Source organism: Bombina bombina, chromosome 5, assembly GCF_027579735.1.
Source record: "Bombina bombina isolate aBomBom1 chromosome 5, aBomBom1.pri, whole genome shotgun sequence".
Taxonomy (NCBI): domain Eukaryota; kingdom Metazoa; phylum Chordata; class Amphibia; order Anura; family Bombinatoridae; genus Bombina; species Bombina bombina.
This window is the reverse complement of record NC_069503.1, coordinates 823,613,277-823,757,455: the sequence shown is the minus strand read 5'-3', so window position 1 is coordinate 823,757,455 and position 144,179 is coordinate 823,613,277. Positions and strand designations below refer to the sequence as shown.

Genomic DNA, 144,179 nt, shown 5'->3' with positions numbered 1-144,179 from the left:
CAGTCCATAAAACCTTAGAAAAATCAGTCTTGAGATATTTCTTGGCCCAGTCTTGACGTTTCAGCTTGTGTGTCTTGTTCAGTGGTGGTCGTCTTTCAGCCTTTCTTACCTTGGCCATGTCTCTGAGTATTGCACACCTTGTGCTTTTGGGCACTCCAGTGATGTTGCAGCTCTGAAATATGGCCAAACTGGTGGCAAGTGGCATCTTGGCAGCTGCACGCTTGACTTTTCTCAGTTCATGGGCAGTTATTTTGCGCCTTGGTTTTTCCACACGCTTCTTGCGACCCTGTTGACTATTTTGAATGAAACGCTTGATTGTTCAATGATCATGCTTCAGAAGCTTTGCAATTTTAAGAGTGCTGCATCCCTCTGCTAGATATCTCACTATTTTTGACTTTTCTGAGCCTGTCAAGTCCTTCTTTTGACCCATTTTGCCAAAGGAAAGGAAGTTGCCTAATAATTATGCACACCTGATATAGGGTGTTGATGTCATTAGACCACACCCCTTCTCATTACAGAGATGCACATCACCTAATATGCTTAATTGGTAGTAGGCTTTCGAGCCTATACAGCTTGGAGTAAGACAACATGCATAAAGAGGATGAAGTGGTCAAAATACTCATTTGCCTAATAATTCTGCACTCCCTGTATATGTTTTTGCAAATATTGATGAATGAAACTTATATTTATTTGCCTTCATAATTATAATTGTTTCTAATAGAACGTTTGACTTTACCTTCACTTTAAAACTAAATAAGTTTAGTTTGACATGTTCTCTTTTTTATAAAATAATGCTGATTTCACTCAATGGGCTCCATTTATGAAGCAGCGGATGCTGCTTCGGAATCCCATTGTTTCAGGTTTGCATGAAACGAAATTTGAGAAGTAGCGGTCATAAGACCGCTGCTTCATAACCTACCACCTTTTAGGTGGCGGATTTAAATCTTACCGATCAGATTGGGATGATTGACACCCCCAGGTAGCGACCAATTGGCCGCCAGTGATCAGGGGATGGCATTGCACAAGCATTTTACTAGAAATGCTTGTGCAATGATAAATGCAGACAGCGTATGCTGTCGGCATTTAGTAATGTCGAGCGGACATAATTTGCTATAGTGAATCATGTCCGCTCGGCATTCAATACATTTACCCCAATATCTTCTTTCCATGAATATGTTCTATAGTAACCAATTGCTCATGAGCAGGTCAAGAGTAGGGGATGGGGCAGAACAACCAATTGCACATGAGCAGGGCTTGTCAGTCATCATGGAAAAATGAGCGTTGGTGGTTTGACATCCTCAACTTTTGGGATTGTGGACAGGTTTAGAAGCAATGGTCACATGAATGAGCCAGCACTTAAATGGACCACCTAAATCTGAGAAAATACTTTGTGTACCTACTACCATATTCTGCTGAATTGAAGCAACATTCAACTGAAATAGACAGCTTTTCCCCAAAATTTCCATGGTGTAAGAATATGAAAAAGAGTAATTACATGTCTCTTTAAACATAGAGACATTTCAACGCCATAAAAAAATCCATCTGGCTAAAGATTTTTCTGGAACCAGAATGAAATGAAAAGATCACAAAACCTCCTCATTTCCTCAATATTTAAAAGTTTTGGGGTGTTGGAACAGGGGCCCCAAAATGGAATGGGATTTATGAAAACAGGACAATTTCTTCCCAGAGACTGATAGATTTTGACCGTTTTCATTAGATTTTGACTTTAACTCAGATATTGGACTAGCTAAACAAAAACAGAATAAACTGGAAAAATCCTTTAATATTTGGACCAAGCACAACATATATTTTCTACCTTTCTCATACATTTTACTTAACAACATAAAAAATGTAAGAAAACTTTTTTCTTGATCTGTCTGACATACAAATAATAAAAATGCCTGACTCTACATACAGATGCAGAAATTTGAATAAAATCAGGATACCATAAGGTAAAGGAATGAGTAGTTTCAAATTGGAATTTAGAAGTTCAGAATTATCAGAAGATCAGGGAGCATTTCGGACCCTTATCCCCATTCTAGTAGGCAAGTGGGCACTATAAAATCCTACTGAAATAATAGCTTCAATATAGGCATCACTGTACAGACTACAATACTCATCAACCTTATGGACAGATTTATGATCTTAATTTGTACCACTATTGCGGCAGGCATGACCATCAGCCTTATAGGACATTCCATGACAAAAGAGGGCAACTTGAGATAAAATTTACTTTTCTACCTTTGTAAATGAAGAAAATCTGTGTAGAGGTCCAGTGAAAGTATGAAAGTTGTTGCAGGAATGATTTACATGCAGTTGAGGCTGCTACAGTGCATAAAAAACAATTTAAATTGATATCTGTGAATCAGTGCTGCTATACCCTAGAGAATATGATAATGTACATTAATCACATGCAGTAGCTTTGTTTGTCTCCTGCACTGCTGGTTTCAGATATACTGCAAAGCAGTTCTGCTAATCAAACGGTTTCTTTGCAGTTTCATCCATGAGACAAGCTGTGCATGAAAATATAGTTAAATAGTCCACACAGCACTAAACATAATACAGTATATACATTAAAAGTATATAGATAGCAATAACAAACATGTTCCAATAACAAAAACACCACAACAAAGAGAGAAGCACACCGGCACATAGATTACATACACACGCACCCATAATATCACAAAAGGAAAATATAAAGGAATATACTACTTAATAGTCAATGTGTATCTGGGCTGGATTGGACCATTTCGACGATAATACAGGTTATAGTAACAGTAAGAAGTGCAGGTAAAAAAAATCTAGCAAACTAGAATACTTAGCACTAAGCCTGCATGCTTCATCAAGACTATTCTAATCAAATGAAGGAAACTAATGATGGTTATGCTCTGTGAGCTAGCCACATTCAATAAATTCCATGAGAATCCCGTTAGGGAAACTACTACACTGTGTGGGGTGACTGCACGTGGGTAGGTCCATAATAATAATAAGCAGCTTTCTAGAAACTTGCAGTGGTTACTGTGTTAGTTAGGGGTCTAAGTTTCTTTCTTCATTTGTACAAAGCAATTGACTTTTTAGGCTCAACCAGTTCTCCAATTCCAGATAGATAGAATGTGAACCAACAGTTCCAGGAAAAAGAGGGGTGTATATAAGTTACAAAAGAGATAGAAATAATGTGTTATCAAAGGAGTTTACTCCCATTGAATTTATTTAAATGTTAGTTGGATTAACAAATTGTGATTTTGGCTTTTCTTGTCTCCTGCTACCTCTCAGCAATTGCATTATAACACTAACTTGTACTTAGTCAAATAAAGACCATGGAACTTTAAATGGAACACAAATACTGGTGCAGGCATTTGATTCCAGGCCTGTACTTAATAAACAGATGAATCTCAGCTTTTCTGGGTTTTACCATGTCAAGAGTTTGCAAAGCTATACTATAAATATTAAATAAACCTTATACTTGTACTATAAAATATTGTTTAGGGAGAAATAATACTGTTACATGGCATAATTAAAATGCAGAAAACAATGGGCATGTGTTAACCTTTACAGAGTAATCCAAATGAGCTTTCAATTACAGGAGTAGTTTATGTGTCATGTCATCAATGTTACAGCTATAATCAAAAGGTAATCATCTGTTCTTTCAAATGGTGTGTTACTTGAGGGTTAAAGTTTAAAAGGAGAGGAAACCACAAACATATATTTTATGATTTGAATAGAACACACAATTTTAAACAACTTTCCAATGTACTTCTATTATCAAATTTGCTTCATTCTCTTGTTATCCTTTGCTGAAAGAACTGCATTGAACTACTGCAGTAAGATGAACATATCTACACCTAGATTTAAAGTACTGCGTTAGCCTTAAAAAGCAGCGTTAAGGGGTCCTAACGCTGCTTTTTAACGCCCTCTGGTATTACGAGTCAGGGAGGTAGAGGCTCACCGCTCACTTTTCTTCCGTGACTTTTGGCTACCGCAAATCCCTTTACGTCAATTGCGTATCCTATATTTTTAATGGGATTTGCCTAATGCCGGTATTACGAGTCTTGGAAGAAGTGAGCGGTACAGCCTCTACCGCCAAGACTCCTACCGCCTAAAAAAGTCAGTAGTTAAGAGTTTTATGGGCTAACACCGAAACATAAAGCTCTTAACTACCATGCTACAAAGTACACTAACACCCATAAACTACCTATGAACCCCTAAACCGAGGCTCCCCCACATCGCAAACACTAAAATAATATTATTTAACCCCTAATCTGCCAACCGGACATCGCCGCCACCTACATTCTACCTATGAACCCCTAATCTGCTGCCCTTAACATCGCCGACACCTATGTTATATTTATTAACCCCTAATCTGCCCCCCCAATGTCGCCGCCACCTACCTACACTTATTAACCCCTAATCTGCCGACCGGACATCGCTGCCACTATAATAAATGTATTAACCCCTAAACCGTCGCACTCCCGCCTCGCAAACACTATAATAAATAGTATTAACCCCTAATCTTCCCTAACATCACCACCACCTACCTACAATTATTAACCCCTAATCTCCCGCCCCCAACGTCGCCGCTACTATAATAAAGTTATTAACCCCTAAACCTAAGTCTAACCCTAACCTTAACACCCCCCTAACTTAAATATAATTTAAATAAAACAAAATAAAATTACTATAATTAAATAAATTAATCCTATTTAAAACTAAATACTTACCTATAAAATAAACCCTAATATAGCTACAATATAACTAATAGTTACATTGTATCTATTTTAGGATTTATATTTATTTTACAGGCAACTTTGTATTTATTTTAACTAGGTACAATAGCTATTAAATAGTAAATAACTATTTAATAGCTACCTAGTTAAAATAATTACAAAATTACCTGTAAAATAAATCCTAACCTAAGTTACAAATACACCTAACACTACACTATCAATAAATCAATTAAATAAATTACCTACAATGATCTAAAATCAAATACAATTAAATAAACTAAACTATATTACAAAAACCCCCACTAAATTACAAAAATTAAAAAAATATTAAAAGAATTTTAATCTAATTACACCTAATCTAAGCCCCCTAATAAAATAAAAAAGCCCCCCAAAATAATAGAAATCCCTACCCTAAACTAAATTACAAAAGTAATCAGCTCTTTTAACAGCCCTTAAAAGGGCTTTTTGTGGGGCATTGCCACAAAGTAATCAGCTCTTTTACCTGTAGAAAAAAATACAAGACCCCCCTCCCAACATTACAACCCACCACCCAAACACCCCTGCTCTAAAACCCACCTGATCCCCCCTTAAAAAAACCTAACACTACCCCATTGAAGATCACCCTACCTTGAGCCGTCTTCAGCCAGCCGGGCACCGATAGGACAGAAGAGGACATCCGAATCGGCAAAAGTCTTCATCCGATCGGGGCAGAAGAGGTCCTCCATCCAGCAGAAGTCTTCATCCAGGCGGCATCTTCTATCTTCATCCATCCAGCGCTGAGCGGGTCCATCTTCAAGACATCCGACGCGGAGCATCCTCTTCTTTCCGACGACTAACGACGAATGAAGGTTCCTTTAAATGATGTCATCCAAGATGGCGTCCCTCGAATTCCGATTGGCTGATAGGATTCTATCAGCCAATCGGAATTAAGGTAGGAAAAATCCGATTGGTTGATTTAATAAGCCAATCGGATTGAAGTTCAATCCGATTGGCTGATTGGATCAGCAAATAGAATTGACCTTGCATTCTATTGGCTGATCCAATCAGCCAATCGGATTGAACTTCAATCCTCTTGGCTGATTAAATAAACCAATCAGATTTTCCTACCTTAATTCCGATTGGCTGATAAAATCCTATCAGCCAATCGGAATTCGAGGGACACCATCTTGGATGACGTCATTTAAAGGAACCTTCATTCGTCGTCGGAAAGAAGTGGATGCTCCGCGTCGTATGTCTTGAAGATGGATCCGCTCTGCGCCAGATGGATGAAGATAGCAGATGCCGCCTGGATGAAGACTTCTGCTGGATGGAGGACCTCTTCTGCCCCGATCGGATGAAGACTTGTGCCGGTTTGGATGTCCTCTTCTGTCATATCGGTGCCCGGCTGGCTGAAGACGGCTCAAGGTAAGGTGATCTTCAATGGGGTAGTGTTAGTTTTTTTAAGGGGGGTCAGGTGGGTTTTAGAGTAGGGGTGTGTGGGTGGTGGGTTGTAATGTTTGGGGGGGTATTGTATTGCTTTATTTTTTACAGGTAAAAGAGCTGATTACTTTGGGGCAATGCCCCGCAAAAAGCCCTTTTGAGGGCTGGTAAAAGAGCTGATTACTTTTGTAATTTAGTATAGGGTATGGAATTTTAACTATTTAATAGTTATTGTACCTAGTTAAAATAAATACAAAGTTGCCTGTAAAATAAATATAAATCCTAAGCTAGCTACTATGTAACTATTAGTTATATTGCAGGTATATTAGGGTTTATTTTATAGGTAAGCATTTAGTTTTAAATAGGAATAATTTATTTAATTATAGTAAATTTATTTCGTTTTATTTAAATTATATTTAATTTAGGGATGTGTTAGGGTTAGACTTAGGTTTAGGGGTTAATAACTTTATTATAGTAGCGGCGACGTTGGGGGCGGCAGATTAGGGGTTAATAATTGTAGGTAGGTGGCGGTGATGTTAGGGAGGGCAGATTAGGGGTTAATAAAATGTATTATAGTGTTTGCGAGGCGGGAGTGCGGCAGTTTAGGGGTTAACACATTTAGTATAGTGTCGGCAATGTCCGGTCGGCAGATTAGGGGTTAATAAGTGTAGGTAGGTGGCGGCGACATTGGGGGCGGCAGATTAGGGGTTAATAAATATAATGTAGGTGTCAGCGATGTTGGGGGCAGCAGATTAGGTATTCATAGGTATAATGTAGGTGGCGGCGGTGTCCGGAGCGGCAGATTAGGGGTTAATACTATTATGCACGTGTCGGTGATGTCGGGGGCGGAAGATTAGTTAGGTTAGTGTAAGGTTAGGGGTGTTTAGACTCGGGGTTCATGTTAGGGTGTTAGGTGCAGGCATTTGATTCTAGGCCTGTACTTAATAAACAGATGAATCTCATCTTTACTGGGTTTTACCATGTCAAGAGTTTGCAAAGCTATACTATAAATATTTAATAAACCTTATACTTGTACTATAAAATATTGTTTAGGGAGAAATAATACTGTTCCATGGCATAATTAAAATACAGAAAACAGTGGGCATGTGTTAACCTTTACAGAGTAATCCAAATGAGCTTTCAATTACAGAATTAGTTTATGTGTCATGTCAATGTTACAGCTATAATCAAAAGGTAATCATCTGTTCTTTCAAATGGTGTGTTACTTGAGGGTTAAAGTTTAAAAGGAGAGGAAACCACAAACATATATTTCATGATTTGGATAGAACACACAATTTAAAACAACTTTCCAATGTACTTCTATTATCAAATTTGCTTCATTCTCTTGTTATCCTTTGCTGAAAGAACTGCATTGAACTACAGGCAGGAAGCTGAACATATCTACACCTAGATTTAGAGTTCTGCGTTAGCCTTAAAAAGCAGCGTTAAGGGGTCCTAACGTGGCTTTTTCACGCCCTCTGGTATTACGAGTCAGGGAGGTAGAGGCTCACCGCTCACTTTTCTTCCGTGACTTTTGGCTACTGCAAATCTCCTTACATCTATTGCGTATCCTATCTTTTTAATGGGATTTGCCTAATGTCGGTATTACGAGTCTTGGAAGAAGTGAGCGGTACAGCCTCTACCGCCAAGACTCCTACCGCCTAAAAAAGTCAGTAGTTAAGAGTTTTATGGGCTAACACTGAAACATAAAGCTCTTAACTACCTTGCTACAAAGTACACTAACACCCATAAACTACCTATGAAGCCCTAAACCGAGCCCCCCCCCCCACATCGCAAACACTAAAATAAAATTATTTAACCCCTAATCTGCCGACCGGACATCACCGCCACCTACATTCTACCAATGAACCCCTAATCTACTGCCCTTAACATCACCGACATCTATATTATATTTATTAACCCCTAATCTGCCCCCCCAATGTCGCCGCCACCTACCTACACTTATTAACCCCTAATCTGCCGACCGAACATTGCTGCCACTATAATACTAAACCGCCACACTCCCGCCTCGCAAACCCTATAATAAATAGTATTAACCCCTAATCTGCCCTCCCTAACATCACCGCCACCTACGTACAATTATTAACCCCTAATCTCCCGCACCCAATGTCGCCGCTACTATAATAAAGTTATTAACCCCTAAACCTAAGTCTAACCCTAAACCCTAACACCCCCCTAATTTAAATATAAATTAAAAATAAAACGAAATAAAATTACTATAATTAAATAAATTAATCCTATTTAAAACTAAATACTTACCTATAAAATAAACCCTAATATAGCTACAATATAACTAATAGTTACATTGTATCTATTTTAGGATTTATATTTATTTTACAGGCAACTTTGTATTTATTTTAACAAGGTACAATAGCTATTAAATAGTTAATAACTATTTAATAGCTACCTAGTTAAAATAATTACAAAATTACCTGTAAAATAAATCCTAATCTAAGTTACAAATACACCTAACACTACATTATCAATAAATCAATTAAATAAATTACCTACAATGATCTAAAATCAAATACAATTAAATTAACTAAACTAAACTATATTACAAAAAAACACTAAATTACAAAAAATAAAAAAATATTAAAAGAATTTTAATCTAATTACACCTAATCTAAGCCCCCTAATAAAATAAAAAATCAACCAATCGGATTTTCCTACCTTAATTCCGATTGGCTGATAAAATCCTATCAGCCAATTGGAATTCGAGGGACACCATCTTGGATGACGTCATTTAAAGGAACCTGTCTTGAAGATGGACCCGCTCTGCGCCGGATGGATAAAGATAAATGATGCCGCCTGGATGAAGACTTCTGCTGGATGGAGGACCTCTTCTGCCCCGATCGGATGAAGACTTGTGCCGGTTCGGATGTCCTCTTCTGTCATATCGGTGCCCGGCTGGCTGAAGACGGCTCAAGGTAGGGTGATCTTCAATGGGGTAGTGTAATTATAGTAAATTAATTTCGTTTTATTTAAATTATATTTAATTTAGGGGGGTGTTATGGTTAGATTTAGGTTTAGGGGTTTATAACTTTATTATAGTAGCGGCGACATTGGGGGCGGCAGATTAGGGGTTAATAATTGTAGGTAGGTGGCGGCGATGTTAGGGAGGGCAGATTAGGGGTTAATAAAATTTATTATAGTGTTTGCGAGGCCGGAGTGCGGCAGCTTAGGGGTTAACACATTTATTATAGTGGTGGCGATGTCCGGTCGGCAGATTAGGGGTTAATAATTGTAGGTAGGTGACGGTGACATTGAGGGCGGCAGATTAGGGGTTAATAAATATAATGTAGGTGTCGGCGATGTTGGGGGCAGCAGATTAGGGGTTCATAGGGATAATGTAGGTGGCGGCGGTGTCCGGAGCGTCAGATTAGGGGTTAATACTATTATGCAGGTGTCGGCAATGTCGGGGGCGGAAGATTAGGGGTTAATAAGTGTAAGGTTAGGGGTGTTTAGACTCGGGGTTCATGTTAGGGTGTTAGGTGTAGACTTAGAAAGTGTTTCCCCATAGTAAACAATGGGGCTGAGTTAGGAGCTGAACGCTGCTTTTTTGCAGGTGTTAGGTTTTTTTTCAGCCAGCTCAGTCCCATTGTATCCTATGGGGATATTGTGCACGAGCACGCTTTTCCAGCTTACCGCTACCATAAGCAACGCTGGTATAGAGGGTTGAAGTGGCACTAAATTTGGCTCAATGCTCACTTTTCTAAGGCTAACGCAGCCATTCAGAAAATTCATTTATACCAGTGTTGGCTTAAGGGTGCGCTGGAAAAAAAAGGAGCGTTAGAGCCGCGGGTTTTTACCGACAAAACTCTAAATCTAGGCGCTAGTTAGCTAATCACAAGAGACAAATATGTGCAGGCACCAATCAGCAGCAGCTCCCTCTAGTGTAGGATATGTGCATATTTATTTTCCAACAAGGGACACCAAAAGAACAAAGCACATTTGAAAATACAAGTGAATTTAAAAGTGTTTTAAAAATACATTCTCTATCTAAATCATAAAAGTTTAATTTTGACTTTTCTATTCCTTTAAGCAAATTTTTTAAAAATAAATAAAAATGAACAAATTAGTTTTAAGGCACTTATATACCTTAAGGCAATGAAAAAGCCCTAAAAAACCCAAAACCCCTTGTTTTAAAGCCCCTCTTTAAAGTAAAACCCCTAAATAAGTTTTAATAGCCAGGTGATCAATGTGGTAATAGTAATCACTTGGTGTGAATAAATGTCCATTTATTTGCATAGAGGCTCATTGAATCCCTATATGTAGATTAAAGTTATATCACTATACCGAAAGGCTTTTATTTCTATGAGGATAACCCCTTCTTTTTACTATAGAGTTTAGGGGGAAAACAAAACACGCACACTATTATTTTTTTATTATTATTTTAAATACAATTTTAAAAAAAAATCGTACTTTTTCTTGCAGGTTTCTTGCTTTTCATAATATATAATAAATAATGGTATAGATTGAATCTGCTGGGTCTCCTGAAAAAATAAGATTTATCAAATGTCTGTCGGAACTGATCCGACAGTGTGGATCAGGTCCGACAGACATTGCTGAATGCAGAGAGCAATACGCTCTCCGTATTCAGCATTGCACCAGCAGCTCTTGTGAGCTGCTGGTGCAACGCCATCCCCTGCAGACTTGCGGCCAATCAGCTGCTAGCAGGGGGGTGTCAATCAACCCGATCATACTCGATTGGGTTGAATTGTGGCGATCTCTGTCCGCCTCATCAGAGCAGGCGGACCGGGTTATGGAGCAGTGGTCTTTAGGCCTCTGCTCCATAACTTGTGTTTCTGGTGAGTCTGAAGACTCGCCAGAAACATGGGCCCACAAGTTCCATATGGAGCTTGATAAATGGGCCTCATGGTATGTGTGGGTTTCTCGCTAAAAATGGCCTATAGTAGTGCCTAAATGTAAGTAAGCATCTAAAAATTACAAATCAGCTCAGAATATATGTGAAAATGTCTCAACAAATGTCTGCAGCCTCTTCTAGCCTGCTCTCCTTTCTGCTTGTCTCTCCCATGCTACAGCCACTGCCCTCCCCCGCCTACCAGCACAGCACAGGTAACTCCCTTTGTTAACTTTATTCCTACAGCCACTGCCCTGCCCCACGCCACCCAGCCCTCCCACCTCCCAGCACCTATTTAATGGAAGTTGCTGCTGCCTTACTCTGAGACTGCAGCGTCTTCTAGCCTGCTCTCCTTTCTGCTTGTCTCTCCCATGCCACAGCCACTGCCCTCCCCCCACCTACCAGCACAGCACAGGTAACTCCCTTTGTTAACTTTATTCCTACAGCCACTGTCCTGCCCCCCCGCCTCCCAGCCCTCTCACCTCCCAGCACCTATTTAATGGAAGTTGCTGCTGCCTTACACTGAGACTGCAGCCTCTTCTAGCCTGCTCTTCTTTCTGCTTGTCTCTCACATGGCACAGCCACTGCCCTCCCCCCGCCTACCAGCACAGCACAGGTAACTCCCTTTGTTAACTTTATTCCTAAAGCCACTGCCCTTTTTCCTTCAACAAACCCACCGCACACCTCCGGCAGCACCACCCACCCCGCAGAAACTGGAGCAACATCACCGAAAACCAACTGCACTCCACCCTGAACAAGTGCCCCCAGCTACCTCCACAGATGCCAACTCCTCCGCCCGCAACCTCCACCACTGGCTCACAGACTGTGCCAACACCCTCGCCCCTCATAAGAAACCATCCAACCGCCAACCCACCAACAAGGCTAGTTGGTTCACCCCTGCCCTCCAGGACTCCAAATGCCACTGCAGGAGATTGGAAAGGACCTGGAGATCCAGCAAGACCCCCTCAAATAAATCAGCCTACAAAGAAGCCATCACTACCCACCACCACCTAATCAAAACCACCAAGAAGACAGCCATCCAAGATAGAATCAATGCCAATGTCCACAACAGCAAGGAGCTATTCACAGTCATCAAGGAATTCTCCAATACCAACAGCGACACCAATGACATCCCACCCTCCCAGGACCTCTGCGATAACCTTGCAATGTACTTCCTCCGCAAGATCGTCGACATCTATGACAGCTTCGTGCCCCAGAACAGCCTACCCACCAACTCCCACTGATACCTCACCCAAATACACCACCGCCTACCCCCCACTGACCATCTGGAGCCCCCTCACCACAGAGGACACCATCAGAATCATGAGATCGATCCACTCCGGAGCACCCTTGGACCCATGCCTGCATCACATTTTCAACAAAGTGGGTGACACCATCGCCACCGATCTCTGCAGCACCATCAACTGCTCCATCGAAACTGGCACCTTCCCGGATGACTGGAAGCATGCAGAATTAAAACCCCTACTGAAAAAACCCACGGCTGACCCCAATGATCCGAAAAACTACCGCCCAATCTCTTTGCTCCCCTTTGCGGCCAAAGTCATCGAGAAGTCCATCAACACGCAACTCATTGACTACATCAAAGCCAACCACACCCTGGACCCCTCCCAATCCGGTTTCAGGAGCAACCACAGCACCGAGACCGCCCTCCTCACCGCCACAGATGACATCCTCGCCCTACTCGACCGAGGAGAGACCGCCGCCCTAAATCTCCTAGACCTCTCAGCAGCATTTGACACTGTCTCCCACCTCACCCTCCGCAACCGACTACACGATGCCAGCATACGTGACAAAGCCCTAGAACGGATCACCTCCTTCCTCACCAGCAGAACCCAGAAAGTTAGACTCCCACCCTTCACCTTAGCCCACAGAAATCAGCTGCGGTGTACCCCAAGGCTCTTCGCTGAGCCCCACCCTATTCAACATCTACATGGCCCTCTCTCCGCTATCGTCCGACGACATGACCTCAACATTGTCTCCTATGCCAACGACATCCAGCTAATCATCTCACTCACCAGTGACCCCACCACCGCCAAGAGAAACGTCCATGAAGGGCTGACAGCAGTCGCCACCTGGATGAACTACAACTGCCTAAAGCTGAACGCAGACAAGACCAAAGTCCTCCTCCTCGGTCCAACCACATTTGCTTGGAATAACTCATGGTGGCCCACAGCCCTCGGACACCCTCCAACCCCCACTGACCATGCACGAAATCTAGGCATCATCCTGGACTCATCGCTCTCCATGGACCGGCAAATCAATGCCGTCTCTTCTACATGCTTCCACACACTTCCCCTGCTGCGAAAGATCTTCAAATGGATCCCAACCGAGACAAGGAAGACTGTCACTCATGCCCTCATCAGCAGCCGACTGGACTATGGTAACGCACTCCACGCTGGCACCACCATCAAGCTCCAAAAGAGACTACAGCACATCCAGAACTCCTCGGCGAGACCAATCCTTGACAACCCTCGTCAATGCCACATCACCAAACACCTGCGGGACCTGCACTGGCTCCCCATCAACAAAAGAATAACCTTCAAGCTTCTCACCCACGCATTCAAGGCCCTCCACAACATCGGTCCCGAATACTTGAACCACTGCGTTACCTTCTACACCCCTACCAGACAACTTCGATCGGCCGACCAAGCCCTCGCTGTCATCCCCGGGAGGCAGATCCTTCTCTCACCTGGCAGTCAAGACTTGGAACACCCTCCCGCTGCACCTCAGACAAGCTACCACCCTAACTAAGTTCAGAAAGGACCTGAAGACCTGGCTCTTCAACTGAACTGCAACCCTCAGCGCCTTGAGACCCTTATGGGTGAATAGCCGTGCTTTACAAGAACCCGATAGATAGATAGATGGGTTAAAAGTATGATTTGAGTCTGATTTTTAACTTTTTATTCGATAAGGAAATTATTATGGGCCAGATTACAAGTTGTGCTCTATTTAGCACTTTCGCTAGAACATAAACTTTGCTAGAAATAAGCTTTTTGTGCGTGTTGGGTAGCGCGCATATGACAAGTTGAAAGTAAAAAATGTGCACACAAGCAAAACACGACGCGCTCTATATCACGACCGTGTTAATTTATTCTCCCCATAGACTTCAATGGAGAGCACAGGTGAACAAAACCTAACATTAATCGCTCGCCCACTAACCCGACAGGAGTTATGAATATTTTTTCTACACATACAGGAAAATGTTATTTTTATTGTAAATATATATATATATATATATATATATATATATTTATGTACTTATATATCTATTCCTATAGATATATAGGAATAGATATCTATTTTGCATTAAAATTATATGATATATACAGAAATATATATTTAATAATAAAAATGACATTTTATTCTATGTGAAGAACATAGTAATGTAAAAAAAAGTGTAATGCGATTTGTTTCTAAATAATCCACCAAATATATATATATATATATATATATATATATATATCTATATATATCTTTACATTACCTATAATAATGTTTAATAATTATTATTAATATTTTATAGTTAATATTTCAAGAACCCACATTAATATTAGTAATTCTTCATGTGCGCTAACCTGACACCGCGTTAGACTTAAAGCGCAAAATACAATTTGCTTTACACATATTTTACATTACATACACATATTTTACATTCCTATGTTCTTCACATAGAAAATATATATATATATATGATAACTTTAATGTAAAATAGATATATATCTATATATATATATATATATATATATATATATATATATATAAATATATAGGGGTATAGGTATATACAGATATAATACAATAAAAACATTTTCTTGTATTTGAAGAACATTGGAATGCTAAATATATAAATTAAATATACAGTAAAACACATAAATACATATGTACACACATATATACATATCTATGCATACATACACATATTTAGACATGTATATGTATGTATATATACATTATAGCCCTATGCAGTCTAACACCTTGTCATATACCATATACCTTTTAACCCTTATAACTTTTTTTTAATATTTAAATGATTAATTTTATCAGATGGTGTTTATATGGGTGTAACACATTTTAATGTATTTGTGTTGTGTTTAACGCACTACCCTCTATGCAAGGTTTTCAAATGCGCTAACAAGCGTAAAATGAGATTACACTCTCGAGATTGCATTTACTCTTGTAATATGAACGCTCTTTCTGTTGCATGCAGACAATAATGTTCACGGGCAACAGTAAGCACGCCACTTGTAATTTAGCCCTATGTTTATTAATATGTGAACTGATCATGTGCCAAAACTTTAACATTCAACAGTGCTACAGAATTTTGTGACCCTATACAAATAAATTATAATAATAGCAAAGGTTGTGCAAACATCCAAGCTAATTCTCTCAATGAAAATTATTGGCAGAGTTTCCAATGGACAAAGCCACTAGAAAACCTTGAGAAACTTGGTTTTCTTTTGGATTAGGATGAGTGTGTGAAACCCCTTATGTACCTATTATGAAATATTTGTCTGTAAAAACCTTAGAAATTATTTGTGGTATGAACTGAAAGCATTCTGTCAGTAAAGGGTACTGTCATGCTTGATTTTATTTACATTGCTTTTAGTTAATTTCCCCCACTTTAAGCATTTATTGACGCATTTTGACTCTGTTTATTTTTCTCTCTTTTAGAACTGTAATATAGATTGGAAATTAACATGCTCATGACACAGAAAAGCACCTGGAAAAGAGATTTTAATTTAAAATGAGTAAATATATAATAACTATTAATTATTAAGACATTCTTGTTCATGTCACAGGTTTTTATGTATCATTTAAGCACACGTTAATATATTTAAAAAAAATCCTTACAGAAATTACAAATGTCTGTTTGATAGAGGACTACCTACACACTTCCTTGAAATCTTTGTTGCTATGGCAATATGTTAATTAAGCATTTTGTCAATGGTCGACACAGTTTACTTGTGTAAATCTGGTAGCTTAACTTCTAATTGCATGAAATGTTTATTTCATGTGTATTGGGTGTTAATACCCTTTGTGTTAATAGATGGACTGTACTTCTTTCCTCAGTGGCAGGTATTTATTAATGTCAAAATAAGATTTAGTGAAAAAGAAAACACAGTGGATTATTTTTAAAGTGAGGTCTGTGGCATTTCTATATTTAGTTTTTAGTTTCACACTAAAATACAGAGAAGCATTTGTACAATTGATTCAGAAATATGTTTTATACACTATTCTAAGAACATCATATTCTTTCTCTTCATTTCAGTGCCATGTGAATCAGCAGCCTGATTCATTTGTTTTTGCAGACGGAAGCCAAAATGAATGAATGCCAAATTAAAGGGACAGGAACATCTAAATTAAAAGTTCATGATTAAGATTGATCGTAATTTTAAGCAACTTTCCAATTTTTTCCAAATTTACTTCATTCTTATGTTGAAGAGCATACACAGGATGTGTTTGGAGTGTGCTCATGACCAGAACACTACTAAGGCAACAGCATTTGCAAAGACATTTGTAACAATGGTAAATACGTTTGCAAACTGCTGTCCTCTAGTACTTTTGTATAACATATATGTTAAAAAAAATTGATGCAAACACTTTTGCAATATAGTGCTCAGAATACATGCAGATTCCTGAGCCTATCTAGGTATGCTCTTCAATAAAGAATACAAAAAGAACAAAGTACATTTAGTAATAGAAGTCAATTGTAAAGTAGTTTTTAAAATGATGTACTCAATCTGAATCATAAAAGTTTAATTTCGACTTTTAAACGCCTTTTAATAATTTTGGTTAATATGTCTACAAAATGATATTAATATTGTGGCTTTTATAATGTCTTCTGTGATATGTGTGTGTAAAGTAAATCTAAAATGTTGGTTATTCCTACCAAGTTGCATATTGACATTTTTTGTGGAACCTTGAATCAGTAGAAGTCATATATAGGTCATATATATTGCAGTTATTATGATTATTTTCTCAAGCAGTAAAACTGTGGGTTATGAGTGGTTCACACCCACAACTACCCCACTAACATACTGTAGCCGAAAAAAAATAAGTCCAGTATCTTGACCATAACAGGAATGGAAGATTTAACATTTACTAGCAATAAATAGAGAAGGAGTTGTATGCTAAAAGCAAATGTCTTAATAGTGTACCATAAATAGCATGTCAGCTGCATTAAATTAAAAGGAGTTTATAATGTAGAATAAAAAGGTTCCAATTATAACAGAGATCACAGGCCTTGAATCTGTATCGCAGGAGTCAATCTTGAAATTTACTATTGGTCCAATGCAACCTACAAGTTATCTGTTATCAATTTGTGTCTCTGAAACTTTCATCAAACAATTGTGAATTAAAGTTTTGTTCTACCCAATAAGAACTAGCAGGTAATGAGTGGGAGATCCAAGTATATGCAAGTTTGCCTACAATATTTTGTTTTCAGGCTTCCATGTACATCTTCCGCTAAAAGATAGTCTTGGTTTGGCAGATTTGTCATAGTTTGTGTCATTGTATGCTTTATAAGCGCCTTATTGTACAGGCTGCTGAGAACTCATTAAAAACACACCCAAAGAGCTGAGTAAAGGATTTGATCCACAAGTAAAAAAATGCAACTGACATTATATATATATATATATATATATATATATATATATATATATATATATATATATATATATATATATACTGTATATATATATATATATATATATATACTCTGTGTGTGTGTGTGTATATATATATATATATATACTCTGTGTGTGTGTGTGTGTATATATATATATATATACTCTGTGTGTGTGTGTGTGTGTGTGTGTGTGTGTGTGTATATATATATATATATATACTCTGTGTGTGTGTGTGTATATATATATATATACTCTGTGTGTGTGTGTGTGTATATATATATATATCTATATATATATATATATATATATATATATATATATATATATACATATGAGACATAGAAAATGACATTTAGTTAGTAATAAAATAATAGTTATGGATGAGAATGTGATCTAGATACAAAACCATCCATGGGTTTATATTTAAGGTTGATTAAAGTAATTGTTCAATTCGTACAATTTGAGTCAGACATCTCCTTTTTGCAGAAGTTAAACACAACATATTAAACCTAGAGTTGAATGTAACTTGACCAAAGCAAAAAAATCTGAAAAAATGATAGACCGACAACTAAAATCAAATGGACATAACAGTGATATGTGAGTTGCACCACAGAAACCAAATGCAAACAGTGATGTCAGGAAACTCACCCATGGGTTACACCTTGAAAACAGCTTGGATGTTATTTTATAGAAAGTTGATGTAATTTATAATGGAAATTGTAATCTGGATTTCTAACATAGGAAAAGTTGTCCTAAAAAGTGTATTTGTTATTAATAAAGAGAGAATTGTGTTCTAAGAATATACTGAATATAAGATTTGGCTTCTAAGCAATGACAAATATATTTATGTATGTTCATGATTATAAAACACAATAAGAAAATAAAGATTCATCAGTATATCTATGATTAGGAAATGACTTTATTCAATAAAACCTGTTTGTGAAACTTAATAATATTTCACTGAAAAAAACTTTCTGCCAAATTGTAACTTGAAATTTGCGAAAATCAAAAAGATCTGTACCTGCCCTTCGTCACAAAATATTACATAACAAACAAATTAAAATAGAAAAATCCCTCTCTAAAAACTGTCAACACTAATATGTGTGCAAAAGAAAAGTTGAAAACTGTTAATGAGAAATAAAATAAAACCAGACAACCTTGTCAGCTTTGTAATAGCGTGAGACAATATATGTCAAGGGGTCAACAATGTGTTTATTAATTCTGTTTGCTTGGTGTTAGCGTAGGTGAAACATTCTGACCATGCCCCTTTAATGAACTAGAATTCCAACACTCGGTCACTTCAGTGTCTGTGAGGTCTTAGAGACACCTATTGTTCCATCTAGTGAGACTACGTTTCTATAACAAAACAGTTATTAAAAAAAAGAAAGTTTTTAACAGACTGATTTGTGTTTGAGCTGACCTGAAAAGGAGCAAACTGGGCCTTAAAACAGGCATAATAAAACCATCTACTGGACTTAAATCCAAACTTTGGGGCTGATTTATCATGTTTCTGGTAGACATGATCCACTGTAACATATGCTGTCTGCATTTATCATTGCACAAGCAGTTCTGGTGAACTGCTTGTGCAATGCCGCCCCCTGCAGATTCGGCCGCTAGCATGGGGTGTCAATCAACCCGATCGTATGAGATTGGGCGGATTGCTGTCTCAGAGGCAGCAGACAAGTTAAGGAGCAGTGGTCTTAAGACCACTGCTCCTTTACTCCTGTTTCTGGCGAGCCTGAAAGCTCGCATGGAAACAGATGTATTTGGCCCCATTCAAGCCATGATAAATCGGCCCCTTTTAATCAATTCATTTCTAATTCCACATATAATGAGGAACAAAAGAGACAATGAGTCCCAAAGTGTGTATCCATTAATTTATTGGATCCGGGCCTTAAGGGGCATTAAGGTGCTCCCTTTGACTGACGCGTTTCGTGCATGCGTACATGCACTTCATCAGAGACAATGCCCTGCACTGGAGCTTTAAATAGAATGTGTGAGCCAATTGATATCAGGGATCAATTCTTTTGTTCATGATTACTTATCTGATTGGCTGGTATTTTAAATTCATGAATATGATTAGTGTATATCAACTAAAAATAAATTAATGTATTATAACTTTAATTATCAATGAGTATGTTTATATAACTGAATTGATAGGTTAGCTCCAGTGGAGGAGGGGGGCTACTAATAAGGATGATGGTTTAAGAGATAGACAATTAGGTAAAATAAAACAAATTCATTGATATGTATTGAAAAAGAAACTACTTTGATCTACTTTGAAAACAATATAGATCTAATGATAAAGTACTAGAATATGAACTAGGATTAATGAGATAAACATAAATTCTGAAATAAAACCAAAATTACAAAGTAAAGATTAAATTAGCAATTAATATATAAGTAAAGCCAAAACTCACATAAACTATAAAGCATATTTTGTTTATCTATAAAATAAACCAATCATTACCCAGTTTTGTCTCAATAAGTGCATTGATTTTGAATATATTCACAAATCAATCTTTGGATTAATATTTCTGTTTCTAAAAATGAAAAGTTAAAATGTATGTTTAAAGCCCAAACAAAATGATAAATTCTGCCTTCTTATATTTAAATGTACAAAAGACACAAATGGTCATCACATCACCCTATTCCAATGTATAAAATAGAGTCCAATAGTAGGTGCATCACGTTCCAGGCTTCTCTCCAAAAGCCCATGGAGATATCATATTGAAATGCAGAATGAAGGTGGCCCTCAAATAAGAAGCAAACCTTTATTGAGAGATCAATGTTTCAGGGCTCCTGCCCCTTTCTCAAGCTCAAGCTTGAGAAAGGGGCAGGATCCCCGAAATGTTGCTCTCTCAATAAAGGTTTGCTTCTTATTTGAGGGCCACCTTCATTCTGTGTTTCATTTTCTTATATTTAAATGTCATCTGCACATGTTTTTGTTCTTTTTGCAGTTATCCATGTCTAAGTGAAGATAATAACTAGGTTTACAAAAACACATATATTAATAGGTAAAGTTGAATAGTAATGTTTTTATTAGAAAGCACAGATGTTTGCATAAGTAATTCAAATGTTACATTACAACAGATAGAAAGAGAGGCGCTAACTAAAGCTGAGGAATAGTACAGGGTCCTAGTAATCAGTATACGATTCTAAGAAAACAAAGTTACATGAAAATAGAAATAAATATTTAATATGCATAAAAAGGTAGAATCATAGAATGACAGTTATATGTAATACGACAACATTTATAAAAATGAATATATAAAAATGTTGTGGCCACAACGTGAGCAAGCATACAATCTATATACTGTATATGTATGTTAACACTTAAAAACTTCTATAGGGCTACAGAACAATAACGACTGTCTTACTCACAGATTAAGCAATCAGTAGTGTAATTTACACCCTATATTCAATATCGTAGATACACTCCTTATTCTAAAATGGTAAATAGTATCTAGATGTTAAATAACAATATATAACATAGTATCGTCTGGATGTTTAGATAACAAATAACTTGCAATATGCAACAAGTAGATATAACTGTGCAGATAGTATCCACTGAATTTCCGTATCAAATAAATCCTTTTGAAAATTCACAAAGGCGTCATAAACAAAAGTTCCAATGATGATATGGAAAATTTGAGTAAAAGGTGTGGAACTCCGTAAGTATCGAGTAATATTTTATAATATGCAGCTTGCTGGTTGCATTGGATTGAGTGTGGTATATCACTATGGGATTTAAAATATCCAAAACACAGTTAAGTGAATTATATAGCTACTGTCAGTTTCAGCATTACGTATCCTCGTAGTGTGATTAGTTAGTAATGACGACAGGTAGTACACTGGTATATATTATATCCCTCCAGTAGTGCAGACTTAGTTATTAGGGGGGAAATTACTGACCGGTCAGTGTGAAAGTTTTACTGGACATCTGACTAGGCATTGGTTATTTGTGTAGTAGTTGCAGCGTTATGGCAGACTCACCTGGCTGTTTGTCTCCTCCTCGCTCAGAGCTGATGTAGTGGCAGGATAGTTACAGCGTCTTCACTGCCTGAGATGTTAGCTGGGTCATCTGACCTTCGTTTGAGCCAATCAGGAAACCGGATAAGGCTTCTTTTTCAAATTCAGATTCAGCAAAATATGAATACGAATCTTTTAATTTCAAAGATCCATAGGCTACAAATAGTAGACAAACAAGTCACTTATTTCAACGTGTTTCGGCAAAGGACTGCCTTTATAGATACAAATGTTACATTACCCTACATATTTGTTTTACAATAAGATGTAAAGCACTGTAAAAAACGAATCTGCATTAAAACAATTGAAAGAAAAAACTGTGAACAAGGAACCCAGAAAAAATATATGGAAAGTTTAATTTGTTGGTGCATGTTTGTAAATATGTGATTTTTTTTGTTTGTATATGTAAATATACAATAGTGTAGCCATAGATGAAGTTTGATAAAAAGTTCCCTTATAAGTCATTTCTAAAAAAAACATCTTCTAACCCCTGATTAGTTATCATAAAATGTGATGATTATTTTGAGATTTGCAGTCATTAAAGGAAAAACACAAGACTGCCTTCCGTTTAATTCTTCCTTTTCTAAATACAAGATACAAATAATGACGTTAAACTTTTCCCAGTTAAGGTAGCCCTATTGAAGAACTTTTTCAATATACAGTAAGCCATGAACCCGGACAATTATGCTACAAAACGTTTTGCAAGTTCTGGCCATTTTTTTTTAGGTTTATGAACAACCATTCAAAAAATAAAAGATATACTTTCTGGGGTAACTTTTCAATGTTTTGAGCAGCCTGGATATTTATGGCTCCATTTCTTAGCTTAGGAGGCCTTAACTAACTAACTAACTAATCAATTGTTATTTTGGAAGGAGGAGCACAACTTCCTAACCTCTTTGCCACCTGTCAGAAGGGTCAGAGCTAAACCAACCTGAACTCTTTCCTACAGGGTGATTTACAGACTGGTCATGTAAGAGCAGGAGGCAGCACACAAGCATTTGCTCACAGCAGACATGGGAGGATTGGTTCCCTAGCAGGAATCCTTATCCTCACACCCATGATGACCTTATCCTCACACCCATGATGAATTGGGCCCTTAGTAAACCCTTTGACAGTCTAATATTTCATAATGAAATCATAACAGTCACAGGTTAAAAGTGTTTACAAGTAAACTCTCTTGTAAAGCTTTTCACAGCACATGCGTTTGTTCTTTAACCATGCTCAAAGTGGGTGAATATCTTAATTAGTTAAGGAATTTTAGTTTGAGGTCTGTTTTATTCTAATTCTGTTTTGAAAACTCAAACAATATATAGACATTTTACATTCTTTTTCTGTCTTGAAGAATCAAACAATATAAAAAGAAAAGGAAAAAATATAAAATACCCGTGTAGTGAACATGTATTGAATAAAGAAAAAAATGGCAAAAGATACAGAATATCTATATAGTTTTTGTTTATATTTCTGGGTCTTATTCTATAATCTGCTGCTGTACTTATAACATGCTCAGCTGTTTAACAGTATCTTTACTTACTCACTTAACCCACAACATAACCCTATAAACACTTCTAAACAATTCTACATCTTTTACATTTGTTTTCCTGTCACAGGAATTTCACACAATAATTCTGATACATTAGAATCGGAGCCTATACTGAGAAACAGTTTTTTTTTTTTGTTTTTGTTTGTGGGCCAGAAGTGCTGAAATAGTGATAAAATCATTGGGGACTGGTTAACCTTCTGGCACTGGAAGTATAAATCCATGAAATACAGTTTACTCTAAGTAAAATTAAGGCTTAATCTTAGTTTTGTAACCTAATTACAAACATTTTAATACTGATAATGGAAATCAATAGTATAAAAAAATTATTTTATGTATTATATGTATACTAGATTAAACATTTCAGAGACAGAGATAAAATTGTAAAAATAAATGTGCTTTTTGATTATGATTATAAAAATGAGAACGTTTTATGGAATAGATCTTTAAATTTATAAAACGTATAACTCATGAACAAAATATATATAACGGTATATTAGTATGCATGCAGACAACTTGACACACAACCTTCATATATCATACAACTAACAATCTGTTGTTTGAAAGCATTGTTCCATAATCAAATAAATGGGAAATTCAGTTGTCACTATGTCTACACAGTTCATTCATAAATCACCAACTAATTCATTAAATCATAGGGTGCTTTGTAGCAACCTAGAAAGTTACATGATAATTGTATTGCTACTATGATATATATTATAAATAAGTAAATTGTTCCATCACAAATCAGGAAGAGTTATGCCCTTCAGTTTAACCTGATCAAAAATATAACCACCTACAGACCAATACATCTGATTTATACACAGTAAGACTAAAGGAGTTGGAGAATGTAACTAAAGTATTAAATCAATGCATCAGAATAGCTGTAACTGATTTATAAAGTAGTGTACATATTCATAGACATAGTTTCTTCTTAAATTTTGCTAACCTTAAAGGGACAGTCTACTCCGGAATTTGTATTGTTTAAAAAGATAGATAATCCCTTTATAACACATTCCCCACTTTTCCGTAACCAACACAGTTATATTAATATACTTTTTACCTCTGTTATTACCTTGTATCTAATCCTCTGCAGACTGCCCCTTTATTTCAGTTCTTTTGGCACATTTGAATTTTAGCCGAATCAATGCTCACTCCTAGGTAACTCCACTGGAGTGAGTACAATATTATCTATATGGCACACATGAACTAGCACTGTCTGGCTTTAAAAACTGTAAAAATGCACTGAGATAAGAGGCGGCCTTCTAGGGCTTAGAAATTAGCATATGAGCCTACCTAGGTTTAGCTTTCAACAAATAATACCAAGAGAATGAAGCAAATTTAATGATAAAAGTAAATTGGTAAGTTGTTTAAAATGTCATGCCCTATCTGAATGATGAAAGTTTAATTTGTACTAGACTGTCCCTTTAACTCACAGTTATTTCCAAATACTTTTACTGCTGTAATGTGAATAATTATCAGTTATTTGTAGAGCACAAACAGCGATAATGTGAATGATTATTGCTTTTAAATCTTAAGGAAATGATAAAAAATGGTTGAAAATTATTCTTAAGATGTTAAATATACTGTTCAATTGTGCTGTATCTGTAAAACAAAGCTAAAAAACATATTTACAATTCTATAGGTACTTAAAATGTTAATTTAGCACTTGAATTAATTTTTTGTTTACATTGCAGCAACACCTAGCTAGAATTTCTTAGGGGAAAAAAAATCTATGTGGGACAAAAAGGAAATTATTGCATGTATTTTTATTTACTCCCTGCCTAAGTTGATACCCCCACCCAATATTTTCTTTTGCATAACTGAATATTTTGTACTACGGGGTAAGTAGTTACTCACCTACGTAGGCCTAAAGTCTCAGAAAGCAGCTATTACATGTGGTGGGACAGTGAAAGTCCTACTGTATTAATGAGACATTAAAGGGACACTGTACCCAAATATTTTCTTTCGTGATTCAGATTGAGCATGAAATTTTAAGCAACTTTCTAATTTACTCCTATTATCAAATTTTCTTCATTCTCTTGGTATCTTTATTTGAAATGCAAGAATGTAAGTTTTGATGCCGGCCCATTTTTGGTGAACAACCTGGGTTGTCCTTGCTGATTGGTGGATAAATTCATGCACCAATAAAAAAGTGCTGTCCAGAGTACTGAAACCAAAAAAAAGCTTAGATGCCTTCTTTTTCAAATAATGATAGCAAGAGAACGAAGAAAAATTGATAATAGGAGTAAACTAGAAAGTTGCTTAAAATTGCATGCTCTATCTGAATTACAAAAGAAAAAATTTGGGTTCAGTGTCCCTTTAAACTGTACAACTACAGTAACATTGTTATTACTCACCATGCTTTTGCTTTCCCTCTTGTATCACTTATTTTAACTCATTACAGTATCCAGCTGGTAAAGCTCTGAATTTTATACTGGCTACCACCATTTGTAGCTCGCGTTTTGCTGCATCCTGTAACAGAAACAGTGCACTTTCACAGATCTGTTTTTTTTTTTACAGCTGCACATTGCACTTCAGTTTAGTTCACATAATAGAGAGATCAAGCATTACATTTTTCCATTTTTTGCACAATTTAAAAGTAACATAAGAAATAGAAACTCCAAGATGGTGGTGCCCAGTGTGAAGATGCAGAGCTTCACTAACTGATAAATGTAAGGGGTTAAAATAAAAGAACAACTTTAGAGAGATCTGCAAATACAGGAGGAAAAACAATAGCATTGTGAGTAGTAATCATGTTACTATAGTTGTACTCAGCAGTTTAATGTCCCTTTCATAGGGTCAATCATCCTACTCTGGCCAGCTCAAGCACAGTTGCAGTCCTTAACTAAATTTGACACCAAATACTTTTTATTGGAGCTTCTTAAAGATAATGTGTATATTGAGTATGCATTTTGCAATACTCCTACTTACAAAGGATTTTTAAGTTTAACTAGTGATTAAGCAATCATAAAAATGGACAGTCGCACTTTTACCAGTTCATCTTTAGTCTATCTGTCTTCATTTTTGATTGGCCAATATCATTGACCAATGGAAATAATAATTTATTACATATTAAATAAAAGGGAATCCTGGATCAAGCTACCGCAGGGTAAATGATCAAGGAAGGACTTGTTGCTGATGGCCATAAATGGACTGAAAATAAATAATTATTTAGCTGTACTTCGGGTAAGCTATTTTTAAAGATTAGTAAGTTTATTGTATTGCCTTTAATGGGACTTAGGTTTATAGAAGGAATTATATGTTAGGGGTATTTGGAAATTTGGAAATTGTAAGGGAGGAGGGATTATATACATGGTTTAACTATCTAGACAGGTTTACTAATGAGATATCAGATTCAGTTTTAAGGAGGTATTTTTGTTGGTATAAGATCAAAGACAGGGTTACCATTATTGGGTAATGAGCAAGTGAGGTTTAAATGGGGAAAGTCACAATTATGGTAAACATGGAAGTAAACTTAAGACAAGATTAATATTAGTGTAGCTGGGAATGGGCAAGAAGTGTTTGGGTACTAGGTATAGATATAAAGATATATGAAAGAATATCTATTTAAAAATACTTAGAACATTTTCCCCTATGTGAAGAACATTGGAATGTAAAATATTTACAGTATATACACACTAAAACACTTTATTAAATATTGATACTAAATAAAATGATATTTTATGTTTTTATGTATTTGAGTTGAAAGAGCTGCAAAGTGTGTGTTTGTGTATATATATATATATATATATATATATATATATATATTTATTTATGTATATACATATATACACAAATAAATATATAAATACAAATTTATATACATACACACATATATATATATATATATATATATATATATATATATATATATATATATACATACAGTGGGGCAAAAAAGTATTTAGTCAGCCACCAATTGTGCAAGTTCTCCCACTTAAGAAGATGAGAGAGGCCTGTAATTTTCATCATAGGTATACCTCAACTATGAGAGACAAAATGTGGAAACAAATCCAGACAATCACATTGTCTGATTTGGAAAGTATGTATTTACAAATTATGGTGGGAAATAAGTATTTGGTCAATATCAAAAGTTCATCTCAATACTTTGTTATATATCTTTTATTAGCAATGACAGAGGTCAAACATTTTCTGTAAGTCTTCACAAGGTTGTCACACACTGTTGCTGGTATGTTGGCCCATTCCTGCATGCAGATCTCCTCTAGAGCAGTGATGTTTTGCGGCTGTCGCTGGGCAACATGGACTTTCAACTCCCTCCAAAGGTTTTCTATGGGGTTGAGATCTGGAGACTGGCTGGGCCACTCCAGGACCTTGAAAAGCTTCTTATGAAGCCACTCTTTCGTTGCCCAGGCGGTGTGTTTGGGATCATTGTCATGCTGAAAGACCCAGCCACGTTTCATCTTCAATGCCCTTGCTGATGGAAGGAGGTTTGCACTCTTTCATGTACATGGATCAGTTGTCCTGTTCCCTTTGCAGAGAAACAGCCCCAAAGCATGATGTTGCCACCCCCATGCTTCACAGTAGGTATGGTGTTCTTTTGTTGCAACTCAGCATTCTCTCTCCTCCAAACACTATGAGTTGTGTTTCTACCAAACAGTTCTACTTTGGTTTCATCTGACCATATGACATTCACCCAATCCGCTTCTGGATCATCCAAATGCTCTCTAGCATACTTTAGACGGGCCTGGACATGTACTGGCTTAAGCAGGGGGACATGTCTGGCACTGCAGGATCTGAGTCCCTGGCAGCATAGTGTGTTACTGATGGCAGCCTTTGATACGTTGGTCCCAGCTCTCTGCAGGTCATTCACTTGGTCCCCTCATGTGGTTCTGGGATGTTTGCTCACTGTTCTTGTGATCATTTTTGACCACACGGGGTGAGATCTTGCGTGGAGCCCCAGATCGAGGGAGATTATCAGTGGTCTTGTATGTCTTCCATTTTCTAATTATTGCTCCCACAGATGATTTCTGTGTGACTGTTTGAGGTTGTGGACAGGTGTCTTTTATACTGATAACAATTCCAAACAGGTGCCATTAATACAGGCAATGAGTGGAGGAAATAAAGAAGAAGACAGGTCTGTGAGAGCCAGAAATCTTGCTTGTTTGTAGGTGACCAAATACTTATTTTCCACCATAATATGCAAATAAATTCTTTCCAAATCAGACAATGTGATTGTCTGGATTTGTTTCCACATTTTGTCTCTCATAGTTGAGGTATACCTATGATGAAAATTACAGGCCTCTCTCATCTTCTTAAGTGGGAGAACTTGCACAATTGGTGGCTGACTAAATACTTTTTTGCCCCACTGTATATACACACACACAGAAACACATGTTTATATATATATATATATATATATATATATATATATATATATATATTATATTGCCCTTTCCCATCAAACACCTTGTCATATACCATATACATTTGAACCCTTATAAAAAATGTTTATATGTATGTGAATCATTTTTATCAGATGGTGTTTATATGAGTGTAACGGTTTATTTTAATGTATTTATGTTGAATTTGGTGCAAATTTTAACTCTTGATCCTTTACGCAAGGTCTTTAGTTTTGCTAACCTGACGAGCATTAAATGCAATTGGACTCGCCTATTCACGTTTACTTTCAACTCTTAATATAAGTGCAAGTTAGTGCGGGTGCGATATTTCTATAATATAATCCCTAAATGTTTAATAGCATCACATTTTCCTGCATGAACACATTTTTCTGTAAAGTGTCAACCTGTATAACTACTGCTTTTTATAGAACACAGCATACATTCCTCACCTGTTTGAAAGTTGTGTTCATTTGCATTTTACAGCGTTTATAACCTTGTTTATAAATATGGTTTGATAAAATAGCATGAATGTATAAAATACCACCCAGATAGGTTATTATAGAAAATAAGGTTTCCCTCCCACATTTAAACATTTGCTGCCATTTACAAGTAATCAATACAAGTTCCTTATGATTGGGCTCCTTCAACAAGTGTTTGAATGATTCCCCTAGCAAGATACCCGGGTCTACTCTATTAACTTACTTCATTGTAATCTTATTGATTTACTCCACAAACACTCTGTCCACGTCATCCGGTTGTTCTTATGTCCATAGATCAACACAATGCTTATTTCACAGCATCCAGTTTCTCTAGTTTCTATGGTTACACAAAGTGCCTTTTTATTACTTTGTATCATAGTTAGTAGATTTCATTATTGACATAAAGGGCATTTAATTCCATGTATCCATTCCTTTCTACCATATATTTTGCAAATAGTATCTTCACATTTAACTGTGTTTCAGCAAGGATTTTCATTCTACTTGGAATCTATGGCAGCTCTGCCATTTTATTTTGCTTTGTCATTACAACTATTTGTTGAACTTTTTTTTTCAAGAGTGGCAGTTCCCAAATACAATGTCAAATAATAGATGTGCATAAGACTTTTTTTTTAATTTAAGCAATGAAAAATACATGTTTTTAATAAAGTATTAACCATAAACAATGTTGATATATAGGGGCCGAATTATCATTGTGCGAGCGGACATGATCCGATATTGCGGATCATGTCCGCTGCACATCAATAAATGCCAACAGCATACGCTCTCTGCATTTATCATTGCACCAGCAGTTCTTGTGAGCTGCTGGTGCAATGCCGCCCCTGTAGATTTGCGGCCAATCGGCGGCTAGCAGGGGGTGTCAATCAACCCGATCGTATTCGATGTGGTTGATTTCTGACGATGTCTGTCCCCTGCCTCAGAGCAGGCGGACAGGTTATGGAGCAGCGGTCTTTAGACCCCTGCTTCATAACTTGTGTTTCCGGCGAGCCTGAAGGCTCACAAGAAACACAGGGCATCAAGCTCCATACAGAGCTTAATAAATATGCCCCATAGACTCAACTATCAAGACTAAGATCTACTGCCCATATATTCACCACAGGGAGAAGATATCTAGGAAATAATTTTTAAAAGTTTGCACTGTTTCTCTACTATTTCTGGACATAGTTGATGTTAAAATGTAAGTCTGGTGGTCTTGTATGTAGACTTTTCTCAGAGACATGTTCCCTAGTTTGAGTTTACCAAATAGCAAATATAGATTCAGGTACAACCAGATTCAAAGTTCTGGTCAAAGATTGGCAAGTATATATATATATATATATATATATATATATATATATATAGTATTCTGTCTTTATAGGTTAGGTAACAGATAAAAGGGCAAGGGATCCCAAATCCTTAAAGGAATTGATTTAGTACACTTGTGATGCAGGGTTTCTCTTTCATTAGCAGAACGTTCAATATGAAGCCTCGCTTTGAGGTTTATTGTAAATGATTCCTTTAGGCAGTGTGTAATGACAAAAACAATTTACATGTATGAATATAACCACTTTAGATACAAAACTATAGTTAACATTTTAATTAAATAATAAATCTAATTGAGTTGGGGCATTGTGTGTATACTGTGCATGTGTATATGGTGTGATATTTAAATACATTATACTGTAAAGTTGCTTATTATGGCCTGAGTTACAATAAATTTATACAGAAGTAAAATTTTCTATGTGTCAAATTCCCAGTTCACCCAATCCTCTATACTTTACTGAAGGTCCATAAGGACAAGAATAAACCACCAGGGAGACCTATAGTTTCGACTGGAGGATCTTTCCTCCAACCTATTGCACAGTACATCGATCACTTCCTTCAACCATTTGTGACACAGATGAGATCCTTTGAGAAGGATGCGACGGAGGTGATTAAGGATATTCAGAGGGTGACTATCGATATGGACAAGGACCTACTGGTTACACTGGACGTTTCCAGCTTGTACATGATCACCCCACACTCATTATGTATGGTCACTATTGAAAGAACTTTGAGCAGGTACCCATATATTGGACGGAGTACATATTAGAACTATTGGAGTTATGCGTGTCCAGAAACTACTTCTGTTTTGAGGATAAATTCTACCTTCAGTTGGTGGGTACGGCTATGGGGTCAAACATGGCCCCAGCTTATGCAAACTTCTTTATGGACTTTTATGAAAAGATAATATTGAACATCTACTCCAATCCACACATACAATTCTACAAGAGATATATCAATAATTTGCTGATGGTGTGGAGTGGGTCAGCGGAATTTTTGATGGAATAGTTCAACATGATCAACTCAATAGATTCGACAGTGAGATTCAAGATGTTTGATGAGGAACAAAATGAATTTTTGAACCTACACCTGTACAAGAGTGAGGGATTACTGAAGTCCACCCTCTTTCGGAAAGAAACAGACAGGAACTCCATCCTCTATGCAAAGAGCTGTCATCCAAAAAATCTCATCAGAGCCATACCTTAAAGGACAGATGATGTGTGTAATCAGAAACAATACTGATGATTCCATACGGAAAAACACAACTGAACGAAATGAGCGATAGATTTGTATAAAGGGGATACCACCCTGATCTTATTAACCAAACCAGTCAAGGTTTGGGAAAGTTAAAACAAAAGGATCTACTCAATACCATGAGAAGCATTAAGGACCAAAAACTATCATTTTTGACCACTTTCTGTCCGCAAACTGAGGGGATACATAGTAGCATCAAACAACATTGGAGAATAATTAATAGTGACCCTACACTGCTGTTCGAGCAACCACCCAGGGTCACGTATAAAAGGGCCCCAAACCTGAGAGATATGCTCATGAACACAGACCCCAGCCATTGCTATTCAAATAAAACCTGGCTTTCTACATCTAAGAAGGGATGTTACAGATGCCCGTCCTGCACTACTTGTAATTCGAGGATTCCAGGACAGGAATTTAGACACCCCCACAACAACCGCAGATATCAAATAAAATTCTTCCTGACCTGCACAACAACTCATGTGGTGTATTTATTGAATTGTCCATGTGGAATGTTTTATGTGGGCAAAACATGTGACGATGCGAGGACAAGAATGGCAATCCATCGCTCCGCCATTAGGTAAACACTAAAATCAAGAAAGTCAGAAAAAACAGTGTCATGCCACTTTTTGGATAAAGGACACTCTGTCACAGACCTTAGGTTCAGACTGATTGATCACATCCCCCCTGTAAAGAGAGGGGGAGACAAAGCAGGGGCACTATTACAGTGCGAATCAAGATGGATTTATGAACTTAATACAGTCTCTCCAAATATTTTTAACATTAATAATGACTGGCATTGTTTTCTTATGACATTTTGTATGATATTTGTTTTTTATGACATTTGTTTTTTGATGACATTTGTTTATATGTCCCCATTAAGGGGGTTTGAGCTGTTTAAAAAACTGTTCATAGTCCATCAGTCCTACATTCTTGCCCCTCTTATTATGTTTTCGCTCCTTCAAATTAGAGGATATACATATATACACTTGTACAGAATTTTTTATTTAACAACACTCTCAGTATATAAAATGACGGACCTCTATTTGGACAGTACTTCTCCCTAGAATGTTGATTCAGGTGTATAGACAGACCTTGATATTCAGGTGTTTTCTGATAGACTACACTCCACTTATTACATATCTAGTATATATTTTGCATATTAAAACTGTACATATCCTTATTTATCTGTGTCATCATGTACAGCATATATCCATTAATACAGGATTTTGGGGTGCAGATGGTATGATACTAAATTTATAATGTACACATAAGATATATGCATATTGGTTCCTATTAGGTTATCCATGATGATCACAGTTATACTATATATTTCGTTGCTCAGTTTATATTCCCATTTTTTTTAACCCTGTGTATATAGAACAGAGCATCACATGATTAGATTTTTATAGATGCAATTTGATATTTTTATTCTTTCTAATGGCACTGTCGTGGCTATTGCGCTTGCTACATTCAGCATATCTGTACTATGGATAGCTGTTCAGCACAGATCATAACTTAGGGGCGGGTCCTCATAACGTGACCAGGACAAACACAGGGAGCGATGCAGTGCAGGGTTTCCACATGGTCTCTATGAAGGGAAGAGTATGGAAGTGACTTCCAATCATGTCCTTATATCAGAATTAGACATTCTTTCATATTATCACTATGTAAATAATAGTTATTTTACACTCTGAGCGGTAATATAGGTATAATGAATGACAGCCCTCATATTACAGTACCCTACGTAACATGGCTCTCAGTTTTTGTGTTACGCTATGTAAATAAACTGACTACGATACAAATCAAGCAAAGTGGACTGCCAATCCTACACATATGCAGATGTACAAGGGTGTTAAATGCACTTTACAACACTTCACTAAGCAGGTTACAATTTATTGTTGGAATGTGTTTACATTTGGTACCTATACATTGACTTTTTTTTATTCATGCATTTTTACTTATTCATGGATGCTTTGACTATTTCAATATTTGTATGTTTTATGTTTTTCATTTTTCCTTGATAACAGTTGTTGTATGTGATCACCATGACTACCACATTATGGTGCAATTTTGTATGTTGGTGGTGGGGCTTATAATCCTATGTACTGTTTGTTATTTCACTGTTTGTTTTGTCTGAGAAAGGGGTGTTGTACCCCGAAACGTCACTTTTATAAAGTTTTTTAACTTTAAGTCCAGTGCGGATATTTTGTTATATATATATATATATTAACCTGTTAGTGAAGAACTCTATTTGGCCTTCGGGTTAATGCACAATAGGCTTAGTATGCTTGGTGTACCTTTGGCTTACTACTTGAGTGATAGCCTAAATTAGTTTTTCATGGCACCATTGTAGAAGTCTATTATGTGAGGGATTTAGCTATCCAGTATCCAGATGCTAGTACACCATATGCTTTAATTTTACTTGCAATATAAGTGTACAAATTAAAGCGCTATGGAAGGCAATCTAGAGTAGTTAGCGTACTAATGCAATAACATTTTAAGCTCCACTTGTATTCTAAGTCAATATATTTTAACTAACTTTGGGCTAGATTATGATTGGAGAGATATTGTTAGCATGAGAATCGTAATTACTATTGCGAGATTTTGGTGCTTTTTACACTTAAATTCATATTACTAGTGGCACACAGTTTAAATTACCGCTAATTTGTTTACACAAACCCGTGGCAATGTGCGCTTGTATTACAAGTTGAAAGTAAATGCGAGCGCTCTAAACTGTTGCATTAAACTACTCTATTAACCCCTAAACTGCCACAACCCGTACCACAGTATCTCAATACACTATTAACCCTTAAACCACCACAAACCCTGTGACAAAATACCCCACTACGCTATTAACCCATAAACCACTACAACCCCCATTGGAAAATACCCCTCTACACTATAAACCCCTGAACTGCCACAACCCCAACGCAAAATACCCCTCTACACTATTAACCCCTAAACTGACACAATCCCCTTCTCAAAATGCCCACTAATATCTAAACTCCCTAACCAACTAACCCCCCCCCCAAATTAACATCCCCTAAGTTACCACAAAAAGTTATATTACCTGGAAGAAAGAAAAAAAAGCTACTATTACCTGAAGAAAAAAAATAAAAAAATCTACCATTACCTAAAGGGAAAAAAAACTAACATTACATGTAAAAAAAAGCTACCATTACAAAAATATAAAAAGCCTACCATTACAGAAAAAAACTTATTCTAAAACTAAAGCCCCACTTAACAATAAAATAAAAAATAAACCCTATACTAACACTAAGCTAAACTATAGCAATAGCCCTTAAATGGGCTTTTTGTAGGGCATTGCCCTAGAGGGATTTAGCTTTTTTCCACAAAAAAATACTAGCCCATTCTACAAGAAGCCTCCTCCCCCTACTCAAAAAGGCTATCTAAAAAAACCTACTTTAAAAATTGCCATTTGTTTTGGCATCGCCCTTAGAAGGGAATTTAGCTCTTTTGCACCCCCTTAAATAAAAATCCCTATTAAACAAAAGCCTATCACTAAACCCCAAAGATTGGACCCACCAACTTCCATCTTTATCTTGACAGCAGTCCTCTATCTTCAACCATCTTCTTATTTTCTAATCTTCCATCCCCAACGCCACCTTCATGCGGTCACCCACCGCACAATGAATTTTGAATGCAAGGTACCCCCTTTATATAGTGGTGCCCTTGCATTCCTATTGACCGAATAGAATAAAAATGTTTTCTATTCTACTTGATTGCAGATTTTTTTTATATTGTGATTTTATCTATTATGTCATTAGGATTTTAAATATATATTCTATTGTTAATTTCAGTGGATCCACTTTTTTATTTGTATTTTTATTGTTTAGCTATATGTAGCATATTAAATATATTATATACTTTTAAAGAATATCCTTCACTTTTATATATTTGTCACCTATCAGTTGTCTTTGCCTTTTAGGAAGCGCTCTGTGTATTTATATATTTTTTAGCACTATATTTATTTAGGGTAGCTGGTACCCATAATACTAGGAGCTACAGACACAAGGTTGAGCGCTGTCAGATTTATTTAGATAATATATCTACAAGCAATAGTTGTGGTCCTAAGTACTGCACCACTTACTAAAAATGGCACCATTCTTTTTACATGCCCTGAGAAACTAGTAGAGAAAAACTTAAAACTAGGTAATATTGTTTGGTTTTCAACAAAGAATATTCATGTGTTATACAAGTTTGGTTTCTACTACAACAGATACCTTTAAATAATTTATTTAAAATATTATAATCATAATTATTATTATTTATTTGTATAGAGCCACAAAATTCCATAGCTCATGAAAGTTTGAAACTATGTTTATGTATGCCTGTTAAATTGTGTTATATATAACAATACTCTGACCAGTGTTGGCAGACAAATTTTGTTGTAATCATTTTGGATAGGATAGAAGCAGTACCCAGTGTCTTGTTGTCTTGTTTGGATATGGTCCTGAGTAGAGAGTTTGGATTCCAGCCTGTGGTGTACATGTCACTATTTTTAGTTGTGTCTTTCATCCATTTTGTCCACATCAGCCTGGAAAAGGCTAGTGACTGAATTATAAAATCAGATGGAGGAAAATCTTGAGGGAAGGAGGTTTAGAATTGTAGTCAGAAACAGGTGACAGTTTAGGGCAGCTAGCACAGCTTTATGGTTAGTCACAATCTAAGGGTTAGCTCAGGAAGCCTAAGACAAAAAAAAAATCATCAGGATAGAAATGGACTCAGATAGGTAGCAAAATGTAAAAGCAATTTGTGCCTCATGACATGCATTCTCCTCAGCATGCATCTGTCAATAGAGTGGTGGTATGATTACTAAATGCAGAGACTTGTGTTAGAATAAATCAACAGTAGGGTACATAGAGTATCTTTCAAAAGCATTCCATCTTCAGTTTGCGACGGTGACCGCATGAAGAGGAACCTCCACGCCGGGCCTGCTCCGCACCTGCCGGTCCTGCTCCACGATCGCTGGTCCTGCTCCGTGGTCACCTCCGCTCCGTGCTGCCTTTGCTCCAGATGAAGATAGAAGATGTCCCCATGCTGGATGAAGATGGAACCGCCTGGAAGAAGAATTTCACCGCCGGACTTCAGTTTTTTTTTTTGGTGTTTTTTTTATTTTTAAATTAGTTATTTTTTATTTTTTAATGGGCAGCAAAAGAGCTGATTGCCCCTACAAAAGCCTTTTTAATGACTATTGGTATGATTAGGGCTTTTTATTTTAATGGACAGCAAAAGAGTTGATTGCCCTTTTAAAGGCAATACCCATACAAATGCCCCATATAGGGGCAATGAGTAGCTTAGGTTTTTTTAGACTTGTGTTTTTTTTATTTTGGGGGGTTGGTTGGGTGGGGGGTTTAACTGTTAGGGGGTACTTTGTTTTAGGTAAAAGAGCTGTTTAACTTAGGGCAATGCCCTATAAAACGCCCTTTTAAGGGCTATTGGTAGTTTAATGTTAGATTAGGGGGTGTTTTTATTTTGGGGGTTTATAGGGGTATTAGTTTAGGTTCAAATTTTTTGGATAATTACGTTTATTTTTTTTCTGTAATTTTAGATTATTTTATTTTTTGTAAATTTTAGTGTTTTGTTTTTTGTAATGTTAGATTTTTTAAAAATTTTTAAAATATATATTTTTTAAATTTAATCTTAATTCTTGTAAAATAATTGGGGTTAATTTATGAGGTTTTAGGTTAGGGGGCTTAGTGATTAGATTGATTTTTTGCATTGTGTTTTTTTTGGCAGTTTAGGGGTTAATATTGTAATTAGGTAGTTGTCGTTGTGGAGGTTTTTGTGTTTTAGGGGTTAAGAGTGTAATTAGGTAGTTTGTATTGTGAGGGTTTGGCAGTTTAAGGGTTAATATTTTAATTATGTTATTTGCGGATTAGGAGTTAGTTACTTTATTATTTTGCAATGTGGGGGTTGGCGGTTTAGATGTACATTTTGTGCATGCGTTAGGTGTTTTTTAATATTTCTTGCGGGCGGTTATTTTTTTGTTAATACTTCGTGCGGGCGGTTAGGTGGTTTTTTTTTTAAACTTTGTGTGGGCGGTTAGTTTTTTTTTACTAATACTTTGTGTGGGCAGTTAGGTGTTTTTTTTTAAATACTTTGTGAGGGCGTTTATGTTTTTTTTATTAATAAGTGCGGGCGGTTAGGTTTTTTGTTAATACTTAGTGCGGGCATTTATGTTTTTTTTGTTAATACCTTGTGCGGGCGGTTAGGTGTTTTTTTGTTAATACTTCGTGCGGGCATTTTTTTTTGTTAATAGTTCTTGCGGCGGTTAGGTTTTTTGTTAATATTTTGTGCAGGCGGTTTGGTGTTTTTTGGTTAATGCTTAATTTGGCTGCGCGTGCAGCCTATATACTTTTGGCTGCGCGTGCAACTGACGACGGCGACAGAAGCGTTACAAACGCGATTATAGTATAGATTTGAAAACACTTTTATTGAAAATTAAATTACAAAATTAATACATTTTAAAATTGCCTTTTCTTGATGCAACAAAGAAAATAGCAAACATGCTTTAATGTCCCTTTAAGTATGTAATGTAAAAGCTACTACTGCATGATTTTATCATTGCAAGGTTAACTCCGTTCAAATGACCAAGATGGGATTTTGCTGCACACATTGATAAATGTTTAAAAAAAAAGCAGCTGAGTTTTACTGTTTAATACATGTGTTTCAACACCTAAAATGAATCTGAAGTCAAACCTAAAATTAATCTGAAATCAAAAGATTAACATGTACTTAAAGAGTTTGTAAAAGTGGCTTAGGACTATTGTCATCCAATAGTTGCTTGTAGTCCTGCTCTTTTACTGGAAGTGATTATTAGAACTTGATGGCTATTATGGGAACTCATCTAGTTTGTCTCCTGACAGATAAAATAAAAACATTTTTTTTGTGATCCAGTCCATTGACCCTGGCTGTCATCGCTTACTGCCCACTCATCACTCAACAAATCCCAAAACCTACCACCCAAAATAAAAGACAGACACAGCAGAACTTTTTGGATAACAAAATGGCTGCATATACTGTATATGTATCAATCATATAGTTATATATTATACACAGAACAAATCAAACATGGATTATACAGCACTGCTTAATGTTATACCTATTTATCATCTCACCAAAATTCCCAACCAGTCATAAATTATTCACCCGCAAGGCATACCGTCCTACCTCTTAAATGGACATTAAACACTTTGAGATGGTAATATAAAATGATAAATTGTATATAATAAAACAACTCTGCAATATACTTTCATTATTTATTTTGTCCTCTTTGCCTGTAATTGCATTCTGAAATTGTGAGCTTTTCAGTTCCTGTTAGAAATGGAAGTGCAGAACACTGTTATATTCCACACAGCCATTGGCTGCACAGTCTAGTGACCTATTTATAACTGTCCCTAATTGGCCACAGCAGAGAAGGTAACACAAGTTACAACATGGCAGCTCCCAGTGTTTTATAGACACAAAAACTTTACACTTATTTTGTCACTTTTTAAACAACTAATGAAACTTTAAAAAATACATCTACATGTTAGTCTTGGACTAATCTTTTCTTTGAATGCATCATTCTATCTAGCATGTATTTAGTGTTTAATGTCCCTTTAAAGGAAGACCAATTCCCCTTTAACTCCTGACCAAACCTACCCACCATGATGTTAATCCCATGATCATCATGGTTGGTTACTTTACTTACTTGGTTAGGTAAGGTTTGTCAGAGTAGGCAGCGGTCTTCTACACACAGACACCAGCACCACACTGCCGCACAGATCAAGGAATCGGAACGGGTCACGATTCATGGGTGCAGACAGCTTTCTTCTTCCCTCTCTCTCACTCACTTTAACGCTACTGAGCGGTGTCACCTGCATCAAGGAGGAGTCAGGACCAGCATTCAAATGTCCTACTCCTCCCTCCCCACCACAAAATCGGTGGTGGACACTGCAAGGGCCAGTCACGGACACCAGTGTCCGTGTATGGGCACCTTGCCTATCCCTGGGGCAGACCCCCCCCAACCCCTGCTGAGACAAAAACACATTCACCAAACTAACCCATCTGAAACTAAACCCAACAATACCATATCCCCTCACCAACTTTAAACTCAAATGTCAATAACACGCATATAAATTGCTAAGGCAGAGGGAGGGAGTTAGTTTCCCTTTTACCCTAAGGACAATGGTCTTGCTTCTATTTCCTGCCTGCCTCCACCCCTTCCCCTTATTAAACCTGGATGGCTGCTCCTCTGAAACAGCAAACCCCATTATGTACCCCCACTGGGGAGATTGCCTAAATAAAGAGCATATTTGTTAAATGGAAACATTTTTAGAATTTAAAAAAGTTAAATTAATTATAACTTTTGATGGAATTATTCATATCAGCTGTATATTGGCTTCATCTCTTAATAAATGCATGTATTTGTTGAATGAATGTTAAGTACAGATACATAATTTCTCTACCTATGCAGCAGATTTATCATAGGAAACTGAATGAGCTAATTAGGGACGCAACCATTTAAAGGGTCATTTCTTTGGGAGAAAGGAGAAATATGAAGGGGTTAAAGAGGTGTTTTCATGCTAGGCAGCAGGAGTGTGAGGAGGCGGAGATACAGAGGTGACAAAAAGAAATGCAGACAGGAAATAAATCACTAAACTTTTTTTGTCTTGCAGGTTGCAACATGGAGAGATCTAGATGCTCTGCGAAGGCTACCAGGAGGTTTTCTGAGGAAGAAAAGTTACCTGCAAGAAAGAAAAAGACCATGGTCACAACATCTGGTGATAGTCTGTCTGTTGGTGATATCCCCTTTGCCTCTACTGTTTCTTCCCTGTCTGCCCCTATGGCTGCCTCTGCAGTTTTATCAGCTGCTTCTGGCTCTACTGTTTCTGGGGCTTTTCTGCCTACACTGTCAGAAAAATTTTTTTTGTACCTTTAGGGGTGCAACAGCTTGTCACTGGGCAGTACCCTCAAAGGTACACCCGCTGTACCCTTTAACATGGGTACATATTGGTACCCTTGCAGATTGTACATTTCAGAGGCAAATATGTACCTTTGATGAGTAGATTGGACCTTAGTGCTATGGTACCATAATGTACCCTTAAACAATGGTGCAAATTTGGCCTTTTAAGGGTACTGTCCCAGTGACAAGCCCTTTGTACCTCATGATGGCAAATTTGTACTCAACACAGCATACTAAAATACTTCCATAAAATGTATTATATTACATTCAAATATGAATTCATATAATGTGTACTTTTTCAGACAGTTTTACAACAGCCACACTGCAGTTTTATAAGTTTAGTTATAGTCGCCAAACAGCTGGTCCTAAGACTGCTACAGGAATTCCTGAAAAACCCAGCTGTGATCAGCTGTGGGCTCTCTGGGCACTCTGATTCTCCCTGTATTGCTCCCACTGCTGTTTTTGCAGGCCATCAATAGCACTTCAGAAGCTGAGAAGGTGATATCTGGCAGCTTGGAAGTAACAAATCCCACCAAGGGCGGAGCGGCGGCCAGAGGAGAAGTGGTAGCAGGGACATCAGGATCCATGCCATCTGAGACTGTCACAGTGGCTGCGGCAACAGCATCATTTGGTGGTGAGTCAGTATTTACACCACACATTAGAGATGAAGATTCATACACATCAGGGGACTCAGATAGTTCCACAGGGTTGAAAGATGAGGGGCACTGTAAATTATTTGGGATGGTTCATAGGTTAGTTGATAAAAAAACCTAAGAACTTAGAGATAGAAGGTGTTTTAGCGGGTAGCAAAGTGGCAGGGTCCTCTGGGGTAATGACAGTACAAGGGGGATCTAGCGGCGGGAGTAAATCAGTTGTGGTTAGCACAGCGGACACATATCCCTGCATAGTGAATTCTTTGCACTCTCATTTAAAATCTAGGATAGCAAAAAAGATTAGAGAAGGGTGTTATATCAAGATTTTTTAACTATCTAGAGCAGCATACCAGGTTAAGGAAATGGCGGAGGACGGTACAGGGAACAAAAAGGCAAAAAAAAACTGAAACGTACCAGGAGTGGATGCGCTGCTTTAGGGTCTTTGCTTCATGCTACATTGAGGCAAACCCTGGTCAGGCGGTGAATATCCATAAATATATGGAGGTCATTGATGACATCCATGTAAAGGGTAAAGGAATGGCCTGGCGTCAATATGACGCTCAATTTAGGAGGATGTTAGAAGTGAACGCAGTGCTTAATTTTAAAATGAAAGAAATGGACCTATGGTCCAATCTTGATCTCCAGGATGGAACAGTTACAGCGCCAGTAAAACCACCTAGTATAGGTCAGCAGAACTGCCCCTTTTGTAAAAAAAGAAAGGTGGCAGGGAGTGCTGGCGCTTTCAGGAAAAACTATGTGATAGGGGAGCGCAGTGTCTTTTTCGACACGTGTGCATCTACTGTAGTGGGACCCACCAAGGGAACAATTGTAATAGGAAAAGAGATAGTTACACTGGCAAGCAACCATTCAGACAGGGTACTGCAGGAAAGGATGCACACATCAATGAATCCCGCTGCAATGTTTAGAGCCCTTAGGGATTACCCTGATATGGAAGGGGTGGAATTTCTTCACTCAGGGTTATCTTATGGTTTTTACATCCCATTTTGCAGGGTAGTTTCTCCCCCATTCGCTATACAGAATTTAAAGTCAGCGTATCAATTCGCCCAGAGGCGCTGCAGGAAAAATTGATAAGGAGGTCAGATTGGGTAGGATGGTGGGCTCCTTTTCTTCCCCACCATTTGAGAATCTTGTGGCTTCCCCACTAGGTGTTGTTCCCAAGAATGAACCTGGGAAGTTCAGGCTTATCCAGCACATGTCCCACCCAAAAGGAAATTCAGTGAATGATGTGCTGGATGAGTTTGATACTTCAGTAGCCTATCAGTCTTTTGAGTCAGCACTAGCTATAGTACAAGGTTTAGGCCCAGAAGCAGAAATCGCCAGTCGACATTGAGTCTGCTTTCCGTCTCTTACCAATACACCCGGATAATTTCCACTTGATGGACTGCAGGTTTCAGGGCTGGTACTATGTGGGCTGGTGTCTGCTGATGGGGTGTGCAATATCTTTTGCATACTTTGAACAAACTAGTTCTTGGTGCGCGAATCTGGCCTTGGGCAGGTAGCACATTACCTGGATGATTTTTTGTTTCTGGGATTAGCGGGGTCTGGTCAATGTGCATACCTTTTGGGGGTGGTGCAGTCCTTGATGGCAGAGTTTAGGGTACCTTTAGCAAGTGAAAAAACAGAGGGCCTGGTTTTCCTGGGGATTGAAGTGGATACAGTGGAAAAGGAGTGTAACTCCCGCATGGTAAGATTCAGGCGGCCGCTGCATCCATCTCCATCATCTTGGACACAGGTCAGACTATCCTGAGGGAATTTCAGTCATTGCTGGGGACTCTGAATTTTGCAACAAGAGTCATTAAAATAGGTAGGATCATTAACCGGAGGATGGAGGCTGCCACAAGGGGCTTAAACAATCCTAAGTAGCGCATTAGACTATCTCAGGTCATTAAAGCAGATCTACTGGTATGGCTTCTTTTCTTGAGGGAATTTAATGGAGTTAGAATATGGAGGGATTCCCCAATTTCCAAACAAGAATTGCACCTATTCGCAGACGCGGCAGGCAGTGCAGGCTTTGGGGCTTACTTTAATGGTTTGTAGGGTGCATCAACTTGGCCCTTGGAATGGAACAGTGTATGCCTGGTCAGGAATCTGACACTCCTAGATATATTCCCAATCTTAGTCGCTATTGAACTGTGGTGGGACTGGTTGCAGGACAGGATAGTAGTTTTTTGGTGCAGCAATCAAAGTGTAGTTTATGCCATTAACAGACTTTCCACAAGTTCTCCACCAGTAGTGAACGTACTTAGGCAGCTAGTGCTTAGATGCTTGCAGCAAAACATCGCGTTTAGCACTCCAGGGGTTCACAATGTGGTAGCTAATGCTCTATCTAGATTTCAGTGGGCCAGGTTCAGGGAGTTGGCGCCAGGGGCAGACAGCATGGGTAACATGTGTCCAACATATCTCTAGCAAATGGTGAGTTCTCGGGAGCTGTGTTAAGGCTGCTAAAATGTTTGCTGGCATCTAGGACTTGGGAGGCATACAGTGTTGCTTGGAGTGAGTAGGGTAAATTCTTGAATGTTTTCAATACCACATGGAGGACCCCTTCAGTTCAGTTATTCATTAGTTGGTTAGGTTCCCTTGAGGTTGCAGGCTTATCTTCTGGTGCAATAGGGGACAGGGTTGCTGCAGTAGCTTTTTTCTCTAAGTTGTACGGGGTTGAGAATGTGACTAGGAGCTTTTTGGCCAGGATGGTTTTGAAGGGAGTTCGAAGGTTAGGGGGCAGAAGGAAGGATTTGAGAGAGCCGATAACTAAGAACAGGCTAGCACAGTTAGTGGGACAACTTGAAGGTATTTGTGACTCTGGTTTTGAAACATTTTTGTTCTCAGTAGCATTTTCACTGGCATACTTTGCAGCCCTTAGAATCAGTGAACTAGTAGCAAAAGCCAAGACAACCACAGGTGCAGGTTTATTAAGGAATCATGTAAGATTAGAAGGTCAGGCAGTTTTAGTATTCATAGCAAGAATTAAGACAAATCAGGCAGGGAGGGGTAGATGGCTCAATTTGCTTTTGCAGGTGGAGCCATCTATCTGTCCAGTGGTGCTGTGCAAGAAATTTATAAAAATTAGGCCAAATGTGGAGGGGCTATTTTTGGTGCATAAGGATGGGTCATACTTATCACAATTCCAATTTAGAACTATACTGAAAAGGGTGGTGTGCAGCCTAGGATGGGACCCAGCGGTGGTGGCTCCTCATTATTTCCGCATTGAGTCGGCCATGGATGCGGCCATGTCTGGGTGTTCGGAGGGACAGATAAAGGCGTTATCAGGGCAATATAAAAAATATATTAGGCCCCTGAATCAGTGCTAGGATATAGGAGTTTAATAGTAAGCTTTTCATTAAGTTGTTATAGGTCAGTTTCTTGTTGTATTAATGTGTTATTTGTTGGAAGCCAGGACCTTATGGTTTGTTGCTGTCCTTTTCAGGTCAGGCCGCAGGGAGCAGGAGAATATGGATTTTGGTCACTCATACATTCATTGGGTAGCAATTCTGTCTGCATCGCAGCCAGGAGGCCAGCAGCTGGGTCTGCTATTAGAGAAGGTTTCTATTAGGTGGATAGGCAGGAGGGGTATGCTGTGGTCACATTTGCCAGAGCAGATTGCTGAAGCCAGGAGAAGATGGGGTAAACCTCACGTTATTCTTCTTCATCTAGGAGGGAATGACATGGGGACTATGCCAATGAGAGATTTGGCAAGTGTCATGGTGTCTGATGTCAGATGACTTGTGACACAATTCCAGGGAGTGACCATCATTTGGTCTAATATTATATCAAGGAACATCTGGAGACATATTGCCACCAGAAAGGCAGGTTTCCGTGTGAAAAGGAAACTGAGTAGAGACGTGAGTAACAAAAACAGTTAGGAGCACCAAAAAGCAAGTGAAAAAGCAAAATTTATTTACAGTTAATTTAAACATGAGGGTTAATTAACCCCAGGGTAAGAGTGTGAAAACAGAAAACAATAAACAGAGAACAAAAATGGCTGACCGGTTTCGGCGTCTGCCTTAATCCTGCCACAAAATTTGAGAGATTTTGTGGCCATTGTGAGCACACACAGCGAGTTGAAAACACTTTTTAAATCCCCTATTGCGGAGGCTTGGCATTTCCCAGCTTGGACACTCACCAGCAGCAAAGAGGAGTATCACAACATTATCAACAACACCGCAAGGACATATGAGACAGATCAACCTGAAACAGGACTGTGGTGAGTCTGTTTATGATATATACATATGTGATACCATTTGAACTGCATATATTGAAGACATCCTTATTTCTATTTCTATCTTGCTATTGTCAGGGGACATTGGGGTGGACCCATGGACATAGCAAGACCATGAACTCTTGTCTGTATAACCAGGCTGGTTATGTATTGTGATTCATCATTAAATTCACATATGAAAGTTTACACCACGTACACACCCAACCACAGCACCCCTTCTTTTCTCTGACTGTTTAGAGACGTGAGTAGGATGGTGCTGGCTTCAGGAGGGAAGGTGGTCTTGCATGACAATATAAGGATTGATTATGCTGGTTTGTTCAGAAGAGACCAAGTACACCTGTCTGACAGGTGTACAGATTTGTTTTTGGCTAATATTAGGGAGGTCCTGGCTTCCTTTTATGTTTAGTGGGGCAAGAGTACCTTGTCCTCTTTTGGTATCGGAAAGGGGTGTGGCAAAAATTCCACAATTTGACGTAACAGCTAAAGAAGGAAGGTACAGTGGGCGTTTAGGACCCTAGTCGCCTAGGGGCTAGCTCCCTGGTTGATCTTCCTTGAGTGGATAGGTAGGCGGAATGAGGGTATCCTCATTCCCAGGATGGCCACACCCCTTATTTAATTATCTTTGGGTTGATAGGATAAGATCATCTTGTAAGCTGGTAGCAGTTAATTGGTTGAAAAGTTATTTACTTATTTATTATTAAAACAACCCCTCCCTCCATTGGGGTAAGTGTTTTTTTTCCCAATCCTGAGTGTTGTGTCTTTATTGAAGGTTATGGTTGGTTAAATGGGTGATTTGTCATCTAGACTGTAACAAACTAAAGAATTTAACCCCTTAGGAAAGTGAAGGACCTAATTAGGGACGCATCAATTTAAGGGGTAATTTGTTTGGGAGAAAGGAGAGATAGGAAGGGGTTAAAGACGTGTTTCCTGCTAGGCAGCAGGAGTGTGAGGAGGCAGAGATACAGAAGTGATAAAAAGAAATACAGACAGGAAATAAATCACTAACCTGTTTTTGTCTTCCCTCCCAGTTTTCTTACTATTACAGGAATTCCAGATGTGGAAGGAGGAGTATTGGTTCGTGATTTCAGCTGGATTAGTCCTCCCTTGGCAGGGGGCTGCATAATCATGCAGACCTTAGTAAGCCCAAGGGCATTAGTTGGTAGTATGAGGTCTCCCTTCAGGACTAACAGTCTTTTGGCTGAGGGACCGTTGACTATCCAGTATTGAAGACCTCTCAACACAAAAAAGTGTTAGGCGGGTTGCATGGCGTCATGCTTCCCCAGTGAGGTGGAAAGGGGTGTGGCAAAAATTCCCCAATTTGACTTAACAGCAATAGAAGGAAGGTATAGTGAGCGTTTAGGACCCTAGTCGCAGAGGAGCTAGGGATCGGTAATCAAGCTGGTCGATCTTCCTTGAGCAGATACACCCTTTATTTAGTTATCTTTGGGTTGATTGGACAATCTTGGACATCTTGCCAGCTGGTAGCAGTTCATTGGTTGAAAAGTTATTTATTTATTAATAAAACAACCCCTCCCCCCATTGTGGGGAGTGGGTTTTTTCTCCTAACCCTGAGTGTTGTTTCTTTATTGAAGGTTATGGTTGGTTAAATGGGTGGATTGTTATTATCTAGACTGTAACTAACTAAAAAATGTAACCCCTAAATCCTTTAAACTGGCAGACCTTTATAGAATTCTGTATCCGTATTTTACATGAATAGGTATAGAACACAGTGTTTTTTCCTTCTTTGTAAGATTTAAGCTTGCAAATTAGTGTTCATTTGCAGCTGCTACAAACTTTTGTAAAGGTACATCAATCTTTTAAGCATTAATTAAGGACCTCTGTTACAAAATGGAAAATCATTAGATTGTTATTTAGTTAGAGGACTGTAACTTTTTGTTTTGCTAGCATCAGTTTACAAGATCAGCAAGTTCTCTAATACTTCCCTGTCTAGCTCAGCTTTGGAAGCTTGCTGTTTCAGTGACATTACATTAGTCTGTGAATAAAATTAAGATTTATATCTATTTTTGCCACAGTGCTATAAGAAGTTTATCTGACTCTCAGATTTACTTTAGTTTTACCACTCTCTGGTATTACACTTTGCAAACTTTGTAAACAGGAAAAGTTGAGGCCATTTTCATATGCAAGATATTAAAATCCTGTACTGTTAATCTTGGAATAACATATATATATATATATATATATATATATATAACAATAAACCAATGGCCAGATTATGAGTTTTGCATTATGAGCAGCTCAGCCATAACTTGCAAGTTATTTCCACCGCTCACTTCCCTATAGCGCTGCTATTACAGGTTGGCAAAAACCCGGCGTTAGCAGGCAATATGGCAGCGTTGAGCTCCATACCGCACACAAATACCAGCGCTGCTTTGAGCTGGTTTTACATGCTCGTACACGATTTCCCCATAGACATCAATGGGGAGAGCCGGCTGAAAAAAAGCCCTAACACCTGCAATAAAGGAGCATAAAGCTCCGTAACGCAGCCCCATTGATTGCTATGGGGAAAGAAAATGTATGTGTACACCTAACACCCTAACATAAACCCCTGAGTCTAAACACCCCTAATCTGCCACCCCCGACATTGCCAGTACCTACATTACACTTAATAACCCCTAATCTTCCGCCCCCAATGTCGCCGCCACCTACCTACACTTATTAACCCCTAATCTGCCGTCCCCGACATTGCCAACACCTACATTACACTTATTAAACCCTAATCTGCCGCCCCCAACATTGCCACCACCTACCAACACTTATTAACCCCTAATCTGCTGCCCCCAATGTCTCTGACACCTACCTACACTTATTAACCCCTAATCTGCTGCACCCAACATCTCCGCCGCCACTATACTAAAGTTATTAACCCCTAAACATTTGGTCTCCCACATCCCTAACACTAAATAAATATATTAACCCCTAAACCTAACTCTAAGTCTAACCCTAACACCCCTAACTTAAATATAATTGGATATTAAATATAACTTAAATATAAATGGAGGTTGTAATGTTAAAGGGGTTAATGGGTTTGTTCACAAAAAAAGCTGATTTTTTGAAGGGGTATTAGGATAGGATTAATTCTTTTTTTTTTTTTTTTTTTGGTAATTGCTTTTTTAGTTGTTTTTTTTAAAGTGGTAGTATTTTTTTAAGTTATAGTAGATAGTTTTTTGAAGGTAAGATTAGGTTTTATTTATTTTTACAGGATTTTTATTTTTTTAAGGTAGTTAGGATTTATTTTGTAATGGTTGTGTATGTTAATTTTAGTTAAGTTAGGGGATGTTAGGTTAGGGTGTTTAGATGTTTACTTCACAATGTGAGGGGCTGGCGGTTAAGGGGTTGATAGTGTGTTTAGGTAGTTTGCTATGTGGGTTAATGGCATTTTAGGGGTTAATTGTTTATTTCGGTAGTTTGCAATGTGGGGGGATGGCAGTTTAGGGGTTAATATTTTAGGTAGTTTGCGATGTGGGGGGATGGCAGTTTAGAGTGTGTGTTTAGTGTAACTATTTCACCTAGACAAACTCTTTACACAACCTTTAAAGTTGCGTAAAAAGTTTGATTGGTAAATGCGATTGCGCTTGCACAGTCACATTTACTTTTGGCTAGAATACAAGTTTTTGTCGGTAAGACTTGCGGGGCTAACGCTCCTTTTTTCCCACCGCTCCCTTAAGCCAACGCTGGTATTACAGGTTTTTTTAAACCTGGCGTTAGCCGCAAAAAGGTGAGCGTAGAGCAAAATTTAGCTCCACATCTCACCTCAATACCAGTGTTGCTTATGGTAGCGGTGAGCTGGCAAAACATGCTTGTGCACGATTTCCCCATAGGAAACAATGGGGCTGAGCTGGCTGGAAAAAAACACCTGCAAAAAAGCAGCATTCAGCTCCTAACGCAGCCCCATTGATTAAAAAATATGTCTGCACCTAACACCCTAACATGAACCCCAAGTCTAAACACCCCTAATCTTACACTTATTAACCCCTAATCTGCCGCCCCCAACATCGTCACCACCTGCATTATACTATTAACCCCTAATCTACCGCTCCGGACACCGCCGCCACCTACATTATACTTATAAACCCCTAATCTGCTGCCCCCAACATTGCCGACACCTACATTATAGTTATTAACCCTAATCTGCCCCCCCAATGTCGCTGCAACTATATTAAATTAATTAACCCCTAATCTGCTGCCGCCAAAGTCGCCGCCACTATAATAAAGTTATTAACCCCTAAACCTAAGTCTAACCCTAACCCTAACACCCCCCTAATTTAAATATAATTTAAATAAATCTAAATAAAATAACTACAATTAAATAAATTATTCCTATTTAAAACTAAATACTTATCTATAAAATAAACCATAAGATAGCTACAATATAACTAATAGTTACGTTGTAGCTAACTTATGATTTATTTTTATTTTACAGGCAACTTTGTATTTATTTTAACTAGGTACAATAGTTATTAAATAGTTATTAACTATTTAATAACTACCTAGCTAAAATAAGTACAAAATTAGCTGTAAAATAAATCCTAACCTAAGTTACAATTACACCTAACACTACACTATCATTAAACTAATTACCTAAACTACCTACAATTAATTACAATTAAATTCAATAAACTAAATTACGAAAAAAAAAACTAAATTACAGAAAATAAAAAAAGAATTACAAGAATTTTAAACTAATTACACCTAATCTAATCCCCCTAATAAAATAAAAAAGCCCCCCAAAATAATAAAATTTCCCTACCCTATACTAAATTACAAATAGCCCTTAAAAGGGCCATTTGCGGGGCATTGCCCCAAAGTAATCAGCTCTTTTACCTGTAAAAGAATAATACAATACCCCCCAACATTAAAACCCACCACTCACACACCCCTACTCTAAAACCCACCCAATCCCCCCTCAAAAAACCTAACACTAACCCCCTGAAGATCTCCCTACCTTGAGCCTTCTTCACCCACCCGGGCACAAGTGGACCTCCAGAGGGGCAGAAGTCTTAATCCGATCCGGGCAGAAGAGGTCCTCCAAGCGGCAGAAGTCTTCATCCAAGCGGCATCTTCTATCTTCATCCATCCGGAGTGGAGCGGGTCCATCTTCAATCCAGCCGACGCGGAGCCATCCTCTTCAAACGACGTCCTAACGAAGAATGAAGGTTCCTTTAAATGACGTCATCCAAGATGGCGTCCCTTGAATTCCGATTGGCTGATAGGATTCTATCAGCCAATCGGAATTAAGGTAGGAAAAATCATATTGGCTGATTGGATCAGCCAATAGGATTGAGCTCGCATTCTATTGGCTGTTCCAATCAGCCAATAGAATGCAAGCTCAATCCTATTGGCTGATTGCATCAGCCAATAGAATTTTTCATACCTTAATTCCGATTGGCTGATAGAATAATAACTATTGTACCTAGTTAAAATAAATATATAGTTGCCTATGAAATAAATATAAATCCTAAAATAGCTACAATGTAACTATTAGTCTAACTAGGTAGACGTCTTGACAGGAGAGGGTCTACCACTCACTTCTTCCAAGACTCATAATACCAGCGTTAGGCAAATCCTATTAAAAAGATAGGACATGCAACTGATGTAAGGGGATTTGCGGTAGCCTTGAGTCACGGTAGAAAAGTGAGCGGTAGACCCTTTCCTGCCTGACTCATAATACCAGCGGGCGTTAAAAAGCAGCGTTGGGACCTCTCAACTCTAAATCTAAATCTAGGTGTTTGATTGGTAAATGCGATTGTGCTTGCCCAATCACATTTACTTATTTAACTTGTAATACAAGTGCTACTTCACGCTTTACGCTCTCCAAATAAAATATAGGGAGCGTAAATAATGAGTTTGTACAATCAAATTCGGGGTAAATTTGATAGTGCTCCACTTGTAATATGGATTTAAGCGTAAAAAAATACTGCAACCTCACATTCGCGTTTACTCTCCTAGCGCTATCAATAGCGCTCCATTTGTAATCTAGCCTTTAGTATCCTAATAGAAAAACACATGCATACAAAAATAGAGGTGATTGTAAGATGCTATATGCAGAAAGCAGCACAATTTTTTTATTTTTTTATAAAGGATTTCATTTTTTAAGTGTGCCCTCTACTTACTGCTAACTTCGCCCTACACTTCCCTTTCCAGCAAGCTCCATTACTTTCTATAGGAGACATCACACCACTAGCATGAACTGCTAATTTTAAAGATAATTTCACCAGGGCAGCCCCTGTGGGGTTCAGCGTGAAAAACCCCGTCAGAACTGGCAGAGTTCAGATAATCGACCCCTAAATCTGAGCTCTTGGGTATATCTTTATCGATGAGAAGTTTGATTCATTTCAAAGCAGAAAGCCTTTCCCAATTAAGCCAGATTACAGGAAATTCTTATGGGCCCTCTTATCAGCATATTCTACAAACATGTTTGCCTCCAATTACAGTCTGTTGGAAAATAAGTCACACAATCTGTTAGTTTGGAAAAATAAGCTATTTCCTGGTTGGGACGAATAGGGGTCAGTAAGATGAATGTTTTTCTAGACACTTATACCCTTCTCAATTAAGACAGATAACATAAAATACTTAGAGGTCCACTGATCAGCATCTTCTGCCTCCAAATATGGCCTTTTGGAAAAATAAGTCACACAAAATCTGTTAGTTTGGAGAAATAAGACAATGTCCTGGTTGGGATGAATAAGGGTCATTAAGATGAATGATTCCCCGATACCTCTACCTGACACCTATCTTTTACAACTTTAAAAAGGTGGTTGAGAATTTTGTGTGGTTAGGGATTAAACCCAGAGTTAACAAAAATAAAGTTATACACGCCAAGGGACAGGGTAGGGTTGGACCTATCTAACTTCCTCCTTTACAGACAGGCCATACTATTACAGAGGTTAGTGGACTGGAGTCACAACTCAGTCCACAAGGATTGGGTGCGGTTGGACTCTGCAATTGTTCATCAGAGAAATGTAAGATCACTGGCATGGCTGCCGGTAAGACATAGACAAACAATGCTCTCCATTGCTCTCTGATTTTTTTAAAGAATGGGACAAGATGACCTCTACCAGCATATTTTATCTCCAACCTCACCTATGACCCCAGTCTTGGAAAACCCAGAATGACATTTTTGTCATAAAAGTTTAGGTCCTATCGGGGTTCAATCTGAAACAGAGCATAGTACATAGCACATTAGCATCGAGCATTTGTAAGGCTCGTAAATGCCACGCAGCAGTTACAAGGATCCTTCACTTCGGTCTGGGGGGGTTCCGGGTATGATTGTATCCGTAATGTCCAAAATGGTTACAATAGATGTTCCAAAGAGTAACAATGTGTTACAACAATCCCTCGGCACACTGTATTCGTAATACTAAGGGGCCGGTTTATCAAGCTCCATATGAAGCTTGATGCCCCTTGTTTGGCTCGCCGGAAACAGAAGTTATGAAGCAGTGGTCTAAAGACTGCTGCTCCATAACTTGTCTGCCTGCTCTGAGGTCGCAGACAGAAATCACCCCCTACTAGCGTATTCTGTCGGCATTTATTGATGTGCGGTGGACATGATACGCTACATCGTATCATGTCCACTCGCACATTAATAAATATACCCCTAGGAGTATGAATGCCTTATAGGGACCAAATACACCTCAGCGCATCTCTTCAGCAAAGGTCAGACCTTTATCAAGAGTCATGTGCTGATTATATTAATTTTCCTGTGAGTAGCACTCTATGTATGGGGGCTCTGAATAAATTATTATGTTCTTTGTTCTAAAAACAAGATAGCTGCAATTTTTTTAAAAGTGACTAAAATGTGTACATACTTTATTCCTGGTTGTAGTCACAGTTTTTAGAATGTTGTAAAAGGTAATAAAGCAGTTAACAATTAAATTATAAGCGCTAGAGGTGAAAAACCAGCTTAACTATTGAATTCCCCTCCAAGAAAGCAAGAAATTGAGAGCAAAAGGTCAGATGGTAGTTAAGCGCTAAGAGCAAGGTTTGTGGGAGGATGTTATATATCTATAAATAAAGCTATATAGCGGTATATATAGTGGATAAAAAATGTAATATTGGATAGGTGATAAGTGCTGTGTAGGTACCAGTACTCGAAATATATAAATAAATATAGTGAATAAAAGATAAAGGAAGCGAAGAAAGTACAAATATAGATACAATTTATTAAAATAGGTTTAAAACAATATATCAAATATTTGACAATTAAAACATCTGTATCTAAAAGTGCAGGGACGTCTCCCTTATTCGTTACTGTTTAGTAACAGTTGATAAAAGAGATCAAATGGCAGTGTAAAGTACTTGCGTTTTAAATTGCTGTTAGCAACTGTGAGGTGAAAATGTATCTCCTTAGATGTTCAGTAGAGATGCGAAGTAACAGTCGGGTAGAGACCGCGTTGTATGCGGTTTGGCGTTCCCAGATGGTGTTGATTGCGCCTTTTTTGTGACTGGTGTGACGTCACTAAAGCCGGTTGCGTGCGGCGTTTCTGTGGTAGCCCCTATTCCGCAAAGATTGTGGAAGTCTTGGGGGAATAAACTGTGGAACTTGGCGGTCAAAATAAATGACTTGATGGTTAAAAGCAATATAGGGATGAAATGATCCTCAGATTGTGCAGGCTGTGCGGTCGCAATGTAGCGACTAAAAGTGTGGTTTGTTCCCTTTGGTTGCTAGTAGCAACTGGTGGATCCTTTTAATGTTGAAACTTGGCGGTCGTTAAAAAACGACTATTAAGGCAGGTGTGTCTTTGTGGTCGTTGTCAAAAAACGACTAAACGACTAGAAAGTCTTTGAGTAGCTTGGCGGTCACTTTATAGCGACTGGGAGATCTTATGCGGTCGTTAGTAACGACTCTGATGTTCCTATATAAATGTGACCAGGCACAAGAACATAGGGTAAAGGTCCTCCAAATGTGCAGTATAGTGAAATAAACAAAGGCTAAAAAACAAATAGCACAGTGTCTCAGTCAACTCGTTTCGCCCGTGGTCTTTATCAAGACATGTTGTTCTGTGCTAACATGTGGGTATTTGAATACTAACATCCATTTTCATTGGTGAACTAATTAAACAATTAAAGGTGGAATATGCTATTCATAGTAGATCAGACTTAAGGTGGAATTGCTCAGTAACAGTAAAACTTTCAGCATATAGTACATACATTCAAAAAATGGCAAGATATATATCTAAAGTTTGTAGACAGCGTGCTTAGGTGTTATTTTTAAAAAATTGCTTGTCTAATAAATGAAAAATGTCTAATATGGCAATGTATATATATATTTATATATTAAGCATGATGAAGAATTAACACACATATTTCTGAGGATTATCTGCTTATAAGAAAGGGGTAATGTCTAATTCAGAGTTCAGCCCTGTGGGGTGTAATGTGTCCATATTGTATATCTTTTTGGCTTCTAATTTCAGTAGTTGGTTTTCTAAATTGCCCCCTCTCCAGTTAAGTTTTACTTTTGCAAGGCCCCAAAATTTAAAGTGTTTCAGATTATTGTTGTGACTTTCCCTGAAATGTGAGTACAAGTGTGTATCCAGATTCCCTCTGTCTATACAGGAGAGGTGTTCCCTAATTCTTTCACGGAGGGTCCTGGTAGTTTCTCCGAAGTAATATTTTTTGCAAGAACATTCAATGATATAAACCACTCCTTTGTCCTGACATCTTATGGTATCTTCTATTTTGAATTTAAAGTTATTAACCTCAATTTCTTTCTTTTTGCAACTGTATTTGCAAGAGCGGCACCCAAAGCATGGAAAAAAGCCAGATAGCTTTTCCCCTTCTAAATTAATCTCATGGCTCTTTTTTGACAGGGGTTTTAGTTCACTTTGTGCCAGTTTATTCTTTAAGTTTTGTGCTCTTCTGTAAATAATTCTAGGCTGTGTTGGTACTTTCTCTCCTATTATTGGGTCTGTTTGTACTAGGTGCCAATGTTTTGTTAGAATTTTCTTAATTAGGTTGCTATTGCTATTGTAGTTTATAATAAATGATACATCTATTGTGTTTGATTTGTCTTTGTAGTTTTGGCTCGGTTTATCTTTATTCTTGTATGTGAGAAGTGTTTTTCTGTCTATTTTATCTACTTCTTCCTTTGCCGAATTGATAATTTTCTCGTCATACCCTCTTTCTCTAAATTTAGTTTCTAGAATGGTTATTTGTTTCTCATAGTCTGTATGTCTCGAGCAATTTCTTTTTATCCTTAAGTATTGCCCTTTAGGGATGTTATTCTTCCACCTTTCTAAATGACAACTGTTATAATGTACAAAATTATTGGCGTCTACCTTCTTGAAATGTGTAGTGGTTACAATTTGATCATCTATTACTTCTATGTCGAGGTCAAGAAAGATGGCTTTGTTTTTACTGTATGTATATGTAAAGTTGATGTTTCTATCATTTTTATTCATATCATCACAGATCTCTATTAGTTCAGATTCTTCCCCTTTCCATATGAATATAATATCGTCTATGTATCTTTTGTATAGTACAAGATTTGCACCCAGTCTATGCTGAAGGAAAAATGATTCCTCCCAGTTACCCATGAAGAGATTAGCATAGCTGGGTGCAAATCTTGTACCCATGGCAGTTCCAGTTTTTTGTAAGTAAAATTTCTCATTGAATGAGAAATAGTTCTGATTAAGAATAAATTGAATGCCCTCTAGTAAAAAGTCTCTCTGCTCTTTAGCCAATGTGTCATCTTTCTCCAAAAAAAGTTTTCACAGCTTGGATACCGAATTCATGATTAATGATTGTATATAGCGACGTGACATCGCATGTCACTAATATATAATTTGGTTCCCATTTTAAATTGTGTAATATTTGTAAAATTTCTGTTGTATCTCTTAAATAAGATGGTAATTTTTTAAGATAAAACTGGAGAAACTCATCCAAATATTGGGATAGATTAGAAGTTAAAGAGTTTATCCCGGAGATAATAGGTCTTCCGGGAGGGTTTGTCAGGCCTTTATGTACCTTCGGGAGGTAATAGAATTTTAATTTGTTTTGGTAACAGAAAATTATATTCTTTATTATTCAAGATATTATTATTTTTAGCTGTATCTAGCATTTTGGATAGTTTGGATGTGAATTTCTTTGTGGGGTCTAGACTTAATATTTCATAGGTGGTGGTGTCTCCCAGTAGTCTGTGTGCCTCTTCAATGTATTGTGACCTATTCATTATTACGACTCCTCCCCCTTTGTCCGCGGGTTTAATGATTATGTTTGGGTCAGATTGGAGGTTTCTTAATACCTTTTTTTCTTTGAATGTCAAATTATTATTGTATTTATTAGTGATGTTGGCTTTTTTGATGTCTCTCTGTACTAATTTCTCAAACATTTCAAGATTCTTCCCTTTCTCATTAGTTGGGTAGAAGGTTGATTTAGGTTTTAATTTGGAATGTTTGAACCCCCCATTGTCATTCTGAGTAAAATTGGTTTGTATGGGTTTTTGCCAGTTCCTCTCTATCAGGTTTTTGAGGAAGTACCTTTTGAGGGTTAATTTTCTTATGTATTGACTTATATTAATGTGGGTATCGAATTTATTTAGTGTTGTGGTTGGAGCAAAATTTAACCCCAAATTAAGTACTCTCTTTTTTTCTTCGGTTAATGCTTTATCACTTATATTAAAGATGCCACTTGTCGATACTACTTCACTCTTTTTGTGTCCCTTTCCCTTTCTACCTCCTCTGGTGCCTCTCTTGTTCTTTTTCTTAAGGGTGGGTCTGTTTTGTGTTCTGTGTTTTTTGAAGTTCCTGGTGTTGGGTGGCTTATCTCTAAAAAATGATTATCATCATTTTGCTGACAATCTGAGTTTAATGGTTCAAAACGATTGGAAGTTCTCACTCTCCAATCGTTGTTTTGTCTATCGTTGTCGTATATGTGTTGTGAGTGTTGTCTCCTGTAATATTTTGGTTCTTCCCAATATTCAGTAGTGGGCTCATAATAGGACCTATGCTCATCTGGGTAGTCCCTCTCCCTGTGATTTCTATTGTATTGTGTATTATTCCTATATCTATTATAGCCTCTTTGTGTATAGTTCCCTTGATTGTACTGATAAGAATCATTGAATGATATGTGCCTATTGTCCTCCCTCCATCTATCTCTATTGTAGTTTTATGGGGTTCTGTTATAAGTAGGTCTATTGTAATATCCAGAATTGGAATTATAGTGTTGTGGTTGTTTATTGTGAGGCCTATTGTTTGATCTTGATCTTGGTTTATAGTTATTTTTATCTCTTTGTTGGGAACTAATAAGTGTATTTTTATTTTTATTTTTATCGTCTGTGATGATATGAATAAAAATGATAGAAACATCAACTTTACATATACATACAGTAAAAACAAAGCCATCTTTCTTGACCACGACATAGAAGTAATAGATGATCAAATTGTAACCACTACACATTTCAAGAAGGTAGACGCCAATAATTTTGTACATTATAACAGTTGTCATTTAGAAAGGTGGAAGAATAACATCCCTAAAGGGCAATACTTAAGGATAAAAAGAAATTGCTCGAGACATACAGACTATGAGAAACAAATAACCATTCTAGAAACTAAATTTAGAGAAAGAGGGTATGACGAGAAAATTATCAATTCGGCAAAGGAAGAAGTAGATAAAATAGACATAAAAACACTTCTCACATACAAGAATTAAGATAAACCGAGCCAAAACTACGAAGACAAATCAAACACAATAGATGTATCATTTATTACAAACTACAATAGCAATAGCAACCTAATTAAGAAAATTCTAACAAAACATTGGCACCTAGTACAAACAGACCCAATAATAGAAGAGAAAGTACCAACACAGCCTAGAATTATTTACAGAAGAGCACAAAACTTGAAGAATAAACTGGCACAAAGTGAACTAAAACCCCTGTCAAAAAAGAGCCATGAGATTAATTTAGAAGGGAAAAAGCTATCTGGCTTTTTTCCATGCTTTGGGTGCCGCTCTTGCAAATACAGTTGCAAAAAGAAAGAAATTGAGGTTAATAACATTAAATTCAAAATAGAAGATACCATAAGATGTCAGGACAAAGGAGTGGTTTATATCATTGAATGTTCTTGCAAAAAATATTACATCGGAGAAACTACCAGGACCCTCCGTGAAAGAATTAGGGAACATCTCTCCTGTATAGACAGAGGGAATCTGGATACACACTTGTACTCACATTTCAGGGAAAGTCACAACAATAATCTGAAGCACTTTAAATTTTGGGGCCTTGCAAAAGTAAAACTTAACTGGAGAGGGGGCAATTTAGAAAACCAACTACTGAAATTAGAAGCCAAAATGATATACAATATGGACACATTACACCCCACAGGGCTGAACTCTGAATTAGACATTACCCCTTTCTTATAAACAGATAATCCTCAGAAATATGTGTGTTAATTCTTCCTCATGCTTAATATATAAATATATATATACATTGCCATATTAGACATTTTTCATTTATTAGACAAGCATTTTTTTAAAAATAACACCTAAGCACGCTGTCTACAAACTTTAGATATATATCTTGCCATTTTTTGAATGTATGTACTATATGCTGAAAGTTTTACTGTTACTGAGCAATTCCACCTTAAGTCTGATCTACTATGAATAGCATATTCCACCTTTAATTGTTTAATTAGTTCACCAATGAAAATGGATGTTAGTATTCAAATACCCACATGTTAGCACAGAACAACATGTCTTGATAAAGACCACGGGCGAAACGAGTTGACTGAGACACTGTGCTATTTGTTTTTTAGCCTTTGTTTATTTCACTATACTGCACATTTGGAGAACGTTTACCCTATGTTCTTGTGCCTGGTCACATTTATATAGGAACATCAGAGTCGTTACTAACGACCGCATAAGATCTCCCAGTCGCTATAAAGTGACCGCCAAGCTACTCTAAGACTTTCTAGTCATTTAGTCGTTTTTTTGACAACGACCGCAAAGACACACCTGCCTTAATAGTTGTTTTTTAACGACCGCCAAGTTTCAACATTAAAAGGATCCACCAGTTGCTACTAGCAACCAAAGGGAACAAACCGCACTTTTAGTCGCTACATCGCGACCGCACAGCCTGCACAATCTGAGGATCATTTCATCCCTATATTGCTTTTAACCATCAAGTCATTTATTTTGACCGCCAAGTTCCACAGTTTATTCCCCCAAGACTTCCACAATCTTTGCGGAATAGGGGCTACCACAGAAACGACGCACGCAACCGGCTTTAGTGACGTCACACCGGTCACAAAAAAGGCGCAATCAACACCATCTGGGAACGCCAAACCGCATACAACGCGGTCTCTACCCGACTGTTACTTCGCATCTCTACTGAACATCTAAGGAGATACATTTTCACCTCACAGTTGCTAACAGCAATTTAAAACGCAAGTACTTTACACTGCCATTTGATCTCTTTTATCAACTGTTACTAAACAGTAACGAATAAGGGAGACGTCCCTGCACTTCTAGATACAGATGTTTTAATTGTCAAATATTTGATATATTGTTTTAAACCTATTTTAATAAATTGTATCTATATTTGTACTTTCTTCGCTTCCTTTATCTTTTATTCACTATATTTATTTATATATTTCGAGTACTGGTACCTACACAGCACTTATCACCTATCCAATATTAGATTTTTTATCCACTATATATACTGCTATATAGCTTTATTTATAGATATATAACATCCTCCCACAAACCTTGCTCTTAGCGTAAAAGGTAATAACACACACATCACACTGAAACTTATTTTACGTATAACAAAACATTCTATTTTCAGATTTAGGAAATGCACATAATATTGTATGTAAACAGCTTTTTTTCTGAATATGCCCCTCCATGCTGCAGACATTTGCAAACATTAGTGAAGATTTTAGAATGTTCTAAGACAGTGAGACCTATACTTTCCAATAGAAAAAAAAATTGGCAATCTGTACAGCGAGGAAAATACCAATTTTTTAGAACATTTTACCTGGCATGTACATTGCAAGACTGGCGAAACAAACATGAACATTTCTCGTCGATCACAAAGATCCTTTGATCATCGGTCCTTATTTCTTTCAAAAATAAAACAGTTAAAAATTCAAAAACTTGTATATGGAGGTCCAGCATTTCAATTTTAATTTTCAATTAATATATAACTCAAAACTCAAATTTTCCCTGTTTTACACATCTGAGGATTTAAACGATGACATGAATTTAAGTTTTGGCACTGCATTTCCTTTCTAAGGTATATGAAATAACTAAACCATTTTGCTTCAGCAATAGGTATCGCTGGAAAGGAAAAGTGGCTAGAAGTAACACTGTCCAAGCTCCCTGAATAAAACCCAGGACTTGACTCTCTGAGGGTTTTCACAGAAAGTAAAGTATACTGCAGAAAGCCAAGGATACTTGCAGGGACACAGAATGAGTCATCAGACAGGAAGTATGTCAGAAACCAGCCGGGCAGTAAGCACCAAAACAGGAAGCAGAAGAGGAGTCCAGGACAGGCCAAGGTCAGAATCTGGGGAGACAAAATCAGTTCAAAATCAGCAGGCAAGAGAATAGTTAGAAGGCAGTCCAAAAGGTCAAAGGGCAGGTAGCAAACAGCAGAGGTCCAAATTCAGGCAAAAGTCAGCAACAATATCAGTGAAATGTAATAGCACAACCAGGAACAGATCCAGTCCTATACACGGGCATGGGCAGGGAGCAGCCTTTTAGGTAACTGCCTGCAGCTGGTAGGTAGGTGGAGCTAGAAAGCCAGCCAGTTCAGGCAGTAGGATAAAATAATCCTCAGAAAGAACCAGAGCCCTCCAGTGGCTCAAGGGAATAAGCCAATGTCCATAGACTGTAGGTTCCAGGATCAATTCTAGGCACACTCTGTCAGGGAGTAATAGTGATAAAAAAAATAATTGTCACTATGTGCAGAATTACAATGTTTAGAAAAACTATCGGCTGGATTACGAGTTGTGTGTTAGATTGAAAAAGCAGTGTTAACAGGTCCTAACGCTGCTTTTTCACTACCGCTGCTATTACGAGTCTTGCAGGTTTGGGGGCACCGCACACTTCTTTGGCCTTACCGCAAAACGACTTACGTAAACTTCGTAAACCCTTTTTTCTAAGGACTTGCATAACGCTGGTATTACGAGTCTGTCCTGGGAGCCCAAAAAGTAAGCGGTACACCCTCTACCGCCAAGATCCGTAACGCAGTCAGTAGTTATGAGTTTTACACTACAACGCTGTAGCATAAAACTCTTAACTAAAGTGCTAAAAAGTACACTAACACCCATAAACTACCTATTAACCCCTAAACCGAGGCCCTCCCACATCGCAAACACTAAAATAAAATTTTTAACCCTGAATCTGCCGCTCCGGACATCGCCGCCACTATAATAAACATATTAACCCCTAAACCGCCGCACTCCCGCCTCTTAAACATTAGTTAAATATTATTAACCCCTAATCTGCCATCCCTAACTTCGCTACCACCTACCTACCTACATTTATTAACCCCTAATCTGCTGCCCCCAACGTCGCCGCCACTATACTAAATGTATTAACCCCTAAACCCAAGTCTAACCCTAACCCTAACACCCCCTAACTTAAATATAACTGCAATAAATCTAAATAAAAATTAATATTTTTAACTAAATAATTCCTATTTAAAACGAAATACCTGTAAAGTAAACCCTAAGCTAGCTACAATACAACTAATAGTTACATTGTAGCTAGCTTAGGGTTTATTTTATTTTACAGGCAAGTTTGTATTTATTTTAACTAGGTAGAATAGTTACTAAATAGTTATTAACTATATAATAACTACCTAGCTAAAATAAATGCAAAAGTACCTGTAAAATAAAACCTAACCTAAGTTACAAAAACACCTAACACTACACTACAATTAAATAAATGACCTAAATTAAATACAATTAAATAAATTAATTAAATACAATTAGCTAAAGTACAAACCCCCCCACTAAATTACAGAAAATAATAAACAAATTACAAGATATTTAAACTAATTACACCTAATCTAATAGCCCTATCAAAATAAAAAAAAAGTCCCCCCAAAATAAAAAAACCCCTAGCCTAAACTATCAATAGCCCTTAAAAGGGTCCTTTGCGGGGCATTGCCCCAAAGAAATCAGCTCTTTTACCTGTAAAAAAAAAATACAAACAACCCCCCAACAGTAAAACCCCCCACCCACACAACCAACCCCCCAAATAAAAACCTAACTAAAAAAACCTAAGCTCCCCATTGCCCTGAAAAGGGCATTTGGATGGGCATTGCTCTTAAAAGGGCAGTTAGCTCTTTTGCGGCCCAAAGCCCTAACCTAAAAATAAAACCCACCCAATACACCCTTAAAAAACCTAACACTAACCCCCTGAAGATCGACTTACTGTTCTGAAGACCGGACATCCATCCTCAAGGAAGCGGCAGAAGTCTTCATCCAACCGGGCCGATTACCTCAACGAAGCCGGGAGAAGAGCTGATTTCTTTTGGGCAATGCCCTACAAAAGGCCCTTTTAAGGGCTATTGGTAGTTTAGTTTAGGCTAGTGTTTTTTTATTTTGGGGGGCTTATTTTTTACTTTGATAGGGCAATTAGATTAGGTGTAATTAGTTTAAATATCTTGTAATTTGTTTATTATTTTCTGTAATTTAGTGTTTGTTTTTTTTGTACTTTAGCTAATTGTATTTAATTTATTTAATTGTATTTAATTTAGGTCATTTATTTAATTGTAGTGTAGTGTTAGGTGTTAGTGTAACTTAGCTTAGGTTTTATTTTACAGGTACTTTTGTATTTATTTTAGCTAGGTAGTTAGTAAATAGTTAATAACTATTTAGTAACTATTCTACCTAGTTAAAATAAATACAAACTTACATGTAAAATAAAAATAAACCCTAAGCTAGATACAATGTAACTATTAGTTATATTGTAGCTATCCAACGGCTAGATTTAGAGTTTTGTCGGTAACAACCCGAAAAGCTAACGCTGGCTTTTTTCTGGCCGCACCATAAAAATAACTCTGGTATTGAGAGTCCACATAAAGGCTGCGTTAGGCTCCAAAAAAGGAGCGTAGAGCATATTTAACGCAACTTCAACTCTCGATACCATAGTTGCTTACGCAAGCGGCCAGCCTCAAAAACGTGCTCGTGCACGATTCCCCCATAGGAAACAAGGGGGCTGTTTGAGCTGAAAAAAAACCTAACACCTGCAAAAAAGCCGCGTTCAGCTCCTAACGCAGCCCCATTGTTTGCTATGCGGAAACACTTCCTACGTCTGCACCTAACACTCTAACATGTACCCCGAGTCTAAACACCCCTAACCTTACACTTATTAACCCCTAATCTGCCGCCCCCGCTATCGCTGATATTAGGGTTTATTTTACAGGTATTTAGCTTTAAATAGGAATAATTTATTTAATAAGAGTGAATTAATTTCGTTAGATTAAAATTATATTTAACTTAGGGGGGTGTTAGTGTTAGACTTAGCTTTAGGGGTTAATACATTTATTAGAATAGCGGCGAGATTCGGTCGGCATTTTAGGGGTTAATAATTGAAGTTAGGTGTCGGCGATGTTAGGGAGGGCAGGTTAGGGGTTAATAAATATAATATAGGGGTCGGCGGTGTTAGGGGCAGCAGATTAGGGGTACATAGCTATAATGTAGCTGGCGGCTCTTTGCGGTCGGCAGATTAGGGGTTAATTATTGTAGGTAGGTGGCGGCGACGTTGTGGGGGGCAGGTTAGGGGTTAATAAATATAATATAGGGGTCGGCGATGTTAGGGCAGCAGATTAGGGGTACATAGGGATAATGTAGCTGGCGGTGGCGTGCGGACGGCAGATTAGGGGTTAATAAGTGTAGGTAGCTGGCGGCGACGTTGTGGGGGGCAGATTAGGGGTTAATAAATATAATATAGGGGTCGGCGGTGTTAGGGGCAGCAGATTAGGGGTAAATAGCTATAATGTAGCTGGCGGCTCTTTGCGGTCGGCAGATTAGGGGTTAATTATTGTAGGTAGGTGGCGGCGACGTTGTGGGGGGCAGGTTAGGGGTTAATAAATATAATATAGGGGTCGACGATGTTAGGGCAGCAGATTAGGGGTACATAGGGATAATGTAGCTGGCGGCAGCGTGCGGACGGCAGATTAGGGGTTAATAAGTGTAGGTAGCTGGCGGCGACGTTGTGGGGGGCAGATTAGGGGTTAATAAATATAATATAGGGGTCGGTGGTGTTAGGGGCAGCAGATTAGGGGTACATAAGGATAACGTAGGTGGTGGTCGGCAGATTAGGGGTTAAAAAAATGTAATCGAGTTGCGGCGATGTGGGGGGACCTCGATTTAGGGGTACATAGGTAGTTTATGGCTGTTAGGGTACTTTAGAGTACAGTAGTTAAGAGCTTTATGAACCGGCGTTAGCCCAGAAAGCTCTTAACTACTGACTTTTTTCTGCGGCTGGAGTTTTGTTGTTAGATTTCTAACGCTCACTTCAGACACGACTCTAAATACCGGAGTTAGAAAAATCCCATTGAAAAGATAGGATTACGCAATTTACGTAAGGGGATCTGCGGTATGGAAAAGTTGCGGCTGAAAAGTGAGCGTTAGACCCTTTTTTGAGTGACTCCAAATACCGGAGGTAGCCTAAAACCAGCGTTAGGAGCCTCTAACGCTGGTTTTCACGGCTACCGCCAAACTCCAAATCTAGGCCTTAGGGTTTATTTTATAGGTAAGCATTTAGTTTTAAATAGGAATAATTTAGTTAATAATAGTAATTTTATTTAGATTTATTTAAATTATATTTAAGTTAGGGGGTGTTAGGGTTAGGGTTAGACTTAGATTTAGGGGTTAATACATTTAATATAGTGGCAGCGACGTTGGGGATGGCAGATTAGGGGTTAATCAATGTAGGTAGGTGGCGGCGATGTTAGGGATGGCAGATTAGGGGTTAATAATATTTAGCTAATATTTGCGAGGCGGGAGTGCGGCGGTTTAGGGGTTAATATGTTTATTATAGTGGCGGCGATGTCCGGAGCGGCAGATTAGGGGTTAATAAGTATAATGTAGGTGTCGGCGATGTTGGAGGCAGCAGATTAGGGGTTAATAAGTGTAAGATTAGGGGTGTTTAGACTCGGGGTTCATGTTAGGGTGTTAGGTGTAAACATAAATTTTATTTCATCCGCGATAGCAGTCGCTCCGGTCCCACGCTGGCTTGAAACGCCACCGGAAGTTCAGGGGAAGCAATTAGGTGTGAAGCCTTAGGGGGTGCAAACCGAAACTACGGCCGGTTCCGCCGCAGAGAAAGCAGCAAACAGAAAAAGAAATCAGCTGCACTTGCGGTTGGTAAATGTAAAAAAATAGAATTTTATTATTGATAATCCTTAAAAACAAGGTACATACAGGCTTAGCAGGATGAACATCCTAACATGTTTCGTGCCTGGCTAGGCACTTAATCATAGGACTAGAGTTTATTGTATTGCCCCTTTCTTTTAAAGGGACAATACCCAATAGCAAACTGAGTACAATTTAAAAGAACAGTACACCAAATTTGTGCAATACATAAGGGGGAAGGAAACGGACAGATGGAGAACAGGGCATGTGGAACCATAATTGGCAATGCATAGATAAATTCATTGTGAACAAAGGATACACCCAATAAACGGTCTTAGTTACTATATTGAGCTAAATAAGGAGAATTTCATGATGGCTGAAAAGATGAGTCAATAAATATATACTTGAATAAGTCACTAAAATTAAATATAAACAAATAATTGAATATTTATAATGTAGTTATGCAAGTAATATTCAGGGTATATATATTATTATGTTGCTCTGGTATACATCTGCAATTGATTTAATTTGCTAAAAATGAACGACAGCAGTATGGTTGTGACTGCCTTGAAGTTTAAATTCAATAGTCACAAAATATGGTATACATATAATTGTTAATGGGATAAGGTCTTATCATGCTTTTTGAAATATATATGTATATTGTCCAAAACAGGAGAGAAAGAGTATATTTCAACTCCAATCTAGTATGGACAATAGGGATGTTGGGAAGTTTTTCACCTATTTAAATTTGTATGTTACAATCCTTTTATACAAAAAGTATATATACATATATGTGCTTAAAAAGTTCAAGCTCCCCCCCCCCCAAAGAATATATATCATTGAATACCTCACTGCAGATATACGCTAACTGGCAAACCTTTAACTATTTAAACAATTGTCCTCTTTTAAATAGGATGTATTTACAGGTGTCTGGTACTTAAATGGGGCTCTATTCAAAATAATAAGACATGTCCCACTCTCTGTTTAAACCTAGGGGAGTAATGTTTTTTAATTTGTGTATCCAATACAGCTCACGTTTCTGTAGCAGTTTACATTTGTTTCCACCTCGAATGGGGAAATCTACCTTGTCTATAACTTTAACTGTAATGAATGCCTTATGAGTAAAATGTACTAAATTAAAATGTCTTGCTACTGCTGAGTCTTTATTGTAGTTTTTTGTATCGTTAATATGCTCCCTGACCCTGGACCTAAGTTCCCTTGTCGTTTGTCCGACATATTGATGAGAACAAATGCTACACTCTAGTAGATAAACTATAAATTCGGTTCTGCAGTTAGCATAAAAATTAACTATAAAGTTTTCCTGGGTGACAAAACTTGAAAAGCAATTACTCTGGCTAATTACTCCACAGGTAATGCAAGATCTTGCCCCACATCTATAGGTACCCTTTTTCTGTAGCCAATCCCTAGTTTTTACTTTCTTGCTGTTAATCATACTGGGAGCCAGCTTAGTTGCTAAGGTAGGCGGTTTCTTAGAGACAAATCTGCAAGATCGAGGGACATCCCACAAGAGTTCATCTCCTTTCAAAATGTGGAGATTTCTCTTCAAGATTTAGCAGATGTCATAATACTGTTTGGAATATTCTGTGGAGAACACCACAGAGTCTTTATTAAAATTGCTCTTATCCCTTTTATTATGAATGACCTCTAATTGTTTTTTTGCTTTTATACTGTCAAATGATTTCTGAAGTTCCTTATCTGAGTATCCTCTCATTTTAAGTCTATTTGTGAGTTCTAGGGACTGAGTGTGAAAATTGTGATCAGAATTAGTATTCCTCCTCATAGAAATCAATGGGGCTGCGTTACTGAGTTTTACGCTGCTTTTTGGCAGGTGTTAGACTTTTTCTCAGCTGGCTCTCCCCGTTGATTCCTATGGGGAAATTGTGCATGAGCATGTACGACCAGCTCACCGCTGACTTAAGCAGCGCTGGTATTGAAGTGCGGTAAGGAGCACAATTTTGCTCAATGCTCGCTTCTTGCCTTTTAACGCCGGGTTTGTAAAAACCTGTAATACCAGGGCTGTAGGTAAATGAGCGGTAACACAAAACTGCACGTTAGCACCACATAGCTCCTAACGCAAAACTCGTAATCTGGCCGTATGTTTCTGAAAATTCTTCTTAATCTTTCAAAGATGTTCAATCAATCTATCTCCTACTCAGCTACACATGTGTCCAACATATTGTAAACGACAAATGCAGTCAAGAAAATAAACTGAATATGGGGAATTGCACGTGAGGCTAACAGAGTGGTCTTAGATGCAAAATGTGTCCTACCATGAGTAATACATTTGCACATAGTGCATCTCCTTTGTCCACATTTGAAAGCACCCTCTTTAATAACCTTAGGAAAAAATTGACCCATATACTTGCATATGCAAGACCACGTTACTCGGAGCAAATGTATTTTTAAATTACAAATGGTTTCAGCATAAGATAGGATACCTTTACAAAAAAAAAAACAGAAACTTGAACATAGGACATGTGCAAGAAAGGTCAGTCATGCTATCACTTGAGCTATTTTGTCCCTTGAATTTATGTAGCAGTCATTAATTTTCTAATGATAGCACATAAAGAATTATCAATTTGGTATAGCCTCTGTAGGTGAAATGTCTTTAAAATGACCTTCTTATGCAAATGATCTTCCCTGGAGATTCTCTTACTCTTATACCAATGGACTAATTTAGAAAACTCTATTGTATCTGGTAATTGCCAATATCTACATGCCCTATTTAAAGGAGACAGATTTTAATAAAATAATAATAATAATAATAATAATAATAATAATATATTGTAGACATGTGCATTAGCTTTTGGAAGAATCAAAGAAAACAATGAAAATATCATTTTTGTTATATTCTTTGCTTTACAGAAAACCAAACGGACCAAAAAAGAAAACCAAAAAAAAAGAAAAACGCTTTATTTTCTTTTAAAATGTTTGTTTTCGGTGGGTGTATGGTGTTTTTGTGATGCAAGCAGGAATATCCAATGAAAGCAAACTAGAAAGGAGCAGCAGAATAGATTGACAGTTTCTCTCAGCCTGTTAGTGGAAGCCTGTGACATTTTATACCCAACAAGCACTCTCGGGGGGAGGAAGGGAAGTGAAAGGGCAAATTGCAGACTGCTCAGAGACTCAGATCTGTGGACAGACACAATCAGTCGTTTTGTCACAGTAGCAGCATAGTAATGCTTGTGGTACTGCTACGTTTAAGTGGGTCAGTAACAAATAATGTTTGTGTAACACTGGCCAAAGGTCGTGGCACAAACAATCGAAGCAGACTGCCAGCCACTGATGTTATTGTGGCTCCTGTAGTAGCTGGGGAAGGAAATGGTCTGCTGCTGGGTTTGAGGAGGCAGGGCCTTTCTTGGTGGGATTATTTATCTGCATTTTTTTAATGTGTGTTTTAATCATTTGTCACCTACATTGAAAGTAATTTTTAACGAAAACATTTCCATCCCAGCAGAGAAAGCCATGAGAAATGCAAGACAAATGTTAAAAACTTCATTTTATTTCTATTATCAATTTTGCTTCATTAGCAATGCACTACATGGAGGGAGCTAGCTGAACACATTGTTAAGCCAATGAGAAGTGGCAAAAATGTGCAGCCACCAATCATCTGCTAGCTCACGTCCTTGCTTCTAAGCCTCAGCCTACCTGTAGGTATGTTTTTGAACAAACTATAACAAGAAAAAGAAGCAAATTAGATAAAAATAAGTAAATTGCAAAGTTATTTAAAAGTGCGTGATCTATCTGACTCATGAATGAAGAAAACATTTGTGTCACGTCCCTAAGAATAGACACTTTCAGTACATATACTAGCTACTGTATCTTCAAGTAAAATTTTTAGTTTTACCAAAAATACAAGGCACAGAAATTAGATGAATAACTAAAAGAAAAAGTTTAACAAAATTAAAGCTAATATAGCTGATTACAGCTTCAGATAAAGAAAAATGGCAGGAATCTGCACTGTAGCTCAAAAAAAAAAAGTGTTTGAAATGGATGCAATCATGAAAGTAAATTAGCTGAAACAAACATTTTAAATTTAACAAAAAGAAAATTTCGTCCGAAACTAACATTTTCAAGAGCACATCTCTAATATGTTGTGTATAAACAAATTAACATGGGTTTGTACTTTTGTCAGAGGAGTAAAAGGCTGACTGCTGGGACCATTTTCTTAACACTGTATATCAGGACAAATGATCTAACCCTACATAGTCCATACATAGAAAATATATAGAAGCACAACAGTATTTACTGTACTTGTTAGAAAAAGAACAGTTTGCCCTGCTAGATTTCAAAACAAATCTGTTCAATGTTTTCATTTCTAAGTCGGGATAATCATTTCTACAAACAAACAGTATGGAACTTGGAAAAAAAATAATCTTTTCGCTATTTAAAATTCTCAAATCAAATTGGGTGGATTAGTGCGCTCTAAAGGAAGGTATTGCTAAACACTACTCTAAAGATACAATCTCTGTATGTATCAAAAACAAGTTAATAACCAAATAGTGAAGCCAAAGCTTCAAGATAGAGAAAGTGCGCTAACAAGCTGAAAGTATACACACCATATAAGGAATTGAAGTGAAAATTTAATAAACATATAGAATAAGATACACAAATATATACACTAAAAATAGGGACGTCTCCCTGTAATGTAAATACAACTAGGAAAAAATCCTAATGAAAAAACAGGTTAAAACCTATAAATGATGAATAATGCAGATACTAATTGATAATCTATAACATAAAAAAGATATAGCATAAAAATGATAATTAAAAGATATGGCATAACAGTGATATCATAAAAAAAATAAAACTTAAAAGACAAGCACCAAGTTCATATGTATCAACACAGTGCAGGTGGCCGTATGCAAATGAATGCCGATATTGGAACAGTGGAAAGAAAATAACGGCTTGTACCACAAATAGATACAGTTTACTGTACCGTAAGTCAAGAGAGTGTTCAGAGGGTGTTACCGATGAGAAGAAATCCTTCGGTCAAGGCTTGGACCACGGCTGCAGTAACTGCCGTTCCTGGAGATAGAAGTGTGCAAACCTCTGCACATGTGAGTCGGCGTCTGACGTCACAGGCTTCTCATCGGCTCCTCTCAGTGTGTTTACTCGCTGCTCCAGCAGCGTAAAGGAAAAGTAGCTGATTGCTGTGTCCTGGTGGGAACTTTCTGTGAAGGCAGACTTGGCTGCTGTAGGTATGTTTAATGATCCAATACAATAGTGGGGCACAAGTTATCCCTCACCTTGGGATATTCAAAGATGCTGGTAACCCGGGTTTAAAGTTGCAGTACAGGCTGTACTGAAATGTCCCTTGCTGTCACATGCATCTTGATAAAGCCCAAGGGAGGGCGAAACGCGTCGCTTGCATTTGTGACACTGTGACACTGTGACTTTGAAACAGCAAGGGATATTTTTAGTGTATATATTTGTGTATCTTATTATATATGTTTATTAAATTTTCACTTCAATTCCTTATATGGTGTGTATACTTTCAGCTTGTTAGCGCACTTTCTCTATCTTGAAGCTTTGGCTTCACTATTTGGTTATTTAAAATTCTCAGACACATGAAGGGGCCGATTTATGAAAGTGCGAGCGGACATGATACGATGTAGCGTATCATGCCTGCCACACATCGATATGCTGTCGGCATTTATCATTGCACAAGCAGTTCTTGGGAACTGCTTGTGCAATGCCGCCCCCTGCAGATTCACGGCCAATCACTGCTATCAGTGTGTGTCAATCAGCCCGATCATATAGGATCGTGCGGATTGTTGTCCGCAGCCTCAGAGCAGGCGGAAAAGTTATGGAGATGCTTAATTTGATATGTAGCTTAACCCCTTAATGACCAACGACGTATGGGGTACATCCTCTAAAAAAAATCCAGGTAACGACAGAGGACGTACCCCGTACGTCATCGGCCTTTGAAAGCAGTGGAAGTGATCCTTAGTGCTTCTAGACACTTTCCGGTTATTGCAGTGATGCCTCGATATCAAGGCATCCTTTTATAACGTTTCTTAGCCATCCAATGCAGAGAGAGACATCGAGGACATTGGGTTAAACAACTCATATTGCTTTCCACTACACAGTGGGCACAGATTGTATTACTGTAATGTATAGCAGTAGGACAAAGTATGCACTATTTACCAAAGTGTCCCAAATCTATGCTACCCATTGGGTAGTTTACCTATCATACTCCAGTGCTGTTGGGAAAAGGTTATTATCTGACATGGAAAATGGTATGTGGTAGTTAAGTGAAAATTAACTCTATATTGTCCAACATTACAGGATCCAGTCACTTTTCCTTGCTGCATACAGCAGTGTTTGGTGATACTTGCCTATCACCAAGTCATGGGAATTAGCTGCTCCCCATTATTATTATTATTATTATTATTCTTTATTTATAAAGCGCCAACAGATTCCACAGCGCTGTCCATGGGTACAAAGATAAAAGTACAGTACAATACAATATAAAAGACACCGGACAAAATTTAACAAACAAATACAGGGGGAATTGAGGGCCCTATTCCCGTGGGAACTTACGATCTAGATGGGTAGGAGGGTGATAAACAGGAGGTGGGTACTGCAAAGGTGAGAATGTTGTTAGTGTGGAGTTAGATGATGGCAGCTATTAGGCAAGTGGAATTAATGTGTTACTGATTTGGATATAGGCTGCCCTTAAAAAAACATTTTTTAGTGAGTGTTTAAAGGAGTAGAGGTTAGGGGAAAGTCTGACAGCTTGATAAAGTGCGCTCCAGATGGTTTATGCCACACGAGAGAAGTCCTGTAGTCTAGCATGGGAGGAGGTGATGGTAGAAGATGCAAGGAGCAGGTCTTTGTTGGATCTTAGGGGGCGGGCTGAATTATACTGTATTTCTTGATGAGTGAGGACAGGTAGGCGGGGGGGCTGCGTTGGTAAGGGCTTTGTGGGTCAGGGTGAGAATTTTGAATTTAATTCCCATGAAAAGGATTAGTGGAATTATTTAATTTGTTCATTTTGGTACTATCCCACTCTCTTATTAAAATATATATTTGTGTCTCAGTTATTTGACTGAGATAAGCATGAGACATGCAAATCCACTTTCTGGATGATTTCCAACCTTTCCTGACTCTTCTTGCTAAAATATATGACTGACAGGGGTCATCTTCACAACCTTACTCAACTTACAAAGCTATTATATTTATAAACATCTAAAGATGTCTTTGTGCTTCAAAGTATTACTAGACATTCTCCCATAAAATCAATGTACAGTATTATAACACCTACATTTTTAACATTGAGATGTTTTTTCCTTTACTTTTTTTTTTTTGAAAGGCAGAAGTATACTATATTGTTATGCCTCTGAGGATATTTTATTACTGTGAAGTAGTTTATCCATATTTGGACCATATTCTTAGATTCAAGATCTTTCTTTTTGACATAATCGTTTTCATGCTTTGTTTATTTAAAAGGAAACATTCAACAACACAATGTTTATTATTCACAGTACTATGTTGATCTGTCATTTTATACTATTGGAAAGAGGCAACTCTATGTTTTTTTAATAATTGCAGTTTATTTAACGCAATATTGTGCCATGTTTATAGAGTTTTTTTTTAACTTTCCAAGCTTATTTTTTTAATATAAAATATGTTTTTAATGAGTCTCTAAAAACAAAATATTTTTCATCCAGTGAACCTGCAGACAATATTTAGCTAATATATTTATAAAAATTACATGCCATCAACAGAATAAAATTTTACGTTGCTCAACAGATAGGGGAAGGGGAGAGATATTATGGTATTCATGAAGTCAAAAGTGGCTATCCCCTCAATTACCCCTCTATGCCCCTGTATTTAATCAGTAGTATCCCTTTAAGCTAAATAAAGATCTGCTAGTAACTGGTGCACAAGAAAAGAAAATGTCCCCAACACAGTTTTGTTTCACTCAAGCTTCTTCAGTGGGAACTGATGTTCTACCACTCAATCATAATAAAGAATTGTTACACCCTTTTCTTTATTCCTATTGGATGTACAACTTTTATTATTGGTCAGTGAACTGTAAATCAAATTAACTGACATGAGTTGACTGAATTGTCAAACAAATTAGCCAATAATAAACATTGTTTTATCAGCCTATCATATGCCGTGGTGCATTGGCCATATATTATTCCATAAGGTATGTCACATTATATTGCATTACACTAACATATTATTAGTAGACTGAAATATCATTCAAACAAATTGGCCAATATTTTTTGTCAGCCTATCATATGCGGTGGTACATTGGCCATACATTTTTCTACTGGTTAAATTTTGTTTGTCATCAATGATATACATTGTTTTGTCAGCCTATCAAATTTGATGGTACATTGGCAATATGTTATTCTATTAGTTAAAAATCTTTCATGTGATGTTGCATCACTAGCTGACATGAGTTGACTAAACTGTCAAACAAATAAGCCTATAATAAACATTGTTTATCAGCCTATCATATGGGGTGGTGCATTGGCCATACAGTATATTATTCTATAAGTTTTGTTTATGTATGTCACATGATATTGCATTCCACTAACATATGATTGGTCCACTGAACTGTCATTTAAGCAAATTTGCCAATGATGTGCATTGTTTTGTCAGTCTATCATATGCAGTGGTACATTGGCCACATATTATTCTATTGGTTAAGATTTGTTTGTCACATGATATTGCATCACTAACCACTGGCATATTATTAGTTCACTGAACTGTCAATCAAACAAATAATACAATAATATACAGCAGGGGTATCAAACTGGTGGCCCGCAACCTAATTTTTTGCTGCCCACAACACCTCCATGAAAAATAATATGAAAAATGAATAATTATAATATGCTTATTACTTAAAGAGCAAGCACACTTATTGTTAGGGATGCGCATACGTCCAACCTCCATTCAGCTCTCCATTACAATGACTGTACCCCTGTGTTCTAGAATTGCGATTCACTTGTTGTATAGTGAGCTGCGATATTGTAGCGAGATTATTAAAACGCCTGAGATTTGTGGTAAACAGATTCTCAACAGCTATCACAAAAGGTATATGTCTATAACTATATAAACAGCATTGTGATCCACTGTTTATAATGCAGAGGAAATGTTATACTATGTGCATGCATTTGCAAACTGTAAGCATGCTTGGAACAGGGCTGCTAGAGAGAAAAAAGGACTCAGTGGGAGAGCAACCAGATGGAGCGTGTGGCTCACCTTCTTAAAAGCATTAAAGCACGTTTCATCAAGCCAGAGGAAGTTATCTAGGAGTGACAGAACACAATCTTTTAAAATGTATACGGTTATAGCAAACACCACAGTTTGTTTAGTAATAGCAAGATACGTAGGTAGTGTGCGGCCCACGTGATTTGCACTTGTATGGAAAATGGCCCGTGACTCAAATGAGTTTGACACCTCTGATATACAGTATATTTAAAATATATAAACAATATAGAGAAATAACAATAAAAGAATACAACATGTGTGTTATTATAATTGATGAATGTCTATGTAATTCCTCAACGTGATCTCAAAGAGAACAGAAAGAAACGTTCATATCGTAACATTGTTAAAACATTAAAAAGGTGGCCAACTTGGTCTGGTGTGCATATAACATATCAGGTAGTCCTTATTATTCACTCTGGGGTTTATCCATAAGCACTGACCTTTGTACGCTTACACACTCCAAGTAGCAAACATATACAGATCCATCTTCTGTGCAAATGCTTAAAGTAGCGTCTGTGTATGACTCAGCTACCTTCAATGGTGAAAAATATGGTTAACACCTTGAGCAATATCAATCCAGATGTTGAAAGAAAAATATTTAAAAGTGGGTTGCTTGCTGCCTTCTATGTATTTTAAAGGCAAAGAGATACTGACCAGTGACGCAAAGCCAATATTCTTGCAAAGGATCTGTTGTACAGGTGACTGTGTAAACATAGTGCACAAGTTATTACTAATGTGGCAGATATATGCTTGAACGTTTATTGAGACTTTCATATTCATGTTTTCATGGTGGTATAGAGAGGTTCTTTATTTTATATCTTTTTTTATTTGAAGAAATGTTTTTTTTTACTTTTGGCTTTGTAGTGCCCTCCATTTTTTCCATATATGTTTGTTCTATGTATTTTAAGTTTTGTTTTGAATTGTATTTAAATATATAAATCACTGTAATTAATATAATAACAATTAGTGTATTTGTGTCCAGTTTTAAAGGGATATGGAACACAATTTTGTTTGTGATTCAGACAGAGCATACAATTTTAAAATGGTTTCCAATTTACTTCTATTTTCAAATTTACTTTGCTACCATGATATTCTTTGTTAAAGCGATACCTAGGTAGGCATCTGGAGCACTACATGGCAGGAAATAGTGCTGCCCTCTAGTGTTCTTGCAAATGAATAACATTCTTGCCAAACGACTGCCATGGAGTGCTCCTGAATTGGACATGCTCTTAAGCTTATGTAACATGCTTTTCAACAAAAGCTACCAAGAGAAGAAAGGAAAATTAATAATAGAAGTAAATTAGAAAGTTGTTTAAAATCGTCAAGCTGAATCATGAAAGAAAAAATGTAGGTTTCATATCCCTTTAAGATATGGTATGTTACGGAGCACCATAGTCATTTATGGAGGGCACAGTGTATAATTACTTACATTTATAAGACAACAATAAATTTAACTTTGCTCTGTTTTATAAATAGAACAAACAGAATTGTTATCGCGTTAGCATGACCTCAATTACATCTGTTGTTCAACTTTAATTTATAACTCAAGTATTTTTTCTCTGTGTCATGCCCAGGAAATACAAAGTGCTAAATTATCAATTTAAACAGCATGAAAAAGGCATTGGCATATTTTATTGACAACCACAGCATGTTAATCATTTTAATCTAGAAATATTGTCTAAAAAGAAGTGTATTTTACTTAAGCAATTATGCCATTATTAGTAATTAGTTTTGCTGTTACATTCCCTCACATTCTAAACTACACATAGTACAGGTGATAAGAGAACTCCAATGATGCATAAGTGCAAATGATTAGCCACACTTTGGGCTAGATTACAAGTGGAGCTGTATTTAGCACTCCCGCTAGAGTGTAAACTTTGCTTGAAGAAAGCTTTTGCGTGCATCAGGTAGCCCTAATATTACAAGTTGAATGTTAAATGTTTGTGCGCTAACCTTAGGACCTTGGATATCATGAGCACGTTAACTTTTTATCCTCGTACACTTCAATGGAGAGCACAGACAGGAGTTATTAATATTTCACATTCCAACGTTCTTCACATACAGGACAATGTTATTTTTATTGTAAATAAATATTTGTATATACTTATATATCTATTCCTAGAGATATATAGGTATAGATATCTATTTTACATTAACATTATCATATATATATATATATATATATATATATATATATAGAGAGAGAGAGAGAGAGAGAGAGAGAGAGTTCTAGTAAGATATGTACTCCTCATCCATAAGCAATTGCCACGGTGCTAACAATCCTTAAATCCAATTCTCAATGAAGAAAGCACTCGTTGGATTTGTAGAAATATAATCCATAATATTTATTACACAGTCGTCATAACGTTTTGGGTACCGGACCGGACCCTTTGTCAAATGATACAAGAAAAATATGTATAACATTACCCCACCAATCCCCACCTTATATAACTACCTAATGCCAATTAAAGTGACTAAAAATTAAAAGATACTTAGCCCATGAAGACCATGCTGGTCTCGCGTACACTGCCGCAACTCCAAGTGACATGATAACGTCATCACGGCGTAACACGTCTGATGCGCCACATCATCACAGGAGTGGGCGGAGAGTGATCTGACAGCTGTCAGAACATGATAACCATATACAGGTTAACGCAGATGGTAATACCATCAATCGAGCATACCGATGCATATATTTTAAGCATATTGGGCAAGCATCAAACTCAATAAAAACAATAACAATACATACATCAAAAGTATACTAATTCACAGCATATCACATCCTGAATTTATATGCGACATGGGCGCAGGGTACTTATTGTACATTATCACTCAATAGGATATCATGTATTAACATTTAAAGAGATGTGCAGAGAGGACATCTAGATAATGAGTTACACAGATAAAGAGATATAGTCCCGTCTTCAGAGGCTAGTGGTAGAAAGGACTGAAATCCAAGTAGGTATTCAGGCCCCTTGGCATGATGGTATCCAAAGTATAGATCCATTTTGTTTCTCTCCTTAGTAGAGCCTTCACTCTATCACCTCCTCTAGACATCGTTGGTATATGGTCAATCAGCATTGTTTTCAGGCTGGCAGCACTGTGTTTCTTCTGGCAAAAATGCCTGGCAACAGGTTGATCTGAGTCGCCTGTGGTTAGCTATACGGTCTCTGAACGATGTTATGGTCTTCCCTACATAGAAAAGGGAGCACGGGCAAATGAGGATTATATAACGTAATCGCTTTTGGATGTTAAGCGATGATGGATCTTAAAGCGTTGATTGGTGTGAGGGTGTTGAAATGTGGAGCCCCTCAACATGCTGTTGCATGTGATACAATTGCCGCATTGAAAACATCCCTTTCTTACTTGTTTGTAGCCATGTAGTCTTGCGGTAACACTTCTCAGGATCAGATTCTATTAAGATATATCTTAGGTTCCGCGCCCTCCGATAGGCCATCCTAGGGGGTTCTGTGTGTTGAAATGGCAGGGACTTCTCTACCTTCACCAAATCCCAATGTCTCCTTATCGAGGAGTTTAATGTCCCATGGACCATATCGAAAGCCATATATATTTAATAATAAAAAATTAAATGTTTTTCTATTTGAAAAACATAATAATTTTAAATATAGATGAGTATGAGTATCTCGCTTTAGGTCTAACCTGGTGTTGGTTTAGCGCACATGAAAAATTAGCTATTAGCTATTTTGAGGTGCGTTATTTAAATGTTAAATATTACAAGTTGAAAGTAAACTGTTTTCACTTTTTTTTCTTTAAATTTTAAAAAATAGGCACTAAAGCTATGAGAGTCTTAGTGCAAAAGAAAGGTAATTCAGCACTCTTTTTGATTAATCTATAATTTATTATATGTATATAATACAATTGAGGAATATCCTGTCATCATAGCAAACATACACATATCCCTACATGCAAAGTGCAAGAAAGTGCTTAGACATAAACTGTTGTCACTCTCGCACTAACCCGACAAGCTCAAAAAGCTGAATATTGCATGCACGTTCACGTATTCCCCCACAGAAGTCAATGGAGAAAAAAAATGGAGAAAAGACCTAACACAGCGCTAACCCGACATGAAAATATGATTTTTTTCACATTCTAATGTCCTTCACATACAAAAATATGTTCTATTTATTCATAAATAAATATTTCAATATATATCTGATGGTATTTTGGTACAACATATAGCTATATCTATATCTATATATACACATATATATATAGGAATATATATTTAGAAATTCATAGAGCATATTCTGTTATGTGCAGAACATAGGAATGTCACATATTTACAGCAAATACACAGTATAACACATTATTACATTTACATATAAATATTGCATAAATATGCTTTTACATGTTTTCATGCAAAGGGCTACAATGCACTTATATATATGTCTGCATATGTGTACATATGTATTTATGTGTTTAAATGTGTATATATGTCTGTAAAAACATATATACACATATAAATACCTAAATAATGATCTACACACACACACACACACATATGCGTTTACTTTCAACTTGTAATACCAGTGGTAAGCCCGATGTGGGCAAATCCCTGTAATAAATCTCTTATCACTTGGGTGCAAATGTTTGTGCTCCACTCGTAATCTGGGCCAAAATATTAAAACAATATTAAGAATAATTAATAAAAAAAATATTACAGATAAAAAAAATTCTAAAATATATATTTTTTACAGTATCTATAATAAGCTGTAATAATTATTATTGATTTTTAAAAATATTTTATATTTAATATTTTAATAATGAGCCTAAATATAACTAACTTTTCATGTGCCCTAACCCAACACGGCGTTAGACCTACAATCCGATGTTATTCACATAGAATTTTTTTTTATTATTATTAAATATATATTTCTATATATATCTGATAATGATAATGTAAAATATATATAAAAGTAAATATGTATAGGAATAGATATATAGGTGTATATATATAGATATAGAAATATGTATTTAAAATAAAAATAAAAATAACATTGTCCTGTGTGTGAAGACCATTAGAATGTTAAATATGTACAGGAAAAACACAGGAAAACAAATTAAAAGAAATAGTTTAGTCAAAATTAAAATTGTATGATTTAGATAGAGCATGCAATTTTAAGCAGTTTTCTAATTTACTCATAATTTTTTCTTTGTTCTGTTGGTATAACAGAAATATGTAAATATGTTTTATTTTTATATTTATATTTAATTTACTATTCATCTTTAAATTTATAATCCAATAATTAGTGGAATACAAAGAAAAGGGACAAATAGTATCTAATTATTATAACTACCATATAATAATAATAAAAAAAGCTATTTAATTGAAATTATGCAAATGTAATACATTAAATTACCAAAATCAAAGGAATTTTCCATATCTTGCCATGACCATACGAATCACTCCAAGGTGATACCTTAGAGACATTTAAAATAAAAGTATGTATCATGCTACTTTTAAGTGATAGTAAACAATGCATATATAAATTTGTATATATGTAATCCTTATGATGTGCTTATGTGATTAGCTTTATTGTTTCTAAACAAATGTTATTTTATATAAATATTACACTTTTTCAAACCTATTCTTCCCTCCGCCCAAGTCAGCAATTCTGTGATGTTCCCGGTATGTTTGTCTTTCCACACAGAATTGGGCGGAGAGATTGTACATGACAAACAGGTCAATAGACACTGTCAATCAATGCGCGCTCCTGTCCAGAGAGTTTACTGCGCATGCACTGATCTTTCTGTCACATCGCACTAATAACAGTGAATCATGAGATTGTCAGAAATAACTGCAGCATGAGTAATTGCTTGGTGTCCAAGATCCAGAAGCTTCTTGAAAGAATCCAAGTAAACACTGAATCGTAATATGACATGACAAATGAGCAATGGACACTGTACGTCTGGCAGGTAGTGCAAGAAATGTAACTAACATGTTTAGGTCTTTTATGTCTGCCACCTCAGAAATGGCAGAGAGGGTAAGCAAGCCTTCCCCGCAAGGGCTCAAAAGCAGCATAAGCTAATTTAGTACTATTGTTTAGGGCATGGGGAGCATTCACAGTCACCTAAGCAGCCCCCATCTAAGAAATGACTGTACTAAACAGTAAAGACAAAAGACAGTGGTTGATACTTTTATTAAAGGAAATATCTTGCTTTATGACAGATGGTGCAAACAAACATGCAGGTCTTTAGGTAACATCTTCTCAAATACTATATTTATACTTTGTAGAAACTAGGGTGCCTTTTTGTAGAACTGGAAAAGCTTAATTTTGTAAGTGTAAATTTTAAAGAGAGTCTAAGATGTGATTTACATTTAATTATTTTAAAATGATATAGTAATATAATACTGACTTATCAATATTGGTATTGTGTATTTGCATGTATTTTTTTTTTTAGCTCAGTCAGAGGAAACAACAGACTTGTTCCCTTGCTTATTGGAAAATTGTCTTTCTTTTGTTAACAATTAATAACCTATAAAAGTTGTGTAAGCAGTGATAAACTGTGCAGGAAGAGATTGCAACCAGAGTGAGATCATTACGTAATATCTTGTTTAGTTATTTAGTTAATTCACAATTGTTCTCATGTTTCATTTTTATGCATGCAATTGGCCATTGGGGATTTGAGTTACAAGCCCCATACTCATATGACTCACTTGTTCAAAGGAGAACTGGAATGTTAAAGACATGAAACATTTTAAGGAAAACGAGAACCAAAAGATGTATCAAATCTATTAATATTTATTTTCAAGGTGTCAGCATAAATAATTGTTATAGAAGTCTTATCCATGCATTCTTGAATTCCCTGAAAATATTTGCCTTTCCAACTTTGTCAAACGTTTCTGAATCCACCACCCTTTCAGTAAAGAAGGACCTCTGCAAATTACTCCTAAACCTGCTAAAGTCCAATTTGGGTCCATGACCCCTGCTCTGGCGGTGTTCTTTTTGTGAAAAATGTGTTCAACCTTAGCTTTTTTAAATCACTTTATACACTTGCAAGTACACATACTAAGGTCATAAAGTCTGCCCTTGTGAGTTATATTTTCTTGACTATGTCCTATTTTATTAGAATTTATTTAAACAGTTTTTAGCTTATTTATATCCTTCTTGAGAGACAGAATCTAGAACTTTAAAGTGGCATTAATGGTTCTCTATTTTCTCCTACTGATAGTACTTCCTGTACAACAATCATCTTATGGTCCTTACCTGCTGTTACCGCATTTTTTTTTTTAAATCTACCTTACAATTGCCTGGAATTTCCATATCCTGTTACTGCCATCTAGGACAAGATTGTTTTTTAATAGAATCAAACTATTATGCTACAATCAGAGTTGTTCTTTTGTCTAAGTATAAATGTCACCCTGAGCGGGCACTATCTCACTAGACAAGCTAATATTACACTGCTTGCTCACAGTAGGATATCTCTATTATTTTCTTTACAATATTTATGGTTATACTACAATTGACTCTTGAAATATTGTATTGTAAGTCTGCTCATTCCTCAAAGAAGGATGTGCTGATGATGTAAATTTAATGAGAAAACCATTATTTTTTTTGCCAAATTGTTGGTATATAATAATGCAAATTAGTATAAAATTAAATCCTTACTTTTTACATTGGAAAGTATTATTTGTTTTCAAAATACACAATAATTAATCAAGAAGTATATAGAAGCACAATGCTTACAAAGTATTTTTCAAAACTTTTCTAATTGTTCCTATAGAAGAATACTTTATTCTGCTTCTTTAAATTTGTCTATGAGAGTTTATTATTAGCAGTAGTGTGGCATGCAGTGTCTAAATGTTATTGACTATACATATTAAAAAGATTACATTTACAGTGGATGTAAGTTTTCTAACAAAATATTAATTTATGTATATAGGTTTAAGATTTAGGTAATTCCTACATAATTATTATTATTATTACTTTTGGTATTTTTTATTATTAATAATATTCATCATCAACAAATTCTGTTTTTACTTAACACCAGGTTAATAATACTATTGACACATAATGCACAGAACTATGGATTGACTACAGGTAGTAATCTAGATCACACTAATTAATATCAAACATAGTAGAACCAATTTATGCAATGAAAGTTTTTTCATATACACTCGGGTGCATAACAATTAAAGGGAAATTGTACACTAGATTTTTCTTTGCATAAATGTTTTGCAGATGATCCATTTATATAGCCCATCTGGAAGTGTTTTTGTAACAATGTATAGTTTTGCTTATTTTTTTAATAACATTGTGATGATTTTCAGACTCCTAACCAAGCCCCACATTGTCAGATGTATACTTGCGTTTACAGACTCCTGCTGGCTCCTGTTTATGCTATCTGTCTTTTCATATGCAGGGAAGAAGGGGGGGAGTGTCTGCACTTTTTGAGCAAGATTATAAGTTGCGCGATATAGCCATTGCATTAATACCACTAAAAATGTAGTGGTACCGCAATTTCCATAGCGCCGCTTTTACAAGTCACCAAAAAAACTTTCTTTTGTCAGGCGGTATGGTGCGGTAAGCTGCATACCGCACACAAACCAAATTCTGATTTGGCGTGCTTGTGCACTTATTCCCCTATAGAGATCAATGGAGAAAAAATGTTAGAAAAAAAAATAACATTGGCGAAATCGCTATCTCATTTTTGCATTGAAGTCTATAGAGAAAAGAAAGTTTATAAAAAACTAACACCCTAACATAAGCCCCTAGTCTAATAACCCCTAAACTGCTGTCCCCCCACATCATAACTACTAAAATAAAGTATTAACCCCTAAACCGCCATTCCGCCACATTGTCACTACTAAAATAAGCCTATTGACCCCTAATACGCCATCCCCTCACATCGCGACTACCTAAATAAACCTATTAACCCAATAACCACCGTGCCCCAACATTGTGAATACTAAAATAAACCTATTAACCCCTAATCCACTTTCCCACCACATCACACCTACTAAAACAAACCTATAAACCCCTAAACCACAATCCCCCCACATCACGACTACCTAAATAAACCTATTAACCTCCTAACTATAAATTAAAGTTACAATATACTAACTACCTTAAAATAAATAGAAAAAATAAAAATTAAGCTTAAAATAAAAAAATAACATTGCAAAAATAAAAAACCTAAGATTACAAATAATAAAAAAACTAACATTACAAAAAATAAAAAAGCTAACATTACAAAAATAAAAAATAACATTACTAAAAATCAAGAAATCTAAGATTACAAAAAATAAAAAAAGCTTAGATTACAAAAAATAAACAAAATTATTCAAATAAAAAAGTTTTTCCTATTCTAATACCCCCATTAAAAAAAAAAACAATAACCTACCAATAGCCCTTAAAATGGCCTTTTGTAGGGCATTTCCCTAAAGTTAGCAGCTATTTTGCCCTGAAAAATAACAAAGTACCCCTAACATTACAACCCCCCAACCGCCCACAATAAAAACAAACTAACTAAAAAAAAAACTAATCTACCTACCGGGATGAAGATGGAAGATGGTCCCATGCTGGAGGAAGATGGAGCCGTCTAGATGAAGAACATTCACCCCTGGGAAGAAGATGGATAGCCGGACTTCAGCAATGATGAGTAACAATTTTGGGGTTAGTGTTTGTTTTTTAAGGTGTTTTTTTTAAGATTAGGGCTTTTTTATTTTTATGGGCTTAAAAAGAGCTGATTTCTCTTAAATGCCCATGCCCATACAAATGCCCTTTTCGGTGCAATGGGTAGTTTAGGTGTTTTAGTTAGGTTTTTTTATTTTGGGGGATTGGGTGGGTGGGGGTTGTAAAGTTAGGGGGTACTTTGTTTTTTCAGGGCAAAAGAGCTCTTAACTTTAAGGCAATGCCCTACAAAAGGCCATTTTAAGGGCTACAGGAAATTTATTGTTAGATTAGGGGGGGTTTATTTTGGGGTGTTTTTTTTTAAAGGGGTTATTAGAATAGGTATAACTTTTTTATTTTGGATAATTTTGTTTGTAATTTTTGTAATGTTAGCTTTTTTATTTTTGTAATCTTAGATTTCTTGATTTTTAGTAATGTTAGTTTTTTTATTTTTGGAATGTTAGGTTTTTTATTTTTTGTAATGTTAGGTTTTTATTTTTGTAATGTTAGTTTCTATTTATTTTAAGGTAGTTAGTATATTGCAACTTTAATTTAAAGTTAGGGGGTGTTAGGTTTAGGGGTTAATAGGTTTATTTAGGTAGTCGTGATGTTAGGGGAACGGCGAATTAGGAGTTAATACTTAATTTTAGTAGTTATGACGCGGGTGGTGGATTAGGGGTTAATAGGTTTATTTAGTTTGTGGGGGGATGGCGGATTAGAGGTTAATACTTTATTTTAGTAGTTAACATGTGGGGGTTGGTGGACTTGGGTTTAATAGGTTTATTTAGGTAGTTGCGATGTGGGGGAGGCGGATTAGGGGTTAATACTTTATTTTAGTAGTTATGATGCAGGGGGTGGCAGATTAGGGGTTAATAGGTAGTTTATGGGTGTTAGTGTACTTTGTAACATATACATAACTACAGGTCTTTGAGTGCCGAATGGATTGTTGCGGTATAAGCTGACCATTCCGCACGCAAAGGCAGTTTTTTAAGCGGTAAAGCCATACCGCACAATTTGTAATCTTGCTCTTTGTTTTTTCAGTGAGTGTCCCAGACTAACCTGATCATCAGTGCTAAACTGGGAGCTTCTAAGTAATTTTTTAAAAGGTTTTATACTGGATAATTAGATCATCATCTGTGCATTTTCTTCTTTATAGTAATGTCTATTACTTGCAGTTATATGAAAATTTGCGTACACTTTCCCTTTAAGCTCATTTTAGTGTATTTCTTTTGCATAATGTGTATTTAAACAAATGAAAATGACACAATTTGTGTCATCTAGTAAGTAAAAAAAAATTATGAACTTGAAAAATCTTCATCTGAAAAAGCAAAATTCATATAGAACACGTTGGCCAAGGTTATAATTGGAGGACAAAAATACAAGTTATATGGAGAGCGCAATTCATACCAATTTAATTTTTGAGCAAGTTAATATATTTTGTGCGTTCATGTGCCCCTAAAAGATTTATGACAGATAGTACAGGGGCATTATTTAATTCATATAATAGATATCATTAAGGGCATGCACTAAAATTAATGTTGGAGAGCACTGGTATGCTAAGCTGCTGGAGCACAAAATTCAAGTAGTGGAAATTTTCATTTAGTTCTGTGCTATACACTTCCCATGAAAATGTTACTTATAAAACATACATAAACACAATGTAAATACATATATATATAAACACACACACACATAAATACTCCTTTGACCCCTCCCCAATACCGCTCCTGGTCAGATGCTACCTCTGTATCCCTTTCACAAAAAAACTTTTTTTTTCTTTATTTCACACTGTTTCGGATGTATTAAGCCTTAATTCACCTCCATTGATTTATTTCCATAGAAAACTATTGTGTATTTGAATGTGCAATAGAGAGTAATATTTGTCAAACAAGCACACTGTGAGTGCTACTACCATTTCCAATTTATCATATAGGGAGCCCTATTTGTATATTGAATGTGTTAAATCCTTTAGTTAAAAAAATTCACTTTGGTAAAATGCAATTTAACCAACTTCTAATACCAATTTGCACATTATTGGTTGCACACCGCACATTATCAGTTCTGCTCGACTTGTAATCAAGATGGCAGATAGTGAAGTCGGAAGAACCAAAAGCGGACATAATGTTCAATTTACTATTGAACAAAATGAAGTTCTAGTGGACAGGGTACTAGATCATTATGATGTTCTTCTTGGGCACAAGCAGAGGGTGACCACACATAGCCGTAAGAAGTTTTTGTGGGATGAGATTAGTCGTGCTGTTTCAGCAGTATCACGTTTTCCTAAAAATGTTGATAGTTGCAAAAAGTGTTTCTCTGACATTAAAAGGTTCACAAAGTCCAAATATGCCAAAGAAAAAAAGGCAGCTCGTGCAACAGGCGGTGGGCCACCAATGGAATCTGATCTTCTCCATTACGAAAGACGTGTCCTGTCTAGATTGGGGAACAAAATAGTTGAAGGCCTTGATGTTCCTTGTGATTCTGATGATTTTCCAGGTTTGGCTCATAAATACATGATAAAACAGTGTATCCATAGACACAGAATTGTTATATTTGATATAGGTCTTTTCCATTAAAATAATTTTTTAAATTTTATTTTATTATTGATGTCCAATAACTTACGAATTAGTTTTGTCTATCCCTATTTAGTTCTGATGAATACTTCTAATAATTTTTTTCTCTTAAATAATTGTTTTTATACTTTTTTTTCTCCAAATTTTTAACAAAGTGAAGAATGTTTCCATCATTTTTCATTAGTTCTTTAACCTGTTGCGCCAATTCAAAAAGTTGTTTTAATTTTTATTGTTATATCAAAATAGTGTAATTCTATACAATTTACAAAGGTTATAATCCTAAACTTTGAGCAAATTCATGAAAGGTGTTTGCACATTATCTTTGTTATTCTATTTGTACATAAATAGTATAGTTAAAAGGTTACTATCATAATTTGTATTGAGCTTTCAATTTTAATTATTTTATAATGTTATACTATTATCATTTTGAGTATTGTTTTATTTGTGTATTTATTGGAATGTAAGCTAAGGAGTTATCCCATTTGTTGTTCTTCACCTGTGCAGCGCTAGATGATTGTGGTTTACATTTATACACCAGTCATAAAGCGCAAGCCTTTTGCAGAAACAAGAATGGCATGGCTAATATGCTTACATTAATTTTTTTTCAAATAAGGATAACAAGAGAATGAATTAAAAAAGATTACTTTAATGTAATATAAAGCAAGCTAAAATTGTATGCTCTTTACGAATCCTGAACCTTTCAGTTTGTTTAGACTGTTCATTCCATTGGTTTAACAATTGTGTTCATTAACATCGTAATATAACCTTTCTACAGCTTCAACACAATTTTAGTAGTCATTTTGACTATTCAAGTTATATCATGATGTAGAAAATTGCATTTTCTATTTAATGTCTTAAAGAAAATGTAATGTTTATATTTATTATTAATATTATTATATTTAATATGTATTAGCGTGCAGTACATGGAATAATATGAATCTACATTATCTGTCTATATGCACTCACATGATTTAAAATATATTGATGCTATAAATACATTTTATGGATGAATAGAAATATAATAACATCCATTATACCAATTTTTTTTTTCAGATTAGTATTGGATATTTTATTAGAATCAGATATCCATAAATATGTTTGCTCCTTTAGTATCAACAATAATAGCTAGCCTTATTTTGTATTTTCTATTTATTATTAATTTTGTCAATAATATTTTTTAAAGTTAAAGGGACATTATACACTCATTTTTTCTTTGCATAAATGTTTTCTAGATGATCTATTTATATAGCCCATAAAGTTTTTTTTTTTTTTTTTTAAATGTATAGTTTTGCTTATTTTTAAATAACATTGCTCTGATTTTCAGACTCCTAACCAAGCCCCAAAGTTTTAGGACAATACTGACAGATACCTACTTCAGCTTGCTCCTGTTTGAGTAAAGGGTCTTTTCATATGCAAAAGAAGGGGGAGTGTCTTATTTGCCACTTGCAATGGGCTTTCCAACTACCTTTTCAACAGAGCTAAACTGAGAGCTTCTAAGTAAGTTTTTAAACAGTTTTATATTCGATTTTTATATCAATATTTGTGCATCTTATTCTTTATAGTAGTGTCTATTATATGCAGTTATATCAAAATTGGTGTATACTGTCCCTTTAATTATTAAATTTACCTTTCATTCTTATGTTATTTTTTAATTATTGGTATATTTCTTTGTTTTAACTACTACAGCTTGACCTTCTTGCCAAACATCTCTACAAGCTACAGAGACAAGTGAAGAATCACCATCAACAAGCCAATTGAAGCCTATAGAAAATGTGGTTTATCCAACCTTTTCATCCACATCAATAAGTACACATAGTTTGGGATCAGCGGATATGTTGCCTGACATTCCCTGCAGTACTCCAGTTGACAATGACAGAAATACTAGTGGTATCTCTATGTTATATAACGATGTTTTGTTAAATTTTTCATGTTTAAAAAATGTTATTTATTAAATTGATAATCATAATATCCTTTATTTTTATTTTTTTAAACAGAAGTCATGAATATATTTAATCAAATAATATCAGGAGGTATAGAAGAAGGTATTCATATTACTTCATAACCGCTTATTAGAGTCTAGTCACATTTTAAATATTGATAAAGTGTTAGTATTTATTTTTGGTTGTATTGCCTGGTCGTGATAGGGAAGGTAATGTGAAACAGTTCTAGCACATGCTATAGAAATGGCCTGAGAAACAAATTTTATTTTATAAAGTCATTGTCCTGATCTGGCACAGACCATTTACCCATATTATTGTTGTAATTATATTGATGGTCAAGATAATATTTGTAGTCTTAACTTACAAATATTATGTTTACATAAAATTAAAATACTTTGCTTTAATGAAAATTATGATTTTATAACTTGTGAAGTCCAATGAGTCTCTCAATAACAAGTATATATGACATTTATTAATAATCCAATGCAAATATTAACATCTATTTTATTGATTAAAGCAAGCGGATTTTGTAAACAGTGCATCTAAAGATATTCTATATGGACCATATTAAGTAGAAGACTACTTTTATTAAAAAAATATTTAAAAATAAGTTTGGAAAAGCTGTCTTTATTGGCTATAAGGCAGGAATAATATCAATATTAATGTTATGGCTGTTCATAGCTGTTAAATCATTGTAATGTTGATATCTAACATATTAAATTATTCCATTTCCATTTTTTACTTTCCCATTCCAATAATGTTTTAATTTTTTTTTTTTTTAGATAACGAAGAAGATTACACACAGGATGATCTCAGTAGTGGTGAAATAATTCTAAGGACTGTAGACACTTCAGAGGAAGATTCGCAAATGACTATGATTGAAGAGTCCTTGTCAAGGAAAGTAAAGTACAGTAAAGTCTACATCAATACCAGATTTAGAAAATGCAAATAATGTAGTAAATCAACCAAAAGAAGGTTCCTCAAAGACAGCTGCATTACAGGAGATGGTGACAATTGCACGTAACTTTAGGGATGACCACCACAATTTTATGCAGATATTTGGAAATTACTTAAAGGATAGAATAAAAATAGAGGAGCAGAAACTAGAAAGGGAAAGAACTTAGACATTTAGAGCTGGTTTTGATCTGTTAAGTAAATGTGTCAAATCACTAACACAAGCAATATCATCATCATCCTCAACTGAACCAACAAGCTCTGAAAGACCCAGAACTGAACAATGAAAATGTATTTTGTAAACATTTTAGTAATAGTAAAAGTTAGAATGTCAAATTTTTCAAAAATTATTTTGATAATTTCTTAATATATTTGAAATCTCGAGTATTTTAAAAAAAAATAACACTTGGTTTGCATAAAAAAGTAATTATACTTTAAAAAATAAAAACATTTGGCTAAAATTTACTGTGAATAGAATATGACATTCATAAATTCAAAAAAAGTAACAAAACCAAAATTAAAAATGTAAAATATAATTTTTGAAATATTGATATAATTTTTTCAATTTCCATGTTCATTATTTTTTTCTTAAATTTCTTAAGTTTCTTCACAAAATTATGTTTTTTTTTCAATCACGGCTGGAATACAAATAATAAAACAATACACAAAAATAAATCAAAGAATTATAATCAACAGCAAATAAAATAATGTTAACTGCAATTGATAAATATCAACTTTTACATGGATGTCTCAATGTAAATATATGACTTTACAATCCAAGATTCAAATAATTTATATTATTTTCTTATTCAAATTGAAAAAATTTTGGATTTGAAATTAAACTCACATGCAGTGGATTCTCTTTCCTCAATAACATTTTCATGATCATTATCAACAGGCAATGTTACTTCACATTCATATTGATTGTCACAATCTGTTTCTACTGCTTCTTCCATTTCGGTGTTCAGTTCATTATTTTCCATTAAGCTTAATGGGGTCCATTTATCATATTGAGGATCGACATGATCCGCAATAGCAAACCATGTCCGCTGCACATCAATTAATGATGACAGCATACGCTGTCGGCATTTATCATTGCACCAACAGTTCTTGTGAACTGCTGGTGCAATGCCGCCCCCTGCAGATTCACGGCCAATCGGCCGCTAGCAGGGGGTGTCAATCAGCCTGATCGTACATGATCAGGCGGATTGCTATACGCTGCCTCAAAGACCGCTGCTTCTTAACTCCTGTTTCCGGCGAGCCTGAAGGCTTGCACGGAAACAAGGGGAACAGGGACCCTTCGGCCCTTGTTAAATAGACCCCAATGAATGTGGAGGAGAATTGGAATTGCTAATTGGTGTAAAAGCAATTATCGGTCTAAGATATCTTGGAGCACGCTTACATTTTTCCATTATTTTTTTGGTTACTGTGATAAAAAAGAAAAGACAGAATAATTTAAACTCAAATTATATTTTTACAATACATAGATAATTAATTAATACATTATCTGTTTATAAATATATATATATATATATATATATACAGGGGTTGAAAAAAACAGTCATCCAGTGGTCCAGGATGACTTAGGAATTTCCTGGGACGATTTAGGAATATTGGCAATAGAGGTTTGTGTCATTTTTTAATTTTAATTTTATTTTCCCCCCATTTATTATATATTTTTTGTATTTCCCGCCCACAAGTTGTTTTAAACACTGCACACGGGCTTCTAAAATAAAGGGGTGGAGCTGGGGAGACCTTGTGTAGCGGCTGGCAGAGAGGAGAGAGTTAGGAACTACCAGGGGCCTTGGCTCACAAGGTAAGGGCTAGAGCCTGCTTCTCCCTTCCGCTTTGTGCCCCCCCCTCCATGACACCTCTCCCCTCTATGGCTCCCTTCCCCTCTGTGCCTCATCTCCCCTCTGCAGCTCCTCTCTGTGACACCTCTCTTTTCGATGAATCCCTTCCCCTCCGTGCCTTCTCTCTCTTCTGTGGCTCCTCTCTGTGACACCTCTCCCCTCTAGGGCTCCCTTCCCCTCTGTGCCACATCTCCCCTCTGTGACTCCTCTCCGTGACACCTCTCCCCTCTATGGCTCCCTTACCCTCTGTGCCTCCTCTCTCCTCTGCGGCTCACCTTCGTGACACCTCTCCCTCTACAGCTCCCTTCCCCTCTGTGGCCTCCATCTTTGTGGCCCCCCTCCTCTCCCCCTTTTGTGGCCTGGCTTCTCTCCTTTTTGCAGCCCATTGCCATTTTTGTGGCTCCCTTTTTGGATACCCCTCCTCTCCCCTCTGTGGCTCTCCCTCCTCTCCCCTCTTTGACTCCCCACCCTCACCATTTGTGTCTCCCTACCCTCCCCCTTTGTGTCTCCCCCCTCCCCCTTGGTGTCTCCCCCTCCCCCTTTGTGGCTCCCCCCTTCTCCTCGGTGGCTCTCCACCCTTCCCCTCTGTGGCTCACCACCCTTCCCCTCTGAAGCTCCCCTCTGTGGCTCCCCACCCTGCCTTTGAGTTTCTGTGGTTCCCCTTCCTGTGTGTCTCTGTGGCTTCCCTTCCTGTGTGTCTCTGTGGCTCCCCTTCCTCTGTGGCTCCCCTTCCTGTGTGTCTCTGTGTCTCCCCTTGCTCTGTGGCCCCCATTCCTCTGTCTCCCCCCTTCCTGTTTTTTCTGCCCTTCCTCTTGTCTGTATCCCCCCTTCTTCTGTGCCTGTCTCTACCCTTTCTCTGTCTCTTCTCTTCCTCTGTGTCTCTGTCTCTCCTTTCCTCTGTCTATCCCCTTCCTCTGTATCTGTCTCTCCTCTTCTTCTGTGTCTCTGTCTCTCCCCTTGTTCTGTGTCTCTGTCTCTCCCCTTCCTCTGTTTCTATGTCTCCTCCCTTCCTCTGTGTCTGTCTCTCTCTCTCCCCTTCCTCTCTCTTTCTCTCACTCTCCCCTTCCTCTGTCTCTCTCTCACTTTCCCCTTCCTCTGTCTCTCTCTCCCCTTCTTCTGTGTCTGTCTGTCTGTGTCTCTCTCTCTCCTTCCTTTGTGTCTCTCACTATCTCCGCATTTGTGTGTGTGTCTCTCTCTTTCCACTTCCTCTGTGTCTCTCTCCCCTTCCTCTGTGTCTCTCTCTCCTTTTCCTCTGTGTGTCTCTCTCTCTTTCCCCTTCCTCTGTGTGTCTCTCTCTCACTCTTTCTCATTCCTCTCTCCTCTCTTTCCTCTGTGTCTCTCTCGCTCCCATTCCTCTGTGTCTTGCTCTCCCATTCCTCTCTCTCTCTCTCTCTCCTTCCTCTTTGTATCTCTCTCTTTCCCCTTCCTCTCTCTCACTCTCTCTATCTCTCTCTCTCTCCTTCTTCTGCGTGTCTTTCGCTCTCTCTCTCCCCCTTTCTCTGTGTCTCCCTCTCTCCCCTTACTCCATGTCTCTCTCTCCTTTCTCTGTGTTTGTCTCTCTCCCATTCCTCTGTCTATTTCTCTCTCTACTTCCTCTATGTGTGTATCTTACTCTATCTCTCTCCCCTTCCTCTGTGTCTCTTTCTTTCTCCCTTTCTCTGTCTCCCTCTCTCTCTCTCTCTGTCTCCCCTTCCTCTGTGTCACTCTCTGTCTCTCTCCTATTCCTCTGTGTCTCTGTCTCTCTTCCCTTCCTCTCTGTCTCTCTCCCCTTCCTTTCTATCTCTCTCCCCTTCCTCTGTGTCTCTCTCCTTTTCCTCTGTCTCTCTCTCTCCTCTTATTCTGTGTCTCTCTCTCTGTCTCTCCTCTTCCTCTGTGTCTCTCTATCTCTGTCTCTCTCCTTTCCTCTGTGTCTCTCTCCTCTTCCTCTATGTCTCTCTTTCTTTTCTATGTATCTCTGTCTCTCTTTCTCCTTCCTCTGTGTCTCTGTCTCTCTCTCTACCCCTTCTTCTGTGTGTCTCTCTATTTATCTGTTTCTCTCTCTCTGTCTCTCTCTCTTGCTCTCTGTGTCTCTCTGTCTCTATCTGTCTATCTCTCTCTGTCTCTGTCTGTGTTATCTCTGTCTCTCTGTGTCTCTCCCTTTCCTCTGTGTCTCTCCCCTTCCTAATGTCTCTCTCTCTCTGTCTCTCTCCCCTTCCTCTTTGTCTATGTCTCTCTCTTTCCCTCCTTCCTCTTTATCTCTCCCCCCCATCCTCTGTGTCTCTGTCTCTCTCTCTCTCCCCCCTTCCTCTGTATCTCTGTCTCTCTCTTTCTCCCCCTTCCTCTGTGTCTCTGTCTCCCTTCCCAAACTGGCGCAGAGGAGAGAGGGAAGAGAACTGGCCCAGAGGTAGATGTGGATCTGCTGAAACCCTGGCACTGAGGTTGCCCTGTGCCACTGCCAGAATTAAAACCTGTAATGCCGGTCCTAACCTGAACATTTGGGCCATGTGTGGGGGTCTGGAGAAGAGCTCAACTGTCAGCAAGTCCTGGGCTGCAATATGTGGAGACTGAGGGGCATGTCAAGCATTGGCTAGCAAGGTAAGGACTGGAGCCTGCTGACTAATTTCATATTTTTAAAGGCCTTGCATGTGGTCTCTTTCTCTCTCCCCATCCTTTCTCTTTCTTGCTTCCTCTATCTCTTTCTCTTTCTCCCTTCCTCTGTCTCTCTCTTTCTCCCGTTATGTGTCTCTCTGTCTCCCTTTTTTCTCTGTCTTTCTCTGTTTCTCTCTGTCTCTTTTTCTCTGTCTCTCTCGAAATCAATTAGCAGTGGTCCAGCTCACTGTATGCCCACAGGGGAGATACTCAGATGGAAACCAGCAGGCAGCAAGCAGAATTCCTATTCCTGTAAGTGACATAAGACAATATCCATAGCCCAGTACAGTTTTGAATTCAGAATTCACGATTACTGGTCAGACACAAAACAGTGCACCTCCAGGTGCAATCAAGGCAAGCTGGAACCTCTCAGTCGCCCAGCAGACTGTATCCAGGTATAAACAGCGTCTGTTCACCAGCCACACGGTATAGGTCCAAGAGATGATGATTGAAATAAACGCCAAAATAGAAGCAGCAAGGGTATCAAAAAGCATATATTTATTAAAAACAAAGCGATGCATTTCTCAGCCTCTATAAGGGCTGTTTCCTCAGGCTACACAAAAATTAAACGAAATACACTTGCTATATAAAGGGATAAAAGACCATTGATAACAAACACCTGTGTGTGCCATCAGTAAGCAATTAGTTGCAATGGTAACCAATGTAAATAAACCCTCCCACATAGTGATCTCACAGCAAAAAGATTTTACATAGATTGTACAAAAGATTTGTCTCCAACCCACATGAGTATGTAACAATCAATAAACATATACCTAATTCAAAAGAATCTCTTTTGAATTAGGTTTATGTTTATTGATTGTTACATACTCATGTGGGTTGGAGACAAATCTTTTGTACAAATCTTTTTGCTGTGAGATCACTATGTACCTTAGGGAGGTGATTAAATATAGGTATCTTTGGGTGAGTGACAACGAGATACTCACTGGTATTCTTATCAATAAAACCTTGTTCTACACCATCATCCACTAAATCTCTCAATTTCTTATTGAAAGTATTTGTGGGATCTGAACTTAAGATTCTATAGTCATGTGTGTTTGTTAGCTGCCTTAACGCTTCCTTTATAAAATCATTCCTATTTTGAACAACCACTGAGCCCCCCTTGTCTAAAAATCAGCACAATGTTATTTAAAAATAAGCAAAACAATACATTTTTACAAAAACACACCCAGATGGGCTATATAAATGGATCATCTACAAAACATTTATGCAAAGAAATATCTAGTGTATAGTGTCCCTTATAGTGAAAGGTTATTCAGGTTTATTGGATTCATTTAAGGGGAACTGTTTAAAAAAAAAAAAAGGTGTCCAAGACCTGTAGGAGCATTTCTCAATCCCTTTTAGAGCTTAATCTTCATTTTGAGTGTATAGAAAGTGTATTTTTGTTAATACAAATGTGTAATACAAGCGTGTATCATGAAATTTCAATTTTACACATTCCGCAAAGCACAAATATGAAGTTAAAAAATGGGACCACTAAGAAATTTCATGGGATCACTAGCTCTTGGGCAACTTTTTCAACCCCTGTGTATATATATATATACAGGGAGTGCAGAATTATTAGGCAAGTTGTATTTTTGAGGATTAATTTTATTATTGAACAACAACCATGTTCTCAATGAACCCAAAAAACTCATTAATATCAAAGCTGAATAGTTTTGGAAGTAGTTTTTAGTTTGTTTTTAGTTATAGCTATTTTAGGGGGATATCTGTGTGTGCAGGTGACTATTACTGTGCATAATTATTAGGCAACTTAACAAAAAAACAAATATATACCCATTTCAATTATTTATTTTTACCAGTGAAACCAATATAACATCTCAACATTCACAAATATACATTTCTGACATTCAAAAACAAAACAAAAACAAATCAGTGACCAATATAGCCACCTTTCTTTGCAAGGACACTCAAAAGCCTGCCATCCATGGATTCTGTCAGTGTTTTGATCTGTTCACCATCAACATTGCATGCAGCAGCAACCACAGCCTCCCAGACACTGTTCAGAGAGGTGTACTGTTTTCCCTCCTTGTAAATCTCACATTTGATGATGGACCACAGGTTCTCAATGGGGTTCAAATCAGGTGAACAAGGAGGCCATGTCATTAGATTTTTTTCTTTTATACCCTTTCTTGCCAGCCACGCTGTGGAGTACTTGGACGCGTGTGATGGAGCATTGTCCTGCATGAAAATCATGTTTTTCTTGAAGGATGCAGACTTCTTCCTGTACCACTGCTTGAAGAAGGTGTCTTCCAGAAACTGGCAGTAGGACTGGGAGTTGAGCTTGACTCCATCCTCAACCCGAAAAGGCCCCACAAGCTCATCTTTGATGATACCAGCCCAAACCAGTACTCCACCTTGCTGGCGTTTGAGTCGGACTGGAGCTCTCTGCCCTTTACCAATCCAGCCACGGGCCCATCCATCTGGCCCATCAAGACTCACTCTCATTTCATCAGTCCATAAAACCTTAGAAAAATCAGTCTTGAGATATTTCTTGGCCCAGTCTTGATGTTTCAGCTTGTGTGTCTTGTTCAGTGGTGGTCGTCTTTCAGCCTTTCTTATCTTGGCCATGTCTCTGAGTATTGCACACCTTGTGCTTTTGGGCACTCCAGTGATGTTGCAGCTCTGAAATATGGCCAAACTGGTGGCAAGTGGCATCTTGGCAGCTGCACGCTTGACTTTTCTCAGTTCATGGGCAGTTATTTTGCGCCTTGGTTTTTCCACACGCTTCTTGCGACCCTGTTGACTATTTTGAATGAAACGCTTGATTGTTCGATGATCACGCTTCAGAAGCTTTGCAATTTTAAGAGTGCTGCATCCCTCTGCAAGATATCTCACTATTTTTGACTTTTCTGAGCCTGTCAAGTCCTTCTTTTGACCCATTTTGCCAAAGGAAAGGAAGTTGCCTAATAATTATGCACACCTGATATAGGGTGTTGATGTCATTAGACCACACCCCTTCTCATTACAGAGATGCACATCACCTAATATGCTTAATTGGTAGTAGGCTTTCGAGCCTATACAGCTTGGAGTAAGACAACATGCATAAAGAGGATGATGTGGTCAAAATACTCATTTGCCTAATAATGCTGCACTCCCTGTATATATATATATATATATATATATATATATATACACATATATGACATGACACAGGAGGCCAGCAAATTTTGAAAGGCTTCAGAAAAAAAATCTACTGCTTATTTAAAATTCAGATTTATCCGATCTCCAGAACTGTGTTTTAGTGGTGGCAGCAACCCAGTGATATAATTGTGAAAATAGCCTTCTTGAAAATCGGATTTTACAAACATAGATATGATCAGCATATAATGGCCTAGATTTGGAGTTTGGCGGTAAAAGGGCTGTTAACGCTCCGCGGGCTTTTTTCTGGCCGCACCATAAATTTAACTCTGGTATCGAGAGTTTAAACAAATGCTGCGTCAGGCTCCAAAAAAGGAGTGTAGAGCATTTTAACCGCAAATGCAACTCTCGATACCAGAGTTGCTTACGGACGCGGCCGGCCTCAAAAATGTGCTCGTGCACGATTCTCCCATAGGAAACAATGGGGCTGTTTGAGCTGAAAAAAAACCTAACACCTGCAAAAAAGCAGCGTTCAGCTCCTAACGCAGCCCCATTGTTTCCTATGGGGAAACACTTCCTACGTCTGCACCTAACACTCTAACATGTACCCCGAGTCTAAACACCCCTAACCTTACACTTATTAACCCCTAATCTGCCGCCCCCGCTATCGCTGACACCTGCATATTTTTTTTAACCCCTAATCTGCCGCTCCGTAAACCGCCGCAACCTACGTTATCCCTATGTACCCCTAATCTGCTGCCCTAACATCGCCGACCCCTATATTATATTTATTAACCCCTAATCTGCCCCCCTCAACGTCGCCGACACCTGCCTACACTTATTAACTCCTAATCTGCCGAGCGGACCTGAGCGCTACTATAATAAAGTTATTAACCCCTAATCCGCCTCACTAACCCTATCATAAATAGTATTAACCCCTAATCTGCCCTCCCTAACATCGCCGACACCTACCTTCAATTATTAACCCCTAATCTGCCGAGCGGACCTCACCGCTACTATAATAAATGGATTAACCCCTAAAGCTAAGTCTAACCCTAATACTAACACCCCCCTAAGTTAAATATAATTTACATCTAACGAAATAAATTAACTCTTATTAAATAACTTATTCCTATTTAAAGCTAAATACTTACCTGTAAAATAAATCCTAATATAGCTACAATATAAATTATAATTATATTATAGCTATTTTAGGATTAATATTTATTTTACAGGCAACTTTTTAATTATTTTAACCAGGTACAATAGCTATTAAATAGTTAAGAACTATTTAATAGTTACCTAGTTAAAATAATAACAAATTTACCTGTAAAATAAATCCTAACCTAAGATATAATTAAACCTAACACTACCCTATCAATAAATTAATTAAATAAACTACCTACAATTACCTACAATTAACCTAACACTACACTATCAATAAATTAATTAAACACAATTCCTACAAATAAATACAATTAAATAAACTAGCTAAAGTACAAAAAATAAAAAAGAACTAAGTTACAAAAAATAATAAAATATTTACAAACATAAGAAAAATATTACAACAATTTTAAACTAATTACACCTACTCTAAGCCCCCTAATAAAATAACAAAGACCCCCAAAATAAAAAATTCCCTACCCTATTCTAAATTAAAAAAGTTACAAGCTCTTTTACCTTACCAGCCCTGAACAGGGCCCTTTGCGGGGCATGCCCCAAGGATTTCAGCTCTTTTGCCTGTAAAAAAAAACATACCATACCCCCCCCCCCAACATTACAACCCACCACCCACATACCCCTAATCTAACCGAAACCCCCCTTAAATAAACCTAACACTAAGCCCCTGAAGATCTTCCTACCTTGTCTTCACCATACCAGGTTCACCGATCCGTCCTGGCTCCAACATCTTCATCCAACCCAAGAGGGGGTTGGCGATCCATCATCCGGTGCTGAAGAGGTCCAGAAGAGGCTCCAAAGTCTTCCTCCTATCCGGCAAGAAGAGGACATCCGGACCGGCAAACATCTTCTCCAAGCGGCATCTTCAATCTTCTTCCATCCGGTGCGGAGCGGGTCCATCTTGAAGCAGGCGACGCGGATCCATCCTCTTCTTCCGTTGTCTCCCGACGAATGACGGTTCCTTTAAGGGACGTCATCCAAGATGGCGTCCCTCAAATTCCGATTGGCTGATAGGATTCTATCAGCCAATCGGAATTAAGGTAGGAATTTTCTGATTGGCTGATGGAATCAGCCAATCAGAATCAAGTTCAATCCGATTGGCTGATCCAATCAGCCAATCAGATTGAGCTCGCATTCTATTGGCTGTTCCGATCAGCCAATAGAATGCGAGCTCAATCTGATTGGCTGATTGGATCAGCCAATCGGATTGAACTTGATTCTGATTGGCTGATTCCATCAGCCAATCAGAAAATTCCTACCTTAATTCCGATTGGCTGATAGAATCCTATCAGCCAATCGGAATTCGAGGGACGCCATCTTGGATGACGTCCCTTAAAGGAACCGTCATTCGTCGGGAGACAACGGAAGAAGAGGATGGATCCGCGTCGCCTGCTTCAAGATGGACCCGCTCCGCACCGGATGGAAGAAGATTGAAGATGCCGCTTGGAGAAGATGTTTGCCGGTCCGGATGTCCTCTTCTTGCCGGATAGGAGGAAGACTTTGGAGCCTCTTCTGGACCTCTTCAGCACCGGATGATGGATCGCCAACCCCCGCTTGGGTTTGGATGAAGATGTTGGAGCCAGGACGGATCGGTGAACCTGGTATGGTGAAGACAAGGTAGGAAGATCTTCAGGGGCTTAGTGTTAGGTTTATTTAAGGGGGGTTTGGGTTAGATTAGGGGTATGTGGGTGGTGGGTTGTAATGTTGGGGGGGGGTATGGTATGTTTTTTTTTACAGGCAAAAGAGCTGAAATTCTTGGGGCATGCCCCGCAAAGGGCCCTGTTCAGGGCTGGTAAGGTAAAAGAGCTTGTAACTTTTTTTAATTTAGAATAGGGTAGGGAATTTTTTATTTTGGGGGTCTTTGTTATTTTATTAGGGGGCTTAGAGTAGGTGTAATTAGTTTAAAATTGTTGTAATATTTTTCTTATGTTTGTAAATATTTTATTATTTTTTGTAACTTAGTTCTTTTTTATTTTTTGTACTTTAGCTAGTTTATTTAATTGTATTTATTTGTAGGAATTGTGTTTAATTAATTTATTGATAGTGTAGTGTTAGGTTAATTGTAGGTAATTGTAGGTAGTTTATTTAATTAATTTATTGATAGGGTAGTGTTAGATTTAATTATATCTTAGGTTAGGATTTATTTTACAGGTAAATTTGTTATTATTTTAACTAGGTAACTATTAAATAGTTCTTAACTATTTAATAGCTATTGTACCTGGTTAAAATAATTAAAAAGTTGCCTGTAAAATAAATATTAATCCTAAAATAGCTATAATATAATTATAATTTATATTGTAGCTATATTAGGATTTATTTTACAGGTAAGTATTTAGCTTTAAATAGGAATAAGTTATTTAATAAGAGTTAATTTATTTCGTTAGATGTAAATTATATTTAACTTAGGGGGGTGTTAGTATTAGGGTTAGACTTAGCTTTAGGGGTTAATACATTTATTATAGTAGCGGTGAAGTCCGCTCGGCAGATTAGGGGTTAATAATTGAAGTTAGGTGTCGGCGATGTTAGGGAGGGCAGATTAGGGGTTAATACTATTTATGATAGGGTTAGTGAGGCGGGTTAGGGGTTAATAACTTTATTATAGTAGCGCTCAGGTCCGCTCGGCAGATTAGGGGTTAATAAGTGTAGGCAGGTGTCGGCGACGTTGAGGGGGGCAGATTAGGGGTTAATAAATATAATATAGGGGTCGGCGGTGTTAGGGGTAGCAGATTAGTGGTACATAGGGATAACGTAGGTGGCGGCGCTTTGCGGTCGGAAGATTAGGGGTTAATTATTTTAAGTAGCTGGCGGCGACGTTGTGGGGGGCAGGTTAGGGGTTAATAAATGTAATACAGGGGTCGGCGGGGTTAGGGGCAGCAGATTAGGGGTACATAAGTATAACGTAGGTGGCGGTCGGCAGATTAGGGGTTAAAAATTTTAATCGAGTGGCGGCGATGTGGGGGGAGCTCGGTTTAGGGGTACATAGGTAGTTTATGGGTGTTAGTGTACTTTAGGGTACAGTAGTTAAGAGCTTTATGAACCGGCGTTAGCCAGAAAGCTCTTAACTCCTGCTATTTTCAGGCGGCTGGAATTTTGTCGTTAGAGCTCTAACGCTCACTTCAGAAACGACTCTAAATACCGGCGTTAGAAAGATCCCATTGAAAAGATAGGATACGCAAATGGCGTAGGGGGATCTGCGGTATTGAAAAGTCGCGGCTGAAAAGTGAGCGTTAGACCCTTTAATCACTGACTCCAAATACCAGCGGGCGGCCAAAACCAGCGTTAGGAGCCTCTAACGCTGGTTTTGACGGCTACCGCCGAACTCCAAATCTAGGCCAATGTAAATATGATCATGAACACGCATTATTAACAGGATTATTAACATTCATTACCGGGTTTCAATGACACGCTAAGGTGGGCGGTCTATACTGAACGTGAACGCATTTAAGGGAACTCTCCAGTGGGCGTGGATATTCCTCTGACGAAGCAGTGACGTAACCGCGAAACGCGTAAGGCCACGCCCACCTTGCGTCTGTCGTTGCGGAGCAGCTAAACAGTGATCAGCTGCTGGTGAACTCTACGGACAATTTGTTTGTGAGAATTGCACTGAGCAAAGAAAAACTATTGCCAGAGTGGACTTGAGTTACTTAACAAAACCGGGGAAAGAGTTGTCAGGATTTCTTGGAACAATAGTGACACCCGGTAGTGAGATCCACTGTACTTACTCTTTGGACCAAACAGATAGAGCAAGCTGTCCTGAGTGATACTTCAATCTACATGTTCATACATACCTCACAAGTTTGAGGTTGACTCTTGTGAGTAGATACCCTACGGGGGAACTGTTTTAACATATAATTGTTTCATTGTATTATTAAATTGATTTGCACTATGTAGGTGCCTTTGTGTGCTTTCTTTTCCCTTTTTGCTTTTAGATATATATATATATATATATATATATATATATATATATATCTCAAAAGCAGAATGCACTCCAGACCGATCAAATAGAGCCTTGGGTGTTGCAGAAAGTATAAATATAATCCAAAGTGAAGAGCGCACTCCAAAGGACTTGGTTCAGTTCAAACTGTAATGTGAATGTTTTCGAGCTTCAAAAGCTCGTCATGAGACAGGAAAAGTATTAATACTTTGCCTGTCTGATGACGAGCTTTTGAAGCTCGAAAACATTCATATTAAAGTTGGAACTGAACCAAGTCCTTTGGAGTGCGCTCTTCACTTTGGATTATGGGCTCCATGTACTAAGCCGTCAATTAATCCGACATTGTAGACGCGGATAAACTCCCTGTTACTCGCCGTGGGCGAAATGGTGTCCGCTGTCACTATGAACTAATAATCCCCCCATAAATAGACACGTCTAGCCCGCTGCGAGCAGTGGTGGAGTATTGATAAATTTGACGCCTCGCTCACCGCGACTAAGCTAATGTACTTAAATGTCAGTAGAATTGTATGGCCAATTATTAACACGTGACATGCAAGGTGTCAGAAACATCATAGTAGTCGCGGGAAAGGAATTTGGCTACTATAAAAGTTCAAGTTTTCTAAACAACTTTATTATTGTTCCAAATTTTTTGAACAGTGATTACACAGCGTTATTTTTGTAATATTTATTTACAAATTGGATATGGCTTCATCTGGATCTGATACCACTTCAAACTCCAAGAATCCGCACTTTTCGCATCAGCAAAACGTAGTTTTGATTGATATAATTATTGACTCTTATGATAATTTGTTTGGATGTCGTGTCAAACAGACTAATTTTTCAAGGAGGAAGATGATCTGGCAAAGGATAAGCGATGCTGTTAGTGCCCAGGGTCCTGGAAAAAAGAATGTCGATCAGCTGAAGAAACATTATAACAACATTAAACGTTTTGCCAAAGCTAAATTGGCCAGAGAAAAAAATTCTGCATGTGCTACCAGAGGTGGACCAGCATATGTGGCCGACCTAAATGACTATGAGCAGAAGCTTGTTCAGCGTCTAGGACCTGAGATCATCACTGGCATAACGGACGATTGTGACAGTGATTTGAGAGGTAAATGTACAACATAATTGACGCAAATTGTTTGTTAAATAATGATAGTTCAGTGTCTCCAATACAACCAAGTAATTACTTTTATAGTGCTACAGTGCACCTAGTACTTTATATTTTCTATACTGCCCCAACCATTTAGACAGTAACATAACCAATTTATATTTACTGCCTAGTACTCAACCCTGATCACTTATGACCTAAGTTGGTGACATTTACCTATAATCAGGCCATACTATATTGTTGATATTGTCACCTCTATGGTCTATCTGTACCTTGAGCACAACAGGTGTGTGAATTTTAACCTATTTTGTTAGTTTTGTTTTTTATTTACACTATAATAAAAGTTATGTTTTAACGATATCTGGAACCAATCGCCTTAAGTCTGGGCAAAGAGTGCTTAAAGTGCATTCCTTCAGTGGATAACTCTTTATCCACAATCTTTTGGATAATTAACTAATGCACAGCACCAACCCACAACAGTAAAAATACTAAATAATAGAAAGCGTAATTATTTAAAGGACGCTATAAAAATACTAAATATCTGTGGGGCCTGCCACATAGTTAGTGCCATTGTTAACTCTCTTTTTTGTGGATCTATTTCTATACTCTGGTTGATCCAGAGTTTCATAACAATAGAGCACACAGACTTACTTACTAACATGGAATCAGTCTGGGCTAGGGACAGACAAGCCCGACAAATCAAGAGAACTGCAGATCTTAATGAAATCTTTGAGGAAGGGAATAATCGAGGAGATAATGCAATACCCAACACTCTGGAAGGATTATTAAGAGATGCCCATAAAACCATGCTCAAAGAAGATAGAGTGTGGTGGAATAAACACTTCTTCGATAAATATTTGGAAAAGAAGTTAAAACCCAGAGGGCTTAGAGTCCAACTTTGTCCAGCCTTTGAATTCAGGGATCAAACATATACAATAGAGTGGGAAGAGGAGCTCTCAGAATGTTCAGCCAAATTGATGAATATCCTTATAAAACACGATCAAACTGAATATGATCTATTAGAGACAAAAATTAAAGACTACAACGAAGCACTAAAAAAGTTTGAACATAACCCTGAATTTGATAAATTATATAAGACCTACCAAAAGGAACTAGACAAATATGAAGGAGAACTAAAAAGTACAAAACAGGGCAAACTTAACAGGGATGTACAGGACTTTACAAACAATAGAGTGTACAAATGGAGAAATAGAGGATTCTTTAGGAACCCTACCAAAAACCCTAAAGTAACAATAGTACAGAGTGATGTATCAGACACGGATGGAGAAGAGGGCAGCTCTACGGATGGTAACTCCTCAAGAACCACCCCAAGTGTGATCATACCTGGAGCATCCAGCCGCAATAAACGAAAAGATTTTTTAGACTCAGAAGAAAGGGAAGGAGAACACGTAGAGGGAGGGGCAAAAAACAAAAGGCCAGCAAGGGGCCGCAGCCAAACACAAACAGAACTCAAGGCAATTGGAGACAATCCAGGAGACCCCCGAGCCCATTCTCCCAGATCCGATTCAATCATTAAATGTAATCAATTTATCGAAAACACCCTTAACCAAAGACCAAATATCCTTACTCTCTAAAGGTTTGTCATTCGGTCCGACCAGCAATATAGATAAATTTGAAACTATTAAAGACATTCAATTGTATATACGCAAATTTGCTCTCAACAAATTCTTCAGTCATACAGATAATGATCCAGAATGGAATCTATCCAGATTTTGGAAAATCTGTTGGAAGAATCTGACCCTAGCATACCACCCAAATGGAGACATAATATTAAGAACAAATCTACATTTATGCCAAGAAACATTAACACCCCACAACTTGATGTATTCAATGAAATGGTCTGCAACGACATTACCGCATTACAAATACTACCGACACACAAGAACCTGACCTACAAAGAAAGGATAGCTCTTCAAGATTTAAGACAAAGAGAGGAAATAGTGATACGCAACGCAGACAAAGGGGGTAACATCGTGATATGGCCCTTGGAGATGTACCTTAAGGAGGTACAGAAAAACTGAGAAATCAAAGCTGCTACATTAAACTTCTTCACAATCCCATGATGGGATATCAAAAATTATACGATCAAATGATTAATCAAACCTTCCGGAAAGGAATAATTTCAGAAAAAGAAAAAAAGTTCCTCATGGTACCTAATCCAAAGATAGCCACTTTTTACATAATACCTAAGGTCCATAAAGATCCTGAAAATCCACCAGGAAGGCCTATCGTATCAGGGATAGGCTGTCTGACAGAAAATGCAAGTCAATATGTTGACTTTAGACTATGTGGCTATGTACAAGAATTACCGTCATTTATCCGTGATACCATGCAAATACTTCAAAGATTAGAGGGAGTAAATCTAAATAGAGAAGTCTGGCTGGTCACAACAGACGTGGAATCTCTTTACACGTCAATAGATCATAGTATGGGGATCAAAGCAATGAAGTATTTCTTAGAAAGATATTCTGAAGAAGGAGAAGAACATGACAATTTCATACTCCAGTTACTAGGATTTATATTAAACTACAACTTCTTCATATTTGATAATAAATTCTATTTGCAGACATGGGGAACAGCCATGGGGACAGCATGTACCCCCACCTACGCCAATCTATTTCTAGGCTGGTGGGAGGCAGAACATGTATTTACGGATAATAACACCAAATATACAGATATGGTCCCCATATGGCTCAGATATATAGATGATATCTTTTTCATCTGGGAGGGACCCAAAGACCTGCTATTGGAGTTTTTAAATGTTCTAAATCGAAATGATTTGAATATAAAATTAACCCATGAAGCTAGTCAGAAGGCAATCAACTTTTTAGATATAACTATCTATAAGGATAAACAAGGAGATGTAAAAACAGATCTCTATAGGAAGAAGACAGCAACTAATTTATTATTATTATCGGTTATTTGTAGAGCGCCAACAGATTCTGCAGCGCTATAATCAAAGGGGAGTACAACAAAACAATTAAAGGGATCAAATGGGTAGAGGGCCCTGCCAAGAGTTGCACTGCTGTAATCCACTCTTAAGAAGGTGATCTACAAACAGCTGGACTCTTAGGCTTACATGCTAAGGGGGTTCAGGGGATAGCAATGGAGGAGTGGAACTGGTATAAAGTAAGGTTAGCATAGGTTGTATGCATCCTTGAACAGTAGAGTCTTGAGGGAGTGCTTGAAGCTTTCAAAACTAGGGGAGAGTCTTGTGGGGTGAGGCAGAGAGTTCCACAAGATGGGAGCCAGTCTGGAGAAGTCCTGTAAACGGGAGTGCGATGAGGTAACCAGAGAGGAGGAGAGTAGGAGGTCATGAGCAGAGCGAAGGGGACGGGAGGGAGAGTATCTGGAGACAAGGTCTGAGATATAGGGGGGAGCAGTGCAGTTGAGGGCTTTCTATGTCAGAGTGAGAATTTTGTGTTTGATCCTAGAGGCAAGAGGAAGCCAGTGAAGGGATTGGCAGAGAGGAGCAGCAGATGAAGAGCGACGTGTTAGGAAGATGAGTCTGGCAGAGGCATTCATTATGGATTGTAAGGGACCTAGGTGGCAGGTGGGGAGACCAGAGAGGACAGAGTTGCAGTAATCAAGGTGGGAAAGAATGAGAGAGTGGATTAAAATCTTAGTTGTGTCTTGTGTAAGGAAGTGTCTAATTTTGGAGATGTTTTAAGGTGGAAGCGGCAGGCTTTAGCCAAGGACTGAATGTGAGGAGTGAAGGAAAGATCTGAGTCAAATGTGACCCTGAGACATCGGGCATGCGGGGTAGGGGTAATGAGTTGTTGACAGTTATAGAGATAATGGGGGTGGGGATTTTGGAAGAAGGGGGGAAATGAGGAGCTCAGTTTTGGAGAGATTTAGCTTGAGGTAGTGGGAGGACATCCAGGAAGAGATGTGAGAAAGACAGTTAGTGACACGGGTTAGCAAGGAAGGAGATAGGTCTGGTGCAGAGAAGTAGATTTGGGTGTCATCGGCATACAAATGATATTGGAAACTGTGGGACTTAATTAGGGAGCCTAGTGATGACGTATAGATTGAGAAGAGAAGGGGACCGAGGACAGAGCCTTGCGGTACTCCGACAGAAAGTGGTGACGGGGCAGAGGAGGCCCCAGAGAAGGCTACACTGAAGGTACGGTTTGATAGGTAGGAAGAGAGCCACGAAAGGGCTGTGTCACAGATGCCGAAGGATTGGAGGGTTTGGAGCAAAAGAGGGTGGTCGACAGTGTCAAAGGCTGCAGACAGATCAAGGAGGATAAGCAGAGAGAAGTGACCTTTTGATTTTGCTGTAAGTAGGTCGTTGGTGACCTTAACAATAGCTGTCTCTGTGGAGTGATAGGGACGAAATCCAGATTTCAGCGGGTCAAGAAGGGAGTTTAACGTAAGGAAATGGGATAGGCATGCATATACTAGTTTTTTTAGAAGCTTTGAAGCAAGAGGGAGGAGGGAAATAGGGCGGTAGTTGGATGGGGAGGTAGGATCAAGGGAAGGTTTTTTGAGGATAGGTGTGACCAGTGCATGTTTCATCGATGAGGGAAATGTACCAGTGCTGAGGGAGAGGTTGAAAATGTGTGTTAGTACAGGGGTAAGGGTAGCAGAGAGGGAGGGGAGTAGCTGTGAGGGGATAGGGTCAAGGGGACAGGTAGTGAGGTGAGAGCGCAGTATAAGTGCCGAAACTTCTTCCTCAGTAACAGGGGAGAATGAACTAAGTTTCAGGTTATGAGGGTTGTGGTTGAGTGAGAGTATTTGAGGGGGGGAGAGAGTGGAATTATGTTGAGAGCTGATTTCATGTCTGATGGAGTCAATTTTGTTAATGAAGTGACTGGCAAAGTCTTGAGCTGACAGAGAAGTTGTATTAGGAAGTGGGGGAGGGCGGAGGAGAGTATTGAAAGTGGAGAACAGATGTTTTGGGTTTGAAGAAAGATTAGAGATAAGAGTAGAGAAGTAGTGTTGCTTGTGGAGATTAAGGGCAGAATAGTAGGAGTTCAAGATGAATTTGTAATGAAGAAAATCAGCTGAACTCCGTGATTTTCTCCAATGCCGTTCAGCAGTACGGGAACATCTGCGTAGGTACCGTGTCAGAGGAGTATGCCAGAGCTGGGGATGAGTGTGTGATTTCAGAGCAATCGTAAAAGGGGTGAGATTGTCAAGGACGGATATAAGGGTGGAATTATAGTGGCAGATAGATTGTTCAGGGCAGGAAAAGGAGGAGAAGGATGAGAGGAGCGGTTTAAGGGAATTAGCAAGTTGTTGCTGATCTAAAGACATAATGCTTCTGTGAAGTTTGGTGTGAGGAGTAGAAGGAGGGAGAGTTGTAGGAAGGCATGATATGTTGCAAGTAAGGAGATGGTGGTCAGAAAGTGGAAAAGGGGAGTTTGAGAAGTTTGAGAGAGTGCATCGATAGCTAAAGATCAGGTCAAGAGAGTGACCGTCTTTGTGAGTGGGAGAATCAGTCCATTGTGACAGACCGAAAGAGGAAGTGAGTTGCAGAAGTTGTTTAGCAGATGAGGCAGTGGGATTGTTAAGGGGGATGTTGAAGTCGCCAAGAATGAGGGCAGGGGTGTCTGAGGAAAGGAAATAGGGTAGCCAGGCAGCCAAGTTATCTAGAAATTGAGTTGAGGAGCCAGGGGGTCGGTATATGACTGCAACACGTATAGAGAGAGGGGAGAATAAGCGAATCATGTGAGTTTCGAATTAGGGAAAAGTGAGGGAAGAGATAGGATGTATTTGTTGAAAGGTGCAACTAGAGGAAAGTAAAATACCTACATCACCTCCTTGTCTGTTACCAGACCTAGGAGTGTGGCTGAAGTGGAGACTAACAGCCTTCTACAGAGCACAAGTGCCCATGCTCTAGGAACGATCAAAAGTTTACCTACAGGAGAATTTCTCAGAATAAGGAGAAATTGCTCTGATAAAGAGACATTCAACAAGAGAGCTATGGAACTTGAAATAAGACTAGTGAATCGAGCGTACAGTAAACGGAGTATTAAAAAGGCTAAATATAGAGCAGCACAAACAAGTAGAAAAGAATTACTCCATACGAAAGCTAAAAAGGAAAATACAACTCCCAGATTGATCCTCACACACAACAGTCAGACATCAGAGGTGGTTAACATCATAAAAAAACATTGGCACATTCTTATGACGGATCCAGTATTAAAAACCAGATTAGGAAGCCAACCAAGCATAGGATATAGATGCACGAAAAACCTGAAGGACATGATCAGTAGCAGCCATCTTAACACGAAAAAGATGAAATCTGCATTCAACCCTGGGTCATTTAAATGTGTGAATTGCAGTACTTGTCACCATATTGTAAAGACTTCCGAAATTGAAGACAGATTTGGAGTAAGACATCCAATAACACGGTACATCAGTTGTAATACGGAAGGGTTGGTGTATGTTCTACGATGTAGATGTAAGCTGTTATATGTCGGGATGACTACCCGGAAACTCAGAATAAGATTAATGGAACATCTGAGGAACATTAACAATGCCTCCCAAGACTTGGAAAATGGGAAAACAATCACTAGTGTGACATCGCATTTTCTAAAACGACACCATTCCAGAAAAGAACTGGAATTCTGGGGGGTTGAGAAAGTCTCCCTTGGTATTAGAGGGGGAGACCTGGAAATGGCTCTACTTAAAACTGAAAGCAAATGGATATTCCTATTAAACATGGTATATCCGAATGGAATGAATGAACAGAACAATTATCATGTGTTCCTCTGAATTGTTCTAGTTCAATGAAATATTTAAGACATTATAAGAGAAGATATTAAGAACTGGACTTAAAAGTAGAAGCATTGTAAGACGCAGGAAACCTGGTTAACAATTACATCATTCGAGGACAAAGGACAATTTGACTATATTATTCCCCTCTGACAAATAACTATAAGAACATCTTTTAATATTAGCTTAACATCACTAGTTTAATGAGAACACAATAGTTCACTTATTGTCATTCACACATGTTTTGCAAAAATAAGGTATTTTTCCATTTTATTTTGAAAAACACAAGGCACAGAAAAACTACACATCACGTATAATTTGATCAATAAGTTGATCACCACATATGTTGTATTTACACAAAATTACAAATAAGTTTTGGTAGAAAATTAAAATGAATAAGTATAAATTATTTGAATTGTAACATCACTTTAAATGGAAATTATATAGCAATCACTGTAAAAATTATAGCACTTGTAACAACAACATTAAGATGATATTAGATTATGAACACAAGTATATTCCTTTTTTTTTTACATATACATCACTTTCAGTCACTTAGTTCAATTCACTCACATAAGTATGCTTCTTAATAATTAATATCCCTATCAGAGAAGGTTAGACACAAATGGACTAGTATAGAGTAGTATTAATCTACAGAGGACTAGACACATATGGACTAGTACAGAGCAGTATTAATCTACAGAGGGGATATAAAGCACACAATTCACCAACATTATATGGTATGAATAAGAAGTGAAAGAACATCGGTGAATGAGATGCTCTATAAATAAATAAATTTTATGTCCTAATAATAAAATATATCAATACAACTATAGACATGTGCACATGAAACATAATATATATTAAGGAGATATTTTAACAAACTTTAACATCCAGAACCAATCTACAAATAAGAGAAACCCCTGTGAAGATAAGTTCATAAGACATCGGCAATATATGGTCACTAAATAATAATAGTAAAGATGACAATATAATAACCAACAGACCTGTGAATATAAGATCTAATACTGTAGTTGATAAATAATAACTCTACATCACATAAAGTCACGGAAGAAAAAGAAAGATGAAGACACAAGAATTAACAGACATGTAAACACAGGACATATGGATTACAGATATAGCACTGTACTCTATAAATAACAATAATGCCGAACGTACATGTAGAATAAAAATATTCAGAGATCTCTTAATGTATGAGACGATTATCTCCATGAATAAATTATAACATGTAATTACAGATAAAGCACTGTATTCTATAAATAACAACAGTGCACAATGTACATGGAAAATTAAAATATCGAGAGGACACTCAACATAGGGGACAGTTAACTATATTAGTTCCATAAATAAGTTATAACATCTAATTTACTTGAGTGCTATTCACCCCCTTCTTATATAAAAAACATATTTGTCACATAAATAGACGTCATGTCCTCTAAAAATAAAGTAACCAGTATAACAAATATGACAAAAGTAAGTAAACTCTCCAGTCGATCTTAAAAGATAACCAGACAACACATATTCCAGCTTTGCAACCAAAATAGAGCACGTGAGATCACTTTAAACAATATAGAGCTGTGAACAAGTACATACTACCTTAACAAAAGGTTTTGAATGATTGACATTTCGGAAACCAATCAAATGTACTATAAGGCGGTACTTCCGGTATACACAGTGTTAAATAGGGTCAATGCCGGCGGCTCGCTGCCTTTGAAAAAGCCCTAATGGGCAAACGCGTCAGCAGTCTAGACTCCTTTTTAAACAACACTCTGTTATGACTTTGTTGAGTTACCTATGTAATTTATACATTTAATTGTGGAAAACATAGTATAAATATGGGGCAGGAATTTAATTAACTTGGGGCTCATATCTGAACTAGTCAGAACGCTGAATTACAAATAGTGACTAATGTATGGGGGCTATGTTATGCTTGTGTATTTATGACATGGATATATTTAGCCTCCAGGATACCCGCAATAATGATCTAATTCAGTGACGCTATACTGACAGGTGTTAGTGTGTGAACGAATATAGGAATCTAGCTACTGTTAGATATTATATATTGATTGTGGAATAGAGAGGGTTTAGTAGTGCGCTGGCAATAAGGGTTAAATACCAAACACCTAAAAAATAGAAAGATCCTTCCGTCTTTCAACAAATGATAGAATAAGAAATTAGGAGTGATAGGTGCGCTAATAGTAGCTAAAGGTATACTAAAAATATAGCAAAGAATTTTCAAACAATGTGAGATTTTTTCTTGTGTAATAAATTACGGTGTAAGATCTTGTAAGGTGGATTAGAAGGTTTTCCACATATACCTAAAAATATATAGTGTCCGTGTTTATATAAACAAGTTTGTAAAAGAAAAAGATTTATATAGCCACTGTGGGTAGAAAATATATTTATAAAATAATGAGATGCATATAAACAATATACAGATTAATATAAAAACATCAAATTAGAGGGACGTCTCCCTAATTGCATAAAATATTCAAAATTTAAAAACAATGATTATATTTGCGACACTTTAAATAGTGTTTAAATAAGCTGCCCCATACATAAATTTATGCATAAGTGTCCGTTTCCTTGAACGTATATGATAGTTCAATGTGGTATTCGTATACCCAGCTATGTTAAGAAAGATAGTAAACAGTCCAAATATTTGTGACCGTGTTAGCCGATGGTAGATATAGAAAGTTACTTTTAGATTAATGTTACCTCTGGGTGAAGCAGGTTACCATACATATGCTTTCCAAATATGATTGAGTACCTGTTTCTTTAGACCCGTTTCACAGCGTCCCCTTCTCACCTGGTGACTGGACAGCGCCGCATGTGTCTTGGCGTCTGACGTCACGACTTGGTATCTCGGGTGGGATTGGCTGGAGATGTTAAAAGACGATCAACTTCTTATAGATAATAAAATAGATCCTTTATGAAATGAAGATATTGTAGACAAATCCTGCACTTAGTGCTAAGTGCACGCAGGAATGAGGAGGTGCCAGTAGGAGTAGGATAGACAACCCGGGTTGTTCACAGTATTAAAACTGTTATTACATAGTATCCAAAAGTCTCTTTGTGTATTAGTTTCACACAATTATAGGGTCAGCAGTCACAAGGTTGACGCGTTTCGCTCAAAAGAGCTTTTTTTTTTTTATAAAGCTCTTTTGAGCGAAAATTGATAATAGGAGTAAACTAGAAAGTTGTTTAAAATAGCATGTTCTATCTGAATCACAAAATAAATATATTGTATTCAATTTTCCCTTTAATTGCAAACTAAATTTTTATTTATATTTTTAGAAATAGATTTTTCAGTGAATGTATTAGCATTTGAATATATGTAAATAAATAACATTTACTCAAATCTTATATTCTTTTTTTTCTTTGTTTATAGCCGATTTGGGACGTCTGTTCCAGAGTTTGACTGGACATTCATCTGCATTATTTGATGGTATGTATCACTGATGTATATATATAATATAATTTAAATTTGTGTATGACTGTTTTATCTGCTCTCTCCTTCTATTCCATCTCTGAAACTGTCTTTAAAAAATGTTATGTTTATTTTCTAACAATTGTTTATGGCTTGATCTAGAAGAAGAAAACTCATCAAGGGAGATCACTATAAATCTCATGCCAATAAGAGCGAAAAATCTGATTTCAGATGAAAATACAGGAGGTCATGATGGAAGTGAGAATCCAGATATTCTAGATGAATTTGGAGATGCACAACCAGTTGAAATACATACCCCTGAAAACCTGGAGGAACCAGTGGAAACACAGGCACCACCACCACTAACACAAGAAACAGGGGCTCTAAATATGGAAAATCCACCAGCCAAAGGACTATTGGCCGATGTTGGATTAATGGAAATGTTGTCCCTTGCAAGGCAATATAGAGAGGACCACAGGGACATGCAGAATCTTATTAACACTGATATTGAACGTTGGGCAGCCATTTCCGAAAAAAATATTGAAATAGAACAAGAAAGAAATGAAATTGAAAGGCAAAAATTACATCTCCAAAGAGAAATGTTTCAGTGGCAGAGGCAGATGGATGAAGAAAAAAACTTGCAAATAAATAGAGCATTAACCCTCACTGAAAGGACAATACAATCACTGTTGTCTATTTTAAGTGAAAGGGAGGGTACAACAGACCCCAAAAGACCAAGGCTACAATGAACATTTTATTTCTTATTTATACCACCATAATCCAGAAAGTTGTATTTTCTGTTAATTGTTTGCAGACATATATTTATTTTGTATTTATTTTATTTTTTTGTTTTTTAGGTTTAAAATTTTCTTTTTTAATAAATACAATTTTTTTTGTGCCCAAAAAATATGTTTTATTTACAGAAAATCAAAATTAGTATTAATATTGATTCTTCACAAAAACAGTATTTGTAATTTTTTCGTTGTCATTCTTCTGACAATTATATTCAAAATTAAAAAACAAACAAAAAAAACCCACAGAATTAAATCAAATAATTTTCGGTATAAAAAAATCTACTTGCTCCAATAACATTCCCAAAGTTGCCCTAATTTTAGAGATTTTGAGTTTAACATTATCTTCAAGACAACTCTGAGTACTTTTGTCTTCAGTTTCAGTAGTTGATGTTGAAGATACATCTGTAGAATAACAAAAGCAAAAAAAATAGTATTTAAATTTACATATACATATTCAATGTATCATATGGTTTATTTCTTCACAAATATTACCTCCTGCTGTTGTTTTATCGATTTCATCTACTATATTGGCTTCTACACTTATGTCCACTCTTTAAAGCTTTCATCAGAGCCAACTCCTAAAAATTTGAAGTAAAAAATTAAAATGTAATAAATTATAATAAATGTTTAACAAATTCGAAATTATGCATGCTACAACAATTTTATTAAAGGGACACTGAACCCAAATTTTTCCTTTCGTGATTCAGATAGAGCATGCAATTTTAAACAACTTTCTAATTTACTCCTATTATTAATTTTTCTTCATTCTCTTGCTTTCTTTATTTGAAAAAAAGACATCTAAGCTATTTTTTGGGTTCACTACCATGTAAAGCACTTGTTTATTGGTGAATGAATTTACCCACCAATCAGCAAGAACAACACAATGTGTTCACCAAAAATGTGCCGGCATCTAAACTTACATTCTTGCATTTCAAATAAAGATACCAAGGGAATGAAAATAATTTGATAATAGGAGTAAATTATAAAGTTGCTTAAAATTGCATACTCAAAATCATGATAGAAAAAAGATAGAAAATCATGATAGAAAAAAGATCACGATAGAAAAAAGTTTGGTTCAGTGTCCCTTTAATCGTATTTTTTTTTATCAAGAATGTAAATTTAATTCTACTAACACAGTTATGCATGTTTATTTTTCTTACAATTAAATTAAAATTCTACTAACATTGTTCATGAAGTTCATTTTTAAAGACAAATTACAATTATATTTTACTCTACTAACACTGTTCTGCATGCTTACTTTTTTAACTTTTTAAAATTGTATATACTAATATAGTTAAAGTGCCACTAAAACAAAAAGAATATTGTTCTTTATTCGTCAATGATGACGCAGTTCAAATTACATGATTTGCTTCTATTAAAAATATAATTTTTAAAATATATCAGTATTAAACTTACATGTCCTTATCAATCTTCTAATAGATTTATAGTACTTAGGTTCTTTTCTCTTCAAGTCACTATATTTTCTAAGACACTGCCGTCTTGTTCTTTTAATTTTTGAAATATGATGCATTCTTCTCAGCATCTCGTATATAATTTTGTCACGGCATTCCGGTCTCACTGCCCTTACACCACCAATACGTTTAGGAAAATATTTATCCATGGCATAAACTAATATTACTAATTCGCCAGCACCAAAAGGTTTAGGACGCGACATGCTTGACGATTACGTCATTAATTGTTAAGTCAATCATTAGCGCATTGATCTCGATATGTAACCAAAAAAAATAAATATATAAACTATAATGTATATATAGATTAATGTATTTAGTGAATGTTTGTCAATTGATTCTATGTTTATAGTTATTAAAAATGATATTTTGTTTAGAAACAATTTCAGTGTTACATATGTGTATATATATATATATATATATATATATATATATATATTTGAATTTAGTTTGGTTTACATTATTTTTTTTATAAATATAATATATAATGTTTAAATATTGATTGTCAATTTAAAAATAATTTAGTTTCCATTATTTGTTGAGATTTTTTTATTTATTTTCAATTTTTAGCACAAATATAGTCACTATTTTCTTCCTACAAATGTAACATTGGATTAATGTTACATATATTTATATGTACAATGACAATGTTTAATCTATATGAGCCACAATAACTTTAAAAACTATTGAATGGAAAGCAAAATTATTAAAGATAAGATAATAAGTGATAAGAGTAAGCCCTGAAGGTTTTTTGAATTTGAATATGGCCCAACCTAGGAGCTGTTAAAAATTGAGATTAAAATAAAACAAAGCAAATTAGCTTGTTAAAGTCTTTAAAATAACAACTCCTATCTAAAAGCATAAAATCTCACTTTTTGAATAGCCTGTCGTTTTGTATGTCTAAAATTCAATGAGACAATGCAATGAATTACGATCAGCTATTGAGGGATTACATTACATAAATCACATTATGTCACAAAGACAATGTATTACCCAAAATGTATTGTCTGGAATTACTTTGATCAGAAACTTGATTTATAATTAAGATTTTAAACCATTGATAATTGAAGAGCAACAACTTTTATGTATTTATATGTTTATCAACAGTGATTTTTAATAACCTTAATTATAAAAAAATATATATTTTTTTATTTTAATTGTAATACCGTTTTTTTACTTATATTGTTTTTTTTATAAGAAACATGATCATTATTTGTCTTTAACATGTTATTTTTACATCATATTATATATATATATTTTTTTAAAAAGTAGAAGACAATTTAATAAAGCAAATTTTTTTTTATTTATCAACTTAAGACAGGAAATGTAATCATCAAAATATTGTTCTGAAACCATGTCCCTTGTTGCCATACCACACCTATTAGGTTGTTCTATACATATTTCTTCTGCAAAATCGTCAGCATCTACAGTATTTTCTTCTTCTAATGGGCAGCCTCTTTTAATTGCTATATTGTGCAGTATGCAGCAAACCAATATAATTCTTGCTACTATCTCAGGTGCATACTGCATAGCGCCGCCAGAATGATCAAGACATCAAAACCGCATTTTCAAAAGACCGAACGTCCTCTCAATTATACCCCTGGTAGATTGATGAGCTTCATTGAAACGTACTTGATTTCTGGTCTGTGGGTTGTTATAGGGAGTCAACAGCCATTCTGTACATGAGTACCCTCCATTTCCTAATAGGGCATATAAGGAATATAAATATTAATATAAAAATTATTATAAAGATTGACAACTAATACGATACAAATGAAACATATACAACATCTTACACTTTAATTACAGTCAACAAATTTGGCGCAATTTATGTACATGAAAATTAAAATAGACAAATTAGATGCCAGTTATGCTTACCTAGAAGCCATCCTTCAGGCATATCTCCGTCCTCGAACTTCCGGTATAAGCCAGTCTGCCTTAAGATGTAAGAATGATGACATGAGCCTGGGTAGTTTGAACGGCCACTGATTATCCTCATGTAGGTGTCACAGACCATCTGAACATTCAAGAAATGGAAATGCCCTCTATTCCTATAGATCGCCTCACAAGCTTGAAGTGGTCTTACAGCAACATGGGTACAGTCTATGGCCCCTAGGACATTGGGCATCCCAGCCATCCTATAGAAATTTGACTTTATAGATTGCCATTCTTCTGGGGTAGATGGCAAACAAACATATCGAGGAAAAATAACCATCATAGCCCCTATGACTTTTGATAAGTGGCGTGAAAAAGCAGATTTACTCATTCCAATAATGACGCTAGAAACTGCCTGAAAGGAGCCTGTTGCCATAAAATGCAATGCAGCTAATAGTTTCAATAGTCCCGGAATAGCTCGTGAACGAGCTGTCATCGGCTCCAAATAATCTTCAATCTCTCGATACAAGTGTAATATGGATTCACGATCAAGCCGGAATCTTTGTATGATCTCTCGGTCAGAAAGACCGGATTTGCATCACACGGAGAAGAAACAAATACAGAAGTGTCTCCATAGCTGCTGAAATCAACAATGTAAGTACAATGCTGATATTACTGCCTTTTATATATATCTAGACTGGCATCTACATTGACTTTCCTATTGTTTTGTACCTTGCCCGCCACCTAAAAGGTGGCGAGGCAAAAATAACGAGGTGGGAGCGGAAATTGTAGCGAGCGGACAAATAGATTTTTTAGTACATTAGTTTATGGCGAGTTGTTGGTCAAATGTGTCTAATTACAGTGAAAAATGGAGAGGTAGCGAGGTTTGGCGGATAAGTACGCTCACAATTTTAAATATGCGAGTTTGAACATAGTTGACGACTTTGTACATATCAGTTTGCGAGTTTTGATGCGAGATTTTTTGTGGGTAGCTCGCTGACTGCTTAGTACATGGAGCTGTTTATATATATATATATATATATATATATATATATATATATATATATATATATATATATATATATATATATATATATGCATATATATCTATATATAGTATTCTTTATTTGTATCTCTGTCTATCTATATTTGTGTCTCTCTCTTTCTATCTCTATCTCTCTGTTTTTCTCTCTCTCTCGATTTCTCTCTCTATACATATATATATTTATAAATATTGAGAGAGAGAGAGAGAGAGAGAGAGAAAGAGATAGAGAGAGAACTAAAGAGAGATAGATTTTTAATGTTTTTATTCTTAATTTATTACTTCTTCATCAGTGTTTATCTATATGTCTCTATAAATATGTCTCTATTTTATCCAAATAAAAAAGCTATATACAATAAAAAGCTAAATTTAAATAAAAATATGATTTGTAAATAGTTATTCAAAAATTAAAATTCACATATTTTAGATATAAAAACACATTAGATAAGTTAGACACATTAGTTACATTTTAAATTTAATTGAGATTTTTTCGATGCTTTGTTATAATTAGAATACAATTTTTAAAACGATTGTCCCTTTAAACTGTTTATTCACTGTAAATTCATAAGTTATTATACATTCACCCAAGTTATTCTTAGGTGATGGAAAAGTGTAGGATTATAACATGATTGACACTAGCATAGTTGTAGGTAAATGGAGCCAGCAATAAGCTAACGTTGTACAAGGAGCTTAATAAAAAATTGAATAAAGGAATACTGAACCAAATTTCTTTCTTAAATCATTCAGATAGAGCATGCATTTTTAATTCCAATTTCTAATTTACTCCTTCTATCAAATGTTCTTAGTTCTATTGCTATCATTATTTAAAATGCAGTAATTTAAAGTATAGGAGACAGCCCATTTTAGTTTCTGCACCCTCGATAGCGCTTGATTATTAGTGAATACATTTAGCAAACCAATAAGCAAGCATAACCGAGGTTATCAAAAATAATGGGCCATCACATAAGTTTCATTTTCCTGGTTTTAAAATAAAGATAGCAATAGAACGAATAAAAATTGATAATAGGAGTAAATTATAAATTTTAATAAAATTGAATGCTCTATCTGAATCATGAAATTAAAAAAATGATTTAGTGTCTCTTTAATCTTTTAAAAAAGTATATACAAAGTAAAAATTGACTATTCGTTATAGTATTTAATAGATTCAATTTGATATATTAATCTAGATGGATTAAGAAAACATCTTTTTTTTCAAACATGTTTTAACTGCGTCATAAGAACACAGTACATTAACCCTTTGGCTGCTAAGCCATTTCCCACCTGGGTGCTAATATTTTAATTCATTTTTTTTGAAATTTTTGAAAACATTTTTTTTAACTTTTTTATTTTTTTTACAGACCCCCAATACTTACACTGTTGGAAAGGTTAGACTATTACCTTTCCAACAATGGGACTTGGGGGTCTGTAGCTGCTTAGATGCCTGAGATACAGGCTTCTAAGCAGCATGCCCCCTCCTCCTATACTTAACATTGTTAAGTATAAATAAAGTTGCACGGTGATGTCATCACGTAATTGCGCGTGACGTCACCGTGCATCACGTGAAGCCCGGCGATGCCTGTCACTCTACAGGCACGATCGCCGGGGTAGGAGCAGTAAGGAGCCCCCAGATCTCCCTCAAGGTGGGAGAGTGCTCATGACGGCTCTGAGCTGTCATTAGCACCAGAGTGAGAAACTCTGTGACGGCTCAGAGCCGTCATTAGCACTCAAAGGGTTAAATTAATAAATACTTTTAACAGTTACAATAGTACATTAAAAAAGATAACTCTCTTATAAGAATATTATATATTACTATGGCTTACAAACTCTGATAAGACTTTGAATGCTTTGATGTTAATCTTTTTCTTGTCTACGTAAATCAGAATATTGATGCAGGCACTGTCTTGTTGTTCTTTTAATTCCTGATACCCTATACATCCTAGGGATGGGCGAATGTTTCGCAACATTCGAAAAACGGCACGAATTTTAACACATTCGTTCGTTTGAATTGAATTTCGAATGTTTGGTTTCGAATTTTACTATTACATTCGAAAATATTCTTTTCGAAAAATTTGAATTTAGATTGTAATAGTATTTCTAATGCTTTTTCTTTAAATGTAATATTCGAATTATGCAATATTCAAATTCGAAAAATTCGAATTTAGATTGTAATAGTATTTCTAATGCTTTTTCTTTAAATGTAATATTCGAATTATGCAATACGTGTATTCGAATTCGAAAAATTTGAATTTAGATTGTAATAGTATTTCTAATGCTTTTTCTTTAACTGTAATATTCGAATTATGCAATATTCGAAGTCGAAAAATTCAAATTTAGATTGTAATAGTATTTCTAATGCTTTTTCTTTAAATGTAATATTCAAATTATGCAATACGTGTATTCGAATTCGAAAAATTCGAATTTAGATTGTAATGGTATTTCTAATGCTTTTTCTTTAAATGTAATATTCGAATTATGCAATACGTGTATTCGAATTCGAAAAATTTGAATTTAGATTGTAATAGTATTTCAAATGCTTTTTCTTTAAATGTAATATTCGAATTATGCAATATTCAAATTCGAAAAATTTGAATTTATATTCGAATTCCAAAAATTTTAATTTATATTCGAATTCCAAAAATTCAAATTTATATGTTTGTAATAGTATTTCTAATGCTTTCTTTAAATGTAATATTCGAATTATGCAATATTCTATATGGAAACATTCAAAATGATATATTTGTATCTATTTATGTATCAATTTACTAGATTCCAGCCCTACCACATGAACTATTGAACTTCTGAATAGTATTTGTTAAATAGAATGTTAAATTCGAAACATTCGATATAATTATAAACATTCGAATTCGAAAGTGACATTCGAAAACTGTAAATAACATTCGATTTTCGAATTTTTAAGAATATTCGTTCTTATCGACATTCGGATTTAGAATTCGAATTTTGGTAATAACATTCGTTCTACATTCAAAATTCGAAAATTTACACATTCGCCCATCCCTAATACATCCTTCTGATTATTTCATAAACAAGGTAATCACGCTGATCTTAAAAAAGTGAGTGGAATAGTGCGCTAGTGTCAGGGGAGGAGATCAAACACCTTACTGGGTATGCTTAGATCCTTCAATCTAAGCAACAATGATGTACTTAAAAAAGAGAGTGGATAGTAAGGGCGCTAAGAGCTGAAGATCTTAGGGGGTAGTGTTTTTCGTTAATCTGCTATTATTGCATTAATATTAGTGGTGCATTGGGTGTAAGAAATTAATTTCTAAGTGATTCTACATATACACTCCAACAATTTTAGAGTGTATATGTAGAATCACTTAGAAATTAATTTCTTACACCCAATGCACCACTAATATTAATGCAATAATAGCAGATTAACGAAAAACACTACCCCCTAAGATCTTCAGCTCTTAGCGCCCTTACTAATCACGCTGATCTTGTTTCACAGAGTGAACATCTCCTATTCTTTGTTGGAATATATTTCTCCATGCAATAAACTAAAATAATTAGTTCGCCAGCAGTGAATGGTAAAGGTCGCGACATCTTGCTATTTAAAAAAAATGGGTTGTACCTAATTACGTAAGATGGCAATCATTTTAGTATATATTCAAATACTGTTTTAGTATACATTTTGGTAGACGTTTATATTACGTTATGAAATATGTGGAATGAATAAGTTAAAAAAGGTTATCAAAATAAGTTTACATATTTTGTGTCAAGATTTGATTACTTTCTAAAACATATATGTCTATTAAATATAATTATGTTTTGTAATCTTTATTGGCAATTATGTAACATTTAATTAAATGTTTTAAGAAATATTTTAATTTCTGATCTTGTATTGTAACATAATAGATTGATGATTCAATATTTTGTGTATATTTGTATTACTTTTTCAATTCGGTGTGTTTTTGGTTTTGTAACATTTATATTGCTTCCAACTAGTGATGTCGCAAATAGTTTGCCGGCAAATAGTTCCCGGCAAACATAGCTTGTTCGCGTTCGCCGCGGCAGGCGATCATATGCGATGTTCGGTCCGCCCCCTATTCGTCATCATTGAGTAAACTTTGACCCTGTACCTCACAGTCAGCAGACACTTTCCAGCCAATCAGCGGCAGACCCTCCCTCCCAGACCCTCCCACCTCCTGGACAGCATCCATTTTAGATTCATTCGGAAGCTGTATTCTTAGTGAGAGGAGGGACAGTGTAGCTGCTGCTGATTTAATAGGGAAATCGATAGCTAGGCTAGTGTATTCAGTGTCCACTAAAGTCCTGAAGGACTCACCTGATCTCTGCTGTAAGGACAGCACCCCAAAAAGCCCTTTTTAGGGCTAGAACATCAGTCTGCTTTTTTCCTGTGTAATCTAATTGCAGTTGCCTTCCTGCCATCGTGTGTGTCAGGCTCACAGCGTATACTGTGCCCACTTGCCCAGTGACACCACTCATATCTGGTGTAACAGTAGTGTACATTTAAAAACAAACAAACATTTTTTTGACTGTAAAATAATAGCAGACAGCTGCCAGTACCCAAGATGGTCGCCAATAAGGCAGATGGGGAGGGTTAGAGAGCTGTTTTGGGGGGGGATCAGGGAGGTTGGGGGCTAAGGGGGGATGCTACACCACAGCATATGTAAATATCCTAAAAAAATTAAAAAAAATTAAAAACCTTTTATTTTAGTACTGGCAGACTTTCTGCCAGTACTTAAGATGGCGGGGACAATTGTGGGGTGGGGGAGGGAAGGGAGCTGTTTGGGAGGGATCAGGGGGTCTGATGTGTCAGGTGGGAGGCTGATCTCTACACTAAAGCTAAAATTAACCCTGCAAGCTCCCTACAAACTACCTAATTAACCCCTTCACTGCTAGCCATAATACATGTGTGAAACACAGCAGCATTTAGCGGCCTTCTAATTGCCAGAAAGCAACGCCAAAGTCATATATGTCTGCTATTTCTGAACAAAGGGTATCCCAGAGAAGCATTTACAACCATTTGTGCCATAATTGCACAAGCTGTTTGTAAATAATTTCAGTGAGAAACCTAAAATTGCGAACAAATTTTTTTTTTTTTTCAATTTGATCGCATTTGGCGGCGAAATGGCATTAAATATACCAAAATGGGCCTAGATCAATACTTTGGGTTGTCTACTACACTACACTTAAGCTAAAATTAACTCTACAAGCTCCCTACCTGCTCTCTAATTAACCCCTTCACTGCTGGGCATAAAACACGTATGGTGCGCAGTGGCATTTAGCAGCCTTCTAATTACCAAAAAGCAACGCCAAAGCCATATAAGTCTGCTATTTCTGAACAAAGGGGATCCCAGAGAAGCATTTACAACCATTTATACCATAATTGCATAAGTTGTTTGTAAATAATTTCTGTGAGAAACCTAAAGTTTGTGAAAAAGTGAACAATTTTTTTTATTTGATCGCATTTGGCGGTGAAATGGTGGCATTAAATATACCAAAATGGGCCTAGATCAATACTTTGGGTTGTCTACTACACTACACTTAAGCTAAAATTAACTCTACAAGCTCCCTACATGCTCCCTAATTAACCCCTTCACTGCTGGGCATAAAACACGTGTGGTGCGCAGTGGCATTTAGCAGCCTTCTAATTACCAAAAAGCAACGCCAAAGCCATATAAGTCTGCTATTTCTGAACAAAGGGGATCCCAGAGAAGCATCTACAACCATTTATGCCATAATTGCATAAGTTGTTTTTAAATAATTCCTGTGAGAAACCTAAAGGTTGTGAAAAAGTGAACCATTTTTTTTTATTTGATCGCATTTGGCGGTGAAATGGTGGCATGAAATATATCAAAATGGGCCTAGATCAATACTTTGGGATGTCTTCTAAAAAAAAATATATACATGTCAAGGGATATTCAGGTATTCCTTACAGATATCAGGGTTCCAATGTAACTAGCGCTCATTTTGAAAAAAAGTGGTTTTGAAATAGCAAAGTGCTTCTTGTATTTATTTCCTTATAACTTGCAAAAAAAGCAAAGAACATGTTAACATTGGGTATTTCTAAACACAGGACAAAATTTAGAAACTATTTAGCATGGTTGTTTTTTGGTGGTTGTTGATGTGTAACAGATTTTGGGGGTCAAAGTTAGAAAAAGTTAGTTTTTCTCCATTTTTTCCATATATTTTATAATGTTAGGTGATTTATGCCCTTTATGGATTAAAACCAGACTCTGCATCAACTATGTAATTTTCCATGGGAGTTTTGCCATGGATCCCCCTCCGGCATGACACAGTCCAGGTGTTAGTCCCCTTGAAACAACTTTTCCATCACTATTGTGGCCAGAAAGAGTCCCTGTGGGTTTTAAAATTCGCCTGCCTATTGAAGTCTATGGCGGTTTGCCCGGTTCGCCCGTTCGCGAACATTTGTGGAAGTTCGCGTTTGCCGTTCGCGAACAGAAAATTTTATGTTCGTGACATCACTACTTGCAACATAATTACATTTAAAATAACTGTAAAATTATTTTTATTCAGATAATAGAAATATTTTTGTTGAATTAATAGACTTTTGTTATTAATAAAAATCAATTAATAGTTACAAATATGTATTTTTGAATAATAGAGATACATACAAATATAGAGAGTGAATGGCAGGAATAGAGAGAGTTGCAAGTATAAATATGTAGAGAGTGGGAGAGAGAGCAAAGCAATGAGAGAGATATGCAGGGAGAAACAGATGCATGGATATTTAAAGAAAGAGAGACGTGAAAAGAGATTGAAATAGTGAGAGTCAGAGAGAGATAAAGAGATGCAGGGAGACATAGGCAACTATGGACAGAGGCATGTGTAGTGACTAGAGCGATATAGAAAGACATAGAATTAGAGGCTAGGATACAGTGGAACAGAAATAAAGGTGGAGACATAGAGATTGATAGCGGCAGACAGAGAGGCAAGCAGAGAGAGAGGAAAGGCTAGAGAGATGCAGAGAGAGATAGATGCAAGAATAAAAAGATAGTTAGAGTGAGAGAGCCAAGGAGAGTCATGTAGATTGACAGAGATCAAGAGCGTCACAAACATGTACAGACAGAGTCTGAAAAACTAAGAGATAAAGTGAGATAAAAATACAGTCATAGATATAGTGGTACACAAGAAAATACTTTTAAAGAGAGAGAGGCAGCGAGAGATATTGTGACAGCTATAGAGAGAGAGAAAATTACAGCAGGGATATAGACAGAAATATATGTGCCAGGTCTAAAAAGAGAGAGGCTGTAAGAGATTGATGAAATGAAAGAGAGAGGAAGAGAGAGAGAGAGAGAGAGTAAGAGAAAGAGAGAGAGATATAAAAAGATATTCAGGGACATAACATTTTTGCAGATAAAGTGGCACGAGAAATAATGACGGAAGCATGAAGAGAGAGGAAAATAATTGTAAACATATAGTCAGAAAGAGAAAGTTAGAGAGAGATTCAGGGATAGTGATAGAGAGAGAGATCTTAAAAAATATAGAGAGAACAGGCAATAAATAGAGTCAGGGGGTGATAGAAGGAGAGAGAGGGGGGGGAAGAGAGAAATGTGCAGTTAGAGAGTGGCAAAGAGAGAATGATAAATGGAGTGGAAGATAGAGTCAGAGAGATAGGGAAAGAGAGATTCAGTTACAGATTACCAGTAAATGTGCGTTTGGTTTTTCGGATATATTTTGCCAAATTCAGAGATTCGGATGCATCCGAATTTCTGAATAAGCACATCCTGAAAAATTCAGAAAATGAATAAATTAGTTTCTGAATTCTCTGATCCATTATTCATATTCAGAATTTTTCATATTTTCTAATGAAAACCGCACATCGCCGACACTAACTCTAAATAATTAAATAAAGCTATTAACCCCTAAACCGCCGTTCCCAGACATCGCTGACACTAACTAAACCTATTAACCCCTAAACCGCACTTCCGAGACTAACTAAATCACTAAATAAAGCTATTAACCCCTAAACTGCCATTCCTCAACATCGCCGACACTAACTAAACCTATTAAACCTTAAACCGTTGTTCCGAAACATCGCCAACACAAACTAAACATATTAACCCTAAACCACTGTTCCCAAACATCGCAGACATGAACTAAACCTATTAACCCCCAAACCTCAGTTCCCCGACATCCCCAAAACTATCTAAACCTATTAACCCCAAAATTGCACCCCCCACATCGCCAACACTAACTAAACCGCCGTTCCCCGACATCGCAGACACTAACTAAACCTATTAACCCCTAAACTGCACCCCCCACATCACCAACACTAAATCTATTAACCCCTAAACCACACTTCCCTGACATTGCCGACACTAGCTAAATCTCTAAATAAAGCTATTAACCCCTAAACCGCCGTTCCCCGACATCGCTGACACTAACTAAACCTATTAAACCCTAAACCACTGTTCCGAAAACATCGCAGACACAAATTAAACCTATTAATCCCCACACCGCAGTTCCCGGACATCCCCAACACTATCAAAACCTATTAACCCCTAAACTGCACCCCCCCACTTCGCCAACACTAACTAAACCTGTTAACCCCTAAACTGCCGTTCCCCGAGATCGCCGACACTAACTAAACCTATTAACTCCTAAACTGCTGTTCCGAAAACATCACTGACACAAACTAAACATATTAACCCCTACCCCACCGTTCCCAAACATTGCAGACACAAACTAAACCTATTAACCCCCAAACCGCAGTTCCCCGACACCGCCAACACTACCTAAACCTATTAACCCCTAAACCACAACCCCCCACATCGCCAACACTATCTAAACCTATTAACCCCTAAACCGTCGTTCCCAAACATCGCCCACGCTAACTAAACCTATTAACCCCTAAACCGCCATTCCCAAACATCACAGACACTAACTAAACCTATTAACCCCTAAACCGCCGTTACCAAACATCTCCAAAATGAACTAAACATATTAACCCCTAAACCGCTGGCCCCCACATCGTAAAAACCTAAATTAAAATATTTTAACCCCTAACCCTAACATAATTAAAATAAAGCTAAATTAATATTAATTAATATTTGAAACTAAATACAAACTTACCTGTGAAATAAAACAAACCTAAGCTAGCTACAATATAACTAATAGTTACTTTTATTTCACAGGTAAGTTTGTATTTATTTTAACTAGGTGGACTAGTTAGTAGTAGTTATTAACTGTTTACTAATTACCTAGTTAAAATAAAAACAATCTTACCTGTGAAATAAAAGTAAAACCTAAGCCGCCTTACACTAAAACCTAACATTACAAAAAAAACCTAAACATTACAAAAATAAAAAAAACCTACCATTACAAAAAATAAAAACCCCTAAAATTACAAAAAATAAAAAAACTACCTTTACAAAAAATAAACGAAATTATCCAAAACAATAAAAATTATTCCTATTCTAATACCCCATTTAAAAATAAAAAATAAATAAAAAAAAACACCCACAAAAATATAAAACCCTAATCTATAATAAACTACCAAGGGCCTTTAGTAGGCCCTTAAAGGGGTCTTTTGTAGGGCATTGCCCTAAAGTTAAGAGCTCTTTTGCTAAAAAAAGAAAATCAAAACATCCCCTAACAGTATACAAACCCCCACCCCCCAAACCCACAAAATAAAAATAAAGTTGTTAAACGTAATCTACCCATTGCCCTGAAAAGGGCATTTGTATGGGCATTGCCCTTAAAAGGGTATTCAGTTCTTTTACTGCCCATTAAAAATAAAAAATGGCTATTCTAAAAAAAAAAAAAAATACACCCCAAAAAGAAAAAAAAAAACATTACACAAAATAACAAACTAATTTTACAAAATTATAAAAATTATTCCTGTTCTAAGCCATTTAAAAAAAAAACACCCCAAAATAAAGAACCCTAATCTATAATAAACTACCAATAGCCCTTAAAGGGCCTTTTGTAGGGCATTGCCCTAAAGTTAACAGCTCTTTTGCTACAAAAAACCCCAAACATCCCTTAACATTACAAACCCCCACCCACCCCAAACCCACAAAATAAAAAAACCTAACTAAAAAAAAACTGATTAACCCATTGCCCTGACAAGGGCATTTTTATGGGCATTGCCCTTAAAAGGGCATTCAGCTCTTCTAAGATTGCCCATTAGCCCTAATCTAAAAAAAACCCCCACCCCAATACTTTATTTTGTGATTTAGTTAGTGTTGGCAATGTTTGGGAACGGCGATTTAGGGGTTAATAGGTTTAGGTAGTTTGGCGATGTGGGGGGTGCGGTTTAGGTGTTAATAGGTTTAGTTAGAGTCGGCAATGTCGGGGAATGGCACTTTAGGGGTTAATAACGTGATTTAGTTAGTGTCAGCGTAGTGGGGGGCTGGGGTTTCGGGGTTAATAGGTTTAAGTAGTGTTGGCGATGTGGGGGACTGCGCTTTAGGGGTTAATAGCCTTATTTAGTGGCGGCAGCAGTTTAACATAATTTTGTTTCGGCATTCGCCGGCATATTAGTTACGTTAAATTAAATCGTTTTTTCGGATCCTTTCGTTTTTTTCGGATACATTCTTTATTCATATGCATTATTCTATAACTTAGTTCAGAATAGAATAATGCATATGAAAAAAGAATGGATCCGAAAAAACAAATGGATCCGAAAAAACTAACGGATCCGAAACAATTTTTTTTTTTTAAACTTAACTAAACTAAACTAATTTGCCGAAACCAAATTATTTTTTAACTAATAGAAAACAAAACGAAACAAAATTTTCAGCGACGCACATGTCTAATTACCAGAGATTCTTGGAGAGTGTCTGAAAGAGAGATGCAGGAAGAGAGATGCAGGAAGAGAGATGCATAGAGACAGAAAGAGAGAGATAGGCAGAGAGAGGCATAAATAGAATTGCGTCGATAGTGTATGAGAGGCAGAGAGAGAGATAGATAAAAAATATACCTTAGAGGTATAAAGAAGAATATACAGAGGAAGAAAATAAAAGAAAATATATATATATATATATAGATAGTGAAACTGGGTGAGATAGTCAGAGAGAGATTTGCATATAGAGAGAGTTTTTAAATTAATTATAATTATATAATAAAACATATATATTTGTGTGTGAGAGAGAGAGAGAGAAAAGAGAGAGAAAGAGAGAGATCTATATATATTTATAAATATATATATATAAATATATATATAGCTCTATATATTTTTATACCTATATATCTATCTACATATTTATACAAATTTTTGCATAAAAAATTAGCACATCTAGGCAAGTTCCCCACTTGCGTTTCCCTAGTAAAACTCCACATACATTTGGCTAGATTACGAGTTGTGCGTTAAGGTAAAAAAGCAGTGTTAACAGGTCCTAACGCTGCTTTTTTACGCCCGCTGGTATTACGAGTCTTGCAGGTATAGGTGTACCGCACACTTTTTTGGCCTTACCACAAACCAACGGCTAGATTACGAGTTGTGCGTTAAGGTAAAAAAGCAGCGTTAACAGGTCCTAACGCTGCATTTTTACGCCCGCTGGTATTACGAGTCTTGCAGGTATAGGTGTACCACACACTTTTTTGGCCTTACCGCAAACCAACGGCTAGATTACGAGTTGTGCGGTAAGGTAAAAAAGCAGTGTTAACAGATCCTAACGCTGCTTTTTTACGCCCGCTGGTATTACGAGTCTGGCAAGTATAGGTGTACCGCACACTTTTTTGGCCTTACCGCAAACCAAATTACGTAAATTTCATAAAGCCTTTTCTCTATGGGACTTCCATAGTGCTGGTATTACGAGTTTGTCCTGGGAGGCCAAGATTCCTAACGCATTTTAAAATCAGTAGTTATGAGTTTTATGCTACAAAGCTGTAGCAAAAAACTCATAACTAAAGTGCTACAAAGTACACTAACACCCATAAACTACCTATTAACCCCTAAACCGAGGCTCTCCCGCATCGAAAACACTATAATAAATTTTTTAACCCCTAATCTGCCACTCTGGACATCGCAGCCACTATAATAAACATATTAAACCCCTAAATCGCCACACTCCCACCTCGCAAACATTAGTTAAATATTATTAACCCCTAATCTGCTGCCCCCAACATTGCCGCCACCTATATTATACTTATTAACCCCTAATCTTCAGCTCCGGACATTGCCGCCACCTACATTATATTGATTAACCCCTAATCTGCTGCCCCCAACATCGCCGCTACCTACCTACATTTATTAACCCCTAATCTGCCGTCCCCAACGTTGCCGCCACTATTCTAAATTTATTAACCCTTTAAACCTAAGTCTAACCCTAACACCCCCTAACTTAAATATAATAAATCTAAATAAAATTAATATAATTAACTAAATTATTCCTATTTAAAAATAAATACCTATAAAATAAACCCTAATCTAGCTACAATATAACTAATAGTTACATTGTATCTATCTTAGGGTTTATTTTTATTTTACAGGCAAGTTTGCATTTATTTTAACTAGGTAGAATAGTTACTAAATAGTTATTAACTATTTAATAACTACCTAGCTAAATAAATACAAATTTACCTGTAAAATAAAACCTAACCTAAGTTACACTAACACCTAACCTAACCCTACAATTAAATAAATTACCTAAATTAAATACAATTACCTAAATTAAATACAATTACCTAAATTAAATACAAATACCTAAATTACAAAAAAACACTAAATTACAGAAAAAAAACAAAATACAAGATATTTAAACTAATTAACCTAATCTAAGAGCCCTATAAAAATAAAAAAGCCCCCCCAAATAAAAAGAAAACCCTAGCCTAAACTAAACTATCAATAGCCCTTAAAAGGGCCTTTTGCAGGTGATTGCCCCAAAGAAATCAGCTCTTTTACCTGTAAAAAAAAAATACAAATACCCCCCAACAGTAAAACCCACCAACCACACAACCAACCCCCCAAATAAAACCCTTGCTAAAAAAACCTAAGCTCCCCATTGCCCTGAAAGGGGCATTTGTATGGGCATTGCCCTTAAAAGGCCATTTAGCTCTATTGCTGCCCAAAGCCCTAACCTAAAAATAAAACCCATCCAATACACCCTTAAAAAAATCCTAACACTAACCCCCGAAGATTCACTTACCGGGAGAAGTCTTCATCCAAGCGGCAAGATGTCCTCAACGAAGCCGGCAGAAGTGATCCTCCAGACGGGCAGAAGTGGTCCTCCAGACAGGCAGAAGTCTTCATCCAGACAGCATCTTCTATCTTCTTCTTTCCGACGCAGAGCGACTCCATCTTCAAGACATCCGGCGCGGAGCATCCTCTTTAATCGACGGCTTCTTTGGAATGAATGTTTCTTTAAGTGACATCATCCAAGATGGCGTCCCTTAGATTCCAATTGGCTGATAGAATTCTATCAGCCAATCGTGAATTAAGGTAAAAAAATCCTATTGGCTGATACAATCAGCCAATAGGATTGAGCTGGCATTCTATTGGCTGTTCCAATCCGCCAATAGAATGCGAGCTCAATCCTATTGGCTGATTGGATCAGCCAATAGGATTGAAGTTCAATCCTATTGGCTGATTGCATCAGCCAATAGGATTTTTTCTACCTTCATTCCGATTGGCTGATAGAATTCTATCAGCCAATCGGAATATAAGGGACGCCATCTTGGATGATGTCCCTTAAAGGTGCATTCATTCTGAAGAAGCCGTTGATTGAAGAGGATACACCGCGCCGGATGTCTTGAAGATGGAGCCGCTCTGCGTCGGAAGGATGAAGATAGAAGATAGAAGATGCCATCTGGAGGTAAGTGAATCTTCGGGGGTTGGTGTTAGGATTTTTTTAAGGGCGTATTGGGTGGGTTTTATTTTTAGGTTAGGGCTTTGGGCAGCAATAGAGCTAAATGCCCTTTTCAGGACAATGCCCATCCAAATGCCCTTTTCAGGGCAATGGGGAGTTTAGTTTTTTTTAGTTAGGGTTTTATTTGGGGGGTTGGTTGTGTGGGTGGTGGATTTTATTGTTGGGGGGTATTTGTATTTTTTATTTACAGGTAAAAGAGCTGTTTTTATTTATTTTGGGGGGGCTTTTTTATTTTTATAGGGCTCTTAGATTAGGTGTAATTAGTTTAAATACCTTGTAATTTGTTTTTTATTTTCTGTAATTTAGTGTTTGTTTTTGTAATTTAGCTAATTGTATTTAATTTATTTAATTGTATTTAATTTATGTAAGTTATTTAATTGTAGTGTAGTGTTAGGTGTTAGTGTAACTTGGGTTAGGTTTTATTTTACAGGTAAATTTGTATTTATTTTAGCTAGGTAGTTATTAAATAGTTAATAACTATTTAGTAACTATTCTACCTAGTTAAAATAAATACAAACTTGCCTGTAAAATAAAAATAAAGCCTAAGCTAGATACAATGTAACTATTAGTTATATTGTAGCTAGCTTAGGGTTTATTTTACAGGTAAGTATTTAGTTTTAAATAGGAATAATTTAGTTAATGATAGGAATTTTATTTAGATTGATTTAAATTATATTTAAGTTAGGGGGTGTTAGGGTTAGACTTAGGTTTAGGGGTTAATAAATTTAGAATAGTGGCGGCGACATTGGGGGCGGCAGATTAGGGGTTAATAAATGTAGGTAGGTTGTGGCAATGTTAGGGGCAGCAGATTAGGGGTTAATAAATATAATGTAGGTGACGGCGATGTACAGAGCGGCAGATTAGGGGTTAATAAATATAATGTAGGTGTCTGTGATATCGGGGGCGGCAGATTAGGGGTTAATAAGTGTAAGATTAGGGGTGTTTATACTCGGGGTTCATGTTAGGGTGTTAGGTGTAAACATAACTTTAGTTTCCCCATAGGAATCAATAGGGCTGCGTTACTGAGCTTTACGCTTATTTTTGGCAGGTGTTAGACTTTTTTTCAGCCGGCTCTCCCCATTGATGTCTATGGGGAAATCGTGCACGAGCACCTACAACCTGCTCACCGCTCACTTAAAGGGACACTAAACCCAAAAATTTTCTTTCATGATTCAGATAGAGCATGCATTTTTATGCAACTTTCTAATTTACTCCTATCACCAAATTTTCTTCGTTCTCTTGCTATATTTATTTAAAAAGCAGGAATATGATGCATAGGAGCCGGCCCATTTTTGGTTGATAACCTGGGTTATTCTTGCTTATTGGATGGTATATGAAAGCATCAAATCAGCAAGCGCTATCCATGGTGCTGAACCTAAAATAGGCTGGCTGCTAAGATTTACATTCCTGCTTTTAACATAAAGATAGCAAGAGAACGAAGAAAAATTGATAATAGGAGTAAATTAAAAAGTTGCTTAAAATTTCATGCTCTATCTGAATCATGAAAGAAAAAATTTGGGTTCAGTGTCCCTTTAAGCAGCGCTTGTATTGGAGTGCAATGTTGCTCTACGCGCACTTCTTGCCTAATAACGCTGGGTTGATAAAAACCTGTAATACCAGCGCTGTAGGTAAGTGAGCGGTGAGAAAAAACTGCACGTTAGCACCACACCCCTGTTAACGCAAAACTCGTAATCTAGGCGAATGTTAACAATGCACAAGAGGATTCTGGGTAAGATATGCAAACATGTTTTGCTTCAAATACTGTTTTAACACAGTAATCCCTTAACAGGATTATTGCAGCAATACAGAAACGACTCACTAGACAGCCTGTTTCGTTCTTTTTAGAACTCGTCAGTAGTGATGTCGCAAACTTAAAAATTTCCGTTCAAGAACGGCAGACTCGAACTTCCGGTATTGTTCGCGAACCGGCGAACTGCGCAAACCGCCATTGACTTCAATAGGCAGGCGAACTTTAAAACCTACAAGGACTCTTTCTGGCCACAATAGTGATGGAAAAGTTGTTTCAAGGGGACTAACACCGGAACTGTGGCATGCTGAAGGGGGATCCCTGGCAAAACTCCCATGGAAAATTACATAGTTGATGCAGAGTCTGCTTTTAACCCATAAAGATCCTAAATCACCTAACATTCCCAAATTGTTTGCAATAACGTGCTTTAAAACATCAGTTATGATGTCGTATCTATCAGGTAGTGTAAGGGTTACGCCCACTTCACAGTGACAGAGCAAACTCCAAGTGTAACACACCACAAACAACCGCAAACAGTCCATTTGTACAACCACGAAATAGATAGATTTGATACATACATAGATTACATAGCTCAATCGATGCAATATACATATGATCGATACGAATTACATAGATCAATAGATGCAATATCCATTTGATAGATACGAATGTTATCGATCCAAAGATGTAATATACATTTGATAGATACGAATTACATCAACCAAAATATGTAATATACATTTTATAGATACGAATTACATCGATCAATAGATGCAATCTACATTTGATAGATATGTTTGATAGTTAGATCGATTTGATAGACAAATAGATAGATTTGAAATATATATAATTTCCCTGACAGAGTATAACAATAAGACATGCGGTCTGTGCCCGTGGTGTATTAAGTAGTACTATTCTTTGCAGTTTACTACAACCTGTTACTCCCCCTATCGGGGGAGATCTATATGGCCTTAATTTTTGGAACCGGGAGATGGAGGAAGATGATTGGTCTGTCCTCCTACTTCCAATTTGTCCAAAACACAAGTGGCTGTCTCAAAACAGTCCGGACAGAAGATAGATAGATAGATAGATAGATAGGATAGATAGATATACATAGATTGATAGTTAGATAGAATCGATAGAAGAGAAATAGATAGATTTGTTAAATATATAACTACCCTGACAAAGTATAATAATTAAACATGCGGTCTGGGACCCATGGTAACTCGGTTGTGTAAAGTAGTACTATTCTTAGCACTTTCATCCCTGTAACTCCTCCTATCGGGGGTGGTCTATATGGCCTGCATTATTACCTTACAAAGTATAACAAGACACGCGGTCTGGGACCCATGGTAACTAGGTTGTGTTAAGTAGTACTTTTTAAAGCACTTTAATCCCTGTTACTCCCCCTATCGGGGGAGGTCTATATGGCCTACATGATTACCCTGACAAACTATAATAACAAAACATGTGGTCTGGGACCCATGGTGGTTTTGGTATAACTAGGTTTTCTTAAGTATTACTATTCTTCTATTCACAGGCTGGCAGGCAGGAGGAAAGTGCAATTCAATGGCATGAGCAAACTGATGATTCACAATCGAACAATTTTTAATTTTAAAGATTAACAATACTGTTACAACAACTATGATTGGTGTAACTAGTTGGCAAGTGGGCCTGGCACACAGGCTGGCACTAGTGGTGGCAGGCTGGCCTGTGAACTAATATTAAATAACACTCGAAGAGTGATGTAAAAGTTTTTTTTTAAAACATTTAATGTTATGTTACAACAGATAGGAGTGGTGGACTGGCACTGAGGATGGAAGTAGGCACAGTATATGCTGGCAGCCTGACACACAGGCTGGCACTAATGGCAGCCTGGCTACTAAAATTTAATAACACTAGAAGAGGACTGATGTTAAAAAAAAATTAAATAAAATTTACACTAATGTTGTTACACCAAATATAAGTGGTGGGAAAAAAAAACAAAAAAAACTGTGTAACACTATATGATATGGGCCAGAAACACACAGGCCTGATGGAAAAAGAAATTAAATTACACTAGCAAAATGGGATATACAATCCTACCAGGAGGGGCAAAGTTTCCCAAACCTCAAAATGCCTATAAATACACCCCTCACCACACCCACAATTCAGTTTAACGAATAGCCAAGCAGTGGGGTGATAAAGAAAGGAGTAGAAAGCATCAACAAAGGAAATTTGGAAATAATTGTGCTTTATACAAAAAATCATAACCACCATAAAAAGGGTGGGCCTCATGGACTCTTGCCAATATGAAAGAAATGAATTTATCAGGTAAGTTCTTACATAAATTATGTTTTCTTTCATGTAATTGGCAAGAGTCCATGAGCTAGTGACATATGGGATATCAATACCCAAGATGTGGAGTCTTCCACTCAAGAGTCACTAGAGAGGGAGGGAATTAAACAAAAACAGCCATATTCCGCTGAGAAAATAATCCACAACCCAAAAATAAGTTTATTTTCACTTTTGAAAGAAAAAAACTTAAATCAAAAAGCAGAAAAATCAAACTGAAACAGCTGCCTGAAGAACTTTTCTACCAAAAACTGCTTCCGAAGAAGCAAATACATAAAAATGGTAGAATTTAGTAAATGTATGCAAAGAGGACCAAGTGGCTGCTTTGCAAATCTGATCAACCGAAGCTTCATTCTTAAAAGCCCATGAAGTGGAGACTGATCTAGTAGAATGAGCTGTAATTCTCTGAGGGGGGGTTGACCCGACTCCAAATAAGCTTGATGAATCAAAAGTTTCAACCAAGAAGCCAAGGAAATAGCAGAAGCTTTCTGACCTTTCCTAGGACCAGAAAATAAAACAAATAGACTAGAGTTTTCCTGAAATTTTTAGTAGCTTCCACATAATATTTCAAAGCTCTTACCACATCCAAAGAATGTAAGGATCTCTCCAAAGAATTCTTAGGATTAGGACATAAAGAAGGGACAACAATTTCTCTACTAATGTTGTTAGAATTCACAACCTTAGGTAAAAATTGAAAAGAAGTCCGTAAAACTGCCTTATCCTGATGAAAAATCAGAAAAGGAGACTCACAAGAAAGAGCAGATAGCTCAGAAACTCTTCTAGCAGAAGAGATAGCCAAAAGAAACAACACTTTCCAAGAAAGTAGTTTAATGTCCAAAGAATGCATAGGTTCAAATGGAGGAGCCTGTAAAGCCCTCAAAACCAAATTAAGACTCCAAGGAGGAGAAATTGACTTAATGACAGGCTTAATACGAACTAAAGCCTGTACAAAACAGTGTATATCAGGAAGTATAGCAATCTTTCTGTGAAATAAAACAGAAAGAGCAGAGATTTGTCCTTTCAAAAAACTTGCAGACAAACTCTTATCCAAACCATCCTGAAGAAACTGCAAAATTCTAGGAATTCTAAAAGAATGCCAGGAGAATTTATGAGAAGAACACCATGAAATGTAAGTCTTCCAAACTCTATAATAAATCTTTCTAGAGACAGATTTACGAGCTTGTAACATAGTATTAATCACTGAATCAGAGAAACCTCTATGACTTAGAACTAAGCGTTCAATTTCCATACCTTCAAATTTAATGATTTGAGATCCTGATGGAAAAACGGACCTTGAGATAGTAGGTCCGGCCGTAACGGAAGCGGCCAAGGCGGGCAACTGGACATCCGAACCAGATCCGCATACCAAAACCTGTGTGGCCATGCTGGAGCCACCAGCAACACAAAAGACTGTTCCATGATGATTTTGGAAATCACTCTTGGAAGGAGAACTAGAGGCGGGAAGATGTAAGCAGGTTGATAACACCAAGGAAGTGTCAGCGCATCCACTGCTTCAAGCCTTAACATCCCTGGACCTGGACAGGTATCTGGGAAGTTTCTTGTTTAGACGAGAGGCCATGAGATCTATCTCTGGAAGCCCCCACATCTGAACAATCTGAGAAAACACATCTGGATGGAGAGACCACTCCCCTGGATGTAAAGTCTGGTGGCTGAGATAATCCGCCTCCCAATTGTCTACACCTGGGATATGCACCGCAGAGATTAGACAGGAGCTGGATTCCGCCCAAGCAAGTATCCGAGATACTTCTTTCATAGCTTGGGGACTGTGAGTCCCACCCTGATGATTGACATAAGCCACAGTTGTGATATAGTCTGTCTGAAAACAAATGAACGGTTCTCTCTTTAGTAGAGGCCAGAACTGAAGAGCCCTGAGAATTGCACAGAGTTCTAAAATATTTATTGGTAATCTCGCCTCTTGAGATTTCCAAACCCCTTGTGCTGTCAGAGACCCCCAAACAGCTCCCCAACCTGAAAGACTCGCATCTGTTGTGATCACAGTCCAGGTTGGGCGAACAAAAGAAGCCCCTTGAACCAAACAATGGTGATCTATCCACCATGTCAGAGAGTGTCGTACATTGGGATTCAAGGATATTAATTGTGATATCTTTGTATAATCCCTGCACCATTGATTCAACATACAAAGCTGTAGAGGTCTCATGTGAAAACGAGCAAAGGGGATTGCGACTGATGCTGTAGTCATGAGACCTAAAACTTCCATGCACATAGCCACTGAAGGGAATGACTGAGACTGAAGGAGCCGACATGCTGCGACCAATTTTAAATGTCTCTTGTCTGTTAGAGACAGAGTCATGGACACTGAATCTATCTGGAAGCCTAAAAAGGTGACCCTTGTCTGAGGAATCAAGAAACTTTTTGGTAAATTGATCCTCCAACCATGTTTCCGAAGAAACAACACTAGTTGATTCGTGTGAGATTCTGCCGTATGTAAAGACTGAGCTAGTACCAAGATATCGTCCAAATAAGGAAACACCGCAATACCCTGTTCTCTTATTACAGATAGTAGGGCACCCAGAACCTTTGAAAAGATTATTGGAGCTGTTGCTAGGCCAAATGGAAGAGCAACAAATTGGTAATGCTTGTCTAGAAAAGAGAATCTCAGAAACTGATAGTGTTCTGGATGAATCGGAATATGAAGGTATGCATCCTGCAAGTCTATTGTGGACATATAATGTCCTTACTGAACAAAAGGCAGAATAGTCCTTATAGTCACCTTCTTGAAAGTTGGTACTCTTACATAACAATTCAAAATTTTCAGATCCAGAACTGGTCTGAACAAATTTTCTTTCTTTGGTACTATGAATAGGTTTGAATAAAACACCAAACCTTGTTCCTGAGGAGGAACTGGCATGATTACCCCTGAAGACTCCAGGTCTGAAACACACTTCAGAAAAGCCTGAGCTTTTACTGGATTTACAGGGATGCATGAGAGAAAAAATCTTCTCACAGGAGGTCTTACTCTGAATCCTATTCGATACCCTTGAGAGACAATGCTCTGTATCCAATGATTTTGGACAGATTTTATCCAAAAATCCTTGAAAACCCTTAATCTGCCCCCTACCAGCTGAGCTGGAATGAGGGCCGCACCTTCATGCGGACTTAGGGGCTGACTTTTGTTTCCTAAATGGCTTGGATTTATTCCAATTTGAGGAAAGCTTCCAATTGGAAGCAGATTCCTTGGGGGGGAGGATTGAGTTTTTGTTCCTTATTCTGACGAAAGGAACGAAAACGGTTAGAAGCCTTAGATTTACCCTTAGGTTTTTTATCCTGAGGCAGAAAAACTCCCTTTCCTCCAGTGACAGTTGAAATAATAGAATACAACTGAGAACCAAATAAATTATTACCTTGGAAAGAAAGAGATAGTAATCTAGATTTAGATGTCATATCAGCATTCCAAGATTTAAGCCACAAAGCTCTTCTAGCTAATACAGCTAAAGACATGGATCTAACATTTTTTAAACCTTGAAGAAGGAATAAAAGAAGTACCTGGCTTATTCCATTCCCTAGAAATCATATCAGAAATAGCCTCAGGAATGGGAAAAACCCTTGGAGAAACCACAGGAGGTTTAAAAACAGCATTTAAACGTTTATTAGACTGAACGTCAATAGGACTGGTTACCTCAATATCCAAAGTAATTAACACTTCTTTTAATAAAGAACGCATATACTCTATTTTAAATAAATAAGTAGATTTGTCAGTGTCAATATCTGAGGAAGGATCTTCTGTTTCAGATAGATCCTCATCAGAAGAGGATGAATTATTATGTTGTTGGTCATTTGAAATTTCATCAGCTAAATGAGAAGTTTTAAAAGACCTTTTACATTTATTAGAAGGTGGAAATGCAGACAAAACCTTCATAATAGATTCAGAAACAAATTCTTTAAAATTTACAGGTATATCATGCACATTAGAAGTTGAAGGAACTGCAACTGGCAATGTACTATTACTGATAGAAACACTATCTGCATGTAAAAGTTTATCATGACAACTATTACAAATGACATTCGGTGGAATAATTTCTACAATTTTACAACAAATGCACTTAGCTTTAGTAGAACCGATGTCAGGCAGCAATGTTCCAGCAGAAACTTCAGAGACAGGATCAGATTGGGACATGTTGCTCAATGTAAGAGAAAAAACAACATATAAAGAAAAATGATCTATTTCCTTAAATGACAGTTTCAGGAATGGGAAAAAATGCAAAAGCATAGGCCTCTTGATAGAGAAAAAAACAGGAGGCAAACATCAATGGAGTATTGAAATAATGAAAAACATATGACGCACAACGTAACGTAAACTTTTTTGGTGCCAAAAATGACCGGAAATGACACACTTGCGTCACTAATGACGCCGCCGTGTGAAAGGTCTCGGCGTCACGTATGACGCCGGAAATGACGAAGTTGCATCATAAACGTATTTTTTCGCGCCAAAAAAAGTTTGCGCCAAAAATGACGCAATAAAGTCTAGCATTTGACGCACCCGCGGGCCTAACACCCGCAATTGCAAAAAGTAGTCAAATTGAAAAAAAGACTAAACCCCAGGTAAGAAATACATTTCTTAAAGTGTTTACATTCCCAAATATGAAACTGACAGTCTGCAGAAGGAAATACATGAACCTGACTCATTGCAAATATAAGTACAATACATATATTTAGAACTTTATATAATTGCATAAAGTGCCAAACCATAGCTGAGAGTGTCTTAAGTAATAAAAACATACTTACCAAAAGACACCCATCCACACATAGCCGATAGCCAAACCAGTACTAAAACAGTTATTAGTAGAGGTAATGGTAAATTGAGAGTATATCGTCGATCTGAAAAGGGAGGTAGGAGATGAATCTCTACGACCGATAACAGAGAACCTATGAAATAGACCCCCGTTAGGGAAATCATCGTATTCAAATAAGTGATACTCCCTTCACGTCCCTCTAACATTCGCTGTACTCTGAGAGGAATCGGGCTTCAACAATGCTGAGAAGCGCATATCAACGAAGAAATCTTAGCACAAACTTACTTCACCAACTCCATAGGAGGCAAAGTTTGTAAAACTGAATTGTGGGTGTGGTGAGGGGTGTATTTATAGGCATTTTGAGGTTTGGGAAACTTTGCCCTTCCTGATAGGATTGTATATCCCATATGTGATTAGCTCATGGACTCTTGCCAATTACATGAAAGAAATGAAGTTAGATTACACTAGCAAAATAATTTAAAAGTTTATATTTTAATATTAAAATACAGTAATGTTAAGCAGATATGAGTGGTGGCACTGGCTGGCTGCTACGTAGGGCAGCAATTAACAACAGTATGCTCTGTAAGTCAGATAGACAGTTAGACACAGGCCTGATAGAAAATAAAATTAGATTACACTAGCATAATGATTTAAAGATTTTTTTTTTTTTTTAATTTAAAGAAAAAGGTTTAGCACATATGAGTCGTGGCTGATAGCCTTGGAAGGGCAGCAATTAAAAACAGTAGGCTCTGTAAGTCAGATACACACAGGCCTGATAGAAAATACAATTAGATTACACTAGCAAAATGATTTAAAGTTTTTTTTGGGGGGAATTTAAAAAAAGGTTAAACACATATGAGTCGTGGCTGATAGACTAGGGAGGGCAGCAATTAAACACAGTATGCTCTGTAAGTCAGCAAAACACACAGGCCTGATAGAAAATCATATTAGATTACACTAGCAAAATAATTTAAAAGTTTTTTTTTAAATTTAAAATAAGGTAAAGCAGATATGAGTGGTGGCTGGCACAGAGCAATTAACCAAAAGACTGAAAAAAACTGAAGTATATGCTGTGTGAGCCTGACAGACACAGGCCTGATAGAAAATGAAATTAGATTACACTAGCAAAATGATTTAAAAGTTTTTTTTTTAATTTAAAATAATGTTATAAGCGGATATGACCACTGGTGGCTGGCACAGAGCAATGAACCAGAGTATATGCTGTGTGACACAGGCCTGATAGAAAATGAAAATAAATTACACTAACAAAATAATTTCAAATTTTTGTTGGTTAAATTTAAACTAATGTTGTTAGGCAGATATCAGTGGTGGCACTAATCACAGCATATGCTGTGAGCCTCACACACAGGCTGAAAGCCAGGCAAATGCTAATAAAAATACTAAGAAAAACAAAACAAAAACGGCTGAAGTTATAGCCCTAAAAAGGGCTTTTTGGGGTGCTGTCCTTGCAGCAGAGATGAGATGAGTCCTTCAGGACTGTAGTGGACACTAAATACACTAGCCTAGCTATCTATTTCCCTATAATGTCAGCAGCAGCAACACAAAACATCCTCTCACTAAGAAAGCAAGGTCGTTATGAGTCTAAAATGGCTGCTGACCAGGAGCTGGGAGGGTCTGTGAGGGAGTGTCTGATGCTGATTGGCTCTAATGTGTCAGAAGGCTGTGACATAAAGGGTCAAAGTTTCCTCAATGATGACACATAGGGGGCGGATCGAACATCGCATGTGTTCGCCCGCAGCGGCGAACGCGAACAAGCTGAGTTCGCCGTGAACCGTTCACGGGCGAACAGTTCGGGACATCACTACTCGTCAGTAGGAGATAGATTACATATGCAAAATATTTTTTTTTGCTTCAAATACGGATTTATCTCCACCATAATTTTAATGAATTTTGATTTAACCATAAAATCAGCAAGCAGAAATCTATCTCCTACTGACGAGTTCTAAAAAAGAACGAAACAGGCTGTCTGTATGGTTTCTGTATTGCTGCAATAATCCTGTTAAGGGATCGCTGTGTTAAAACAGTATTTGAAGCAAAAAAAATTAGATTTTGCATATCTAATTTGCATATCTTACCCAGAATCCTATTGTCCATTGGTAAC

General features: G+C 37.0%; 1 long non-coding RNA gene across 1 annotated transcript; it reads left to right on the top strand.

The window, feature by feature from the left end:
- Positions 1–40,843: 40,843 nt before the first annotated feature.
- Positions 40,844–89,174, top strand: LOC128659520 (uncharacterized). The gene is made up of 3 exons (XR_008402417.1): positions 40,844–41,265; positions 85,780–85,829; positions 88,995–89,174. It is a non-coding gene; the product is annotated as an uncharacterized LOC128659520 (long non-coding RNA).
- Positions 89,175–144,179: the final 55,005 nt, after the last annotated feature.